The sequence below is a fragment of the Rhinolophus ferrumequinum genome, chromosome 5 (assembly GCF_004115265.2).
Source record: "Rhinolophus ferrumequinum isolate MPI-CBG mRhiFer1 chromosome 5, mRhiFer1_v1.p, whole genome shotgun sequence".
Lineage (NCBI taxonomy): Eukaryota > Metazoa > Chordata > Mammalia > Chiroptera > Rhinolophidae > Rhinolophus > Rhinolophus ferrumequinum.
In genome coordinates this window covers 28,704,314-28,840,736 of record NC_046288.1, presented here as the reverse complement: position 1 = coordinate 28,840,736, position 136,423 = coordinate 28,704,314, and the positions used below count along the sequence as shown (strand labels likewise).

Here is a 136,423-nt window from a genome sequence, read left to right as displayed (position 1 = left end):
TTTAAGGCTGTTGTTTCCATATTGATTTTCTGTCTGGAAGACCTGTCCCTTGTTGTCAGAGGTGTGTTGAAGTCCCCTACTATGATAGTGTTACTGTTGATCTCTGTCTTTATGTCAGTCAGTACCTGTTTTATATATTTAGGTGCTCCTTTGTTGGGTGCATAGATGTTTACTAGGGTTATGTCCTCTTGTTGGATCAATCCCTTTATTAGTATATAGTGCCCATCTTTATCTTTTAATATGTTCTTCTTTTTAAAGTCTATTTTGTCAGATATAAGTATTGCAACTCCAGCTTTTTTCTCATTTCCATTTGCATGAAATATCTTACTCCAACCCTTCACTTTCAGCCTGTGTGTGTCTTTTGTTCTAAGGTGAGTCTCTTGTATACAGCATATACAAGGGTCTTGCTTTCTTATCCAGTCAGCCACCCTATGTCTCTTGATTGGAGCATTTAATCCGTTTACATTTAAAGTGATTATTGATAGGTACATAGTTATTGCCATTTTTAAATTTGTAGTTAGGTTGTTTTGATCTTTCTTCTATTTACAGAAGTCCTTTTAGTATTTCTTGCAATGCTGGCTTGGTGGTAATAAATTCCTTTAGCTTATTTTTTTCTGGAAAGCTCTTTATCTCTCCATCAACTTTAAATGATAGCCTTTCTGGATAAAGCAATCTAGGTTGTAGGCCTTTGTTTTCCATCACTTTGAGTATCTCCTGCCACTCCCTCCTGGCCTTCAATGTTTCTGTAGAAAAGTCATTTGATAGTCTTATGGGAGTTCCCTTGTATGTAACCCTCTGTCTTTCTCTTGCTGCTTTTAGGATTCTCTCTTTGTCTTTAACCTTTGACATTTTAACTATAATGTGTCTTGGTGTGCACCTGTTTGGGTTTATCCTGGTTGGAACTCTCTGCACTTCCTGGGCTTGTATGTTAGTTTCCTTCATCAGGTTGGGGAAGTTTTTGGACATTATTACTTCAAATATGTTCTCAATCCCTTGCTTCCTCTCTTCACCTTCTGGTATTCCTATGATGTGCATGTTGTTGCGCTTGATGTTATCCCAGAAGTCTCTTAAGCCATCCTCATTGTTTTTTATTCTTTTTTCTTTCTGTTGTTCCGTTTGGGTGATCTCTGCTACCTTGTGTTCTAAGTCGTTGATTCAATCCTCTGCTTCATCTAACCTGCTAGTAATTCCTTCAAGTGAGTTCTTAATTTCGGTAATTGTGGTCTTTAGTTCTAACTGGTTGTTCGTTATGATTTCTACATCCTTCTTTATGTCTTCTCTAAGCTCCTTAAACATTCTTATCACCAGTGTTCTGAACTCTGTGTCTGAAAGGTTGGTTACGTCTGCTTCATTTGGTTCCAGTTGTGGAGGTTTCTTCTGTTCTTTTATTTGGGACGTGTATCTTTGTTTCCCCATTCTGGCTGACTCTCTGTGTTTGCTTTGATGTATTAGGTAGATCCCCTAGAGTTCTTAGTTCTTGCTAGGTTATCTTATGTAGTATGTGTCCTTTATATTTGACGTGCACTACTTCGTTCTTCTCCTCTGCGTGTGCTCCAAAGGTGACTCTTGTGTTGTGTATATTGTCCTGTTCAAGAAGATCTTTATTTGCTTTTTGCTTGTGAGTAGGTGGGGTTAACTCCTAGGCTGACTCGTTGTGAGACTTGGCTCTGCCCACCGCAGGGCATTCTGCTGCATGAGGGTTGACAACTTAAATGTGGTTTGGCCTCTATGGGCTCTAGTGCCTGCAGAGAATTCACTCTGGGTGTGTGACTTGCAGGTCAAACCCAGTAGTACTCTGGTTTGGTCTGGAGTTGGCCTCTGGATATGTTGAATCTTGTGCCTTTTAAGCTGGGCCCTGGTAGGGCAGTTTCAGAACAAAGCAAATCACCAAGCACAACAACAACAACAACAACAACAACAAAGAAAAAAATCGAATACATTCACATGTAAAAACACCCGATAACCCCCACTCGACACAGGCAAAGATATCAAAGATATAAAGACAAAGCAAAACAAAACAAAACAAAGCAAAACAAAAAGCAGCGCCAGTCTTGGCTTAAGCCCACCAAGTAATGTCCAGGTTGTCCTCTGCTGTACCAAAGAGCCCCCTGCTTATTGCGCAGGCAGAGCCGGTCACCTGGTGCCCAGAGTGACTTTGGGACTGTAGATTTAAATGCGTGGGCCTGAGGGGTCTGGATGACAGTTTTTACAAAGTCAGTGCAGTTTCTGCCCTTGCCTGCACATATGCACACTGAGAGTAGCATGTCCAGTACTTCTGAGTCTTAGGGCACTTCTTCAGTGTGTGTGTGTTTGGGGGGGTGCAGGTGGGAGATTTTTGAGCTGCTGAAAGCCCAGAGCTGCGCCTGCCTTACTGCTGATCCCTGGGAGTGTCTCTGCAGTTGCACTTGCCCCACCCTAGGCAGGCCAGAAAGGGTGGGGGCTGGGGATGGAGGGGTCTTCTCTCTCCCAGCCCAGCCAAGCGTCACCCTCTTCCCGCAGGCCAGAAAAGGTGGTGGCTGGGGGTGGAGGAGTCTCTTCTCTCCTAGCCCAGCCAAAATCACACACTTCCCAGTCTCCCAGGGCTGCCTGTCAGGCTTCCCAGAGCCTGAGCACTACTACAGCTCCTCTGTAATCTGACACTACTCTTCAGTTCAGGGGCCAGTTTAAGTCTCTGGAAGGGCGGGGTAGGATTGGAAGAGAGGGGCGGGGGAGGGGCCCAGGTATGGAGTCTGCGTTCTTTGTCCGCCCTAGGACCCACTAGCCGCCCTCCCGGCGGGAGAAATCAGCCGTGGGACGCAGAGAAAGAGCCCACCTCCTGGTCTCTGTGCTCTCCATTCCGCCCTGGGATCCTGTGCGTGCCCGGAACTGCGGGTGCCACTGCGGTTTTCGCCGCCAGCGCCGCCGCCACCGCGGGCCTGCACGTTTTCACTCCTCTCTCTTCCTTCCTTCCCTTGCTCGCCCAATTAGCTCACCTTCAAGTAATCCTTCCACGAGTCTCTTAGCTGTTCTGTATGATGAGCAAAGAGTTCTTTGATGGGTTATAGGTCCCGTTTGTAATAAGATCCGGAGGAGAACTCAGAAAGTGCGCCACGCTGCCACCATTCCCATGACGTCATCCTCCAGTTTACAGTATCTTGCTAATTTAATGGCTTCATGCTATCACTAACTAAAATCTAAAGCACAATATACACTTGAGATATAATATTAAATATAAAGACATGAATTCCTATTTCCAATAGTCATTTCAGTAATTTTAAATCATTTTGACCAAATTCTTGTCAGAGCTGATTAGTTGCAATATTAATACTGCATAATGTGGCTTACAAAGTGGTTACACTAAGAATAGAAGCTTGGCCTTTTCTGTTGGTGTTCTCCTATACTTGCAGTTACTATCTCTTCAATCTGTGATTTTTTTTCCTGAAATCTTTTTAAGGAAAACCATTCATGAAACCATAAATCAATAAATCCATAACTAGATGCATCTAAATAGAAAAACATCACAATATGGTGGAAGCTAACCCAAAAAACGAGGGCACCACTGGCTTCTTTTAAGTACTTGAAACATCAACTATTACTCAGATGCCATGAGTAACATCGTCATTGACATACAGTCTGAAAGTTAGTTCCTCTATCAATCTGTATATGAGACATTAGCAAAGTTTAATCTCTTCTTTTTTACTTAAAAATATGTATAATTGTATATGTAGTGTATAAATAAGAATGTTATAATTCTGCTGCATTCTTCCATATCCCAATGGATTTTATTTCACATCTCCTGGATATGCCCACTTCACTTTGGAGATTACTGGCCTAATTAATGGGTTTGAATTTATCTTAGAAAAAAAAACAACACTGAAGATTTTTGAGCAGAGGAGAAACATTAAACCAGTATTGTGGGAAAGTGAGTTTACCGATGCTATTCAAGATGGATGGAAAACAGAATTTGGAAGTAGAAGGATGAGTTAGGAGATCAGTGCAATAATCCAAGCATGAGATGACATAAATGAAAATTAGTATTGTGGAAATGACTATGAGAAAGAAAAAGCAAAATCAACCGACCTGATCAAAGAAGAATGAGCAGAATTTATAGTACACTCATTTACCAGACAGGTTTTGAAGGCGTGAGGAGGAGTAGGGTATTTGATTAACTGGTACGGGCCCTATGGTTACATCATATATCAAAGTACCAGACTGTTCATATGTCCTCTGGGAAAGCAGAGTATTAAAGTGCTGCCACCACACAAATAAATATACTAGAGAAATTAAAGCAGTGCACATAAACATATGGGATTCAGCTGCCTAATTAAAATCCTAGTGAGCCAACAATGGCCTAAAACTGTAAGAGTGCAATGACTGCCAGAAGAAAGCAGCAAATTAGACAATCCAAGGGGAAACAACTCAAATTTGTCCCAATTAACACTTTCAATCAAAAATTAGCAAAATTTTAAACACCAGTAAAAACAAGTTCAGTGAGAAATATAGAAAGGTTATATCAAATTTTAGATCCTTAGACTGATTTGATGCAAAAGAGCCTGGAACAGTGAACTAGACCATTTTTCTTGTTGATAGACCAGAGGGTGAATAAGACAGGACAGATGAGGAAGAATACAATCTTACACTACTTCAAAATGTCTGTATTGTTAAACATTTTTGCACATTTTTAAAAACTATTTCTTTACTTATTTTCAGTTACAGTTGACATTCAATATTATTTTATATTACTTTCAGGTGTACAGCATAGCAATTAGACATTTATATAATTTATGCAGTGATTCCCCCCATTAGTCCAGTACCTACCTGGCACTACATATAGTTGCTGCCATATTATTAACTATATTCCCTGTGCTGCACCATTTTTTTACATTTAGCTATTTTATTTTTGTTAATTTGTTTTCAAATTCATACATACTCAGGGTTACATATTAACTGAAAGGCTTCTAATAAAAGCTATGTCCTGTCCTACCTACAATCACTTAGCCTCCCAATCCTTCTTCCTATAATTATATATAATTTAGTGATTATATAGAATTCTTTAGAAAAATGATTTTTTGTCATTTAATAACTTTAATCATTGTATTTTTGTTTTATGCTATGAGAAACGATGATTTATGTATTTTATGAATAGATAAATTTATATCTGTTTTGGAAAACTTCCCCAATAGCACTATATCTGGTGGTATGTTGGAACCTACTTGTGCCAGATTGCAAAAGCCAATTGTTTCAGGAATTTTATGAACCAATTATTAAATACAGCCATTATTAAAAACTAAATTACACAAACGTATAGTTAAATAAATTATATTAAACACAAAGCTAATAAACACTAAAACTTACACTTCCTAATTATGTTACTACATTTTACAGTTATCTATGTTGTAGAATTTACTTACATCATTCTCATTACAGAAATATATTTATACTTAACAAATTTTATAAGCACCCTTAATGCCTTTCAAAAAGTTCTTCCTCACATTAATGCAAGTAATAAAACCATGTTTCTTACAATAAAGATGAGCGGGTAGTCTACCTTCTGATTTCTGTGTTTTGTTTTTCTTTTTTATCCAATTGAAATAAAGCAATATTTATCGTGGGTTAGAGAAGAAATCCATAGAAAATGGTTACAAAATTCTCAAGTTTTAAACTGTGTGTGTGTGTGTGTGTGTGTGTGTTCTGACCCATTTTGTGTTAAAGGTAAGAAATTATGAGCTGGGTATATTATTTGAAACAGAAAATTAGTTTAACAATAATAACAGAAGTAGACAAAAACAATCTCTAACTTAGTCTCAAAAGTTAACAAACTGGGGAGAATATTTTATTTTCCTGAATATATATAAGTTAAACTGCATCCCAAATAAAAGGCTTTTTGGTCTATTAACAAAGTTAAATACTTTTCAAATAGAAAGTTACTATACACAATTAAAAATTAATATCTCATTCATATCTTTAGAAATATTTCAGAGAGAACTCTAATTCCCAGAAACAGACAACCTGCTAAATAATAACAGCACTCTATTTTCAGTAAATATACAATTCACTGAATTTTCATTTGCTTGAAAAAAACATTTGTATTAATAAAACAATTTGTGGTAATAAAAAAATATAACTATTAAGAGAAAGCTTACTGCCCTACAATCCTCCCCATTTTGGAAAAGTGTAGTAGAAGATTAGAAGAAACAGACTAATTGCTTATAATGAAGAAACACGAGGTAAAATTCTGCATCAACAAATTTCAAGTCATCAAATTGGTTCCCAGTATGTCTCACTATTCTTATCTCTACCTCTATCCTAGCGGCTGAGATCAGCCTTTTTAAATTTTGGTGGTTTTTAATTAAACACATAGATTCAGTGTGCTAATAATAAAGTATGCTTATCAATTTCTTTGTTTATACAAAGATATCATCCATAAAAGAAAAAAAAAGACTTCTAAAAGCTAATTGGACATGCACTTTTAATTATATACTGAAATGTTTAACAGGCTTAATTTTTCAGAAGTGGTCCCATGTGTCTTCAGATACCAGTTCAACAATTTCCCTTTTGTACAAAGTATGCCTGTTGACCACTACCCCAGTGACTGTCACTCCATAATTTAGGAGACATTATTACTATACTTTAGACAACTATGGAATCCAGTGGCTCTCTACTAATGTACAAGTTTACTTCAGTTAAGGATAGAAAGGGAACAGAGTCCAGTTGAAAGTATGAAGGGAAACTGGGCAGAATCTAATTTAATTATCAGGGAATTATTCCACTACTCCATCTGCCATAAGGAAAATGCTCTGGGATCTTTAACGACCACAAGTGGTCAGGATTCTAGTTTTACAGATCATCCAATTAATTGCCAACATCTTTTGCTTTGCCATTAAGTGACAGGGCTGGGGAATCTACTCTAATTAAAAACTTGGGGCCTTGTGTTAATTTCCCAGAGGACTTTTTAGGGTTTGTGGGTATTTGTACATGACCACATAAACACAATGTAATAAGAGATACTTCTACCATAGATAGTGAACAAGAGAGACTTTAGTCGTTTCTTCTTTACTCAATGAAGGTTGGACAGCACAAATCAGACTCGAGTTGAAAAGTGCTAGACTCCTGGGCAGTTTCTAGGGGCCACCCTTACTCCATCTCTTCATTATGGCCAAGCGTAGAATGTACAAATTGTCTTGCACAGTCTCACATGACCTATGGAGGAATTCACCCTCGCTCTTTACAGCAGGTCCTATTTCAGGACCTTCATATACTCTTCAGGATGAAACTGGGGGCGGCTGTGTGTGTGGAAATCCTCATTTTCTCATATTGTTACATTAAAATGTGACTCAAACTTCCTCAATTTCCCTCTCTTTGAAGGAAGCAAAATAATATATAATGATAACTGCCATTTCAAAAAAGTTTGAGAAATCATCATTAATATTTTACCCAAAGTGAAAAATAGGAAAGTTTCTTCAAATAGCCTAGCTGAGTGGTCCCCAATCATTACTCCATTGACCAATCGCATTTTAATCACTTTTGATATTTATTAAAAATAGAGATTCCCAGGGTTCCACTCCAGAGCTACTGAATCACCAAGGATAGGAGCCAGGTATTTGAATTTTCAACAAGCCCATAAGATCAGTCTGCTTTTTGAAAAACCACTGGGCTCTGATTTCCTTTGAGAGGCAAAATAACAAAGGCTCATTGTGTGATTTTGAAAAGAAAACCTTGTCCATATATCATACACAGGACACACAATTTCTTTCTCCTTTTTTTGTGCTTGTTTTCTTTCTTTCATGCCCCTTGCAGTGCTTCTAGTTTAGATCTTATCATCTCAGTTATCATGCTTAATTTCTTTCTTCCCAGGAAGCATTGTGTAAAATTACTTTGGGATCTTATTAAAATTGATGCTAATTAACTTGACCATACTTATTTTCACACTCAGATAATATGAGTAATTCATGAGAGACTGAACTTTAGACACAGGGAAGTTAAAATGCTTATGACGCAAATAGAGACATTAGAAAAAGATTATTGGACAACTTAAAACTAACCAAATGCTACTTTTTCCTGTTACTATAGCTGATGTTCCAACATAATCATATGTTTTTAATTAGGGGGAAGGGAGATGTTTGAAGACATTGCAGAAATCTGGTACCATAACAGCAAGAGTGGAATGAAGATGGTCAAAACTTTCCGATGTAATTGAGATTTTTATTCATTTGTAAAATGAGATGATTGTACTACAGGATCTCTTAACTCCCTTCTCACTCTAAGCTGCCAGCAGTCCATGAATAATCACAATCCTTGAATAAATCCTCAGAAATTTAGCAAGAAAATGAACATGTAAAATTAGCAGAGTCACCTGTTACTCTTAGACCTGGACGAAAGAGTTAGGTGGCTTTAATAAAGAAATTCAGGAAATATTACTAGGCCAGGCAGGGTGATCAATTGTCTGGGTTTACTCAGTACTAAAGGGTTTACCAGGACACTGGATTTTTAGTGCAAAAAGCTGGACAGTTATAGCCAAACCATGACGGTTGGTCATCTTAAAGCCAGAGGTTCATGAGCTATAACTGAAAAGTTTTTACTCTGTAGATATAATTAAGCTTTTGACACACTGAGAGGTGAAGCTGGAACTCTTCAAATTTTGGACAGGGTGACTGGGATATGACAAGTGACATCTAATTATCTCAGGTATCCCAACTATGACTAGAGCAAAAAATAGCACCTGAGAGTGAAAGGACCTAAGGTGTAATCTAAATAAAAATCAACAGAGCACTTGAGAAGGAATGTAGATAAACATCTTTATTAGAAAGGTATCTGTATTGTATTGTAAACAGCACAGATTTACACACAGCACTTTAAACTAAAGAGCACATTAGGAAGCAAATTAGTTTTTAAAAATCTAGTGCCTCCCAAATAGTTATAAAAACCTCAAAAACAAAATAGCAGTTGACTTCTCTCAGAGGTAAGCATAGATGTGCTTGGCAAATGTACCTATTTATCTAGTTCCCCAGATATTTCTGACACTAGATATGCCTGCTCCATGGATTTAGGCAAGAACATGGATCCTTCCAGAGAACTTATAAAGATGAATTCATAGTAGATAAACACTGTGCTTGCCTTATCCCCTGAACACATCAAAATTACAACTGAATTATAGAACAATCAGCCTGGAGAACCATCTGAAGCCTAACTGAATGGAAGTTTTATAACTCAGGATATAAAAAAGAAACCATGCTGAGACTTATAGGAGTGGAAATGCAAAAAGGCTGGTCCCACACCCACATGCGGTGTTTGAAAATTAGGAGAGATATCTCAACCACAGAGGTACCCCACGTAGGAATGAGGGACCCCAACCCCCAACACCAGGCTTTTCAGCTCAGAGTGCTGGTGCCGGGAAGAGGAGCCCCCACAACTTCTGACTGTGAAAAACAGTTGGGATTCTGACCATCCAGGTGGGACAGAAGGCTGAGAGAAACCCAGACATCCTCTTAAACGGCCCACGCAGGCACTCACCCTGGGCTCCCCAGAGGGACGGCAACTCTTGGGCATTAGAGATATATGGGGAGTGTCATGCGTGGTCTCTGGTCCCACTCCCCACACAAGAACACAGGATATGGTGAGGCCAAAAAGGAACACCAACAGAGCCATGGATAGGGGATTCATACCACTATAGTCTTGCTGGAGGCTGGGTTGGAGATACAGGAAGCAGGCTCCACACGATGCACAATCCACTTCTCTGCCAACCAACCAACCAACCCCTTTGCCAGTATAGCCACAGCAGTTATATTAGTGGCTAATGACTAACCGGTAACAGCTGATGTCCACCCAGGCACAGCGGATGGCCATCTGATTACAGCTGATAGCCATCTAATAACCGAGCCAGCACCTTTCCACGTGAGCCGAGAACCTGGAAATTGCTCTCTGGGACTCTGTCCCCACAGGGAGATACTGAATTGTGGCACTTTGGGGCAAAGACTGGAGGAACAGTCCCCACTTTCCCTGTGTGGATTCCTCCTCTCGTGGAGCCAGCAGGCAAGCACCATGTTTCCTGTGTTGAACCTGCCCCCACAGGACAAATGTGAATTTGATTGGCTTGGTGAGCTCCGCTACCCCATCCTGCTGACTCACTGAGACACTGCTTTACCCAACTTGCAAACCACAGGAGGCTTTATCAGTGGCTGAACCTTACAGGAGCCGGCAGGTGGCAGCACAACTTGGAGTGTCCTGGGTTTTTGTGAGCATACCCCTGACCCAGCAGCTGTCCTCAGCTCACAGTGTGGCCTCTCCCATATGCCTCTAGGTACAGCACAGGCAGTGACCAACCATAGATCACTTTGTAGCTCCTACCAGCTACTCCCTGGCCAGTCACAGGCAGTGGCTGACTTGAGCATGAACCAGAACCCTTCCCAAGAGGCCCCAAAACCAACATACTTGGAGGTTGGCTTCAGACCACAGCAGAGCACCACCTAATTAGCCCCACAAGCAGCACACACAAAGGTCGGTCTTAGCAGGCACGAGAGCATACTGGGGCAAATCCTGCTCCATGGGTTAAGCCCCCTTCACAGCAGCAGCCCATAAGCTGTGGACATCGCCAAACCCGATAGCCAGTCAACCTGAGGGTCAATACCACCCACACATGCCAACAGCAATCAAAGCTCAACTATAACAGTAGGGCACACACAACCCACACAAGGAGTACTCCTGGAGCACCTGGCTCAGGTGACCAGGGAGACTGTGCCACTGGGCCCCACGGGACCCCTACTACATAAGGCCACCCAGCAAGACTGGAATACATAACAGCCCTATCTAATACATAGAAACAAACACTGAGAGATTTGGATGACAAGGTAGCAGAAAACACCCAATTGGAACAGCAAAAAGAAAAAAGAATCCCAAAAAATGAGGATAGTTTAAAAGACCTCGGGGACAACATGAAGTGTAACAACATTTGCATCATAGATGTATAACAAGGAGAAGAGAGAAAGCAAGAAATTGAGAATCTATTTGAAGAAATAAGGACTGACAACTTTCCTAACCTGGTGAAGGAAATAGCCATACAAGACAAGGAAGTGCAGAGAATCGCAAACAAAATGAACTCAAACAGGCCCACACCAAGACACATTATAGTTAAAATGGCAAAGGTTAAAGATAGAGAGAATCTTAAAAAGCAGCAAGAGAAAAGCAGTTAGTTATCTTTAAAGGGGCTCCCATAAGACTGTCAGCTGATTTCTAAACAGAAATTTTTCAGGACAGAAGCAATAGGCATGAAATATTCAAAATGATGAAAAACAAGTACCTACAAATAAGGATACTCTACCCAGTAAGGCTATCATTTAAAATCAAAGGACAGATAAAGAGCTTCCAAGACAAGAAAAAATCAAAGGAGTTTATCACCACCAAACCAGTATTACAAGGAATGTTATAGGGACTTCTTTAAAACGAAAAAAAAAAAGAAAAAAGATAAGAAATATGAATAATAAAGTGGCAATAACTACCTATCTATCAGCAATTGCTTTCAATGTAAGTGATTAAATGCTCCAATCAAAAACAGAGGGTGGCTGAGTGGATAAGAAAACAAAACCCTTACATATGCTGCCTACAAGAGACTCACTTTAGATTGAAAGACACACAGAGACGTAAAGGGATGGAAAAAGTTATTTCATGAAAATGAAAACAAACAGACAAAAAAGCTGGAGTAGCTTTTACGAGATAAAATAGACTTTAAAATAAAGGCTATAACAAGAGACAAAGAAGGACCCAGCAATCCCACTTCCTGGTATTTATACAAATAAACCCAAAATGCTACTTTGAGGGGATGTGTGCATCCATATGTCCATAGCAGCATTGTTTACAATGGCCAAGATGTGGAGGCAGCCTGGATGTCCATTGATAGAAGAATGGATAAAGAGGGGGTGGTACATATCACTCCGTGATGGAAGGGAATGGGTTCTTGCCATCTGCAACAGCATGGATGGACCTGGAGGGTATTGTGCTGAGTGGAGTATGTGAGACAGTGAAAGACAGATGCAATGTGATTTCGCTTATATGTGGAACCTAAAGATCAAAATAAACAAACAAAACAGACTCTTAGATAGAACATTTTCATGGTTGCCAGATGGGAAGGGTGTTAAAGGAGTGAGTGAAAAAGGGGAAGGGATTAAGAAGTACAAATTGGTTGTTATACAGTAGTCATGGGGATGTAGGGTATAGCATAAGGAATATTGTAATTAACGATGTATGGTGTCAAATGGGTACTAGATTTATCAGGGTGATAGATGGGAGAAGGGTTGGGGAGCAGGGTGAAAAAGGGGAAGGCATTAAAGTACAAATTGGTAGTTACAAAATAGTCATGGGGATGTAAAGTACAGCATAGCGAATATAGTCAATAATATGGCAATAACTATGTATAGTGACTGGTGGGTACTAGACTAGTCCAGGGGGTTAGTCTATTTACATAGTCCATTTACATAGTCCATTTACATCAAATTATGTAAATGTGTAACCACTAAGCTATACACCTGAAATTAATGTAAAATAATATTGAATGTCAATTGTAACTAAAATATTAAAAGGGAGGAAAGTGGAAGGGCAATAAGTGGTCCAAATTTCCAGGTGTAAAACAAATAAGTTATGGGGATGTAATGTACAGCATAGGGAATACATTCAATAATATTGTGATAGTGTAGTATGGTTTCAGATGGTGGCTGGACTTAATCATGGTGATCACTTCTTCAGGTATATAAATGTTGAATAACTATTGTGTATACCTGAACTTAATAAAATATTGTATGCTAATTATATTTTTAATAAAAATCTCTTGGGCCAGCCCGGTGGCTCAGGTGGTTGGAGCACTGGGCTCCTAACACCAAGGTCGTTGGTTCGATTCCCAATGGGCCAGTGAGCTGTGCCCTCTACAGCTAAGATTGTGAACAACAGCTCTCCTTGGAGCTGGGCTGCCGTGAGCAGCCAAAGGTGGACGTGAGCGGCCGTATGGGCTGCTGTATGCTGCCGTGGGCTACAATGTGCGTCCATGAGCGGCCAGCAGCAGCGAGAGCTGCGGTAAGCTGCTGTGAGCGGCTAACAGATGACCAACTGCCTCAGCCAGGAGGGAGCGCAAGGCTCATAATACCAGCATGGGCCAGGGAGCTGTGTCCTACACAGGAAGCTGTGTCCTACACAATTAGACTGAGAAACAACGGCTTAAACCAGGGTGGGGAGACAGAAAAAAGGGGAGAAATTAATTAATTAAATCTCTAAAAATTAAAAAAGATGAATTCATAAAACTGAGGAATTATTTCATTTCACTTTAAAGTCAACATGAAAGATACCGTGAAGTTAAAAATGTATACTTGGAGAGAAAGGATCCTGGAAAAATGGTGGAATAGGAAGCACCAAGAATCTGTCTCCCCACCCAGATAACAATTACACTGGTAGAATCTTTCTGATGTGACTATTTTGGAACTCTGGAGTCTACTGAAGGCTTGCAACTTCCAAGGGAAGGCTTGGATGCAATTTGTGGTTAATTTTAGTCAATTTCAGCTTTCAGCATGGGAAATGAGAGACAAAAAGAAAACTATAAGGTATATAGAAAATAAATAGCAAAAAAGAATGAAGTCCCTCCTTAACAGTTATTACTTCAAATGTAAATGGATTAAATTGTCCAATCAAAAGACAGAGAATGGCAGAATGGGTGGAAATGATCCAACTATATGCTGTCTACAAGAGACTCACTTTAGATCCAAAGACACTAATAGGGTGAAAGTGAAAGGATAGGAAAAAGATCGTCCATGCAAATGGTAACCAAAAGAGAGCAGGAGATGCTATACTGATATCAAACACAAGAGAGTTTAAATCAAAAAAGTTTTTTAATGGGTATAGAGTTTCAGTTTTGCAAGACAAAAAGAGTTCTGGATATGGATGATGGTGATGTTTGCACAACAACATGAAATACTTAATATCGTTGAACTGTACACTTAAAAACAGTTAAGATGGTAATTTTTATGCTACATGTATTTTACCAGAATAAAAAAAAAAATTACAGAAAAAATATATTTGTGTTTATACAATCTCCTAATTCAGAAAGGGATTTGGCTTTTTAGGAGGTAGTGATTATGTTAGTAGAGACAGTAAGATAACCTCCACTGTGGTTTATTAAAACAAGGTGGAGAGAAGATCCAATAACAATACCTTGTCCCTAAATCCAATGGACTGATATCAACCCATTTTTTGACTGACTTCTCAGCCACATATAACACAGTTTATCACTCCCTTCTTTCTTATATGAACAAAATATCAAACTTCTAAATATAAAAGATTTCTAAATCTAATAGTGTCATAGTGTCCTGAGCCTTTCTGATGCCTGAGGCAAAAGGAAAATTCAGTAATTCTGATTTTGTCTCTATTTAAAAGTTTGATGTTTTGCTCATATGTATCTTTTGCGTTGACTTAGGGTTTTTTTTTACATATTATATTAAAATATTATTGATCTTAATTACTGGTTTTTTTGGTATCCCCTTAAATTTTGTATCCTAAGGTGAGTCCCAACCCTTAAAGGGCTCTTACTGTCACTTCTGTGACAAACCACAGTTTACTAGTTTTTCTGCTCTCTTTCTGGCCTCTCCTTCCCAATCTTTGCAGCTTTTCCTCTGTCAACTAAATGTCAATGTCCTTCAAGGTTCTTTTTAAGTCTTCATTCTCTACACATACTATCCAAGTTATCTCAATTGTTTCTATATTCTATTGATTTTCAGCTGTTTCTTCTTCACTTTACCCTCCAGCAACATTAGCAGCCACACTATATGGATAACTTAACCCTAATCAAACCTAATTCTCTGCCTTTGTGACTCAATTCCTATTCCCACGAGGCATTTCCGGAGACCTACTTCCCACTTCCAATGAAATTTTTTCTCCTGCAAAAATTTAAACCACTGTTCCCATCAAAACCTTCTTGCCACCTCCCTCATACCCACCTCATACTGTAGGGTATGGGAAGGGAGAGAAAGAAACAGAAACCCTCTAGACCTTCCATTGTATTCTTCCTTCTACGCTCAAGTTGCTCAACTATGCCAAAATATCTCTCAATTTTACCACTTCATACATGCTGTCCTTTTTATATGGCATTTTCCCTTACTTTTACTAGCAAATTCCAACTTATCCTTCAGGTCTCTGCCTACATATGCCTCCCCGGGAGACCTTGTCTGACCTCTAGATTACATTGGGTTCTCCTTTAAGTGCACCTTTTGAACTCTGTACCTTCTTTTTCACATATCTCACTATGCATTATTATAACTAGTTGTCGGATTTTTTATCTTCCCCACTAAACCACAAGCTCCCTGAAGGCAGAAGCCATGTCCATCTTGTTCACAATTATATATCCAGCCCTAACATAGTGCTCAGGATGTATCAGCCGCTCAATAAGTAATTATGGAAGATGAGGGCAGTCAGTGAGGATCAAACTCCTCCCAAACAAAACCTGTGCAATCGATGAGCAATTCAGCAAATGAGCAAAAGACAGCAGATGCAAAGATCACAAAGTCGAGCCACTATTGGGAAGCAGCTAAATAAAGAAACCTACCTTTTTTTTTCTTTTTTTCTTTTTTTTTTTTTGCTACATAACCAGGACTCCTTGCCCTTGTGCTGTCTGTGTAATAGACAGAGCACAGTCCCTTCATTGTCTTGGTTGTCCTAGGGCCACTGAAATCTTGGCAGACCTCTGCAGGGCCATCTGGCCTTTAGCATCCCTCCTGAAACTCATTTCTGCTCTTTTGTGATCAAATGCTCTGCCCATTGGTCTTTTTCAAGATGTAGGATTTTATTTGTTGTTCACTGGCTATTACATCTCACTAAAGAGTAGTACATAATGGCTTCACACAGCAGTAGGGAAGAGATTCAAATTTGCCAGATCCCAAAAGCTCAGGGTGATGTTGGGAACCCCTACTTAATATAGTTAAGTTCACAACACTCTTCAAAGAAGATTATGTTGGGCTGGCCCGGTGGCTCAGGTGGTTGGAGCTCGGTGCTCCTAACTCCCAAAGCTGCCGGTTCGATTCCCACATGGGCCAGTGGGCTCTCAACCACAAGGTTGCCAGTTCAACTCCTCGAGTCCTGCAAGGGATGGTGGGCAGCGCCCCCTGCAACTAAGATTGAACACGGCACCTTGAGCTGAGCTGCCGCTGAGCTCCTAGATGGCTCAGTTGGTTGGAGCACATCCTCTCAACCATAAGGTTACCAGTCGACTCCCTCAAGTGATGGTGGGCTGTGCCCCCTACAACTAACAACGGCAACTGGACCTGGAGCTGAGCTGCGCCCTCCACAACTAAGATTGAAAGGACAACAACTTGAGTTGGAAAAAAGTCCTGGAAGTACACACTGTTCCCCAATATAGTCCTGTTCCCCTTCCTCAATAAAAATCTTAAAAAAAAGATTATGCTGATCAAACAGGAATCTCATATTATATAAAGTGTTTGAAACGAACACAAATGGTTTTACTTGTCAACAATTTGAAACACGTCTGACTCCATAGGTTAAAAAAAATTTCATTCTCTAACTTTAACCTGTCCATTGAAACTGATGGGTATATATAAAACAAAAGTCAACCAATTCAAGCTGGAAAATGGAGAATTTGGCTCTGGGGGACTTCATTAAAGATTGCAAGAAAAGAAAGAAATCTTTCTTGTCCTGAGAGAATGAAGACTGTCACACGAGCTGGACATGTGCACAGAATACCCAGCTTCTTATAATCCAAAAAGTGCAAAAAATTAATTAAAAAGTACAGAGAATAGAGAACTTCATTAACCTCACTGTGTGTGGTTAATACTCCTTATTAGCATATGGGGATTTGTCAGAAAACACTCTCAGAGCTTCCCCTGACCATATATCCTTACATGTACTAAGGGCCTAGACTCACATAGCTAATAAACCTCACTACCAAATTAGCATCATCTATAAAAATACTGCAGCCTAAAATATTATAAAACTGTACAGCTGAATGTAAATCTTCAAAGCATTTTTTTTCTGTATCACAATAAGCATGGGCCCCATTTATAAATGTGATGCCAAAAATAGACACACACTGCTTGGTGTTTGCAGAAAGATATTGTACGTGCCACTCCACACTGCAGAGGCACTTTACAATAAATATGAGTACTTTTCCAATCCGTTTTCCCTGGGCTCTTTCCCTCTGAACATCAATATGTGAGCTAAGGGAGCTTAGATGTAGGCAGGAGGAGGCACTGTGATAATATAAGACTTGACACTGACTGCCTCCCAAACTGCAAAGAATAAAAATCTGTTGTAGAAAGACTACTCCACTTAATACTGTGTGTCCCACTCTTGGCTTTTCGTGCAATGCCATATCGTCATATTTTTCTTCTAATTACACTTTCATAAGGGAAATGTGTACCAAAAGTATAATGAGGGACACATTTTATATCTTTTCCCCACAGAGGGCAGAGTTACCAGCCCCTGAGATTTTTTTAACAGTCTGGCTGATATTTTGGTGCCAACACCAGCTGCTGGTTAAATCATCTAATCAGCCAGGATGAGGTCTTTTGTTCTCCTGCTTTTGTGACTTCATTTTTTTAAACATTTAATGTTGCCAACAATTCCAAATGGTGTCTCATTACTTCTCTCCAATGTGTTTCCATGTGAAGATTAAAAACTATTGTGTCTAGACCAAATTATAATAGGATGCATAAATGACCCACCGTTATAAGACCTACAAATAGATGTGTCCCTACAACAGTTTGAAAAGGAAACTTTTTTATTATCAAGCCACAAACGGGAAAAATGCATCTCCACATTCTTTTGTTACCTATATTCATCAACAACAATAGCAATGATTTATTGAGTACTCACCAGTATCACAAGAGGAACTCTGGGAGTTTAAATTAGTAAAGCTAGACCTATGCAGTTTATCAATTCAGAACAAGGTCAGACATTTGCTTACAGAAACAAAAAGGCTCTTTTGTTTCTAACCATTTATGATTTAAATATCTCTCTCTCTCTCTCTCTCTTTCAGTAAAGACAGGAAAGAGGTTAAAACGAAAAGCTGTTTTTTACCATACATGACTTTCTGACTTATAATAGGTCAAGCATCGGTGCTCAGGTTTACAGCCAGGGGAGGTTATGAAACAGGTATGGGTATCTGTAAGAAGAAAACTAACAATTACCTGATGAATCTCAAACAATATAAAATTTTTTATTGAGAGTATGATACCTCATGATACCTAAATCCATATAAAAATCTTTTTCATTTCTTCGCTTCTTGACCCTCTTTCACGTTCTATTCTTCACATTCGTTTTTTAGAGTTCTGCAGTCTTATTGCTGAGGTAATATGATGTACATATTTCCATTAACTGGAAAAAAAATAAAATTCAAGATTTCTTCCTAGAAAAAAAATATAAGAAATTTGTCTCAGCAAATCTCTGTAAGAACTTCTATAAGGCTATCTACTCCTAATCTCTTACTGGGATTTGAAATATATAAATACAAATATTCATTGTAAAGTGCTTGTCAAATGAAAGAGTTCCTGTAAGAAAATGTAAGAAAAATAGATTCCTATTGAAATATAGAAAAATGTAAATTTATTGAAATCCATCAAACATAAGGATCTGAATTCTCTAAGAAAAACTCATACCAAAAATGGATCTTTATATAGAAATTATGTCCAGATTATCCTTATTCAACAGACTGCTGGTTCCCATTTACATGTGTACGTTATCATGGACCCTTTAATGAAAATCATCTTTCTATTGCCTTACTGAGTAGTTTATATATACAGTCCATATGCAGTCCTCAGAGATTTAATATCTACGGTACAAATGCAGCAAAAAATTTCATGTATCTTAGTTGGTATTACAAACATCATTGTATTTGGGAGAGGAAAGTCTTTGCATAATGCATGAAGTTTTGGAAAACAGCTATAAAATTAGCGTTAGGAGCCAAGTCCTAAGAGAGATAAGCAGTTCCCGGAAGCTCTTATCTCTTTATTTTCTATCCCCGTGAAAGAAATGAAAATTTCAGAATGCCCACAGGTTAAAGAGAATAAGAACTGACTGACTATGAGAGGGCCAGGACCTATTGCTGGCTACACGAGAGTTTGGCGCTTAACCGACATACCTCCTCAGTTCATCCTCAGAATTAGTGCATCACTGTTTAAAATATTTCCACAACGAACGACCATCTGTTTAAATTTTTCTTGTGTTCAACACCCCTATTTGGCACCATTTCCTTCTGTGTCTCTGGCTACATGCATCACAATCTCTGTTTTGTCTTAGTAGAGTCATTTGAAATAACCAATCTCTGAATAACACCTATTAATTTGAGACTTGGGAAGAAATAGCTACTCTGAAGAGATTCCCATTCTACCTTTAGCCTTACTTAGCATTTTCCGCAGCCAAGAACAATCCTTGTCTCTTTCAATAGCATCTGTGTGTATTTGGCTGAATAATGCCTTCAAGGAGCAATAATACAAGTCAGATTACATGAGACTGAAAACAGAGTCACTAAATCTCTCAAGCCACAGTTTCCCCCCTGAACCTGATGGTCTATCACTACCTTTATCTGTTTACATACGTATTTATTTTCTAATAAAAAGTTTCATTCAGAGATGGGTTTAGGTTCTTGGAGTCCTCAAATAAGTTACAACATACATATGAAAAGTCCATCTTAAACTATATTTAATGTAGCGGAATTATTGAACTTATTTTTACAGAATATATTTCAACACAATCTTTATATTTCATTATTGATAACGCTCTTAGAAGATGTTAGGATATTGAACAATTTCCTTGAATTAATATAGAATCCTCAACACATCAAAAGGTCTATCTCACCTATGAAGCAGGAGATGGGAGATCTTCTATATATGCCTGAGATTATAAATTTTACAGTAATCCCCTCTCCATCTCTCCCTGAACACATAAATACACACACACACACACACACACACACACACACACACACTCACACACACCCCTCCATCCAAGAAGCACAGCTAGCTCCCCACATAGACCCCACTATCAAAATAGAGGTACCTGCATTCAAGTAAGCAATGACTATTACTCATAGCCAAGATGAACAGAATACTTACCCTGTGACAGACACCGCACTACAAGCCTTACATGAATTATTTTATTTCATGCTCAAAACAATTCATGAGCTACCCATGATTTGAGATTTACAGAGTTTTTAGACGTTTAGAGAGAATTGCCAAGCTCACATGGCTAGAAAGGAGTGAAGCTAGAATACCAAGTCGGGCTGTCTTCCCCAAGAGCCCCCATGCTTTCGCTGTCCCACTCACAGCATCTTTGCCAATCTTATATAATCCCTTTGATCATCAAGTCATTGTTTCAGAGCTTAGAACTTCATACTCCTTTCTCATCCTTGAGCTACCCTGTTTTTTAGTTCAAGTATCCATCGACTTCCTTCAACATTGAAGCCACACAAGGTAAGAAGGCTTCTAGAATTGAACCAATAATCAGAATCAGGAAGTAATAATAAAATTGTTCAGAGGTAGTATGGCAAAAGTTGGAAGAGTGAGAAAGAAGGGAGCTTCTTTTTCCAAGTAGCTATTTAGCCTATCAATTGAGAAATGGATATATTCTCAAATGTGATCTCTATAGTAGTTAAAACAAAGAATAACATCTAATGTATCAACATGGAAGAAAATATGAAAAACTGAAGTTTGAATGAAGAAATCAAGTTGGAATATGTTATGTACTGAATAATGTCATACATTTAATCTTAAACCCATAAAATACTATGTGTAGATATGGATACACACACGTAAACAAAATGCGTAAAACATTGATGGGAAGGAAAGAAATGTACTTCAGGAATGGTTACTTCTGGGGGACTAAGGGAGTTATGGGCTGGGGAGAAGTTAAGTACGGGACTTTGTATCTGTAATGTTGTATTTATTTCAAAATATCTGAAGCTAAGATGGCCAAATGTTCACATTTGTTAAATGTAGGCACTGGCTACGTGGTATTTCTTATATTAGTTTCTATAGAGTCCTGAATGTTTGAAATAGTTTATCATTTGAACTGAACAACTGAGGTGGAAAAAGTTGTGAAAAATAGATAATTATGTACTGTGATGTGAGGAATGTATTTATACGTAATTTATACTCTCTTTCTGAGGAAAAAGAAAGAAGGCCATGGAAAAGAGATTGACCAACGCAAAGAACATAGAGAAGTTTGGGGCCTGGGCTGAGCAGGCATGTTAGGGAGGGGAGGATGTCCAAGTACTGGTTAGATAAGGCCTGGGGGGAGAAAGGGAGAGCAAAAGCTAGTGTCCTGTGGATGGGGGAGCTACAGGTAAGTAAAAGGTTTGAAACCTGAACTATCACTGGCTGAACATGCAGAGCTTTGGCTGGGCTCGAGCTGAGACTCAGAGGCATGCAAGTTAGGGAGAACGAGGACCCCACCACTCTTCGACCCTCCTACAGACAGAGACTCTCTTAAAATAAACTGGATTACTTGAGACTGTGGATCCTCTTGGGAAAATAATTAAATCCCCAGTTAGGTTCCACACACATACAACTATGTCTGATTAATTGGGGGAACCTCAAATAAAATCAGCGACAATAGAAAATTTACCAAAGGGAGCAAGGTATCTGATGCAGTAATTCAGCAAAAGGACCTAAGAGTTGGAGGGCAGCTGAATTTAGCAGCTGATAGCGGAACGCAAGGGGACCCGGGCATTCCAGTAGCATGTGTGAGCCCTGGGCATATGAATTAACAACTGTCTCACAACTTCGAAATTTGGGGGCCCAGGCCTTCCCACCGTTCCCAAAACATTCTGCTTTTCATTCTCAAAAACAGAATTGGCCAAGATATTAGCAGGAACCCCAAAGGAGAAGGTGTTGGTGGCAGCCAAATCCCAGCTTACCAGGCTCGAAGGCACCTGCAACAGCAGAGTTCCTGGTGGAAGTTCTGGCTGCAGCAGAAGCAATGCAGTTGCCCTAGAAGAAAGCACTGTGTGTCTAACTCACTGTGCTTTCAGGATAACTAAGACTGTCCTAGAACCTTTTGTCTTCACATTAATGTGGAACAAGGGAGCATTCTTTCTTTCGCTTTGCAAAAGTGCCATTGGCTGAGGTGCCTGAGACGAGAACCACACCAAGGCAGCGGTGACAGCTTTGTGGCATGCCGGCACCAGTGGGGGCAGCGGTGCTCAGCCTTTCACGGGCATCTGCAGCTAGACTGCAGTAGCAACAGCAGAATTCCAGTTTTGGCAGCTGTGGTAATAGAGTCTAGGAAGCCCCAGGAGTGAGCTCTAGCCCCAATTCTGCATGGATAAATTAAAAGCGTCTTGTGGGGGAATTTCCACAACTCCATGGAGGAGGGGAACTCCACAGGAATCGTAATGGGTAGGTGGGCTGCACAGCAACTGAGAGGTGAATGCTTTTGTGCTCCCAGGGTGGGAAAGGCTGAGATGTTCAGGTTGCCATAGCTTGCTGCTGTGAAAGAGAGCATGCTTAGGAAAGATTTGTGCTTCAGAGGGAGAAAAAAAAAACATAATAAAATAAAACACAAGTTTGAATTAGATCATTCTTCTCAATGTTTTCACATCCCTCTAAGATAAGGAATCTTCTAAGAGGATTTTTGGTTAAGAAAAGAAGGAACGGGAAGAGGGACAGGAGGGAGGAAGAAACTGCCAATGATCAAATATATCCACTTATATCATGAAGACAACTTCTTCAATTATAAACGATGGAAACATAGAACACTGGAGCTTGTTTTATATGAAACTTTGTGTAGTAGGTAGAATTCTAGTCTGAATCCTGGTGGTATAAAAGGAGAGGTGGCGACATGCCTGCAGCAGGATGACTAAGTATAGAAATCCAGGTGAAATGAGGAGCTGAGCAACAGTGACCACAGAATCGGCCTCAAATCTAGAAATGTCCCCAACTCATCCCTGAACACTTATAAGCCCATAGCCGAAACAATCCTCAATTTACAAAATGTTTGAATACAAGGAGAAAGAACAAATAATGAAAGTGAGAAAGGCAAGGACAGTGGAAACACCTGAGATGATTCAGATGAGATGTTGAGAACTGTCCAGCAACACACACAGCTACTTGGAAAAGGAAGATAGTCATCCTCTTCCATTTGCCCAATGTTGAGAAGCGTTTTAGATGATTGGTTTGTTGTAAGTGTGGGCACCCTTACTTACCCAGTACTTTGCCCATATCAGGAATCATGCTGTCTTCCCTGAGTTCCCACTCTGGTCCCATCAGTTGACTTCTGAGTGTGGCAAAGGGAGAGGGCACACTGCCCCCCGGGGGCCCAGCTCAGCCTCCTGGAGGGCATAAGGGATCCACTCGGGCTGTCTCCGCCTTCCTGAATCTTGGGCAGGTACAAATACACAAACGTCACAGCAAAGATCACATGGGGACCAGGAGAGACACACGCATGCTGCACTCCTGCTGTCAAGGTAACAACTATCTTCGCAACAGATTCTTTCCAGACCTGCCATCAGAGAAACTAAGGGATTAGCAGATTTCTCCCACTGGGGAGGTTACTGCGCCTTCCAAAGGGCCAAGCAATATGTTAACCCCCCCAGGGAGGGCTGTTGCTGGCAGCACAAAGACAGAACTGCTGCTCGGGGTTTCTAGGTTGTGGGGGACACAGCCCCACACCCCTGACACTTCACACCTTCTTACTGGTTTTAGTGAAGACTTAGACAGACCCACAGAGGGGTCTGTCTCCAGATAGTGACATATGAAGATTCTGTTGGCAACCTGGCTCTGTGGGAAATGGTCCATTAGCAAATCACAGCACTTCCTTTTGGTGAAATTCAAATCCCATCATCAAAGGACTTGAGAGTCGATGATACTTGAAGATCATTCTGACTACTGAATGTTTAATGAGATAGCATACCTGAATTCAAAACATAAAAGGATATGCCTCATCTCTAGCCATAGGAGCCTTTACACATTCTATATAGATCCCATGATTCCCCTGCTCAACCAAATAAGAGGCTTGCAATAAGAATGCCTAGCAATTTCAAGACCTGAAATGCCCCCTCCCCTCCCTAGGAGGTGTCTCACAAGCGATGATTATGATGATTACGGTTCTTCCAGGTACCAAACAACAAACACTATGTTCCTGGTTTCCTGATTCCCTAAGATGAGTGCCACGTCCTCTGAGACTCTCACCTTTGCCATAGAAGCACTCTGAAGCTGTCAAAAAAACAAACAATAGTATGTCACAATTCCACCAAAGTAGGGAATAACTTTTCATGAGTTCAGTCTTAAGTTGTTATATGGGTCCCCAAACAACAATGCTGTATTCTTCCAATGTTCCAGAGATTTTCATATAAACATCTCTTTGAGATTTTACGCACTAGGTCTTTCCTAGCATGTAGACAGGGATCTGTGGGAACTGGACAGAGTAAGAGCTGAATGAAAACGGCTTCAACATGCCCCTAAATCACGCCTCCCTGCCAGTCCCAGGCTGCCACTACTCCTTTAGAAAGAGTTATCGCGCAGCAGCATGCTGAGGCTGCTATGTAGATAGACTCCTGGAGGCCTTGCAAATTTAGGGGAGCCCGAGACACAGATGTCCCAGGATGGCCAAACCTGGGATAAACACAGGCAAGATGCAAGTTGAGATCTCCCTACTGTATTTATAAACATGGACAGCATTCTCTCAAGGAAAATGACTCTTCCCCACAGCGGAAGACAAAACTATCATTCAACAAGAAAGAAGGGCTTCAGTTAGGCCAAAGCAGAGCACATGCCCATATTTATACATCCAACAGAAGACTAGAGTATGCTGAGGAAAGCCAGAGTCAGAAAGCTCACAGCTAAAGTAATGCTTCCCTTAGGTGACCTCTCTACTAAGAATCAAGACTTTTCTATTGTCAGACACAGAGAATCAAGGAGAAGTCTGAGCTTCATCTCTCTTAACTGCACTGTCCTCAATGGTGAATATCAAGGGATATTAACTTTTGAGAAGCTGATAAGAGTTATAGATCTTCCCCCCAGAAAAATAGTCACAAACACTTCTATTACAAAATTTTGCATATACTCTGCAGAGGAGAAAGTTCATAGACCTCTTAAAATCCAAGTTAAGGATCCCGGAACTAGATGATTTCTTCCAACTCTAAAATGAGTTTATGGAAGCCCTGGTTAAACTGGACAGATTAAGCACTCTCATTCTTTGCTCCCTCTTAAAAACTCACAAGAAATTAAAACAACAGAAAAATAATAGAAAATAAAGGGATGTTAACAAAATAACTGAATGTAGAAAGTGGATGGACAAGTGAAACTGACGTGGCTGAGTAGAGACTGAAGTAGCTGCACAGAAATCATAGAATTTGCCACCCAGAACACTGAAATTAAAGGCACTTGTACCTATGAAAGCAAAAGTGAGAAGTGACATCAATCAAGTTTTACTCCTTTACACAGGCTCTACCAGAGCCCAGTAACTAATTTTGTATTCTTTTTCTTGAAGGGGAGCCCCTAAATTATCTAAGCTCTTGCCCCACTAATCTTGTATTTGTCCCTCTATGTGACTGAAAGATCCCTTGAAAGTCTTCATTAGAAAGTTAGAGCTCAAATGCCCTTCCTCAACCCACACAAGCAGGGAACTCCTTGACTAAAGACATATTTACTCACCTGAGACCTTAAAACAGCTGTGTCTCAGCTACAGAAAAGGATGAGGGTCCATACAAAAAGCAAGGAGATTAAATAAAAATCTGCACACTGAATTGTGGAACCAAGGATCCCTCCCTCTATTCAGCTCTCAGAATACTGACAGCTATCCCTGCAAGATGTTGGAGAATTCTTCTCTGGAAAAATTGCAAGAGTTGGCATTTCAGAGTCCCCTAAAACAATAGCTGTGTTCCTGCCCAATCACTGCACAGTAAAACCAACCAGCATAAAAGCCTGAGGAGCTTCCAATCATCTTCTCTGTTACTTACTTTTAAATATGAGTAGACAGTCAAGAATCACCATTTAAGGACCATCTCCAGAGTGAAAGTCAGAGGCTAAAACATATAAACAGGAGAAAAAACAAATTCTGAGGAAATCGTGCAGGGTACAGAATAAAAAACAAATTGAATTGTAAATTAAACTCAGAGAGATAAGAGAGGTTATTACAAACAAGCTCTCTTAGATAAAAATTTTTTTATAAAACATGAAAGTACTCTTAGAAGTCAAATATGATTGCCAAAATTTTGAAAACACTCAATCCAAGATTTGGAAGATAAAGTTGACGAAATCTCCCAGTAAGGAGAACAAACGGATAAAGAGTGGATTGGGCAGAGGAAAACTCTGTGTGCTGGGCAATCTAAGATGGTCCCCAAGGTTCCCACCCCTGGTGCACAGGCCCTGCACAGCAGGTCCTAGGAAAGCCCTGTAGTTTCATTATAACATTGCTGAGACGCTGTACCAACTTCACTCTTATTTATATCAATTAGCCTATGGTAAAGTCTGGTTTCGTTGTATCTCGTTTCACTTAAAGTCGCAGAATTTATAGAAGACATTAAGTGAGGACTTACTGTATAATTCCCTCCTCTTGAGTGTGAGTAGAACTTGTGAATATAATGCCAATTTCTCCACTCCTTACCAACACTTGTTATTATCTGTCTTTCTGATTATAGCCAATTTAGTAGGTGCAAAGTATTATCTCAGTGTGGCTTTGGTTTGCATTTTCTTGATGACTAAGTGATATTACGCATCTTTTTCTGTGCTTACTGGCCTTTATATATTTTCTTTGGAGAAATGTCTATTCAGATGCTTTACCCATTTTTAAAACTGGATTGTTTATCTTTTGATCGTTGAATTGTAGGAGTCTTTTAGGTATTCTTGATACAAGTCCCTTATCAAACATATGATTTGCAAAAATGTTCTCCCATTCTGTGGGTGTCTTTTCACTTTCTTGATGGTGTCCTTTGAAGCCCAAGTTTTTAATTTTGATAACGCCCAATGTATCTATTTTTTTGTTATGTTGAATCAGTTCATTTTTTTAAACATCATTCCAATTTTTACCTGACATGCAAGGTATCTTCCTTATACCTTTCCTAGCTTCCACTACCCCGTGCTAATCTCACACAGACTCTGCCCAGCTTGAATTGATAATTCCCTTCTGGGGCCAACTCTACCACTTCCCCCATATCTTGTCTAGATTTCTGAGACTCATTTCACTTACAACTTAATCTATTCCTCTCTCCCTAGGTAGGCTGTGAGCAACTTGAAGGTAGCGCCCTGTTATTTATTCAACTTTGTAATCTTAAACACAAAACAAACTAACTAACTAAAAATCCTGGCCCATAGTTGATATCTGGGTAATGTCTGATAATTAAATAAAGACTAAGTGAATCAATGGATGCTAGTTGTACATTCAAAGGTAGTTTGCTGCATTTTAAGGGCCCCACAATGTGGTGATTAACTTCCAGAACCCCTTCATGGGAACATAATACTCACATCCAAATCTTTTCTCATGCTATCTTTTTTACATAGAATATATATCCTTTTTTTCTTATAGTTTCTAGATTCTCATCTCTACTTATCAAGGTTTCCCAAGTAAATGGGGTGAAAACAAGACACATTTTATCTGAATATGCATTTTTCTGAGACACTTGATTAACATAAATATATTTGCACTGATTTTTCTAAATAATGTATATTTAGTCATTAGGTATATTTGCAGGGTAGTAATTCTTTTATCTGTTAATGCATAAAAAACTCAATTGTCTATTTTTGTTGGCAGAAACTAAGGGAGTGCAATAGGAGACAAAAATAAGAGGAGCATGATCCATAGCAAATCTTGCTTTCAAATTCTTAGGCATCATTATGCAGAATAGATAACAAAACCATCTGCTACATTGCTCATTTTTTCTTACTTACTTTTTTCCCCTATATATTCTATAAGCAAACTTTCTCAACCAAAACATTGATCCTCTTTAACTCATAAAAAGCATAAAAACAAATACAAGCAAAATAGTTACAGCAAGTAGCTTGTTCAGCAGCATGGACAATGAAGAGTTGAGTATATATCTTATTTTGGCTTTACCTTTGTCTACATAACAGAATGTGATGGGTAGAAAAAGATTTAAAAGAAATTAAAAGTATATACCAATAAACTTTAATTAAAAAAAAGTATATACTCTGAGAAGTCCAGGACCAATTTTTATTAACTAACTTTGTACCCAACCTTCACACATATCCTATTATATTTAATTTTTTAAAAGTTCATACTTTGGTGAACATGTAATGCAATATATAGATGGTGTATTAGACTGTTGTCACCCCAATAAATTTTAATTAGAAAAAACTTAAGCCTCATCCCCCCAAAAAAGTTCATACTTATAAAATATTTTGCAAAATTAAATGACTACTAAAGCTAAATGACAAATGCAGTCCCATGTGCCACAGAATTAAGTGTATTACAGAAAACAAAAACAAACAAACCTATACATTAAAGTGCCAAGGATTAAAGAAGATTCTTTTATTCATTCAACCAGTATTTATCAAGCATCTGCTTCATTTTCCAGATACCGTTCTAGGCCCTGAGAACACAGCAGTGACTAAAGGAAATCCCTGCCCTGGAGGGGTTTACACTGTGGTGAAGGAAGAAAGGGTGAGCAAGGAAGAAAGTAAGTGAAGTTGGAGATCACGAAGTACCTTCCGATGCATAACACGGTGGTCTTGTCTCTGACTGAAATGAGAGACAAAAGATGGGATTACATTTCCTTTACCCCACTGGAGAGTCAGTCCTTTATTTCTGTCTGGATTGAGGAGAAGGAAGGAAAAGAACATATTAAGAGCAATCACAATATCCAGGAGGGAAGAGACTAGTCCTGATGAACCACAAACAGCTTTGCAATTCACTTCAAGATCCTAAGATGTGACTCTTGAAATTTTTATCTGAAAACATCAATAGCAGGCTGACATTCATGATTTCCTACAGTCTAAATGCAGTAACCTCCTATTCTCCCATCAGGTGAAATAGGAATGCTAGTCTAAATTCAGCCTAATCAGGGTGCTAATAATAGCACAAATGTGAAGAGCACCTCTGAGCTAGAGATGCCCGATTTTTGCTTCTGAATTAAGCTTTGTTACATGTCCTCCAGGTTCAAGTTAATTCCCATCCTGTGGCGAGCAACCGTTAAGGAGAGGCATCTACACTATAGCAGAGCTAGAACTCAGAGGAAACAACTACCAAGCACTGGCCATGCGAATGTGCTAGCATGCAGTAACCGCTTCTCTCTAGTTCCTGTATTTTTAGAGGTCACTGCTGAGCCACTCATTGTTCCACACTGAAGGGACTGGAACAATTTTCCAACAGAAATTGCACAAAATTCCACCAGCTAATTTGTTTGAATCCCATAACCTTTCTCTTTCCCTCCCTTTTTTCCTCCCTCTCTCCCTCCCTTCCTTCCTTCCTTTCTTTTTTTCTCCCTTCTTCTCCCTCCCTTTTCTTCCTTTCTCCTTCTTAATTATATCCGGGGCCTAAGTCATCTCCTCTAGAGATGAAGTCTCTCACTGTCTTAGTGAAAGACCTTTACTATGTTTAATTTGTATGGTAAATTAGGTACAAAGAAAAGAGCATCTGTTTTGAGCAATACTAAGATTGTACTGTAGCGCTCAAGTCTTCCTGGTGACTTCTCTTTCTCGTGAAATAATTTGTGGTCATTGCTGCAAAACAGATGAAAAATATTTTGTTCTTCAAAACACATGCCAATCAGGGAGTTATATGTCGATTCCTGCTGCCTCAAGTTTCAGCCTATTCTCCTCTTTACAGCTACTACCTCCCGATGCTTATCTTCCCGGACCCACTGGGATTTCAAGACTCTTACTTATTGTTTGTCGCTATAGAGAAAAAGACAATGTAACAGAAATTGAAAATGTGATGTCACAAAAGATTTTAAATCCCACCTAGTTCTTCAGGTAAATAATTCCTATTCTATGCTGACATCTAACTAGAAGCAAGCGAATCTCTTATAGCACCTTTCTTGGTACTCTTAGTAAGTTTCATCCACCCAAATATTTATTGAGCATTTATTACGTGCCAGATATTGTCCTAGGTGCTAGAGATATAGTAGTAAACAAACACACAAAAAATTTTAAAAAAATACTTGCTATTATTTCCAGTGGAAGAAAACATACATTATAAAATTAAATAAGCAAAGTGCATAGCATGGGAAATTGCGACAAATGCTATGGAGAAAAATAAGCCAGAGAGGGAGGATAGGAAAGACTAGGTGGGAGGGAAGGTGCACTTTTAAGTAGGTGGTCAGGAAAAGTATCACTGAAAAGATTCATTTGAACAAATACCAGAAAGATTCAAACATATAGGATACCCTTTCAGGAAGCATTTTGACTTCATGTCATTTCCTTCATAAAAATATATTCTTTGTGGTGGTTTTAAGGAAGAATATTTTATAACCTTTTTGATCACTTTACACACATTTAAATATGTTAGCTCAAAGATGACCACTCTCACCATTATTATCTAACATTGTTTTAGAGGAGATAGTAACCAGTGAAATTGGTCAATAGAAGAAATTAGGTATAAAAACAGCAAAGGAAGAGGTAAACATTATAATTTGTAGATCACCTATCAATTGCTTCAACATAAAAGAGGAAATAAACAATTACTACTAAAAGAGAATTCAGCAATGTGAATGGTTACAAAATTAATATATAAACATTGATTGCCTTTATATGTACTCGTATTAATACAAACAACAACCAGTTTAAAAACACAAAGGAAGATAAAACCCCATTTACAATAATAACAAAACATAACAAAATACTTAGGAATGAGCTTGCCAACAAATGTGCAAGAAATATGAAGAAAATTTTGAAACACTACTAAGGAATACAAAAATAATCTTGAACACATGAAAATGAATATCAAGTTCATGATTAGGAAGATTCAACATCATGAAGATAGCAATTCTCCCTAACCCAAATCTATAAATTTAATACAATCCCAATAAAAATACCAACGGAATTTTTGTTGGAAAGATAGCAAGGTATATTTAAAGTGCATATGGAAAAAGAAAAAAGCCAAATAGCTGGGAAAATCTAAAAATATAAAATTAATAATAAGAGAGAAATAAGCCTGCTATATTATTTTTATTTTGAAGCTTCACCAATTAAAATAGTGTGGTGCCACTGAATGAGTGACAGATGAACGAAAAAGAATAGAAGATCTAGAAATGACATAACTATTAGGGAATTTAGTATAAAGATTGTATTGTACATGAGTGGGAGAAAAGATAGATAAGTAAATGGTTTTGTAACAACTAGGTTAGCCATGTATAAAAAAATTTGTCATATCCTTTATACCAAAATAACTTTTGATACATAAGTTTTAAACATAAAAACATAATGCACTAGAAACAAGAAAAAAAAATAATAGACTCAGAGTAGGGAGGATCTTACTAACACAAAACCAAGAAATCATTAAAAATTGACAAATTCAAATACATAAAAATTTAAAAATTTCCACATGGCAAAAATACTATATGCAAAATTAAAACAAAAAAACGAACAAAGTTTCAACAAGTATAAACAGCAACTTCTATATGTTGCTGGTGGAAGTATAAATTGGTACCAGCTCTAACGAAAGCAATTTGGCAGTATTAAAATTAAATTTTTTTTAAAAGATTTTATTGGGGATGGGGAACAGGACTTTATTGGGGAACAGTGTGTACTTCCAGGACTTTTTTCCAAGTCAAGTTATTGTCCTTTCAATATTAGTTATGGAGGGTGCAGTTCAGCTTCAAGTTGTCCTTTCAGTCTTAGTTGTGGAGGGCGCAGCTCAGCACCAGGTCCAGTTGCCATTAGTTGCAGGGGGCGCAGCCCACCATCCCTTGTAGGACTCGAGGAATGGAACTGGCAACCTTGTGGTTGAGAGCCTGCGCTCCAACCAACTGAGCCATCCAGGAGGCAGCTCAGCTCAAGGTGCCGTGTTCAATCTTAGCTGCAGGGGGTGGAGCCCACCATCCCTTGCAGGACTCGAGGAGTTGAACTGGCAACCTTGTGGTTGAGAGCCCACTGGCCCATGTGGGAATCGAACCGGCAGCCTTCGGAGTTAGGAGCATGGAGCTCCAACTGCCTGAGCCACCGGGCCGGCCCTAAAATTAAATTTTAAGTGAATATATCTATGACTCAAAAATTCCTTCCAGAAATTTATCCCATATATTTATTAATACATGTGAAAAAAGACATGTACAAAGATATTTATGCATTATTTAAAATATCAAAATATTGCAACAATTGGGATTCATCTATATAATGGAATCATATGCAACCTTCTAAGTAAGAATAAGGCAAACCATATTCGTATGTACTGATATGAAATTATTTCCAAGATCACTATTATCTTCCCCTAGCCCGGAACAGAAATAGAAACCCAAAAATCCATTGGATTAAGTGTGAGACAGGAAAACTATAGATGCACCCATCCAGTTTTTTTGTTCCCAAAGAGTAAATATGCCTGGAGCTAAGGACAAGTAGAAATGGAGAACAGACTTAGATAGGGTCCAGGAGTGGGCGCCCTTTCAAAGTGGGAGTGGGAACTTTTTAGGTCCAGGAACACAGAGAAAAGGACTCAGTGATGAGTTCTTCTTTGTGTGGACCCCACACTGATACTTTGCCCGTGGTCATTAGCTGTCTAACCAACCTGGACACTCTTGAGATGTCCCTTGAAGAGAGTGGGATTTAATGTGGGGTACTTGGACATCCTATGTGGAGACAGATACCTAAGGGAAAACCCAGCCACCTGACCAATGTGGAACTGAATGGAACCAGTTGGGAATCTCTGTCTTTAGGAAGCAATAGACACAATTGTCATATATATATATATATATCATCCCAAGGAATTTGAACTTACTCTCAATTCCCAAACTTTGTATCAATCATTCCTATTCATGATGTCTTCTGTGAAAAGCACTGTTAAAAATGGCTGTCCAGACAAAATTATCTTATGGTGATGGAAATGAGAATAAGGGTTATCCTTGGGAGTAGTAATGTCAGAGGGGGCAAACCTGAGAGTCTTTTGTGGTACGGAAAATGTTCTGTATTTTGATGGGTGGTAGTTAATGCATACATATACACACTTTAAAATGTTTGTATTAAATTTACAGAGTTTATATAAACTATACCTCAATTCAAAAAACTAGCCTGTGATTTCCTTCTATTCAACTACAACCTACTTGGGACCAGGTTATCCACATTCCTTTCTTTCTCCCCCATAAAGAGTCAAAGTCACCTATTCAGCAAAATTCCAATGCCAGATAGTACAAATGCAAAGTCACAAGGAAAACAGAAACACAAATATATTTAGCTGGCAAAGAGATCAAAGAAAAGTAAATAACGAACTGTGGCTTCATCAAACATTTACAGAACAGTACAGGGCAGAACAAAGTAGCCGATAATAAAGATATATGTTGGGATTATTTGTTTTAGAGCAATTTATTTTCAAATTTGCAATGGTTTCAAAGTCTTTCATTTAAATATCACATTTTGTTAAGAGATTATAATAAAATTTTGTCTAATTGCAGTTTTAAAAACCTATAATTTCTTAATACTTTAAAAAATACTTTTTGAAATTAAAAAAAAAGGTACTCTTTTTGAGATTTTTGCATTTCCATCGCCCTACAGTCCAGTGACCTATATGTATCAAAGCAGCTGTTAAGCACTCTAGCTGGCAGGATTAAAAAAATAAATTGGATTCCTTTTCACATTAAATTTTCTTTTCTCTGCACGAATGGGAAACTTCTCCACTTTTGGGAAGGTGTGGAGATCTGCTTCCCTTGGTTCTGTGCCTCTGCTTGTTTCAATCAAAAATATAACACTCCCTGCTACTTCTTCCCCATTCCTCTTACTTCTCAGCAGAAGTAATTTTTGGTAGGAGGGTAAAGAACAAAGAAGTCATAGGCCAAGCGTGGCCAAAGTCAATGACCTTGGGCAAACCCAAGCTCCCTCCTACCAGAAGCCACAATTTGAGGGGTGTGGAAAAAACAAAGTAACTGCAAAACAAACTGCTACAAGGAGAGCTAATCATAGGATGGAACTGGATCAAATTCACCTAACAGCACAATTTTGTCCCATTAGTAAAAATCTCTTCTGTAGGGATTCTATGAATTCTGAGCTTATAGAAATATAAGGCCAAGAAATAACCAGACATCAAAAATAAAGAACTTGATAGTATGGAGAACAATTATTCCAACTTTATTAATTTTTTCTTGGAAACATAGAATTTACTCCAGCCCTCCTAAATATACCTACCTGGTATTGTTCATATTATTTATGATCAAAAACTCCTTGTCACTTTTTAAACTTTTGTCTTCTCATCATTTTTGTTAGGTCCTCACACCTTTGAATCCTCCAGAATGAGACAGCTGTGTTATTATGGAAAGGGAATGAACCTAGATCCAGAATGTCTAATTTGAAAATCATGCCTTTGCCACTTACTCGATATAAACTGGGAGATAATGCATAGCTTCACAAGGTTGTCAAAAAAAGTTTACAGGGAGTAAAAAATGTTCTGTAGCTTATAACAACTTATATAAATGTAAGGTATGAGAGACACAGTATTACCAAATGGCTTTAAATCTGGAGATACTGGTTGAAATCTCAGGAGTATCACTTTGACCAAGTTCTTTGAATTCAATTGCCCCATTTGGATTGTTGGCAGGAATTAAATATTAACTTATATAAAGCCCAGTCACTTAACAGACATCCAATAAAACAGCTACTAATTTGAAGATTTTTTTCCTTTCCTTTAGTCATTTTTCATTCATCTATTCAATAAGTATTTATTGAGTAATAGGCACTGTGCTAGGGTATAATAGTTAGCAAGACATATAGAACCCCTATCTTCATGGAGTTATCATCTAGTAGGGGACGTAAACAAACAAATAGAAAATTACAATATAATTTTGTATGTATTATAATAAGAAAAGTACAAGGTGCTATGGGAACTCAGATGAATTCCAATTTAGGATAGTACTACAGAGGCTTCTTGGAGAAAGTGATATTGAGCTGAAAACTGAAAGATGAACAGGAATTAACAAATGAAGGAGAGGAAATAAGGGAAAATCTCAAGGCAGAGAACATGTGTAAAGGGCCAGAAGCAAGAGAGGTCATGTTTGTCAAAAAAGAATACCTAAAAACATCCACCAACACATACCCTGTGTTCTGGGATTAGAACATAAACACTCTCATATAAATCTTTGTCCTTTTCTTGTCCACTGGCATCACGTCTTTCAGACTTTCATTGGACAAAGATCCATGAAAGACAATTGAAGAAAACATATTTTCATCTTCAGCCAAAATCGTACCATGACCAATCACCATTATCAAGTATAAATTCCTGATTACGTGGCCCCATAATTCACAACATATATTCTTATTCCAGTCTAGTGATACTACAAGCATAGCATTGGACTGGATGACAATAGATAAATGTGCACTCTACTCTCCATGAGCTTAACAGTCTAATTAGGGAAATAAAATATAGGTTATGACATAAAACAGGATGTGAGTAAATATTACTTGAATAGCTGGACAATAAATGTAATAGAAATTCAGACAGGGATGGAGCATGATAAAAATCTTATTATAAATACCACTACAGCTTGGGAGAATTTTCCTCACATCATTCAGTGAGGCATATGGATACACACACACACACACACACACACACACACTTTGACTAGTTCACTTGTTCAGTCATTCAACAAATATTTGTCTACTGTTATATGTATACAACAGGTACAGGGACAAAGCAAAGGTCCTGCCCATACAGATTTTATATATTTTTTTGGCAGAGGAGGAGGTAACACAAGTAAGTACTTTACCCATATATTGTATTTATTTTTTAAAACACCTCCCCGAGGTAGAAGTTATCATCCTCCTTTTACAGAAGAGACACGGGATAGCAAATAACTTGTCTAAGGTCAAACAGCTAGCAACTATCACAGCCAAAATTTTAACTTAGGTCTATCAGATGACAAAGCTTACGTGCAATGTGAGCCAGTCCACTGCACTACTGAAACTTTCCATTTCCCTGAATCACAGAGGTTGCTGGTGGCTTCTCTGATAGTTGGTCCTGAAATGGTGTGCTCAGAATTTAGCCAAGAAGTGATTCTCCCACTTTCCTCTACCAAGCTAGCTCGTACGCTATTTCTTGCTCCAGTAGTGTTCCTCCTTCCATCTGCAACCCTTCCATCTCCAATCACATTGTTTTTACTTGTGATTTTGGCTTCCACTTCAAAATATGTCTATGGGTTTCATTCTATGCAATTCTCTTCTCTGCTCTTAACATCTTCAACAAATTCGCTATTTGTTTTCCTCATTCATGAAAACCAGTTACAGAGTAGTAGCACTATGCTCCCCTCCAAAGGTATGGTTCTAATGGGCTATGTGGCAACTGTGTATTTTAGGAGGGTTACTGTATTTGGATTTCATACATATTAATAATAGCTCTACCATCGAGCAGTTATGCGCCTAGCCCTTCTCTACATTATCTGATTTTGTCTTTTCAGTTAATAGTTTTACAGGTGAGGAAGTGTGGTTCAGAGAGGCTGAATTACTTGCTCAAGGCTAGGTACAGTACAGCCAGGTCTTCCTGTGTGTTTCTTACTGCAACATACTGTTTCCCATTTAAAACTATAGAAATCACAGGAATGTGGACTTGAAAGGACCCTCTAGGATTTTTCACATGATCCCTTCCCATGTAGCCACCTTTTCTATAGAATCCTAACCAGTGAATGCTGTCTTTTATTGAAAACCTGGTTTTGTCACACGCAAGTTGTGATCTCTGTGAGCCTCAGCTTTCTCATTTTTAAAAAGGAATACTACTATTTATCTCATGGTTATTGTGAGGATTAAATAATAAAGTATGTAAAGGTCCTTTGAAAACAATAAAACACTTTACAAATGTTCCCTGAACTTACTTTATGAGTAAGTTAGACCTGTAAAAAAATTTTATTTTTGAACTTAAGTCACTGTAAATGGAATCTCTTTTATATATTACTGATTTCACAACCACAAACTTAAATAGAACAATATATCCACAGCTCTTTCTAGTATGCAAAATTATTTTTCATTACTACTAGACAGAAGACCAAGCTTACAATATGTTTTTCTCAAATTCGTTTGAAGATGGAGGAAAATACCAACTTTGGAACAGCTACAAGAAAGTCCATTTCATCTTGAATGTGCAGTTATATATAACAATTAATAGGCTTGCAATAAGACTGGCTTTAAATTAATTTTCTAATATAATTTTATTAGAATTTGTGCACATATTAAAATACTAATACAATTATAGTAAAAAGTATTTATTGAGCACTTAATATTTGTTAACTCAGTGAATAAAATTCTTCAATTATAGAAGATAATTTAACAATTAAAGGAAAATTTAACTGTCAAAGGAAAGTTAGTGTCATAAGCTAATAAAATAATATAGGCAAAATAAAAACTACATAGCATATATGAGCTTATTTTTAACAAAATTTGGTAAATTACTATACCTAACAACAGAAATGTTTCAGAACACTTTATACAAACTACAGATAAAATAGGTTAAATTTCATTGCCTGTAAAATGCCCATATGTACGCTCATTTAAAACTGATCCATGGATATAATATTATGTCCCATTTTCCAAATAAATGAAAAATAGGATTTCTTTATTTACCTTCTATTTCTTTAGTTTGTATATTCATCTCAGTACATTAATTTTAAAATCTGTCATTTCCAGGATTGTTTCTGTGCTTCTTTCCTTGGCATTCGTATTGTTTCTCTTTCTTTTCCAAGGATTTTTAAAGGCCATAAAAATGTATGAGCACATAAGTATTTATATCTGTGTGTGCACAATATCTGCATCTTTTTCTAAACATTTCCCTTGATAATGAATAATAATCAAATCAGGACAGAAGGTTCATCCCTTCCTCACCCCCTATTAAAGCATAAAGGTAGAAATACATCATGTCTCTTGTGTTACATAGGCCCACCTTACTAAATGAAAACACTTACTGTTTTACTTACAGCTAATGTCCTTCAAATTGCTTGTGATGGTATGTTTTTTCAGCAATGACGTCTGGAAAAATCAAAGAAATTCAGTTTTCCACCTTCTAAGTTTATATCTTCTGAATGATGCAGGCTCAAGAGTTGCCAAATGAGATGGGCAAAGGCAGCCAAATAGGGCTTCCTAGCCAATCTAAAAATAGCAGGTGGTGGTGGGCAGATATACCATTCCTCCTTCCTCTTTTTCTTTTTTTCTAAGAGCTAAGTACCATAAACAGGGCTTGCTCAAAATTAAAACAGTACAAAAAAAAACAACAGCTATATTCTTGCTTGCCCTAAGATCTAGACACATGGTCAGTTAGGAAAATTTCTACATTTTACTGAGCAAGATGTGAAAGTCAAAGCAAAGCTATATTCTGCGTTTCTTACAGGAAGGTTCCCATACCCAATTTCCATTTTTTCTAAAAGGAAATCTGGCCATAACATGCTGGAATCAGGAACTGCGTTTGCCTTTTATTTTTCTTTCCTGAAGCTCCTTGAATAATAACTATTAGGAAAGAGCTAGCATTACAATTTGAAAAATGAGAAAACTAGGTTCACAGAGTTGAAGTTTGCCCAAGGCCATCCAGACAAAAAAAAGAGACAGATCTGTCTTCAGACTCCACATTTGTCACACACACACACACACACACACACACACACACACACTCCCTAAAGATTTCAACTTAAATGGCATTTAAGGATTTAACTTTTAAATTTTCACACACATACAAATATATTTTATGGGGGAAATGTGACAATAAATTTTCTTGGATTAGAGATCCTTTATAAATTCAAAAGTTCCACAAAGTGTAAAAATATGAATTTACTGATTATATTAATTATATAATGACACATTTCTTTAAAGAAATTCACTTTTCAAAATATTATTCACTCAACAAAATTAAAGGAGTTACCATGGTCATTTAGTTTTGTTTGAATGCAGGAGCCAAAAAACTCACAGCTTGGAAGGAAATACTAATCTGTAAGTGGTTATCTCTCAGTAGGATGCCACTTTTTTTCTGCTTATATTTTTTGTGCATTTCAAACTTTACAGAATCAAGAAATTATGAGCTTAATTGCATTTTCAAAAATAATTTAGACATAAAAATGTTTTATAATATACTTTAAGAAAAAACAGGAGGACACAAAATTGAATCTATAGTGGGATCTCAATTTGGTAAAAAAGAAAAATGTTTCTTTGTAGATGCAAGTAGATAAAACTGGAAGACAATAGTCTGCTAAGATTGTGTTACCTATGCATGAGAGAACATTCCTGCAACCTCCAAATTGTTTTAATGAGCATATTGTCCTTTTGTAAAGAAAAAGAATGTTTAGGTTTATTGTCACTGCCAACTGGAGATCAAGTGGAAGTAAAAAATATCATCTTGATGACGTAGGACACATGGCAGGGTGAGGGGTCCTCCTTGATCTCTCCACTTGAAGTTACAGCAAGCTGAACTCCACAAAGGATTAATAATATAATATAGCTCCACAAAGCTATAATTCCACAAAGGATTCCCTGTGCAATACACAAACACATCTGAGAGATCTGCACATTGAAACATCTGGGTGGTGGGTGAATCAGGGCAAACAGGGGAGAAAGGGAGAAGAGCAGAGACAGGGGCTGCAGACGCAGCCCAGCACTCACTGCGGTCTGGGAGCAGGGAGGAATCAGGCTGCAGAAGCTCTCTCTGTGGCCCCAAGCATTCCTGCCTGAGTGGTCGGCATATAACACAAGTGAACCAAGAGATGGGAGCAGAGACTTTGGGGCAGACTGCAACCTGAATAGAGAAGTGCAATAGCTGTGGTCTAGCTGCCCACATTGCCAGGCAGAAAACAAAGTCATAGAGCCTGGCCACCTCTCAGCACTGTCCAAAGAACTCACCTCCTTGTACCCTCTCAGAACTAGCAGCGGGCCCTAGAAAAAACTGTGGCAGTAAGTGGGTTAAAGAGCAGAATATCTACAGCCCTGAGAAATGGACAGACAGTTCCCGAGTGGCAGACACACTGCAGATAATCCGAGGGACAAGGGTGGAGATATAGGGGTGAGGGAGCTGTGGTCTGACATTACTCTGAGGAGAATAAAGCCACAAACACAGCAGCCACCTCTCCCAGCCCACGCCACCCCCACCTTTTGCAGCTGATGCCAGCGGAGGCACCAAAACTGCTCAGGCAGCGCAGCTCTACATCTGGCTGTAGGGACAGCACTGGGATTTCCCTTTTGTTTGCACTTTTTTGTCTGCAGATTTCTCCTTTCCTGACGCCTTTTTGGGCTTCGTTTCCACTTTTGCAGGAGGAGGTTTAGCTGACAACCTCGCCGACCTCCTCTTGGGTTCCTCCTTCGCTGCCCCCTCGGCGGAGCTGACCTTTCTCTTGGGCATCAGGGCAGCGGGGCGGGCGCGTGCCGGAAGCCTGCAGGCCGCAGCCCGCCGAGAGCCTTCGAAAAGCTGGGTGGCTTGGCAGCTGCTGCTCCTCCCGCGCCCGAGCTGCTGTGAAACTTTCTTTTACATAAACTTAATAGTAACCACTCAAAAAAAAAAAAAAATCCAAAACTAAGACATATAATAAAAGAGGAAACAGAAGGAAAAAAATCATATACCGCCAAACTAAAATAATAGACAGAAACACAAAGGCAAAAAACCAATGGAGATGCCAACCTACCAGAAAACAAAAGATAAAATGGCTATAGGAAATCCTCATATGTCAATCACCCTAAATGTAAATGGACTGAACTCACCTATAAAAAGGCACAGAGTAGCAAACTGGATCCAAAAACAAAACCCAACCATATGCTGCCTTCAAGAGTCACATATCAGCTTCAAGGACAAATACAGACTCAAAGTGAAAGGGTGGAAAATGATACTCTAAACAAATGGCATCCAGAGAAAAGTGGGTGGATTCATACTTATATCTGACAAAATAGACTTCAGGATAAAAAAAGGTAACAAGAGACAAAAATAGGCATTTTATAATGATAAAGGGGACAATACAAGAAGATATAACATCAACATATATGCTCCCAATCAGGGAGCACCAAAATATATAAAGCAACTAACAGAAGTAACTAACAGAAGTAAAGGGAGAAACTGACAAAAACAGAATTATACTTGGGGACCTAAATACCCCATTGACAACTATGGATAGGTCATCCAAACATAGACTCAATATGAAAATATCCTTAAATGGCATATTAGACCAAATGGACATATTTGACATTTATAGAGCCCTTCATCCCAGAATACCAGATTATACATTCTTTTCTAATGCACCTGGAACATCCTCAAGGATAAACCATGTGTTGGGACACAAAACTAGTCTTGGCAAACTTAAGAAGATTGAAATCATACCAAGCATATTTTATGACCACAATGCTCCAAAATTGGAGATTAGCTCCAAAAAGAAAGTGGGAAAAACCACAAATATGTGGAGATTAAACAACATGCTACTAAAGAATGACTGGGTCAAAGAAGAAATAGGAGAGATAAAAAGATACATAAAAATAAATGAGAATGAAAATACAACATATCGGGGTTGGTCGGGTGGCTCAGGTGGTTGGAGTGCTGTGTGGAGATTGCTTGTTCGATTCCCACATGGACCAGTGAGCTACGCCCTCTACAGCTAAGATTGTGAACAACAGCTCTCCCTGGAGAGAGCTGCCATGAGCAGCCAGAGGTGGACGTGAGCTGCCGTGGGCTGCTGTGTGCTGCCATGGGCTACTGTGCTGCCATGAGCGGCCGGTGGCCAGCATGAGTGGCCAGCAGCCAGCGTGCGTAGCTGGCAGCTGGCGAGAGCTGCAGTCAGCTGCTGCGAATGGCCAACTGAAGTCTGGCGATGGACTGCCTCAGCTTGGGGGAGCGCAAGGCTCATAATACCAGTATGGGCCAGGGAGCTGTGTCTTACACATCTAGACTGAGAAACAGTGGCTTGAACCAGAGTGGGGGTGGAAGGGGGAAGGCAGAAGAAAGGGGGGGGAAAAGGAAGTACAACATATCAAAATTATTGAGATGCTGCGAAAGCAGAAATAAGAGGGAAACTTAAATCATTACAGGCCTATCTCGAGAAACAAATAAACAAAAATCCAAACAACCAATCTAATCTTTTATTTTTTATTTTTTTATTTTTTAAAGATTTTATTGGGAAAGGGGAACAGGACTTTATTGGGGAACAGTGTGTACTTCCAGGACTTTTTTCCAAGTCAAGTTGTTGTCCTTTCAATCTTAGTTGTGAAGGGTGCCATTCAGCTTCAAGTTGTTGTCCTTTCAGTCTTAGTTGTGGAGGGTGCAGCTCAGCTCCAGGTCCAGTTGCCATTGATAGTTGCAGGGGGAGCAGACCACCATCCCTTCCGGGAGTCGAGGAATTGAACCGGCAACCTTGTGGTTGAGAGCCCACTGGCCCATGTGGGAATCGAACCGGCAGCCTTGGGAGTTAGGAGCACGGGACTCTAACTGCCTGAGCCACTGAGCTGCCCCCCAACCTAATCTTAAAGAACTAATGAAAACCAAAGTCAGCAAAAGAAAGGAAATAATAAATATTAGAGCTGACTTAAATAGAGAACAAGACGATAATAGAAAAAATTAAGAGCTGGTTCTTTGAAAAGATTAATCAAATTGACAAACCTCTAGCTTGACTCAGTAAGGAAAAAAGAGAAAAAACACAAACAAAATCAGAAATGAAAGAAGAGAAGTTACAATGGATACCTCATAAATACAAAGGACCAAACTAGAATACTATGAAGGACTATATGCTACCAAATTCAATAACCTAGAAAAAATGGACAAGTTCTTAGAAATATATAACCTCCCTACACTGAATCACGAAGAACTGGAAAATCTAAATAGACCAATCAACAGCAAAGAAATTGAAACAATCATCAAAAACCTCCCCAAAGTAAAAGTCCTAGACCTGATGGCTTCACTAGTGAATTCCACCAAACATTCACAGATGATTTAATACCTGTCTTTCTTCAACTCATCCAAAAAATTGGAGAGGAGGCCATACTTACTAACTCATTTTATGAGGCCAATGTTATCCTGGTACCAATACCTGGCAAGGAGAACATAAAAAAGGAAAACTACAGACCAATAGCTCTGATGAATACAGATGTAAAAATTCTAAACAAAAACCCTAAACAAGATACAAATCAAATACAACAATGCATTGAAAAGATTATACATAACGATCAAGTGGGGTTCATTCCAGGGTGGAAAGGTGGTTTAACAAATATGCAGATAGATCAATGTGACACCACATAAACAAGATAAAGGATAAGAATCATATATTACCAATAGATACAGAAAAAGCATTTGACAAGATACCACATCCATTTATGATTAAAACACTTAATAAAACGGGTATAGAAGGAAAGTACCTCATCATAATAAGGTCATGTACGACAAACCCTTAGCTAATATCATACTTAATTATGAAAAACTGAAAGCTCTCCTTCTACAATCAGGAATAAGACCAGGGATGCCCCCTCTCACCTCTGCTTTTGAACACAATATTGGAAGTCCTAGCCAGAGAATCAGGCTAGAGAAAGGAATAAAAGGCATCCAAATTGGGAATGAAGAAGTTAAATTGTCAATTTTTTGCAGACAACATGATTCCTTATATAGAAAACCCTAAAGACTCCACCAAAAAACTCTTCCAAACAATAAACGAATACAGTAAAGTTGCAGGACACAAAAGTTAATATACAAAAATCCGTTGCATTTCTATATACTAACAATAAAATTTCAGAAAATGGAAAAAAAAACCCACCTCCTTTTGCAATCACAACAAAAAGAATAAAATACCTAGGAATAAACTTAACAAAGGATGTGAAGGACCTATACACTGAAAACTATAACACATTATTAAAATAAATTGAAGACACAAAGAAATGGAAAGACATTTTGTGTTCATGGATTGGAAGAATCAACATAGTTAAAATGGCCATATTACCCAAAGCAATATACAGATTTAATGCAATCCCCATCAAAGTTCCAATGGCATTTATTAAAGAACTAGAACCAAAAAAAAATCACCATATTTGCGTGGAATCACAAAATACCCCCAAACAGCCAAAACAATCCTGAGAAAAAAGAAGGCCAAAGATATCATACTCCCTGACTTCAATTTATACTACAAAACAACAATAATCAAAACAGCATGATATTGGCAGAACACACAGAGACCAATGGAATAGAATTGAGAACCCAGAAATAAACCCACATACATACGGGCAGATTATTTTCTACAAAGGAGCCTCAAAAGTAAGGGAATTAAAAGCAAAAATAAATGAATGGGACTATATCAAACTAAAAAGCTTCTGCACAGCAAAAGAAACCATGAACAAATCAAAGAGGCAACCAAATGAATGGGAGAATGTATTTGCAAAAAACACCTTTGATAAGAGGCTAATATCCAAAATATGTGAGGTGGAGCAGCTGGTTAGCTCAGTTGGTTAGAGCCCAGTGCTCTTAACAACAAGGTTGCCAGTTCGATCCCCACATGGGCCACTGTGAGCTGTGCCCGCCACAAGTACATTGAAACAACTACTTGACTTGGAGCTGATGGGTCCTGGAAAAACACACTTAAATAAATAAAAGTTAAAAAAAAAATCTGAGCACTCTAGTTTAATTAAAATATATATATATATATATATATATATATATATATATATATATATATGATTCAACTTAACAACAAAAAGACAAACAACCCAATTAAAAAATGGGCAGAAGACCTGCACAGATGCTTCTTCCAAGAAGACATACAAATGGCCAACAGATATATGAAAAAATGCACAGCTTCACTAGCTGTTAGGGAAATGCAAATCAAAACCACAATGAGATACCACCTCACACCTGTTCGAATGGCTATTATCAACAAGGCAAGTAATAACACGTGTTGGAGAGGTTGTGGAGAAAAAGGAACCTTCATACAATGCTGGTGGAAATTTAAATTGGTACAGCCACTATAAAAAACAGTATGAAGATTCCTTAAAAAATTAAGAAAAGAATTACCACTTGACCTAACAATCCCTTGTCTGGGTACCTACCCCAAAAAATCTAAAAACATTTACCCGTAAAGATATATGTACTCCTATGTTCCTTGTAGCTGAGACATGGAAACAGTGGCCGAGACATGGAAACAACTGAAGTGCTCTTAGATAGATGAATGGATAAAGAAGATGTGGTACATATATACGATGGAATATCACTCAGCCATGAAAAGATGAAATACTACCATTTGTGACAACATCGATGGATCTTGAGATTATGCTAAGCAAAATAAATCAGACAGAAAAAGTCTAGAACCATATGATTTCACTCACATGCGGGATATAAAACTGAAAGCAACAAATGAACAAGACTAAAAAACAAACAAAAACTCAGACACAGACAATAGTTTAGTGGTTACCAGAGGGAAAAGGAGGAATGGGAGTGTAGAAGGTACAGGTGGCCAAATAGATGGTGATGGAAGGAGAACTGTCTCTGGGTAGTGAATACACAATGAATTATATAGATGATGTATTATAGAATTGTATACTTGAATCCTATATGATTTTACTAACCAATGTCATTCCAATAAATTTTAAAAATCTCATGTTGTAAATTAATGGAAAAATATTAGTATCCCCAAATTCTAATTTATAAAACTTTCAACTTTCTGTCCATTAAGTTAGGTCCAGAAATCTCTCACTAAACATAAAAGGGGAAAAAATTTTGCTGATACTCAAACCTCAGTTTAAAAAAACGCTGTATTATTACATTTTCAATATAGAATTCAGGATTCTGGTTTCTGAATGTAAACAAAATACCCTAAAGATGACAAATATAAACAAATGTGGAAACTAGGTCTTTGTATACTCGTATGCTATGTGCACACACAAGGATGTATACACAGTCAGGTGCAAGGATGTGATGGGATTTCCAGACTATACTTTTTAAAAAATAATTTTTGAGATTAATTTCCTGTATTAAATATTGCTCCAGGATCTACGAAATTAGGAATGACTCCCTTCTCGCCTTTACTTTACTTTGTTTGAAATAAAATAGAAATTGCAGGACACCAAGAGATAGACATCAGTCCAGGGTTTCATTCACTTTCCTTTTCATATTTATTAAATAATATCAAATATTACCAAGGTATTACCTGCACTGCTCCACAAAAGACAGAATTTTTTAACTGTCTTCACAGTCCTTAGGTCCCAACCAGGTATGAAGCCAATGCAAGATTTTTACTTGCCTCCTACAAGAATCCTCCTGCAGGAACATCTGGGTAAATGTTTGAGTGGGTGGGAAATAGAGCCCTCTGCCCTTTATATCACTTACCCAGAGCAGAAATATTGGACTCATAACACTAATCATATTTTACTCAAATAACAGAAGGGTAATAATAGGCTTCTCTTTCACAAAAATAGAAAGAGCGAGGGCAGTTTCTAAACAAAGACTTTAAGATAATTTACAGACATAGAGAATTCTTTGTTGCAACGTATCTTCTAGGAAAGGGTACAAAGATCCTTATGCATCTCATTTACTAATCCAGCATCCAGTTCATGTCAAGCATCAATTTATGTCTATATTGACTACTCTATTCCCAAACCAGTGATCTGATAGCTACTATTCTATGCACTGCATAACATATCAAAATAGTGTTGTTGAGTCAAGGGGAGCATAAACTGTTTTATAACATTAGCCAATTTCCTAATTTACTCTTTAACATAAAGTGATTAATTTCACTCTGATAGTAACAGCAGGGACAAAATGGCAGCTTTAGGAGATGCTTTACCTTTGACTAAATTTTCCTAAACAAGGGATAACAGTAAAAAAGTGCATATACACACATATATTCAATATTACCAAAGCACAGCATCATCATTTTGAAGTGACGCCAAATAATAATAAAAGATTCAGAAGGTGGCTCAGTGAAAGATCAGGTTTCACCTACCTCTGTTACTGAATCACTTTCTAGATCATGGTTTTGTTGAGCAAACCTTTCTTCTTGGAAAAATAATCATCTGCCTGAGCTCCATGTAGTTCCATAGAACAGTAAAAATAACTGTAAGCTTCTTTGTATACATAATTGCTAAGTAAATGACAGTCTTGCAAGACAGGCCTTAATATAGCCTAATGAGTGAACATTAGAAAATCAAATTTCCTGACAACCTGTTAAGCATAATTATCTAAAAAGTACTATCACATAAAAAAATTGGTTATATTTGACATTATCTAATAGCTAGAGAAGCAGCTGGGAGTTATGTAGCCAACTTTCTTATAGTAAAATAATTCTAAAAGCGCTGCCTTTTTGATTGCCTATATTTAATCCAACAGCTCCTTTTCTTCCCCCCTATATCCTTACACTTAAACTCTCAAAGTATTTATTACTTGATTAATGTTTTTGCTCTGGCAATGCAAGACTTCTCATCAGCTACTTTTTCCTAAACACTCACCATCAAAATACTTGAATTATAGCCAGAGCAAAGCATCAAGACTATAATGACCTCATGTGGCAAAGGGCTATAACTACAGGTATAACTACGAAATTATCATAGGCTTAAACTACTTTCATTATCCAACTTTCTATTTTCAATTTGCTATTTTAAATGGGCATTAAATACTGCCTAGAATTAGGGAAGAAAATAAAAATGACCTCAGATATAAAGAGAAGTAAAAATAGAGTCGTTTCTCACTAAAAGAAAAGGATCTACCATGCTTGAGTCAAAATATCTGGGTTCTTGTTTCAGCTTTGTTCATTTTTGTGAAATCTCGAGAAATTCCTTAGCCTCTCACATATGACAAATTTTGTCTACCACAGGCTTTTAAAGCTAAAAGATGGTTATGTGAAATTATTTTATCACATACCGGGGGTGCCAAAAAAATGTATACACATGACTTGTATTCATCTTTTGTTATTGGTATATATTGAGAATTACAATTTTAATAGTTTTTTCCTTTCTTAAAATGTGTATACATTTTTTGGCACCCTCTGTATTTATATGACACTTTTATCCTATTTATGGTATTTACTACTCTATAATGAAAACATTTTTTAAGCTCCTCATAAAAACCAAAAACTAAAGTACTGTTACCTTGTTTGACTTCTAATTGTCACCTTTTATTCTAGTACAATGGACATTGATTGGTACAGTACTTACTTTCTTCTAGGCATATACCTAAAATCAACTGAATTCAAAGAGTAGCCATATTGCTAACAACTTCTTTTAGTGTTCATTCTTTAAAAAAAAAACCAAAAAACAAAAAAAAAAATTCAATATTTATCAATTTGAAATATTCCAAAACAGAACTTGGTGTTAACTTTCTGTGAAATCCCTGAACCAAATATAAATTCTCATTGACAGAAAATATATCTGAGAGCATCAATACTAAATTAAGATTTATAATTGATTAAACATATAATTACAGAGTTGCAGCAACAACAATCAGAAAAAAAAAGCGGGGGAAAGGGAGTAGGTAAAACTAAACCAAATTCAAATTACACACCCATCTCTCACTTAATGTCTATAATTTATTCCTGAAACACTAAGCTTTAAATGAAAATCTTTTCCATTAGTTAATAGGGTATATTATATCCCAAGATCCCCAAAACAGTTTCAATTGAATAAGTACAAGTTTACAGGCAATAAATAATACAGATTGCACATAAAATGTATTGTAAAAGTTTACTGTACTTGCCAAGGAGGAAAACTTGATAGTGGGTGGTAATCTGCGAGGAAGAAAGGAATCATTCATGGGAAGGTAAATTCTGTATCACTTTTCCTCCCACAAATTTTCCAATCTTTTGGGTACTAATGGTTATCTTATATTCAAACTGCACTTAGAATAACGTTATAACACACATTAAGATTAAAATTAAGTTATAACACACATCAAGAAAAATCCATCTTTAGGGAACTTCAAAGCACATGGACATGGCATCTGCACATGACAGACTGAAGTCTTAGAAGACACAACATCTTCATTCCTCTCATCTGACACTTAATGCAAACAAAATAACCTGATGCACAATTCAAATGTGTTCAAAATTATAATCTCTGTGTAGAAAAGTATCAAGTAAACGAATGCTTTTGTGTGGGATGGTAATGTTTAAATATTGTTAGTGTATTTTACAATAAGAAAAGTCTTTATACCCAAGGGGGAAAAAAGATGATTGAAAAGTGATATACCTTTTCAAGAATTATTATGGCAAAAAGTTATTAACAGTTTTTATGGGGATAGTATTTAGATATTTTTGGCATTTTTGATCTCAGTACTAATACATTTTTTATCTCAGTACTAATACATTTATACAATTTTTTTTTTTAAGATTTTTATTGGAAAAAGGGAACAGGACCTTATTGGGGAACAGTGTATACTTCCAGGATTTTTTCCAAGTCAAGTTGTTGTCCTTTCATTCCTAGTTGTGGAGGGCACAGCTCAGCTCCAGGTCCAGTTGCCGTTGTTAGTTGCAGGGGGCACAGCCCACCATCCCTTGCGGGAGTCTAACCATCATCCTGTGGTTGAGAGGAAGCGCTCCAACCAGCTGAGCCATCCGGGAGCTCAGCAGCAGTTCAGCTCAAGGTGCCATGTTCAATCTTAGTTGCAGGGGGCGCTGCCCACCATCCCTTGCAGGACTTGAGGAGTCGAACCCGCAACCTTGTGGTTGAGAGCCCACTGGCCCATGTGGGAATCGAACCGGCAGCCTTCGGTGTTAGGAGCACGAAGCTCTAACCGCCTGAGCCACCGGGCCGGCCTAGTACCAATACATTAATTTTATAATTAAGGACAACATTCCAAGGCACTACACAGAGTAAGGAAACAATGAATTATATCCAACTTTCTTCCATTTTTCAATATTCAACTATGTAATTGAAGATGAGGAAAAAAACAATTTCATTTTAAAAATAAATTATCTGAAAGAAAAAAACCAAAACCTTATTAGGATAGCTTCAAACTGTCCACATGTATTATTAAATTTAAGTAGCTCATGCCTCTAAGGAAACAAAAATTAACCAACTTGAAAACTTACTATATATAAAGCTACAGCAACCAAGGCAGTAGATACCATATTGACAAAAGAATAGACAAATCGATCAATGGAACAGAATAGACAACCTGGAAATAGACCCACATAAATATAGTCAACTGATGTTCAACAAAGGAGCAAAGGCAATATAATGAAGCAAAAATAATCTTTTTAGCAAATGGAGCTGGACCAACTGGACATTCACATACAAAACAATGAATCTAGACACATCTTATATCCTTCACAAAGATTAACTCAGAATGGATCATAAGTCTAAATGTAAAATGTATAATTACACAATTCTTAGAGGATAACTGAGGAGAAAATCTAGATGACCTTGGTATGACGACAACTTTTTAGATACAAGGTACGATCCACAAAAGAAGTAATTGATAAGCTGGACTTTACTTAGAATCGACAACTTCTGCTCTGTGAAAAACAATGTCAAGAGAAACTACAGACTGGGAGAAATATTTGCAAAAGACGTATTTGATAAAGGACTGTTATCTAAAATAAAGAACTCATAAAATGCAATAAGAAAATGAATCCAATTAAAAAATGTGCAAAAGACCTTGACATCCCACCAAAGAAGATATACAGATGATAAGTAAGTATATTTAAAGATGGTTAACATTATATTATTAAGGAACTGCAAATTAAAATGAGATACCACCACATATCTATTTGAATGACACAAATTGAAACCACTGACAGTACCAAATGCTGGCAAGGATGTGGAGCAGAACTCGTCTTTATTGCTGGTAGGAAGGCAAAACTGTACAACCATTTTGGGAGACAGTTTGGCAGTTTCTTACAAACCTAAACATACTCTTCCCATATGATCCAGCAATTGTGTCCCTCAGTATTTACCTAAGTGAATAAAAAACTTATGTTCACACAAAAAACTTGCACAAAGATGTACTCATATACAGTGGTTTTATTCATAATTGCCAAAACTTGGAAGCAACCAAAATGTCCTTCAGTCGGTGAGTAAATAAACATGGTACATCCAGACAATGGAATATTATTCAGCACTAAAAAGAAATGAACTATCATGGGGCAGCCAGATGGCTTAGTTGGTTAGAGTGCGAACTCTGAACAACAGGGTTGCCAGTTTGATTCCCACATGGGCCAGTGCGCTGCGCCCTCCACAACTAGATTGAAGACAACGAGCTACAGCTGATCTGCCAGAGGGGTTTCCGAATGGCTCAGTGGGTTAGAGAGCGAGCTCCTAACAAGGTTGCCAGCTCAATTCCCGCATGGGACGGTGGGCTGTGCCCCCCACAAACGGTGACTGGGCTTGGAGCTGAGCTGCACCCTCCACAACTGGATTGAAAGACAATGACTTGACTTGGAGCTGATGGGTCCTGGAAAAACACACTGTTCCCCAATACTCCCCAATAAAAAATTTATTAAAAAAAAAAAAGGACTATCAAGCCATAAGTGAAAAAAGCCAATCTGTAAAGGTTACATACTGTATAATTCCAACTATATGACACTCTAGAAAAGGCAACACTATGGAGACAATAAAAAGATTAGTAGTTGCCAGATGCTGGGGAGACAGGATGAACAAAACACAGATTTTTTTCAGGGCAGGGAAACTATTTTGTATAGAGCAAAATGGTAGATACATATCATTATTCATTTGTCAAAACCCATAGAATATACAACACAGAGTAAAACCTAAAGTAAATTATGGACTTTGAGTGATGTGTCAGTGTACGTTCATTGACTGTAACCAATGGACCACTCTGGTGGGGACACTGAGTGTCAGGAAGGCTGTGCAAGTGCAGGGGCAGAGATTATATGCAAAGTCTGTACTTTCCACTCAGTTTTGCTGTGCACCTAAAACTGCTCTAAAAATTAAGTCTATGCTTTAAGAAAAACAGAGCTAAGACTGTAAAATCCAAATAAGGCCTGTAATTTAGTTAGTAGTAGTGTACCAAAGTCAATTTCCTAGTCTTGATAACATACTATGGTTTAGTAAACTGTTATCATTGGGAGAAACTGGGTGATGGTATGCAGGAACTCTAATTTTTGCGACTTTTTGAGAGTCAAAAATTATTTCAAAATTTAAAAATTTTTTAAAAAGGAAAGAGGTAAGACTTGTCAAATGTGGAAGGCTATTACTTATCAGGATCTGTAAACACTTTAAGCAACTTATCTAGTATTTTTCTGGAGGTATATGAGATTTCCATCTCTATGTAAAAAACAATTTGGGACTCCTTATCCTATAAAATACGATTAGACCTAATTTCTAGGGGGCTCAGTATACACTTCTCTAAGTTTCAGACATAGAAGATCTCATATGGGAAATAGGATCCAAAGAGATAATGCAGACCACAAGGCTCAATACTCCATGCCTACCCAATGGTACAGCTTTTGCATCATGACAAGTAATACAATTTTTAAGCTTCTTTTCAATTCTACAGGCTTAAAAAGTCATTCAACACTTTTAAAGGTAAGTGAAAATCTCTGAGTTATGTCTGCATGTAAAATAGAATCAATGAAACTTATATAACCATTGTCATCGTTTTATATTCATATTTTTTCTTCAAAATTAGAATAAATTTTAATTCTACAAGGATAATCATTTCAATGTACAATTATAGTTCGTGAGATTTATACTTATTTATTAAGCAAATATTTAATTTAGTAAACAAATTGATGTATATCAAACCAAAATAAGAAACCCATACAACATCATGAGAAAGGTTAAATATTCCTAGTGATTATACATTTGAAATGCAGTTTCCCTTTCAAATATTAATGCATCAAGATTGTTTAAGCAATTAAATTATCTTTGAATATCAGGAAATCCAAAACAAAAGATGACATTTTAAAAAGGAAAATGATAGCTTCAAAGTAAAAATGACTTCGTACTTCAAAAACAAAATTTTTCTAAAATGTCAAGTAAAAAGGCTAAATACGTAAGACAAAACACTCCACACCTTAACTAAACAAACTTGAAAAAAAATCTTTATATACAGAACTAAAATGAATCGATGCAGATCTTTTAAAATTATACCTACTTTATGCTTTTATCTTCTTTGTTAATATATTTCCTAATATATATTAAAAAATGATAATGTGTTCAAGACATATAACATAAAGCAAGATCAGTTTTCAGTAATTTCTCTTAAGGGAGGGGGGGCAAAAACTTATGGTATAACTACAGAGAAGCAAAGCAAACTATGAAGCAAGAATAATCAGGATGTTCTCAAAGTAGAAATATGTGATTTTAAAACTGCAGGTTGCCTAATTAGTCCAGGCAGTGGGCAAAGCAGGCTGAAGCAGGAAATAACAGCTGGGACTAAAGGAACTAAAGGAACATGTAAGGAAGATAATCTACCTTGTCTTCAGTTTCTCTTTTGACTTCTAAGGAAGTATAAAGGTAATAAGAGACTACTCATTCCCAGTACTGAGTCAATAAAGAGAACGGAAAAACGTATCCCTTACTATGTTCCACTAACGTTTTACCTATAAAAATGAGAAGTAATGTAGGAAAAACTATACTTCCCCCTCAAATTATTTAAAGATGATCATACTTTAAACCAATCTTTTAACCAGAACAATAATATTCCATTCTAAATGAACAGTCTGAGAAGGAAGAAAAAAGGTAGCTATTTTAAACTCCGTATAAATTAAATCTTTTATTCATGTAACTTTCAGTTATCTTTTAAGTACAGAAACACTTCCTCTTTAAATATCCAAAATCCCATGCAAAAAGATGAAGTCTCACTCATAGCACAGGTGTAAAAACAAAGGCAAGAAAAAGATTAAATGACTTATGGTATGTTATATCATTACAAACTGGGAACAAAGTCTAACCTGCTCCTATATAATGTGTCACAGACACACTAGTTATCAGTGAAGTGATTAAATACTAAACCTGGTCTTATCTGCTACATAAATTAAGGTGGAAGGGAAGGCACTTGAGCAAAAGTACCTAAATCTTCTTAATCCCTTTTCTATAGAATCCTTAAATTCCACTCTCAACTTTCTGCACTTATTTACACAGGACACATTATCATTTACTATGCAACATTAAAGTTTCCAGTTAAGATACTGGTCACCAGTAAGATAAGAAGCACCAGGAAAAACAGGCAGTCTGCTGAGGATAACAGAGGGGAAAGACTTTTCACTGCCTGTAATCTTCAGCAAAATCACAAAGTGCTCAGAAATTCTTTGACCTGAGGAGAGGGAAAAATATATTAATATAATTATTTGACTAATTTGAGATAGCTAATATTCATCTTCATTTAAAAGTATAAGACAGGTGAAGACCCCCAACTGAATATGTAATTCTATCACAAAGAGCCATAGTACTTACTTTCAAATAATATATTAATACTTCAGGAGTAAAAGATGAATGAACTAAAATATCATTACAGGAGTTATTAAATTTATGTCTAAGATTGATACAGTTCAATAACAGCCATAATCTCTAATTTCATAATCTTTAATTTTGTATTATTTTTATAATACCACAGACTGGTTTAAACAACTCTGAAAGTCCAGACATGTAACATCTGTAATTTTCCTGAAGCACAAATTTGAATCATGTATCCACTTTGTAATGTTAATGTATGAGGAAGGGTCACATAAACAGTGAATGAATCTAGCAAACTAACCAACATCATAGCACCAAGATTCTATTCTCTACATATTCTAGACTACACAATAATTCTCCTGAGGAGACAAAGATTTTTGCCTCGTAAAAGTACCTAAAAAAGAAACTCAATTGCTAACATTACTGATGAAAATAAAAATAAATAATACAAAATGATGATTCTTCGTCAAAACACAGAAGTGTTAGATACAATGTTAAAAAGTAGTTTTATAGATTTATTCACGTAAAATGATGGTTGGCTGTTAGTACTGCAGTGGCTGACTTAATTATTTTAATAGTATCATGAGTGAATTCTATCCTATATATTTTTTTAACATCATTTATAGTATGAAGAGGTCATTTAAATTGTCCAGCTATGCTTTATTTTAAATCATGGAAAAATATATGGTATAGTAGTTACCTATAAATGTTGAGACTTTCAAAATTCTTAAGATCTAGCCCTTATGAATGTCAAGTACCTATTATAGTAAATAGACATTTTGTGACAAGAGAAAAGAAAAATAAAATTTCTCTCAAAACCAAAACAAACAAGAAAAAAATGTGGCTTCTTTTTTAGATCTTAGATCACTAAGTTAACTAGTACGGATATAGGGGTAACTCCCAATACTATTCTCTCTCAAGTGTTCTTCAATAGGTTCTCTCCCAGGTCCCTTTATCAGTATGTGTACTACTGACTTAACAGAATATAGGCAACTCTCAATTATCTGGGGGATAGATTAACTGATTAAGGCAATGGCTCAATGAATGATTAGGCAATGACAATTCATCACTGACAAGGTCCCATATAAAACTCAAATTAAAAATCCTTTAAATCTCAAGACCTCAACTAATATAAAAATGAATGAAATTCATATCCTACAACTTCAAATATCCTCCATACTGAATTTAATTGAAAAATACAAAATTAATTTCCCAAGTATCTAAAGACTGGTTGTATAGGGAAGAGGGGAAGGGGAAAAAGCAGAGAGGCATGTGAGCCAATACTTTAAAGTGATTGTCTCTATATTACAGAGAAAGGAAGTAAAGGATAAAGAAGCTCCTTATTTTAGCTAAGGTCACAAAGTTAGAATTTGAAGTCAGGATGAAAATCTAAACAGTCTAAATCCTTCTAAAACTCTTAACTTCCCTTAATGTAACTTTATTTAATCTTTTGTTAGAAAATTGTTTTCTCACAAGTTAGAACACTTTTTTAGACAAAACAAATGTTAGCTTATAGTCTTTGTATAAATTTACCCTTTCAACCAGACTGTGGTGTTTGTCTTTAAAGTCTTCATTTACATCCAGTGTTAATATAGGCACTTCTTGTAGATAATTAAAGTTGGTTCTGTTTAAAGAAAGATAAAGAAAATAATTAGAAAAAGCAATAAATAAAAGAAAAACACTAAAAACTCGTTATTATATCATCATTGAAAAATCACAATGTTGTTAATCATTTGTTCAAGAAGGTCACCCTGAAGATCAGAGGTTGTCCAAGGTCACACACTAATAAGTGACACTGGATTTGAACCAGAATCCGACGGGTGACAAAGACTAAGTAAGCTCTTATCAATTATCTTATAAGTCCTGACCTAAGAAACAAAATTGAAATATCTTAAAATACTCTCTGAGAGTAACTAAATAATGTACACAGATTTCCTACTTTAACACAATGTGAAATTCCATATATTACTCTGTCAATACCACTGGGGGAGACGAGCTATAAATACTTTAAGGAAATGGATGTTATTGCAATAAAAAGAATGAAAATCTACACCTAGAATCCCCCCCATTCTGGGAAATCTTACAACACTAATAATAAAAAATTGCTGAAAATGAAAAATTATACATGCTGCACACTTTTAATTAAACCTTGATAAAAGTATTACAAATGAGTAGTAAATAAGAATAAGGAAGTCTTACCTCAGTGTTCTATTCAGGAGCCAGCTTTCATGCTTATAGTGAAGCTTCTCTAAATATTCAAGAGGAATGCCTTGTTCTTCATCTCTTCCCCGTAAATATATTCTACTCAAGCATTTCTAAAATCAAGCAATAAGAAGGGGAAAGGAGCAAAGGGAGAGGAGGAGGAACAATTATTCTTGTCTGCTGCCATTAAAATTTTCTTCCCTAGTGTCTCTTTAGTTATGTTAGCCAAAGTCTCCATTTATTACTTCCAGAAAGTTGAAAATAGTTCATTTTTCCCTCCCTGTACTTTTCATCCATTTAGTGGCTCTAAACCAAGTAGTACTTTCAAAAGGAAGCCAAAGTAAGTCTATTAATTTTTGGCATGCATACTTGAAATATTCTGTCTGAAATAAGTTTTGTAAAAAGGAAAAAAAGAGTTCAGCATAAAACTGTGCTTCTAAGTCTTTATAAATCCTCTTTTCAGATAGTTAAATGATCCTCTAATCAAAGGTATCACGACTATTAATGAAATAAAATAGTATTTTGTTAGACTTCAAGATGTTGACTATGAATATTTCTAACAGAATAAAATTATCAGCACTCTATATTCTTTCATCTATATTTGTATTTACTATTTTTGTAATTAAAAACAAAAAATTCTTTCAAAAATAAAAGTAAATTTCAAAATTATTATTAAATTCTGGCTTACTTGATATTAGAGGATAAACAAAATCATCACTTGGAATCAGAAACCTAGTTTCTTTGAAAATTCAGCTTCAATACAACACAGTTTTTTTCAGGCTAGATGTCCTAACATTTACATTCATCAGAGCCTACTTAATGACTCAGGGAAGAAATAGAAATAAAAAACAGAGAAAAATGGGAATGCAAGCACCAAAACCAGAAATTTGTTAATAAATGTAAGCTCTCATTTATATTAATTTTATAAGGCATCCATTTGGTCCTCCTGGGGTCATTACATAATTTCATATGTAAACAAGAATAGCTATGTTACAATCTGCCATGAAAGGCACAATTTCAAATAAGCTCCCTCAACTGAAAAAGGCAAGTGTCTGCTAAGTCTCTTCTCAACTGTAGCTGCTACTACTCACCCATTCCAAGTCAAAACCATAAAAGATTTCTTGAAATGGACCTCCATCAACTTTGCCATTCATTCAGCAAATTATTTACTGAGCTCCTACTACATACCCAGGCTTTGTTCTAGGCACTAGAAATTCAACAGTAATTAAAATACCCAAAGTCTCACCTCATGAAACCTATATTCTAGGAGTTACATGAGCAAGTTTCTTAATCTAGCTGTGATAGATAAGAGACCCTGCAAAAGTTAAGAAGAAATAATGAATAGAACTGAGAAAGAATAGAGAAGAGCCTAACAGAGCAACTTGACAAATCTGGGCTTCTAGTTTGCTGAGAAAATAGAATGCTTCTACTTACACAGGTATGAGTTTCTAATTTGGACGTGAGCTAGAGGAGTGGAGTTAAACTAAACTGCCTTCACTGCATACCACTGAAAGGATTTCTAATTTAAATTTCAATTTTCAATGGAATAGACAAATATTTATTGAGTCTCACCTCTGGAGTGGCTCGAAGATAAATGATTCCATCCAGTTCAAGGCTTTGGCCAAACTGGTTGTTCATCCAGTCATGCCAGTCTTGATAAATTGTCCACTCAGTTTCATTCATGCAGTCAGATTCATACAAATTAGATGCAAAAATATACCTGAAAGACAGTCTATATCAACACATAAATTCTTTCCAAAAAGCACAAAGAAATAGAAAAGAGAGAATGGATCTGTTAAATGGACATGGAACATTCTCCTAAAATCCATGGGAGATAATGCCTTTGACAGCAGAATAAAAAGCAAAAGAGTATCTCCAACTACAGGAAATATGTTCTTGGCCAATAGTTCTCAAAAATGTGGTCTGAGGACTCTGGTAGTCCCCACGACCCTTCCAAGGGCTCTGTGAGAGCCCAGATTACTTTATTTATATATTCTACTTCAACTAAAAGAATATATTACAAGAGATTAAACATAAAAGCATAAGTGAGAATCCAGCTGTCTTCTATTAAATCAGACAGTAAAGATTCGCAAAAAATATAAATTAATGCTTTACTTCTCACAAATTTTTTTGTTTTGAAAAATATAGTTTTCACCAGTATGTTATTTATAATATGTAATAGGTTTATTATTACTAATTTTAAATAAATAAATAAATGTATTTTCCATTTCTCAATCTTAATTTCTAATAACATAAATATCACTAAGACACAAAGTTCTTTGGGCTCCTCAATAATCATTAAGACTGCAAAGAGGTCATGAGACCAAAAGTTTGAGAACCTCTGTTTTGAGCTAATGCTAGAGGTTAAAAGAATCCTTGCATAACCAGGGCAATTCCCTGACACATTTTTGATCTCCTTGTTCCACGTGAGTCTAGAATATATATTCAGATTTAACCAGAGCAGATGAGGATTTTAACAGGGTTAAAGGAAAAAAAAAAAAAATTCTCTGCAAATTTGAATGAGATGGCCACCATATTCCCTATAGTTTCCTTGGAAACTAGGGGTTATAAATGCTAGAACTCCCTGATGCCATTAGTACCGAAGGGCTGAAGGTATTAAATGTCATTTTCTATCTCAAATCCCCATTCGGCCTCTCTTATTACTTTGATTCTGAGGAAACAAACAAACAAAAAGTCTAATTTTAAGCCAAGGTTCCAAACTGGTAAGTACAAGTCATTTCTACATACCTGTCGCTATACACAGATCGCTCAAAAAATAATACCGGTTTCTCTGCATCTTTGAGCTTGCCATTGAGAGAGGCAAGCTGAGCTCGTATGCGACTGAGGCAGGCATATGACTGGAAGGTAAAAGACCATCGTTCAGGTTTCTCATACATCATCTGAAGAACATTCCCACCACTTTTCTGAGATGGTGTCAGTTCCTATTTTGAATTTGAAAAAAGAAACAAAAAGCAAAATAATGACCAATAGAACTAGTTTAATTTTTTAAAAAGCTCAAAAAGAGAAGTTGGATAAATAAATGCATCATGATTAGCAAAGTCAAAATGAGTAAGTGCTCTTCTTCCTGGCTCTTTCCCACTGTAGTTTTCAGGTTGCCTGAGGTCTAGAAGAATTTGAAAAGCTAACTTCACCACTGATTTAGATCTTTTTCACAAAAGTCATAAACTAACAGCCTATGGCAGAAATTGTTTGTTTGGCCCAAATCGGACTTCTAAAAACCCTACATAGTCCCATAAATACCCTTGAATGCTTCCTGCCGTTCATGGTGAAAGTAGGTGATTTTCCTCTAGAGAAAAAAAAAAAAATCCCGAAGTGTAAATATTGCAATTGACCTCAAAGTTTCAGTTCAGAATTAAAAACCACACAACCACATGGCACTTTGAGGCAGAATTTAAATTACATACCACAAACCACATGATTAAGTTGAATCTTCGTTCCACATTTGAAAAAAAAGCAAGTATAAAGTAGCAAGAGGCTAATAGTCCACAATAGGTCTGTTTAGAGAATACTTTGAGCAGATGATTAACTGAAAGAAGGGTATAGTTGCCTTCCCAAAATGCTTCAAGAACAAATTTATTTTTATGAGTGTTCCATTGAAAAGCCTTTGTTAATATAATTATAAATTGACTTTCCATTTACTCTGCCTTCTCCAGGGAGAAAATGTTTCAGACGAGTGAATTTTTCTAGCTAAATGAAGTTTTTCAACTCAACCAAAATTTTTTTATTTAGTTATTTTTTTAGGAAGAGGACACTAATGTGTATTTTATTTTCCTACCTTAGTAAGCATAGCATTCTGAAAATTACTTAGTATTATTGAATATTGACTGTTGGATGTATAAAAAAAGTTAGCAATAAAGCACAAGCCTCCATTCTACACATAAAAATATCAAATTGCTCAAGTTTCTATTTGATTTTATACTAAATGAGCCCAAAAAAGTATTACTTTTTAGTTGTCTGGTTTTCAGTTTTTCTGTTTTCTCCTTTGATGTCTGATTGTAGACATGGCTGCTTCCCTTGACAGCCCGTTCTAATCAGAAAATTAGTTTATTAGATTGTGTCAAAAGTATAAGTAGGGCGGCCGGTTGGCTCAGTCGGTTAGAGTGCAGTGCTCATAACATCAAGGTCGCTGGTTCGATTCCCACATGGGCCAGTGAGTTGCACCCTCCACCGCTAGACTGAAAACGACTTGAGTTGGAGCTGAGCTGCGCCCTCCACAACTAGATTGAAGGACAATGACTTGGAGCTGAGGGCCCTGGAAAAACACACTGTTCCCCAATATTTCCCAATAAAAATTACAAAAAAAGAAAAGGAAGGAAATTAAAAAAAAAAAAAAAGTATGAATAAGACACATTAACCTTAATGCATAATTTTGTGACCTCCATTTTGGCCACACAAATGATGTGTTTCCATCCTTGTTCTCAGCTATTTGTGTGTCCCTTATCTAGCACTTTTAGCTATTACAAACATTCCTTCTTCAAAAAAAAAAAGTAGTTAAATTTGTGTTTTTAAAGCATATTTTTATCACGTACTGTAATTTAAGTAAAGGTTGGGAGGCCCAAAATAATTTTGTAAACTTTTGACCAGTCAACAAGTGTTTTCTCTTAACAAAACTTCCTTCATCTTTCCTGGATGTCAGCTACTCCTTCAAAGAGGGTCTAGGAGTATTTATCTGCAGCGAAAATAATAATAAAAAATTTAAAAACCTCCAATGAAACAGAACCAGGTCACATTAAATTTCTTTCACTACTGACATCAGATTTTAGGCACATTTCCTCATCACTTCAAAAAGGAGAGATGGAGGATTATATATTTTAAAACAACTGAACTTCAAAATAGCTTGAGGAAGAAAAGTAATATAGAGATACAGTGATGAAAAAAATGAAAAGCAATAAAATGATATACAGCCTGTCTGCTTTCTCCCTTTTGTACATTAAATTAATCAGAAAGGTAATTTAAGGTCAACTTCTCATAAATCACAACTGATTTCATGGTAGGTGCTAAAATTCATCCAATGGTTTAATCTTAAATCATTTAAAGAAGTTTTTTCAATCCATTAAAGGAATTAGATACTAAAGAAGAGGGGTAGGATGGCAATGGTATCCATGTATATATGGAATTGTCTGCAGTATAAACATAAATTCAAAACACAAAATTTAAGCCTTAGTCTGTTCTACATCTGGTTAGATTATCCCTGGCTTAAACGGCATGGTTTTAAAAAATAAACGTGCTTAGGAATATGAGCATAAAAAGCATATTTACATTTTTCTAAAAGTTTGCTTTTTATGTCTTAGAAGCAGAAAATAGAGAATATTTGTTGAAGAGCTAGTAAATTTCATTACTCAAAATATCCGTTAGGATAATGAACTTCAATTTTAATGATAATGATAATTATACCTACCATTTATTGTCTGTTTTATGCCAGGAACTGAAAAGCTTTACATAAATTATCTCAACCCCATGAAATAGTCATCACTGACCCTGTTTTTTCAGATGAAAAAACAATGGTTCAAAGAGGATTGTATAACTTGTCAATATCAATATACTTGGTAAGCAGCAAAGCTAGGATTCACCCCTAGGATTGATTTTAAAGCCATATTCTTTCCAAAATGTTTCACTGCCATTAAATGCTGAAGTTATAACTATAAAGTAAACAATACTTACATTTGATTTATTGAAAGGAGATATTTGGCTACTATGTGGATGATTAACTTGGTGCTGGTACTCGGCAGTTTAATAATTTTACCTTAGACCTGGATAATTTTACATAACTATACATACAATAGAGAATTCACTAAGGATATAAAAACAAATTCACTAGCAAAAATACATCTACATCTGAGTTATTTTTTAAAATAAAACTAACAATGAAAACAATTTTTTGCCTTTATCATCATCTGGGCTTTGCTACATAAATGATAGTTGTCTTTGCTGCACAAATACCTATCACCAATGCAACCATTAACTTTAAAATAAACTTCAACAACTTCTACATAAATTAATTAAACATGGTACTTCTGAGTTTAAATTACATTTAAAAATAAATTTAAATTACTTCTATTTAGAGATGTATGCGTGGCAGACAGTGCTATGTGTTCTCTAAAACCAGGTTCTTTTTCTTCCCGGACACACAAGTAGGCTTTATTTTCCAGCCTCCCTTATCGTTAATTACAGTCATGTGACTCAGTTCTACCCAACGGAAGTAGGACAGAAGCAATGTATACCATTTCCAGTCTTGACCCATGAAAACCTCTCAAATGCTATGATTCTTTCTTTATCCATCAGCTCTTAGCAAGGACACCGAGGCCCTAGGGTGTGGTTCTCAACTTCAGCTCCAGGGCAGGGGTATCCAACTATGGTCCCCATAACAGCAGCATCAACATCACTTGGAAACTTGTGAGAAATGCAAGTTTTCAGCACTCTCCGAGACCTACTAAATCAGAACCTGGAGGTACGGCTGGATATCTGTGTTTTTTGACAAATCCTCCAGGTGACTCTAAAGACAGTAAAGTTTGAAGCACTGTCCTAGGTTGGATGAGCTACAAGTTAGAAGGGACCTGGGTCCCTGAGTCACAGCATGGTATGCCATCCACCAAATACTATATTGTACTGTTTGTTGAGAAATAAAATTTTATTATTTTGAACCACAGAGATTTGAGTTTATTACAGCAGCAAGTGTTACTTTAAATCTACCTGATAACATTTAATAAAATCAATCAAGTGAATTTGGTTCATTCGAAAAACACTTGTGATCAATTAACTATGCTCTGTGAATACTGAGATAACAAAATAGGTTAAATACGTAAAATTAAATGGGCTTCTTTACTAGAAAGAGTGAAAAGTTTGAAAGTTTTTCTGAAGAACCTTGAAGACAATATGCTAGGTGAAATAAGCCAGTCACAAAAGGACAAATACTGTATGATTCCACTTATATGAAGTATCTAAAGTAGTTAGATTCATAGATACAGAAAATAGAATGGTGGTTACCAGGGGCTAGGGGAAGGGAGCAGAGAGTTGTTTAATGAATACTTTCAGTTCTACAAGATGAAAAGGTTCCAGAGATGTTTTATAACATTGTAAATATACTTAACACTACTAAACTGTACACTTAAAAATGGTTAAGATGATAAAATTTATAATATGTGCTTTTTACCACAATAAAAAAAGTTAATCACACAAAGATCATACATCTCCCAATATTTGGATTTCCCAATAAATGTAATCTCTCTTGTCTAAACACATAGTGTGGTAGGATTATGGATAATCTTTATTTTGTTTCTAAAATTCTTATCTATAATTCATTTCATGACAGAATACACTTTACAGAAAACACATATTATTGGCAACTTAGGAGAAAACCAGAAATATTAAGTAAAGATACAAAATCACTTATCTTTTCATTTGAGTCTAACCTTTGCAAACACTGCAAAAGAGCTGAATTAAGTTCAGTCAAAAAGAATCAGAGTCCATCAAACAAGATAATCACCAAATAGCCAACAAAAGTTATCAGATGATTTGAGAAGGTTCTAGTAAAAGTACTTTATCAAGTATTCCTAATTAATTTCCAAGAATGACTTATCAAAAAATATGCTGTTGCTTCACTAATAAGTATATTTTATCCCTCCTTTCTCTCAGTTACTAATTTTTCCGTGGCTTCTTAGTGGTAAAAAGTGTTTTGTTATTATTCACAATTAATAACAAAGCGCCCCAAAAGAATTGAGTTCAATTAGAGAACAGGACAGAGCAGGGATATCTCCCTAACAGTCTATGTGTCTCAAAAATAAGCTAAAAAGAAGCAATCAAACCAAAGCTTTGGGCCTAAATAATAAAATAAATCAACAGATAAAGCAAATTATTTTTTAAAATAAACCTTCAATATAAAGACTTATAATAACCTGCATGGTATATGTTAAAGATAATCTTACCATGGAATGGGAAGAGAGGGGAGATTACATCTTTTTAGGTATTTTGTTAAAATTGGTGGCAGCTTATCAATAGTATAGCAGTATTTCAGCCACTGGGTGGCAAGTTAAAAACAGCTAAAAACAACCCAAGATAATCATGCATGTGCAAATTTAATTACTGACTAGGGTAATAGATCAAAGGTACCAAAAGCCCAACTCTTCCCATTCTACAGCAACTGCCAAGAAGTGTGATTAAATGGAGAACATCCAAAGTAGGACATAGCCTTGCAAGCGATGGGTCTGAAGACAGTCAGTCTACTTCTCACTACTGACAGTATTCTAAGCTGAGATTTGGACAATGGGTTCACACTATAACTTCAAGAACAGCATCAGGGATGGGTCTGAAGAAGGAAGAAAATCCCATTTTTGGGGGTGGCCGTATGGCTCAGTTGGTTACAGCGCGAGCTCTGAACAACGGGGTTGCCGGTTCGATTCCCACATGGGCCAGTGAGCTGCGCCCTCCACAACTAGATGGAAGACAACGAGCTGCCGCTGAGCTTCCGGAGGGGCAGCCAGTTGGTTAGAGCACGAGCTCTTAACAACCAGGATGCTGGTTCAATTCCCACATGGGATGGTGGGCTGCACCCCCTGAACTTGGAGCTGAGCTGCACCCTCCACAACTAGAATGAAGGACAACGACTTGGAGCCGATGGGCCCTGGAGAAACACACTGTCCCCCAACATTCCCCAATAAAATTTTTTTAAAAAGAGTGATTTGTCTTTAAAAAAAAAAAAATCCCATTTTTTGAGTTTAGTAGAGGTCCAGAAAAAAAGAAAATATCCAAAGATACAGGGAATCCATCTGCCCACCACCATCCTCACACTCCACAATCTTATACCCACAAATACTATCCTCACACTGTCTGAAATTCCACCTAGAAGTACAGAACACTAACAATATAGTAGCCCTCGACACACACACAAAAATAAAGCTATCAGAGAATGTGCACCAAAATCCAATAAAGGTTATCAAATTGTAACATCATGGAGACACGAATAGATAATAACAAGAGCATCTGCATGGTAGTTTTAAAGAAAGGTCAATTTGGAATTTTGACTCTAGTATATGAGAATAAAAATGCCCCAGTCCATAAACATGCATATCAAATCCATGAAGCCAATACAGTCTCAAAACGGAGACAGATGCATCAATGTGCCACAGTCTGATGACATCATTAAAATAATATAATTAACTTCCTGGGCTCTGATTCTAAGCATAACAGCTAACCTTCGTATTATAAATTGTCTTCCCACGTATATTGACGCAGTGTTTTCAATCTTTCGTCTTCAACATAACTGAAGGGTTCAGTATAATCACAACACTAACAGTGATTCACTAGGGCAGTCATTTTTAACCAAGAGGCATTCACATATTTGAATTCCTAAGGAATTGTTTGTTATTTTAAAAAGCACCCCAAATCCTTGAGATTCTTAAGAGTTCCTTCTACTGGTTGAGAATTATGGGCCTACACAGACAGTGGATTTACCTAATTCAGTGAATCTGATAATTATATTTCTCTCTGCAAATAATATATATTTTTTTTCAAATTGTCAATAGAACTTTATTTCTTCTTTTCAACATCCTGTTCTAAAAATATGGAACGCTTCACGAATTTGCGTGTCATCCTTGTGCAGGGGCCATGCTAATCTTCTCTGTATCGTTCCAATTCTAGTATATGTGCTGCTGAAGCGAGCACTGCAAATAATATTTTTAACATTTGGTTTTTATACGTCAGTTTCTGTGACCTTGGTTAATGTGAGGTATACTGAGAGACAGAGACATTTAATGTGTCAAAAAAAAAAGTTACACGTATTTGAGTTAGAAGCTTATAATACTAAAACTAGAATAGACCTTAAATAGAGTTCACCTAATTCAATCTAGTCTAACACTGGAATCCCTTCTGTACTTTTTGACATTTGTTTAATTTGGCTACTTTCTACTTACCACCTAAGAATAACTACACTGACAGTGCTCCCAGAAATGGGGGGGAAAGAGATATTTTTAGAACACAAGTTTCTCATTTCTAATGGTACGCAAACTTGAATACAGCACTTCAGTGAAAGAGGCCATGAGATACACTTTGGGAGGTAAAAATGCAGGGTGACAGGGGAAGACAGAAGAAAAGTAAAATGGGCAAAAGGACCTAAACAGGGACTTTATAAAAGAAATCCCAAAAAAGAAATGGCACATTAACTAATTAAATAAAGGAACACAATCTCATCAGGAAAATAAAATTAAAATGATAAGTTATTAAATATTCAACAGAATGACAAAAAGTAGGAAGTTGGACAATACTAAATATTGGCAAAGACATGGACTAGTGACAGCTTGAGGACACTGTGGGAAACAGACTGGTAAAACTACTTTGGTAAACAGGCATTGTACACGTATCTCACCACCCAGCAATTTTACTTCTTATTCCTAGAGAAACTTGCATGCATATGTGTATCAGGATCCACGTTCACAGCAGAGCTGCTTTTACAGCAACTACACTAGAAACCACTCAAAAAACGATCACAGGTATAGAATGGGCAAATGGTGACATATGAGTACAATTGAATATGGTAATGAAAATGAACAAGCTATAGCTGCATGTATGGACAATTTTGTATGGACAAAATTGTATGGACAATTTTCATAAACTTATTAGGCAAAAGATACAACAGGAAAAAGAATACAAAGTTTATTTCATTACATAACATTCTAAAACAGACTAAACTAAGTTATATTTCTTAAGAGACATGTTCATGTATGGTCAATTATTTTTAGAAGAAAGGAAAATTATTATCACAGGAGTTATTTCATGAGTGATTACCCTAGTGGAATCATTACCCCAGTAAATCAGATATTGTGACCTGAGAAGGACTATCTGGGACTCCTGGAATGATAGTAATGTTCTTTCTTGACCTGGATGATGGTTACAAAGATGTTAACCTTAAAATGGTTCTTCAAACTGTACAGGTTCCATATACAGTGGTGCCTCGGTTTTTGAACGTCTCCTTTAATGAACATTTCAGTTTACGAACGCCGTAAATTTTATAGATCTATGGCATCATTAGATAGTAAAATTCATGCTAAATATGCTGTTTTAGGGGTTGATTTCAAAGGTCTGGAACGGATTAATCCATTTTGCATTACTTTCTACGGGGAAACTGTGCCTCAGTTTTCGAACGTTTCAGAACTCAAACGATCTTCCAGAATGGATTACATTTGAAAACCGAGTTACCACTGTACTTTTCTATAATTGTATCATGTCAATAAGAAATGTTGAAAGAAAGAAGCAAATAAACAAATTTACCCACTTTAAAACAAATAGGTATGTAAGAAAATATTTTTGGTTATCCAAAACCATATATCCCTAAGTCGACAGAATATCTTGCTAATTAGTGATTCCTCCTTGTATATATAATTTACATTTTAAATAACTATTATTCTCTGATCCTTCATAACAACAGCTAAACTCTAAAAATTGGACATTTTTTTTTCCAATCCCATCCTCCTCAGCTCTAACAAATTAAGTTTCTAGCACACATTTCCATGTTGAACGTTTCTGCTATGCTGCTTTCAATTTCAATTCTCCAGAAATGAAAACCTGAGCAATCAGATCTCTCTCCTTCATATACATACAATAAAAAATTTTGCTATAAGAAAATAAAATTTAACTGTTACTTCCTCTTTCATTTTTGCAATGTAGGAGTGAAACGGCTGGAAAATTGAAACTTCTGTCCAGGGTGAAAGTCTAGCAAGAATGACAGTACAAAGAAATGGGAGATTAATGGTTCTGAGACAAAAGGCTTGAAAGATAAACTAAGAAAATTCAGTTATTGAGTAGGTGTTTTGTTTTTGTTTTCTTTGCTTGCTTGTAAATAAAATGTAAAATGTCACTCAAGGAATTTAACTACAATTAGATTTTTTGTAAACTTTTTAATTAATTTTTGAAAACTTTTAAAATTGTACTTATATACAATAAAGTGTATAAATCTTAAGTGCATAGTTCAATGTTTACATAGATATACATGCATGTAACTACTGCCCAGATGAAGATATAGACTTAATGCTAGATTTTAAAGTTTTACTGGAAAAGAAAAAAACAAGCCAACAAAAAACCTAAGAGATTAAATGTTACTGCTTCTCTAAACCAAAAGGTCTTTATTTTAGTTAGTTAAATTTTATTTTCATACCTGAAATTCATCTTGAGTATTTTGAACATTGCACCATTGAACAACAGGTTCAGGAACCACTTCCCAATCCTCGCAGACTTGCTTAAGAATATTCACAAATGTTGACTTCCCTGCAGCTTTTGTGAGAGGAAAAGTAAAAATGAGGAAGGAAACTTACCAGAAAAACAAATCCTAGTCATCAGTTTTTCAAAATTTTTAGTCATGCACAGCATAAGGACGTTTCAGTCAATGACGCACTGCATATATTACAGTAGTTCCTTAAAGATTATAACAGAGCTGAAAAATTCCTATCGCTTAAGTGACACGTAGCTATCCTAACATCTTAGCACAATGCATTACTCATATGTCTGTGGTCAAGCTGGTGTAAATCAACCCACTGAGCTGCCAGTCGTATAAAAGCATAGCCATTCAATTATGTATAGTATATAATACTTGATGATAATAAACAACTATGTTACTGGTTTATATATTTACTATACATACTTTTGATGGTTATGGATACTCTTTTTACTTATAAAAAAAAGTTTGCTTGAAAAACAGTGTGCTGTGTTATGCTACAAGCAGCCTAATACATCTTGTGTTTAACGCGTCTTTTAACTGCATGATTTTCTCTTGTGCTTGATTTAATCTCGTGTTGTTTTGTACAGTAACATGCTGTACAGACTTGTAGCCTAGGAGTACTAGGCTGTACTACATAGCCTCTGTGTGTAGTAGGCTCTACCATCGAGGTTTGTGCACTCTATGATGGTCTCACAATGACGAAATTGCCTAACCACACATTTCTCAGGACATACTCTCATTGTTGAGCAGCACATGACTGCAATAGCAAACAATACAAAATACAAAAACATTCAATTCCCTTACCTTTCTCTTTAAATTTTTTTAATGAAAACTAAAAGGGTCCCTGTCCACTTTATATTAAGCATATTTGTTACTGGTTTTAGTTTACCCAAACCATGAAAGAGAGTTAAAAACATGGTGGGACTTTAGGCAAGAGGTTATGGCAGAAAAGAAGCCTTGTCCTAGACTCACTTTCCTTAGCAAAGTAATGAAAGATAACTTTGTGGGAAGTGGTTATAGCTTTCTTCTACTGCATTAGTTATGTGATTTTGGTAAGTCACTGAACCTCTCGGAGCTTGTTTCCTCATAATACAATGGAGATAATAATAATACTCTTCTCATGGAAACTGCTGTGATAAGCAACTACAGTGATAGTATTCTAGGCTCTCACATTTTAAAAATTTTCCTCTCTATTGGCTCCATTCTCTCAGTTTACAGTTTAGATAGGTCTTTCCTATCTAAAACTAATTTAGAAACAGCCAAAAAAACCATAAAATCAATATAAAGATGCATCCAATGCCTAGAATTTTAGGATGGGAAACAGTATTATTATATGACACTAATTATCATATGGCACTATGGCTAACAAATTATAAAAACATTTTTGCAAAGCACTTCCTATAAGCAACAGCCATGTTTCTCTGCTTCACTTTCATGATTCTGTGCAGTGTGCATTCTATCCAACCCATTAAAAAAAAGTCGTATGTACTTTACTTCTCTCTGATCATTCACTAGTTTCTGAGATATGGGGAATGGGGGATAGTTCTGGTATAATCAGAACATATTATATTCTATTTTTAAATCACCCAGGAATACATTCTATTTAATAATAGGAAAAGTCTTGACCTAGAATTTAACAGGGTGTAGCAGTACTCCTAATGACCACCACAACCTTCCTATCTGAAGTCACCAAATGTGGTTATATTAGACATCTCTAATCAGCGCAATTCATTCCTCTCTCTCTCTACACACACACACACACACCCACACACACACACACACCACCTTCAGTATGTTTATAAGCAAAGCCTTCTCTTCCTTATAAACTGGATCCAAAGAGAGCACAAAGAACTTACCTTTGACTTACAGAACTACCGTGTTCCCCCGAAAATAAGACCTAACCAGAAAAATAAGCCCTAGCACAATTTTTCAGGATGACATCCCTGAACATAAGCCCTAATGTGTCTTTTGGAGCAAAGATTAATATAAGATTTGGTCTTATTTTTGGGGAAACATGATATATTCAAACCTAGGACATTAAATAGGGCAACAGAAAAAAAAAAAAGAAAAAACTAGAACTTGAAACTTAACTGGTCGTATTAGTTTTATACTTATATGACCTTATATACTTATATAAGTTTTATACTTATATACTTTAAAGAACTTTAAAAGATCACAGAAGAGAAAAAAAAGAGGAGGGGTCAATAAGAAAGTAACAGAACAGTTGAGAAGCAAAATACAAAAGTCCTATTATCACCACAGGATAGGAGAAAAATTTTTAAGGATAAATTAGATGACTATTAGATCTAATCACGGAAAAAACACTGGTGACCATGGATTTTGTGTGGAAAGGGTAAGCATAGGGACTGTTAGGCACTTACAAGAATAATAAGTGGAAGCATATAAAATGATCACCAGACATTCACTGAGCTAGATGAAGAAGGAAAGGAAAACATGATGTTTAGAAAAAACACGCAAGGAACACATTAAAAAAATCAGGCATCCACTAGAATCTGAAAGCACTGAAGGCTAGAGCGTTTTACTTTCTTCTGACGCTGCCTACAAACAGGAAAAGTTTATGTGGTCATACTCCGAAATTTTAAGAGTGATAAGAGTTATATTTAAATTAAGCAGAGTCACAATAGTTACCTCGAGTTCCCAATTGGACTAAAATCCAGTTCCTGAACTTTGTTGGGGTAAATGGCAAGTTAGAAAATAAGCTAATTAATAAATTAATATTCTATGACAACAAAGGAAAACAAGAACCAAGGACACTGGTGTTAATATTTTAAAAGGTCACAGGACCTAAGAGAATTACTTATGCCAAGCAAGCATTATGATGCCAAGTGTTATCCTGTACAGACTATTAAGATGAGAAGAACCAGGTAAGCCACCATAAGGAAGTATTTCAGTACCAGAGAACATGATCAGATGGGTTATGTAAGTATAAAACTAATACAACCAGTTAAGTTTCAAATTCTAGGAAGAATAGAACAATCACAAAATAGTCTTATACACACAGATGAGCAATTTGTACGTTTATAGCTTATTTGGATCTGACAAGTACCATGAAGGGTACACATGAACAACAGTGCAAGAGCAATAATAAACAGCAACTGGCAAAGTTTCAATGTTAGGAAGACAACAAGTGGTTAGGAATATACACCATCGAAATAGCAAAATGTTGTCTTACAGAAGAAACACAGGCCCAATGTTACCAGATCTTCCTTCAGATTATTTGAGAAGACAAAAATCTAGAGTTTACAGGAATCTCAAAATTTTTTAATGCTAGCAACTAATTACAATTTTTTTTTTCAAATTTGTGGAAGCCAATATTGTACAAATGCAGGCCACCAGTTTGCAATTCCTTCCAAGTGTAGGTAAGGGGGAAGTCACAGAATTTTAAGCAGATGATAACACAATTATAGTAGTCTCCCTTTATCCACAGGGAATACTTTCCAAGACTCCCAGTGGATGCCTGAAATTGCGGATAATACCAAACCCTATACGTATTGTTGACCCTTGATCAACATGAGGGTTAGGGGTGCCAATCTCTCCCTCCCCCACAGTGGAAAATCTGTGTATAACATTTGACTCCCGTTTTAAAAACCTTAATTATTCCAGGACCCCCACAAATACCAAAATACTCAAGTCCCTTATATAAAATGGCACAGAACAATGCACACATTTGGCCCTCCACATCTGTGGATCCCCAACTGTGGATTGAAAATACTGTTTGAATTGTTCAAGGGTGAACTGTACTATGTCTTTTCCTATACATATATACACTTCACAGCTTTTCTTTGGCATATCAAAATTGACAGCATCACTACTCTGGTGCTTTGGGACCATTATTAAATAAAATAAGGGTACATGAACACATGCACTGCAATGCCCCAACAGTTGACCTGAGAATCAAGATGGCTACTAAATGCCTGAATGGGCAGCTAGCACATGCAGTGTTAATATGCTAGACAAAGGGACGATTCACGTCCTAGGGGGTTTGGAGAGGGACAGCACGAGATTTCATTATGCTACTCTGTATAGTGCACAATTTAAAAGTTATTGTTTATTCTGCAATTTTTCATTTACTATTTTCAGACTGCTTGACTGCAGGTAACTGAAACCGCAAAAAGTGAAACTACAGATTAGGAGGAGACTACCGTACATATTTTGGAAATAGTTAAAAGAAACTGGCGATAGGGTGGCCTACTAGAAAATTACTTCAGATGCTCCGAAAATGAAAGACTCTTGAGAGGAAGTAAATTTCTAGATATGAGATGTTGCCTAATTGGATTTAAGAAAGGGGATTAATTCATTGTGATATTGAGGAGGGGCTGTTTATCCAAATTTACTTTTAAAATGCCTTTGTTCAACTACTTTCTGTCTTTATATATGGTCTTCTATATCAAAAAGTAGCTGAGAGGAATCACATGTACTAGTAAACACTCACCTTCCAAGAACTTATCCTGCTGAGAGGAAATGAGTCTACTACAGTTGATCCTTAAACAATGCAGCAGTTACGGGCATCGACCACTGCCCAGCACAAAATCTGCGTATAATTTCTGACTCCGCAAAAATTTAAATTATCCCTTGGTATCTGTTGTCACGCAGCAGCCTATCGGTCCCCTCATACCTACCCCTAAAGAAAGGAGAGTCTGTGAGACTGATCCTTTCAGGGACTTTGCTTCACCTTTGTGCTTACACCTTATGTCTCCCTGTTTGGCCCCAAAGGATGGCTGGTTAATCAATGACAGGTAAGATTCCTCAAGGGAGGAACAACCCAAGCCAGGCACAGTTGCATAGGGGCCATCAGGAGAACTCATGGAGTTGACAGAGGTGGACATAGACCCCCACCTTCCCCCGGCTAAGGAGAGCTTCTGCCTCTGTGGCTATATTCCTTCCCACAACCTGCTTGGGAAGAGATTCGATGATGTGATAACATCAGTTCTCCATCTTTCCCCATCAGTAAGTTTCAGCATAAAGGTTTTGTCCCTTGGGGAGGCACACATAACAATTACTAAGACATCCTGGGACTTTCGGTTCCTGCTGCCTGCAGGCAAGGGTGATTGGTTTGAATCAGTTTCCTAGTATAATGTATGAAAATCACAGATCTTGAGATTAACAAGCTTTACTTCCTCATTTGTTAACCAATAAAAGCTATGTGTTGGCCCGATTCGGGGCTCAGTCCTTGAGACTTGAGTCCCTTAGCCCCGCTTGCACTCTATTCTTGGGCTACTGTCTTTCTTAACCCTGCACCGCCCTTCTCGCTTCCCACAGCTCTTGTCGTGCAGGATGCAACATCTGGTGCCCAATGTGGGGCCCGATTTTGGGACTCACTTGTGGGGCTTGAGAAGGAAGGTCAACTTCGAGTCAAAATTCAAAGAGGTTTCAAAGAGGCTTCACGACGTGGGGACCCAGGAGAGGTTGCGATAACTACTGGAAGAAAGTAGGGTAACTCCCGGAGAATTTAACCAAGGTAAAAGGGTAATTTCCTCTTTCTATGTGCAGGGGTATGAATGTATGAGTATGTGATTATAGTTCCACGGCTATGGCTACAGAGCTAGCTAGAGTCCTAATCTGCGGTTCCGTGGTCTAAGTCATTAAGTAAAATGGTGACTTAACGCCTGACAGCATTAACCAAGCCCGGAGTTTATACGGGTGAACCATAGCCAAGACAGACCTTAAAGTCCTGCGAAGGACGTGGCTAGACGGGCATCTGAATCCATTCTGAGTGAAAGTCTTCCTCTCTATCCTTTTCTGTATACATAATGGCAAATGTTAATAGCCAGTATAGGTCTTATTTTATTTTGTTTGCTTAAACACCTTCTTGAGGCTGGAGGAGCTCGAGTGTCAGATCAAAAATTAGAGGAGTTTCTCAAAGTAATTGAAACTTATTGTCCTTGGTTCCCAGACTAGGGACGTTAGATTTAAAAATATGAGGAAAAGTTGGTACAGAACTCCGCAGATTATATCATAAAAGAGTTTCTCTCCCAGTAACCATCAGGGATACGTGGAAATTAATCCAGTCAGTTTTAGAACCTTTACAAACTGATGAGAAAGATAAAGGAGAACAAAAAGTACAGGAATCTGAGAAAAAGGAGCTCTGGAAGCTCCCACCATAATTCCCAAGTCGTTATATCCCCAGTTGGAGCCCTCAGCTCCTTCTCCTGATCTGCCGCTACCGCCGGCTTTTATAGCGGGATTCACCAGCGCAGCAGGAGAAGAAAAACGTTAATTCTTTTCTTTTTGCCGCCACACGCACACCTTTCCCTCTTTCAGGAGGCTTTCCCGCAGCTCTCTGCCGTGGAGAAGAGTATAATACAGGCTAGACTAGAAGGGGACATTGAAGCATTTGCCTTTCCTGTTGTCATTCGTGAGCGCGTTACTCCTGACACGGATCCAAACCACCCTAACATTGTTCAGGAATTTTTACATGAGCCATTTTCATTTAAACTTTTAAAGGAGCTCAAACAGGCGGTAACTCAATACGGCCCTACTTCTCCTTACACCATGGATCTCATACAGAGTGCAGCTGATGGCAATCGATTAATTCCCCCAGATTGGAATACCCTGACCAAGACTTGTCTTTCCTCATCCCAGTTTTTGCAATTTAAAACTTGGTGGATTGATGGTGCAGAAACCCAAGATAGACATAATCAGGCTCACAATATAGCTATTGTCAAAGATCAATTGTTAGGGAGTGGCCATTGGGAAAACACCCAAGATTAATTAGGGATGAATGAACAGGCTGTTGATCAATTACAAAGAATTTGCCTAATGGCGTGGGAAAAAATAGAAACTGAGGGTAAAGCCCCGATGTCATTTCAAAAAGTCTTACAAGGTCCTTGAGAACCATACTCTGAATTTGTTGCCAGGTTACAGGATGGTATCGGCAAACAGGTGGCCAGTTTACAGGCAGCTGAGATAATTTTATAAATCGTGGCATATGATAATGCTAATGATGACTGCAAAAAGGCTATAAGGACCATAAAAGAAAAAACAGACACCATGGGATACATCCGTTTGTGTCAAGGAGTAGGAACTGAACAATTTAAAGCTACTATGTTAGCTCAAGCCATGACTGGATTCAAAATCTGTCAAAATAAATTTCCTGGTACTCGCTATGATTGTGGGAAGCCAGGCTATTTCAGAAAAGAATGCAGAAAGAAAAATAAAACCAGTTCCCGTTTGCCTAATGCTAATACTGTTACGGGAATAAACCACCTGGATTGTGCCCTAAATGCCAAAAAGGAAATCATTGGGCTTCTGAACGCAAATCAGTTTTTCATAAGAATGGGACCCGTATTCAGGGAAACGGGAGGTGGGGCCAGCCACAGGCCCCAATGACAAAAACTGGGGCATACGTAAATCAGACTGTTTTTCAGAATTATCAGGCAGTACCTCCCCCCGACTTTCAGTACAGCAATTAAGTCCTGCTACAGAACGGAGTGCCGCTACAGATCTATGTGCAGCACAAAATATTTTGTTACTTCCAGGAGAATCTCCTTTACATGTGCCCACTGGACTTTTTGGACGGATTACCCCAAGTACTGTTGGGCTTCTCCTCGGTCGTTCTAGTTTAACATCCAAGGGAGTTACAGTTTACACTGGTGTTGTTGATTCTAACTATATAGGAGAAATTCTAATTATAATGTCCTCATCTGTTCCCTGAACAGCTAAAAAGGGAGAGCAGACGGCAAAATTACTTTGCTCTCATCTATTCTCCCAGGAAAAAAGGGAACTCAAAAAAGGAGCACTGGAGGTTTTAAAAACACCGGGTAGACAGGAATTTTTCTAGAAGAAAAGATATCAGGAATTCGCCCAGTTTGTCAAATTGAGATACAGGGTAAAAGATTTATAGGTCTTTTCGATACAGGAGCAGATGTTTCCATAATCAGCTCTCAGTAATTTATTTGGTCTTTTGCGGGGGGGGGGGGGGGGGGGCCTCAACTGGATAGCCCCCGCACCCTAACTCCTCAGGCCAACAAAGAGTTAGAGTTAGTTGAAAAGAAAATTCAGGATGCTCAAGATCAACTATTGATCCCTCTTTGCCTTTACAAATGTTTATTTTCCCTACTCCACATTCGCCTACAGCGGTAATTGTTCAACAAAATGACCTGGTGGAGTGGCTTTTTCTGCCTAACAACCTTACGAAGTCACTTCCGAGCTATGTAGAGTTAATCTCAGAACTCATTTCACGAGCTCGCACTAGGGTGCTTCATTTAAATGGACAGGAATCAAGTAAAATAGTGGCTCCCTTTAAAAAACAACAGATAACACATTTAAACATTCATTCTGAATCTTGGCAAATTGCTACTAGTGACTTTTTTTGAATAATTGACAATCATTATCCAAAAAATAAGTTATTTCACTTTCTCCTGAAAACTAATTGGATTTTACCTAAAAAATTCAGACAGGCCCCTATTCCTCAAAGCTTTACAGTTTTTATAGATGGATCTAATAATGGTAAAGCAGTAATTATCAGCAAAAAAAGGTCATCAGCTTATTCACACTAATTGTATATCAACACAAAAGGCCGAATTGGTAGCAGTTTTAACTGCGTTACAAACTTTCTCAGACCCTTTAATCATTGTTTCTGATTCTGCTTACATTGTTCATACAGTACAAAGTATTGAAACAACATCTCTCTCCAATAATCCTAATCAATCTCTTTAGCTTTTGTTTACCCAACTCCAACAGATTGTGAGAAACCATCAACACCCTTTCTTTATCACCCACTTTCGGGCTCACACTACATTACCTGGTCCTATGACTTAAGGTAATGCTATTGCAAACCATTAGTAGGAAGTGCCCATGTTACCGATGCATTTTCATTCCCTGACTCATACCAACGCTGATGGTCTTTGCTCTCAGTTTCCTGTCACTAACAAAGCAGCTCGACAGATTGTTCAAACCTGTCCGACTTGTCAGATTCTTAATGCTCCACAGAAATACCCTGAAGGAGTAAACCCTAGAGGTCTTATACTCAATGCTCTTTGGCAAATGGATGTAACGCATATTCCCTCTTTTGGACGTTTGTCCTTTGTGCATGTCACCATTGACACAGCGTCTGTTTTTCTAGTTGTTATTGCTCAAAGTGCTGAGACTACTTAGCCCACGCAGTACGCCACTTGTTTGTCTGTTTTTTTCAATTATGGGGCTTCCTCTAGTGATCAAAACAGACAATGGCCCTACATACACCAGTGCCAAGTTTGCAAAATTTTGTCCTGAATGGCACATTACTCACACCACTGGTATTCCTTACAACCCACAGGGTCAAGCCATTGTTGAATGTGCTAATGCCACGTTAAAAAAACAATTACAAAAACAAAAAGGGGGAGAAATAGGGGACCCCCCCCCACAGATACAATTAGCAAGAGCTATGTTTACTTTAAATTGTTTGAATTCATCTGGCTCAGATACCTTGGATACACTGCAGCTGAGAGACATTTCAACAGTCTCGAGTCCAAAACCTTTGGAAAACGTGCCTTATTGGTGGAAGGACATTCAAACTAATCAATGGCATCTAGGAACTTTATTAAGATGGGGACAAGGCTTTGCTTGTATTTCTCCAGGTCCTGAAGAACGACCTTTGTGGATACCTGGTCGGTGTGTCAAGCCATACCATGAGCAACAGCCCACGGAAGAGAAGATGTTTATGGATACCCATCCAAGCCTTAGGGCGTGGAAAGGCTCCCCAACTGTTCATGTTGTTTTACAACTTCTTCATAAGATTTTACATAGGACTAAAAGATTTACTAACATTTTGATTGCAGCAATTATGGGAATTATATCAATAGCCACCATGGCTGCAGTCTCTCGAGTAGCATTACATCAGACTGTACAGACAACCCAATTTGTACAGAAATGGCATGAAAATGCTAGTAAGACTTGGAAATGATCAGAAAATTAGTGTTAGATTAGCTGATTTAGAGACAACTGTAGTTCCTCTTAGAGATCAATTTAAAAATCTCCATACCTTAATTACTTTAAAATGTGATTGGAATGTTTCTACTTACTGTGTGACTCCTTTTTCTTACAACCAAACTAGGACCCCATGGTCGGAGGTATGATCTCACCTCCGGGCACATGCTCCCAACCTTATTGTGGATATTCTACAACTACAACAAGAAATAGATCAGAAGTCTCATGCCACGCTCTCACTCTTCCCAGGAGAGGAGGCACTTTCCGCTACTGGAGAAGAACTATCTCATTTGAATCCACTCACTTGGGTGAAAACCCTAGGTGGAGGATTTGCGGGTACAATTGCACTTCTGTTAATTATTATTCTATTTTGTTTAGTCCTCAAGTGTGGACAATAAGCCCTCCGACGGGCCATAAATGAATGAAAAATCTGCAGGGTCTGTGTTTCTCATGTTTCAAAAACAAAAAGGGGGAGATGTTGTCACGCAGCAGCCTATCGGTCCCCTCATACCTGCCCCTAAGGAAAGGAGAGTCTCTGAGACTGATCCTTTCAGGGACTTTGCTTCACCTTTGTGCTTACACCTTATGTCTCCCTGTTTGGCCCCAAAGGATGGCTGGTTAATCAATGACGGGTAAGATTCCTCAAGGGAGGAACAACCCAAGCCAGGCACAGTTGCATAGGGGCCATCAGGAGAACTCACGGGGTTGACAGAGGTGGACATAGACCCCCACCTTCCCCCGGCTAAGGAGAACTTCTGCCTCTGTGCCTATATTCCTTCCCACAACCTGCTTGGGAAGAGATTCGATGATGTGATAACATCAGTTCTCCATCTTTCCCCATCAGTAAGTTTCAGCATAAAGGTTTTTTTCCCTTAGGGAGTACACACAACAATTACTAAGACATCCTGGGACTTTCGGTTCCGGCTGCCTGCAGGCAAGGGTGATTGGTTTGAATCAGTTTCCTAGTATAATGTATGAAAATCACAGATCTTGAGATTAACAAGCTTTACTTCCTCATTTGTTAACCAATAAAAGCTATGTGTTGGCCCGATTCGGGGCTCAGTCCTTGAGACTTGAGTCCCTTAGCCCCGCTTGCACTCTATTCTTGGGCTACTGTCTTTCTTAACCCTGCACCGCCCTTCTCGCTTCCCACAGCTCTTGTCGTGCAGGACGCGACAGGTATCTATGGGGTATTAGTTCCAGGACCCCTGTGGATATCAAAATCCATGGATGCTCAAGTCCGGTATATAAAATAGCATATATCAATGCATATAGTCAGGCCTCTGCATCCACAGACTTCCAACCACAGATGGAAGACAGTACATTTATTAAAAAATATATATATTCCTGTATAAGTGGGCCAGCACAGTTCAAATCTTTGTTGTACAAGGGTCAAGTGTATATGGATCTTTTCCACTGGTGCCTTAATACTGGAGCAATGAAACAAGATGTCCCCTTTGAGGGTGTGTTCAGCTTTTTTTCTTTTCCTTGGAATGCTACTAAAGCATCTGCTTGCCTTGCTGTTTAAAAGTAAAAGTGCTTTGAATTTAAGAATTAAAAAACATTTGCTGGGCAGCACGTTTACTCAGTGGTTAGAGCTCAATGCTCATAATACCAAGGTCACCGGTTCGATTCCCACATGGGCCAGTGAACTGCGCCCTCCACTACTAGATTGAAAACAACCACTTAACATGGAGCTAATGGGGGTCCTGGAAAAACACACTGTTCCCCAACATTCCCCAATAAAAAAACAAAACAAAACAACATTTGCTGTATGCATGAATGGCTAGTACCTAACTTAGAGACAATAAAAATTCTATCAAAACAGGAAGTGTCAGGCATAGGTTTCCTGTGGTAGAAACTATATATAAGAATCAGAAGTTCTGATGCATCTTGTAAAGTGACCTGCACGGTGTAGTCTGTCCCCATCCAGGAGAGAACAGAAACAGCAGTGGTCTTTGAATCATAACCCAGTGTTTACTTTATGTAGTGTAGGGAGTGAGGAACTTCATGCTGTTAAGATCTTTAAAAAACTTTCCTTGCACTTGAATGTTTATAGTTTTATTCACAATCACTAAAAATTGGAAACCATCAAATGTCCACACCTGGGAACAGATAAACTGTGGTATAACCATTCAATGGCATACTACTCAGCAACAAAAAAGAACTACCAAACCAAGCAACATACATGAATCTAATAGCATTATGCTAAATTAAAGATGCAAGCCACCAAAAGGCTACATCCGTTTATACGCAATCTGAAAAAGGCAAAACTTACCCGGAGAGAAGTCAGATCAGAGGTTGCCAGAGGATAGGAACAGAGAGGGGGCTGACTTACAAGGGAGCACCAGGGAACTTTTTGAGGTGATGGAAATATTCTAAATCTTGATCGTGGTCATAGTAAAATGACATTCCATGTATGTTGAGCTAATAGAAGAGTATTATTTAACAGAAGGGTAATTCAATGTCTGTAAATTACACTCCGAGAACTGACACACACACACACCTCCAAAAAAGAAAACAAAGCAAAAAAAACCCTTTCCTCTGCGGGATCCCAACAAAGAGGATTAACCAGACCCAAAGCGCGCTTAGCCGACCCGCAAACCTCCGCGCGGAAGGGAAACCCTCACTGAGAAGCAACAGAGATGCAGCAAATGGGCAAATGGGCGCCTCAGCCGCCGCCGTGACACCCCTTGCTATAGACCCAACATTTCCCGGGGCTCCTTACCGATGTTCCCTTCGATAGAAATTTTCTTGATGCGGGTGCCCTCAGAGCTGGTCGCGGGAGATGGGCAGCTCCTCTTGGGTGGGGTGGCCATTCCTGGTCTAGTGGTGGCCCCGAGTGCGTTGCTCCGGGAGGGCTAGGGGTGGCCGCAGCTGTCCGGACCGCCGCTGTTGCCGAACGTACCCTGATCTGCAGGTTGGACTCCGACCCGATGTAGGTTCTCCCACCGGTTGTTCTCCCGATTTGATTTTGGCGCGCCGAGGCAACGGCCGACAGGGGCGGGCCTGTGGAGGAGCCGCCCGCTCAGCTGGAAAGTCACGCCCCACCCTCTGCGCAGCCCGAAACATCGCCTCCTGGAGCCCCTCGGCTTTAACCAGCCATGGCAGGGGCCGCGGAGTGCGCGCCCGGCACGTCGGGTCACGCGGGAGCAGTGGGCGGGGCCGCGCTTGCCGCCGCGCGCCTCTCCCGGGAAGCAGGGACTGAGCTGGGGGCGTGGCTGGGGCTGGTTCCTTAGTGTTGTGGCAACCAAAGGCGGACGCCTCCAGGTCGGCGGGCGCCCGAGGTCAAAAGGTGTCGCTTGCTCTCGTCACCTGGAGTGGGCAGGGTTAGGCTTAGGAGAACTCGCCAATCCAGTGGGGCTTGTGGAGATAAACAGAGCCTCTCAGCAGAGTTGGCAGGACATGAAACTTAACTTGTTAGGGGAGAAGCAATGTGTAATGGAAAAATCAAACGGATTACCCTCTGTCCTCAACCTGGAGGACTACCATCAGGCTAAGTGCTGCTGGGCAGCCCAGCCAGGCACTGTTTCTAGCTCTTTTCATGAATTAACTAGCGATCCAGTGCTGGAGAGCCACAGCCCCATTTGTCAGTGATGAAGCAGAAACTGAGAGACTGTTGTTCAAAATCAGGAAGTGGAACTGAGATGGGAATTTAGGGAGACAGATGCCACGCCACAGATAGTCTTTTCTAATGTCTCATATCCCTTTTCATTGGATTTGTTTATATGCCCGTTTATGCTGACGGAGCAAAATATGCCAACTCAGAATACGCACTTTGGTACATTGAGGATTTTGAATTAAAGGTTTTTGAGAAAAAGCCACTGCAAGAAGGACTCTGAACCTTTGTCCTCCCTGAAAGAAGATAAACCTCTTACGTGAAAGGTACTCTCCCTGTACCAGCCTGTATCAGGAGGGTAAAAGGCAGTCTTATCACTAGAGATAGAAAATTAAGGGCAGAGCAAGCTGTGTAAACAAAACTTGTTACTTCTTCACCAATTTACTACCCGAAGCCCAAACTTTTTGCCTTGTTAATTCTTCACAAGTTTGTATAAATGCTTCCTGCTTTGCTCACTCGGGGCTCAGGTTTTTATGGAGCTCCCATACAAACAAAATTTGTTTTTCTCCTGTAAATCTGTCTGTCAATTTAATTTTCAGACCTGCCAAAGGACCTAAGAGGAAAGAAGGGAAAATTTTCCCGCCCCTACCTACAATACTATGTAGAGTATTGGACAGTATAATAGGTTTCTGGACAAGTTTCTGTTCAGGGTAACTACTACAGCTTAATTAACTTTGTATGCCCTACACCTTGCACATAGTTAACAAATGTTGAATTTTTGAATGTCTACTTATGTACCATGTACTCTGCTACAACACTCACCTAGCTGGGGACAAATACAGTGTAGAAATGCCCAGAGGAACTCATTGTTAATCATAGTAAAAACCTAGAAAATGATACACTACCCAGTTTAGAAGTTCCTGAATTCAAACTGTCTACAGGAACCAAAGGCCGTTATTCTTTTTTACTTTGCAACTATCATCACATCTAAAATGCATCTAAAGGCAGAGTCAAAAGAAGGTGGGTAAATGGTGAATCGTTCTCAGAAATCAAGGACAGAAATCAAAATGTGATTCCATGGGGAAATCTAGAAAAACAGCAAACATTTTTCTTTGTAAATTCCTTAATTAGGTTGGTGCAAAAGTTATCGCGGTTTTTGCAATTATTTTTAACCTTTTAAACTGCGATTACTTTTGCACCACCTAATATTATTCTATGCATACTAGTTTTGTTGATCCCCATAGGCCTTGAATGCTAGTCATGAGGGATGGCAAGGAAGCTGGAGAAGCTACTAGGTGTTTTATTCCACTCCCAAGCTTGGAGAAAAACCCATGAAATGGTAAGGGTATTGGCAGCTACCGTGTTTCCCCAAAATAAAACCTAGCAGGACAATCAGCTCTAATACATCTTTTGGATCAAAAATTAATATGACCCAATATTATATTATATTATGTTATATTATATTATATTATATTATACTATATTATTATATAAGACACGGTTTTATTTTACTATAAGACCGGGTCTTGTATTAATTTTTGCTCCAAAAGATGCATTAGAACTAATTGTCCGGCTAGGTCTTCTTTTCGGGAAAACACAGTACTGAGAGAGGAGTAAGGCAGGGTAATTCTCTAAGATCTTCAAACAGAAGGAAAAGTGGAACTGAAGAAGTCCCATATGGATCTGATAAAGGTGTTTGGGGTTGAGGAGTAGGAACCCCAGGTGTGGTTTCCACACACACAAAACACACACATTAAAGAAGTGCAGTAAGTAAGAGTTTTAAGCACTGGAAAATTAAAGACTGGTTTCAAATCCTAGCTCTGCCAGTTTCTGGCTGTGAAAACTTGAGTTCCTCCAAGCTTAAGAGTGTACCTCAAAAATACAAAGTAAAAGGGAGAAACAAAGGACCTAACTCTCTTGGCATCAAGTTCAGCATAATTTTCCATTTTCCTACATAACCTGTGGATAACATAAGGGAGACTAGAGAAGAGCACTTTTAAAAGTGCCTTTCTGATTTTTGTCTATATAACCCCTTATCTGAGACCCATGTAGCCAAATCCATTTCAGAATTCAAAATTTTTTGGATTTTAGAAAAGTCATATACTAAATGCATTATGTAACCATACCTCACACTCCTGCAGAGGTGTTAAATACTTTAATATTTCACAGTAAAACTTAAGAGGGTTCATGATAAGAGGTATAAAGACTATTAACCTCAGATCAGGTTAAATTTGTACTGAATCAAGAAAATACTTTTTCAGATTTTGGCATTGCAGATAAGACATAGGATTGGAATACCCAGCCAGTTGTGAGCATGCTACTATCTTAACACTTCCTTACCAGAAATATTACTACTCCTTCAATTTGGGAATTCCTTTTCTCCTGTGGGAATCCTGGTGTAACTAAAGAATGATCAGGGTCCTGTCTGATGACATACAGTTTATTAAGAAAACTCTAAACCAACTCAGAAAATGAGAACCAAGGCAGAATAAGGGGCCCTGAACACTGACAAGCAGTGGTTACACAGCCCATGCGTTTGTGTACACCAACCCAGTAAGTTCTGTAAAATGATGTTTATCAACTTAATAAGCTTGGTTATAAATTTCTCCTTGCTACCCTCATTATTGCCTAGAAAACAGAAGCCATTATAAAAGCAAAAGTGGAGAGTCAGGGTGCCTCCAGTAAATCTGAAGTGTGATAATAAAATAACACACTAGAAGGGCATAGGAACCAGCCGCCAGCCTTATATGGCTCCTTAGTAAAGGAGACTATATTTTGCCTCATGCTTGTAAAGGTGAACTTAGGTCATCAAGAAAATATGACACTGTACTCATTATGCCGTTCAAAATAAGTGAGTGTACAACTTACTCATGGTTAAGCCTTAAAGGAATAATTAATCATGGTTAAGCCTTAAAGGAATAATTATTTAGAATCTTTGTGTTACAAAAATGCATCATTCCAGACAGTATAAACTAAAACATTAACTATTTAAATTTACAAGACAAATGAACCTAATTATCAAAATAGTTCATTTTTATGAGTATATATTTCTTTACACACAGTAGATATTTTGTGCATACTATATGTGCAAAATAACAAGGTGTTTTTAGTAAAACATGCAGACACAGTGCACATCAGCATGGATGAGCATTTCTATTCCTAGTCTTTTCCTCAAATATCAATTACTGACATTGGGCAGCTGTGGCTATTATCATCAAAACAGTATTAATGTGATGGCGCAAACACAAATGCCTCTAAACACAAATACCTCTAAATAATACTTTGAGAATACTCTAACATACATTATTTCCTTTTGAAACTTAGGTATCAGGGTAAAATTAAGATTCTCTAATACTGTTGAAGGGTCTACAACAACGAAGACAAAATTAGTTAAAATCTTACCTTCATGGAAAGGTCAAATAAATATTTTGCTAACTGTTCTCATGGTAATAGTACAATAGTCACACCTTATCCACAAGGGCTACATTCCAAGACTCCCAGAGCATGCCTAAAACTTTGGATAATACCTAACCCTCGTAAATACGTTTTTTCCTATACATGATACACTTCCCAGCTTCTCTTTGGCATACCCAAATTTTCCATCATCACTGCTCTTGTGCATTGGGGCCATTATAAAGTAAAATAAGCGTACCTGAACACAAGCACTGCTATACCTCCACAGCTGATCTGTCAACCAAGACAGCTACTAAGTGACTAATGTGCAGGGAACTTATACAGCGTAGTTACTCCAGACAAAGGGATGATTCACATCCAGGACAGGACGGAACAGGATGGCACAAGATTTCATTGTGCTACTCAGAATGCAATTTAAAACTTATGAATTATTTCTGGAATTTTCCATGTAATATTTTCAGACCGCAGTTGACCACAGGTAATAGAGGATAAGGGGGGACTACCAAGTTTTCCTGAAAATAAGACCTAGCTGGCCAATCAGCTCTAATGTCTTTTGGAGCAAAAATTAATGCAACACTCGGTATTATATTATACTCAGTACTATATTATGTTATTATATAAGACCCAGCCTTATCTTAATTTTTGTTCCCAAAGATGCATGAGAGCTGAATGTCAGGCTAGGTCTTATTTTCAGGGAAACACGGTACTGTATATTTAAAGAAAACAAACAAAAACAATGGCTTCAAGGTCAAGCACATTTGGGTTTTTAAACCCTAGTCCTAATCATTGATTTATACAATTCCTAAGCTTTAGTTTTCTAGTACGTAAGACACTAAGATACTAACTTCCAGGGTTGCTGTGAACATTATAAAACATAATGACTAACAAATTTTAAATGTTCAACATATTGCAAATACCTTCAATATTTCTCTAGGAATGAGTTCAGAGTGGGAATATCTATAGCAAAAATAAACAGTAATGAAAAGTCAAGATTCATGGCCAAAGATAACTATTTATTAATTTTTGTAATAAACATTCAGTTTCTTCCTTTAAAAAAACCTAGAATTTAAATATTTCCCATCCCATCACCTACAAGTCTGTATACATTATTTACATCTCTCAATTAAAACTTATTACAGATTTTCTGACATTCAGTATCCTTTTAAAATAAAAATGACGAAGCAATTAAACTTTCATCAATAACTATAATTTGAGTAAACTTGGCAGTTTACAATACAGCGCCCATGTTGCATTTTATATTTTAGACCATTTTCCCCTTCCAGCTAGTTTAATATAGAGAAATTGTCTATCTCCAAAAAAGCAGTATCCCTGTCTTTACACATTCTCTACAATACTTGCACAGTGTGGATCTTGCCCTTATGTTTCCATTATATGACACTGGCAGTATTCATCTGCTTTTGTCCCCACAAATGATTTCTACTAAAACTTTTAAGTGTTAAATGATTTCTATTGAAACTTTTAAGTGTTCTCATGTTTACTGTATTCTCTCTCAATCTAGATTTCATGGCACTGTTCCTAGATAATTTTAAGTAATAATGTACAGGAAAAGTGAAAATAGAACAAAAGTGTTCCCCCCAAGATCAGTGTGCCCTTACCACCGTAGTTATGCATGTATAAAAATAACAAATATAATTTAGTGGCTGTAAAAAACTATTTCCCCTAAAAATAGTTATCTCAAATGAACAACCTAAGGAGGAAAGTGTTCTTAAAATGAAAATGCACTAATCTGTTTTACAGCCGGCAAAATTAAGTATTTCAGAAACAAAATAGAAAGAAAACCACATGCAAACCTGTAAGAAATACCCACACATAAGAATTTAATAATATATAAAAGAGAAATTAAACATTAACAAAATTTTTTAAATGACCTCAGCTTCGGTGACATATTTAAAGAAAGCTATCAACCAAAAAAAAAACCCCAAAATGCCTATGTAATAAGTAGCATCTTATTACAGTTCAGCTGAAAGCTGTTTATTGGTAACAAGTACGTCAGAAGCACTAAAAATGAAGACCTGTACAATCAACCTGTTTTGTTTTCCAAGTGGGTGTGTATTGGGAGGGTGGGCCGTACAGAGAGTCAACAGCAGTAAGGAAGTAATTTATCTCCAAGGAGAAGGAGATGACAAGTAAACATATAGCTAGAAAAGGCCAGTCATTTCACTATCCATCTTTGCGAACTGTGATCCAAAGTTTTCTATAGTATAGTAGAAAAAAGAAAAAGAAACTACATGTAGAAAAAGAAACTTACATGTAGAAAAAGAAACTTACAATCACACTAGCAAAACTGAGAGTTCTCAATTTTTTAATCTGTATATTCTCTTTTGTCAAAATTTAAGTATCAGTTCAGTTACAAGTGGCAGACATGGAGCACAGTTTTATACCTTCAAAATTAATTCTTCTATGTGATTAGCTCATTAGGAAAGCCCTAAAAATTCAAATTGTCTACAATCAGAATTGTTATATTTTAAAATTCAACTTTTCCATTAAATTTCGAGATAGTTTTACCTCTAAACATTTATCTCATACACCATTAAACTGATAGCTGAACAACAGTAATCCCTACAGTGAATCTTAACATTATGACAAAACTCTAATTTAAATTATTTTAGGAATGGTCCTTAAAGTACAAATCTAAAATAGTGTTTCAAAGAATTGGTACATTCTTTAATATCCCAAATAAGTGTCAAAATAAGTAAAGTTTTCCTCTTGGTAAGCAGTCACATTTTCAAATTACAAATATACTTCTGGTCCCATATCTTTTAAAAAGGCATTCACAATTTTAAAGTTATAAATGATATATGAAATGGTTATACAATTTTAAATATTTTATCTGTGATATGTAGGCTTAAAACTCAGCCTAATTAATATATAAAATTTATTCCAATCTCTTTGTACAATGATCTCCAGTCTTTAAATTCAAATTGTTCATCTGAGTGAAAAAAAATTTTTTTTTAAAGGATGGAGGTAAAAGCTGTTGTTTCCTTAAGCGACTTCTACCTTAAATATTGGATCCATTTTTTTTTTTATTATCCTTTCAATCAAAACTATCCTACAGTAGTCAAGGTTAAATTCAAAAGTTACCAGGTAAAGGAACAAAAAGTAGAAAACAAGAGAAAGAATTTGATTTTTTTATTATTATATTTAACTGTAAGGTAATTAAACTAAATCTTAAAAAATAAAACCTATACATCCAAAAGATACTGTCTACTTCAAAGTAGGACATCAGGAAACTACTCCTTTATTAAATGATGCTACCAATGCTCAAAAATCTTTTCTTTTGCGAATTCAGAATCTATGGCACATTCTTTTGAACTTCCCTAATGGTTTAGTTCTAAGAAAAAAAAAGTAGAGATGGTTTGGTGAATAAGATAGGTCACATTAACTGCCAAAAAAAGTTTTTGGTGCAACTAAAATGATGAAATAGATTTTCTTGCATAGTCATAAACCGATTCTCAAGGTGTCTTTGAAACATTCCAAAAACTTTACACCTTTGCAACATAGCTAGAATAAGTAGTGCTCCCAAAGGAACTACTCTGAAGATCAACTCTCATTTGGATGTTTAAGGTATAACATATTTATTTTAAAAGAAAGTCCTACAACTTAGTAATTGCATCTCACATATTTTACCATTTCAGTGGTTATCAAAACCTCTCTCAGAGAGGGTGTAGACAAAGATATAAAAGAAATCTGTCATTTTGCTCTTTTCCCATAAGCAAGGAAAATGCTAATACATAAAATGGAGTCTGGTGATTACATGTAAAATATAAATATCCACATTGCCTGCATTTCCTCATAAGCCATTGTAGTGCTTTCTTTCCTGATAAACCAGGCAGTAACTCAGTCTGAGATATATTATACACTAAACATGTCTTTTCCTACATTTTATGCTGACCATTTAGAATTTACAAATCACAAAGGTAAAAAGTGATAGCAATCTAAAATTTTTCATTAAGGTACACTAACCTCCAAAGCCTCTTACCAGCTAACCAAACCATGTTTACTGTTTTAGTGCAGTTTAATGCCATGGGTTTCATGGCATAAGCAAGTCAGCAAAGGAAAGCCAGTAGCACCATCTACTGCTAACTTAAAGGTTTTCACTCTTTCTGTTAAGTTCTCTCCAACATCATTCCTCTCCAACATCATCACCATCATTTAAAATAATTCCTAAAACTTGCTTCATATCGACATTTAATGAAAGCATTGTGACAATAACTTACTGCTTTATATTTTATGCTTTTATCAGCAGGTGAGAAAAACAACTTCTGCTTTGTATCTCTGTATAAAGAACGGGGGAGGGGAGAATCCTTATCTTGGTTATTTATAGAGATCTGGAAAGAGTCCAACAGACATTTATTTATAAGCAAGCTCTGCTGCAAAGCCAAGATCTGATCTTATTTTATAAAGGGCATCTCACTAACACTCATGGAAACCAAATGAATCAAAGCAATTTTTTATTATATCAGTTATTTCTCCTATTCTCTGGTATTTCCCTACTTGTAGCCATGTAACACCATGTACAATGCCAGGCCTCTCCCTGGGAGAACTTCTCTACTTTGTTACCATATATATACACACATGACTCCTTACGTCCCAATAGCTCTGTTTAAAGGAATACTCATAAGCAGGCACCTGAGAATCCGGCATAGTGACAACAAACTCCTATATACATACAGTGGGAAAGTAGATCTTACTACTAAACACTTATACAAACATTTTTCCTTTTTTACAGTGTACTGCTGTATAAGGCTTAAAAGAGTAAGAACAATTTTTCATTATTCTCTCTACGCTTGCTACTGCAACCCCTTTGTTATTAGGTTGATATGAAGTCAAATTCAGTATGAACGACTGCTTGCATAATGATGTGCTTCATGTTTCTAAATAGGTAGGACCCAAAAATCACTTGATGCCAAATTTTATTTCTGAATCAACCCATAATGGCTGATATTACATATTCGGATACTAAAAGATTTGTTTTAAGGAAATCAGCTGGTTCTCACTGCAATTTATAACTGTTACCAATGAATGTCCAATATGTTTGCCTCTGCCGGCCTCTCCTGTTACTTCTGTTGGTTCTTAGAGAATGATTGCTATAAATGAAATGGAGAAAAAGGCAGTCCCTAGTGATCATAATTGTATTGGTATTAAATTGTATCACTGCTCTACTTGTTAATGGCAAAAACAAACTGATTTTATCTTAGATTCTTTTCTAAGTGTTTTTAGTATAAACAATTTCAGAGCAAGATTTCTATTCTACAAGGAAAAAGGTATATTATTTCTAACTGAAGGAAACAGATTTACCAGAAACAACAAAATTAAAACTGGAAGTCTGTAAAGAATGTATCTCAAGCACACAACTGCAGTGAAAATGTTAATAGTTATTTTAAAAACCAAGTTTCTGAACTCTTTAATATGGGAGTAATTCACTAGAAAGTCATAGAAAATAAAATATAAAAGTTAGTTACTGAATTAGCACTTTCATTGTTTGCTATCACTGCAAAGAAAAATATTTCTTGTCACAGTGAAAAAAATGAGAAGTCAGAATGCTTCAAATTGGGCCTATAATAAGCAAAGAAGGTATCATTTAAAAATGACAGGCAAACACTAGCTCCATTCACTGAATGGAAATGCTGGAAAGTGGTCAATTTCCCCAAACAGTCCTTGAATTCCATATTCAATATCTATACCTAGAATTTTTTAACTTCTCATGGAAGTTGATTTCTAAAAAGAAGTCTCTAAGACTCTGCTTACAAGAAATTGATTAAAATTTCCATGTCATTCTATTCAAGGGTTTTAAGACAAGACTTTAATCTTAAACTTGACTCCCCATAATTAATTTCATCCCCAAGTCCCCATACAAATTAACCCCCCACAACCAAACACTCACTCCTATACCCTCATCTTCAAAGTAAAAGGGGATTCTGCAGACTTATGGCTCATTTGGCAATTACGAAGAAACCTCACAGTTCAGCGTCACCTCTGAAGATGGCAAACCTGTATATAACCTGGAATATTTACACCTACAGTGCAGTTAACATGTAGACAGAAGCCAAAATGCAATAGGTATTGCATTTCAACATCCTCAAGTTTCAGTATCACAGATATCAAGAGATCGAAAAGACCTGCTTGTAGAACTTTAAGCATTTGCTGAACAGAATTATCATCAATATAAAAAATAATTAAGAAATACTAATTTTTTATATTCTACAGGCACACCTTTACAAATTGTATTTCTTCAATGTAGTAAGAGCTGGAGATGACCAATTTAGGCAAACTATGGCTTTTATCACAGATATTTTAAAACATGCATCATCAGTAAGTGCCCTGGGTAGTAATCCTAATATTGTTTCAAGCCCTGTTCAGTTCTATGTCTGTGCTTTGCACCTCAGAAGTGAGCCTGCCAAGGCACTTAAAAACATAAGTCTTTTAGGGACTTCAAAAATTGGCCACAATTTATACAACACAGAACCCCATCCATCAGCAGTTCAATCAATAAGCATTTTCTTTCAACACACAATATTATCAAAAATTCCACAAGTAACCAAAATCAAGTTAAAAAAACATACCATATGCCACTAAGACAAAATTTATGCCTATCAAATGTACAGAGAATGGTTCTTGGCTTCCTCTAGCAATAGAATATGGTTTCATTTATTCAGAATACAGAAAAAAGAACCCAAACAAGTCCCCCGAAACTTAAGACAAAAACAACCAAGATAAAAATAAAATCAACAAAATCCAAATACACTCCAGACAACTTCATTTGAGGAACAATTTGCACAGTTCTGCATCCTTTTATCTGTCCTTTGAGGTGAGTTTTTCAATCAGTTCTTGAAGTGGTGCAAGTTCTCTTCTATCAATCAGGTTGAATTCCTATGCGTGATAAAGAAAGGCAGAGGAAATAGCAAAAACGTATTATTTACATTTCATTCCACCAATACTTCTTAGAAATTAGCTTTTAAAGCAAATAGAAGTCAAATCTTTTTCAAAAAACATTTTTTCTATTCTCTAGTTCTATTTTAGGCAAATCACTTAACCACTTCTGATACTTTTACATTTGTAACTAGGATAAATTTTCCTAACTCATAAAATTATTGTGGGGATTAAATGTGATACTGTATGTTAACCACTTCATGTAATCCCTGGCACAAAGTAAACACTCAATAAATGGTAATTGCTGCTTCCTGTCAAAAGAAATAACTTGGCCACCATCTAGATACAGCCAACCAAGTAGGGATCAAAAAAAATCTAGCATCTCAGGAAAATTTCAGAGTAAAAGTGCTGGTTTATGTTATAAACTAACATACATACAAGCTATCATGAGATGCGGTATGAGAATATCATGAATAATGTGGAGTCCAAAAACGATAGATAAAATTCTGTAAAGAAAAAATAAGAAAGCCTGGATTTAATTTGTGCATCTTTAGAAGTTCCACCCCTATCATTCTGAAGTTTAAGTCTAAAGAGATTTCCACTGAACTATAAATTACAAAGCTAATAAATAGAGGCTGTCTGTACTTCCAATCTTCTGCCGTGGTGCGGTATTCTGAGCTCCCAACTTCATTCATTGATTAGCATCCATCAGTGCCAAGCACTACAGTAAGTACTGAGAAGCATTAGGAGGCATTTAATAGCAAGTCTACTCCTAAGATTTGTGAGGTCTGAACCAAGAACACAGATATATATCATACGACTAAATTATTAAATTTTACAGTAAGCTAATACATTGTTAAATGAAATACATTCTGTTCTCCTACCTTGACAAATATACCTTCATAGTGACCCCGAGAACAGATTCAAATTTAGAAGTCTCAAAACTCCTCAGAACTCTGCACTGGAAAGGAGTGACATGAGAAGAGCCAGTCTCTGACCCTCAGCAAACCTCTCTGATCTCCCAACCCCCACCTCTTCAAGGGGATTCACATGCATGCGTGTGGACACCCTGTCTGGCTTATATAGGCAATGTCACACACCCTCCAACAGCTGCCATCTGGCTACCCCTTAGGTCTAGAGCAGGGGTGTCCAAACTGCGGCCCACGGGCCAACTGCGGCCGGCAATCCATTTTTAATTGGCCCGCAGCAAATTCCAAAAATATATTTAGTTTACTTAAATAAACCAGGTGAGGCAATACGTACTTCACCTCGAGTGAGTGGCCCGGCTGTTTGTGTATTTTACCGCATATGGCCCTTGGTGAAAAACGTTGAAAAAAGTTTGGACGCCCCTGGTCTAGAGGTATACATATCAGATACATGACTTTCCTTCAAAAGAATAGACCCAAGGAAAAGATCCATGCAGACCCTGGAAATATACTTGGGACCATGTAAGCAGGAAATTCCGAGGTAGAAGCACATACCAGAAGTGATCTGGGTAGGTAGGTATGTTGTGCATTCCTCACTCTGTGGGGAGAAGTACACCTGGGAAAGGGCCAGAGCAGGATTCTCTAAACTGTGAGATCAAGGGAAGAGGTCCCTCTTACTCAATCAAGGGCTGATACTGCATAACTAATGGACGTACCTTTAATAAGGTCACAGTGTCCTGAGAAGTAAACAGGCTCGGATGTAGTAAATGCCACATATTAATCCCCTACAATTTACTAGGAGTTGGAGATAGAGTGTATTTTAAGATCATACAGTAACGTAAAACTAACCCTTCTGGTGGAAGAATATCCTCTCTCAAAACACTAAAACTTGAACTTCAGCAATCATATCTGCCTAAACCAAAGCACAGGTGCAAACTTTAGGGTAATCTTTGTGTCTGTGGGTGTCTATAGTTGGAATAACATACTACTACAAGGCTATAGTAATCGAGATGGCATGGTACTGTCATAAAAACAGACACATAGATCAATGGGATAGAATAGAAAGTACAGAAATAAACCCACGTATATATGGCCAATTAATCTATAACGAAGGAGGCAAGAATACAGACAGTTTCCTCAATGAATAGTGTTGGGAAAACTGGACAGATACATGCAAAAACGAAACTAGACCAACCTTATTACATTATATACAAGAATAAACTCAAAATGGATTAAAGACTTAAATGTAAGACCTGAAACTATAAAACTCCTGGAAGAAAACACAGGCAGTAAACTCTGACATTGCTCATAGTATTTTTTTTTTTTTTTGATGTATCTCGTCTGACAAAGGAAACAAAAGAAAAAAGAAATAAATGGGACTACATCGAGGATATCTGCCAATGATACATCCGGTAAGGGGTTAGTTAATACCCCAATCTTATAAAGAACTTGTACAACTTCACACCAAAAAAATAAACAATCCAATTAAAAAACTGGGAGAGGACCTAAATAGACATATCTCCAAAGAGGATATACATATGGCCAACAGACATATGAAAAGATGTTCAATGTTACTAATCATCAGAGAAATGCAAATTAAAACCACAATGAGATATCACCTCACACCTGTCAGAATGGCTGTCATCAATAAATCAACAAACAAGTGCTGACAAGGATGTAGAGAAAAGGGAACTCTCGTGCACTGTTGGTGGGACTGCAAATTGTTGCAGCCACTGTGGAAAATAGTGTGGAGGTATCTCAAATAATTAAAAAAAGAACTACCTTATGACCCAGCAATTCCTCTTTTGCGTATTTATCTGAAGAAATCCAAAACATTAATTCAAAAAGATACCGTATATGCATCCTATATTCATTGCAACATTATTCACAGTAGCCAATATATGAAAGCAACCTAAGTGCCCACCAGTCAGATGATTGGATAAAGAGGTGGTATACTGTATATTCCATATATACAATGGAATATTACTTGGCCATAAAAAAGAATGAAGTCTTACTATTTGTGACAACATGAATGGACCTAAGTATTGTGCTAAGTGAAATCAGTCAGACAGAGAAAGACAAATACCATGATTTCACTTATATGTGGAATCTAAAGAACAAAGTAAACAAAACAGAAACAGACTCACAAATACAGAGAACAAATTGATGGCTGCCAGATGGGAGGGATTTTGGAGGGCTGGGTGAAAAAGGTGAAGGGATTAAGTAATACAAATTGGTAGTTACAAAATAGTCATGGGGATGTAAAGTAAAGCATGGGAATATAGTCAATAATATGATAATAACTATGTATGGTGCCAGGTGGGTACTAGCCTAGTCAGGGGGATCACTTCGTAAATTATATAAATGTCTAACCACTATGCTGTACACCTGAAACTAATATAAAATAATACCAAACGTGAGCTGTGATTGAAAAATTAAAAAAAATTAAATTAATAAAAATTGCTCAGAGTAAGTTTTAGAAAGTTACTATCGCCTAAAATGTGTTATATAGGTGATATTAAGACAGAAAATGTGTGCCTTCAGTGTGAGGAATGTGTATAGAGGGAAAATATACACATTTTTCTTTAGTGGAGATAGAGCATTGGGAAGGCATTTGTAAGTATATACCCACAGATATACAGAAACAACAGAGATTCAAGACTGACATTCCTGCCTACCATCTCTTCTCTGTCTACACACACACACACACACACACACACACACACACACACACACAAGCTGGTCAGCTGGTTTATCTTTCCTACTAGTTTTTTATTCCTGGCTGTTAGTTCTGTAATTATTATAGCAGGGTAAGAATATCCTCATTCTTCTTTTTCTTTTTTTTTTTTATTTAAATTTATCCTCATTCTTCTTAATCTCATCTCTAAGGCCAGTTCTCTGAGAACTAAAGAAAGAAGGAAAAGGTCAATTAAGGAGTCAGATCAAAGACTATAATGGACCTCTGGAATAGCGACGCTCTCTGGGAAATTTTTTCCACTTTGGACATAATGGGCAGTACCTAACTTAAAAATTATTCAGAATGAATTAAAAAAGGAAAAAAAAGTGTGATATCCAAAGCCCACTTCTAGGACAGATTATATACTAAAAAAGTTCCAAGACAGACAGGAATTGAGGGTTAAGAGGAATGGGAGGAATGCAAAAAAGCTCAAGAGACCAAGTTCATCTATATGTCTGCCAAACTAGCCAGGTTCCATAATAGCCCATTAACTGAAGCAAATCCAAGGCAAGACTTTTGAGGTCCATTTTAGACTTGCACGCCACCAGCTTGGAGATGAATGGAATGCAGAAACAAAGGTATCACTATGGCAAGTGTATTAGAGGATGAAGACTAGAGAGATACGGCACATTTTATCCTGACAGTATGAATGTAGTATTCACATCAGAACTCTGTAGATGACAGCTTTTACTGAGCAAAACAGGCCTCCTAAGTCAACTTACCTGGACAAAAAAGATAAAGTGCTTGAAAGATGTATTCAGATGTGCTTCCTCCTGAAGCTGGATCACAGGGTCAAAATGTTGATGATAAATGTGCGCATAAACCCTAAAGAGGCGTTTGAGTATAGTTTTTGCCACAGACATGAAATTCTTCGGGAACGGAACGCCTAGTAAATAGATAAAACAACCCAATCTATTAACAACAAGACACAGGAACAAAGTAATATGAATTTGTCAGCAAATGGCAACTTATATTACCAAGACAAGGCTGAAAAGAAGAAGTATTTATAAGTTACTACTTAATATACCTACTATGCTTTTCAGATGTTCTCAATATATGATAAATGAAAATAAACTTCAAAGCTTCCATGGAATAAGAACTAGTCTTCAGTATAGCCCTTTAGGCCTCTAATATACCACCACTTTACTAAAATAAAACAAATAAGTGCCTAAGATGGTAATGGAACTAAAACTCATACTTAGATCCTGAGATTTCATATCATCAGGTCTCAATACAAATATTTGCTGAACACAAATAATGTATTAACCATGTTCATTTTTGTTTAAAATGCTTGCAGTTTACACACACACACACACACACACACACACGTTCCTCTTTTTAATTTTTGTTTTAAGAAGCCGGGAACAGTGATTTACAGATTTCTCAAACTATTAAAAATTGGTAGATGGGATAAAAGGTACAAAAACCCCATTTTAGTATTTTACCCTTTCATTTAAAAAGTCAGACATAACTTAGATTATTTCCAGAAATAAGATCACCTATACAATCTAGAATCTAGATAGATATAAACAAACTTCATCTATGAAACTGACTGAGGGTGGTATTGTCAGCAAACTGTGTAAAAGGGCTGGGGGCTTACAGTATATTTAAAAAATTTTTTTCTATGGGAATTATTTCATTACTACTCCAAGTCTACATTTACCCTAAAAATAGCTGCAGTCTCTGCTTAAATAGGTTCATTGCTATGAACTGCAGCACTTTTATAACATTAAACAAATATAAAACTAGAAAAACACAAAATCCCATATACTTTGTTACACTAGTTAAATAATCTAGATTAGCAAAACACAAGCCAAATACTTGTACTACTGCATTCAATGTCATCACATTACCTACCACTCATTTAGAAATATTATTGGTCACAGGGAAACATAAGACAAACTGAAATGAAGGGATACTATATAAAATAGCAGGCCTACAGTCTTCAAAAATATCATTGTCATGAAAGTCAAAAAAAGACTGAAGTACACATATTCCACATTAAAGAAGGCTGAGACATGACAACTGAATAAAAAGAAATGTTAAAACTTTTCTTTTGCTATCAAGGACATTACTAGGAAAATTTGAAAAATCTGAATAAGATCTGTAAATTAGACAACAGTATTGTATCGGTGTTAATGTCCTGATTTTGATAGTTGTACTGTGAGTTTCTAAGGAAATACACATTGAAGCACATATGGATAAACGGGTATCATATATGCAATTTATTTTCAAACAGTTCAGGAAAAAGAAAAAATGTACGTGGTGGGGGGCGTTAAGGGAGGGAGGAGAGAGGAAGGGAGAGAAAGAAAGCATATGTGGTAAAATGTTGGCAACTAAAAAATCTAGAAGAAGAAGGATATACAGGGATTCTTTACACAATTCTTGCAAATTTTCTAAAAGTCTGAAATTGGGTTAAAATAAAAAACTTAAAAAATATACTACCGTGTTTCCCCAAAAATAAGACCTAGCCGGACAATCAGCTCTAATGCGTCTTCTGGATCAAAAATTAATGTAAGACCCAGTCTTATATTATATTACGTTATACAAGACCCGGTCTTATATTATAGTAAAATAAGACCGGGTCTTATATTAATTTTTGCTCCAAAAGACGCATTAGAGCTGATTGTCCGGCTAGGTCTTATTTTCGGGGAAACACGGTATTATGGGCGATAAAAGGTAACGGTACTTATCCAAAACCACTACGATGTATATAAGTAATGCAGCTGTGAAAAATAGACCTTTTATTACAAATGCTCCAAAATACTGAAAGCATTCAATAAATGTATTTAAAACAATCCATAATAACAACTATTTACATTATCTCCTCTATAACACCCTTCCTCCAAAAGCTAAAACCATAGTCAAAAAGTTGTTTATTGCTAGAAGAGCAAATACGTAACTTTTTCAGAAAACATAGTTGTAAGAAGTTTGAAAAGGTAAAGATCATATGAACTATTCAGATGTGAAAATTTCCACTTGAAAGGCCAGCCCTTAAGAGCAAATACAAAAAAGCAAAAGTCACTCAGTTGATAAGAGACCAACTCCTCAAATCTTGTTTACTTCTACCTAGCTTGATTCCACAGTCTCTAAGATTCACACTATGGGTCATAAATTCAAACTACCTATTTGCCACAAATATAATATAAAACTGGATATAAGTCATATAAGGTCCTTCCCTAAACAAGAAATGGACATGACTGTTGCAGATGAAATTGGCTGCCTACCCAATATCCAGTCTCTTTTTTCCATGACACAGTCCAGATTGTTACCGTCCAAATATACTGATCTTCATCTTGTTTAAAGTTACTGAGAGGTTTACCTTAATGTTCATGATAAATTGTTATAAAAAAGATAGGACATTTTTAAATGTGTAAGGGTTAGAAATATTTTGATAGGTATAGTAATCTAGTATGGGTCCTGGAATAGAGAATCAATATGCTGTAGAAATATATAAAATTAGATAAATCATACTGGATCCCAATTATACAAAAAAATTATACCAATTTTTGATGGAAATAATGTCTCATCATCCAACTGGTCCTGAACCCAAGTCATCAGGTAATCAATATACTTTGGTGCAGAGCACTTAATAGGCTTCTTTATGTTTGTTCCATCTGCCCAATGATATTCATATCTGTATTGGAAAGATAAAAAGCACACAAAATATCAGTATATACCTACACAGTGTGTATGTTTTTTGTATTATGAACGTATGTGTATTATGGATGTATATATAGGATATATGTTAAACATCTACTCCTCCAAATAAAGATTTCTGCATTTGGCATTTAAATTTAGCATTTTTAAATGGCTACTGGACTATTTTGCATTTATCACGATCCAAACTAAGCAGATTCCATCAAACTCACTTTTGTGTTTCTGTGCTCTCCTCATATGTTCTAATTTTCTTATACAGCTTCCTTTCATATATAGCATTCATATTTTACAATCATACATTGCCTTAGCAGAAAACCTAACTTACTTCCCACTTCTTTGATGACCATCTTTCATTTTTACGGTTGTTTTTCTTCCTTGAAAAACATTTCTCCTTATGCAGTACAATTCTTTTAAACTTGGGGCTTTAAATTTTGGGTTATGGATAGAAAATATCACAGGAAGCTCCAAAGTAAGATGAATGAAGAAAAGAATGACTCAATATTTGAGTACATTTGGTTGAGGAGCTAAACATGCCTTTAAAGAAAACTGGCAACCCAAATAAAGATGCCTATAGGATTTGGGTTGTAACAGAATATTATCCTTTGGTATGATCAACATTTAATGTGCACCCACTGTGTGAGAAATAATGTGTCAAGGAATACTCTCCTGGAACAAGGGACATTAAAATGAAAGACTTTCCCTACTCTCAAGGAGAACAGACTAACAAGACGACAGACTTATAAATGAGTAAGTAATAACAAGACAAGAATGGTAATGGAGTTACTTATACATACATACACACACACACACACACAGCCCGATTTTTTTTAAAGATAAAGAATAAACATACAGCTGAAACTCCAAAGTATAAAAATCTCTAAACTGAACTAGCATTTAGTTTCTTAGTTTCTGAAAATACTTCTGTCACTTAGCTGCTCTCTTTGAATCAACTGTATATTTCTAACCTTGTCCCAGAGTTTGGACTGACAGAATGATAGGTCAGTGAGTCTAGCAAAGGAAATGAAAATATAATGGAACAACACTATAGGGTATTTTAAAGACAAAAATTATCTTGAGATAGACTAAATAAGGATAGTTTCTATTCAATCACAGCTACATACACCTGAGCAATAAACCTAGACAGGATACACCTGAATAAACATTCTGACAGTATACCTTATTGCCAACCCTGGACAACAGGGATGGTGACTATCAAGTCCACTTTGAAGGTCTCCAAGAGGAGATTCCCCATTTTTGCATCTTGTTCTGCTGTTTAATCACTTTCACAGTCAAGAGGTTCTTCCTAATATAAAACTAAAGTCCTGAGTGTGACTTAAGGCTGTTCTTGTTTGATCCTCTTAGGAGTTAGAGGCCACGAATGGTAGGACTTTTAGCTATCATCACTCTTCACTTAAAGACAGGAACTCATCCACGTTTTCTCCCTTATCAAGAAATCTTAACACTTTTATTTTTCCTCACAATTATGTTTTTCATTTTGTTGATTATTTTCAGGTGTTCTATATTCATTTTTAAATGGAAAAATCAAAAGCAGACATAGTAAACCAAAAAATCATTTTCAAGATCCTAAAGGTTTTAAAGAAAATCAACTTTCCATATCCTAAGGCTTTTTGAATAAAACTGTATATTGCTTATACTTCTAGTTTCTAACTGTTCCTTTTTTTTTATGTTTATACTTAAGATGACTATCTTGTAACTCTATTTTGCCCCCATTGATTATTCTATTCCACCTTTGACAGACCATTCTATTTGAAATTTGTCATCATGATATGAGCTTATAAACTGAAAACTTCAAAACATTCATTTCTTAGTTAATAATAACAATAGTAACTGAGAACAAAACCCTATGAGCCATCACTCAATACTCCTTTGCAAGGGGCCAGTGCTAAGCTACTAACAAATACCTTTCCTTGGAATAATCCTTCTTGACCATCTGCTAATAAAAATGGCAAACCATAACAACTGCATATTTTCAGCACTAATGACAGGCAAAAGTTAAGACTCTCAAAGAAAAAGAGAGGAAGGGAGGGAAGGTAGAAGGAAAGGTGGAAGGATGAAAGGGAGGAAGGGAAGAAGGAAAGGAAGAAGAGGAAAGAAAAAGGAAAGAAATGAAGTTGGGAGGAAGGAAGGAAACAGGGAAGGAAGATCATTTTTCATTTTTGTAGTACCTTTATAGAGATCCCGTGCCTGTCAACTTTTGAAGAATTGGGTATGTACCTCCGATACCAGCTATTCAGATACGATTTCTATGGGGAATGTGATCAGAGCACTAGTATAAATGACAGTAATTCTCCTTAGTTCACAGGAATGGGATATTGGTGTAATATGAGAAAACCTCCCAATAAAATACTAGACAATTACAGAGGGGAAAATGGCAAATGTGGGGTGAAGAAATCTCGCAGACACTAACATGGTAAGACAATCAGGGTTAACATCACCAGTAATGGGATGGTCAACACCATGTGCCTCCTAATATGATCCACCGGGAAAAAAGTATCATCTCTGGGGTTCCTGACAAAAATGCATGGCCTGAATGTAGTCGTAAGAAAACATCAGACAGTGGTCGGATCCCCAAGACCACACCGCATATGATGACTTGCTAAGAGGACTTAAAGAACTCAGCATCTAGTTGTACTCACAGATATGATTTATTACAGTGAAAGAACACAAACCAGAATCAGCAAAGGGAAAAGTTTGCAAATGGGGCAAAGTCCAAAGGAAAACAGGAACAAGCTTCGAAGAGTCTTCTCCCACTGGAGTCACACAGGCCACCCCTAATTCCCCCAGGACTGAGGTGTGATTACACATGCTAAATACTGTCTACCACAGAAGCTCATTAGAGTCTCTGTCCAGGTTTTTTATTAGGGGTGGTCAAGCAGGCACCCTCCACATGACACATACTAAAATTCCAGACTCGCCGAAGGAAAGCATAAACCATATCATTTGCACAGTTTAGGTAGAGAGAGCCACTCTTAACAGTTAGAATGGTGGGGAATCCTTCTGAAATCCAAGTTCCCAGATGTCATCCAAGGGTCAACCTCGTAAGCAGGCCTTTCAAAAGACAGCAGTCAGGCCTGCTATGTTACCTCTTTTATGCACAAAGGCCAATACAGGGAAAGACTGAGGAACTACCCAAATTAAAGATACGTGAAGCGGTAAGTCAAATAAAGGCAATACATAATCATAGATAGGATCCTCAACCAGAAATGAAAACCTGAAATGTTGTTCAGACAGATGATGAAATGCAAATGGTATCTCTGAAATGGAGGAAGTGGTGTGACGGGTTTGTATGCTGCTTATGTAGAGTATCCTTGTTTTTCAAGAATATACGACTGAATATGTATGGGTAAAGGGGCCTAATGCCTACAACTTGCTCAAAAGGTTCACAAAAATTAACCTTAATGAGTATACATATAGAGAGAGTAAGGAAGCAAATGGAGTAAAATGTTAATAATTGGGGAATCCGGGGAAAAGAAATATGGGAGTTCTTTCTGCTCTTCTGGCAGCTGTTCTGTACACTTAAAATTATTTGAAGTTTCAAAGTTTGAAATAGTTTGAAAGTAAGTTATTTTCAATACATTTGAAATAAGTTCTTTTCCCAAAAAATTACCTTAGGAAATACTCAAAACATATTATTTTGAACACCTTTGATGATGGCAAACTGTCAATTCTTTTTAAGAGGACTGGATTCTGAGAAACATCTTAACTCATTTGGAGTCAATTTGAGGAATACGGTAGATGACCTAACTAGGTAATACTTTGTTCAATACGTAAATTTGGTCAATAAATAGACAGTGAGTCTGACACTGCAATTTAAATATTACCAAAAATATTCTGAGCAATGAAACATTAGTACAATAAGTGTCTAGCAATCTACTACTTATCATGACAATATTCCTAAGCACTAGTAAGCGTAGCCCAGTTTGTTTTGTTTTGTTTCGATATTCACACCTTGTATAAAACTAGTGAGAGAGAACATACTTTAGGGAAAGTCAGCACTAAAAAGAAAACTTTTCTCTATATGCCTTGTTAAGTACCAATTAATATTTCTTATAAGAAAATAATACAATGTAGCAGTTAAGAGTACAGACACTAGAAACAAAGAGACCTAGGTTTCAATCCTGGGCCTACCTGTTTCTAGATAATAGGACCTTGGACGTGATACTTACTAACCTTTCTGACTCTATTTCTCTTCCTATAAAATGAGAAGAACGAGTACAAAGGCCTTACATTTAGGTAGCACTGAATAAATGGTAGCTGTCATTGTTATTATTAGCCATAGTAATAATAAAAGCCAGTTTCAAAAATGTATTGATCTAAGCAACATTTATTGAGTGGTAATTGGCAGGCCACTGTTCTTGCACTAAAAGGGATTAAGAAAAAGAATAAATCTGACACGTTAAATAAGATTTGTAAATATTATAAGTATAATGTAACAAAGAAATATAATCATAAAGACAAAAAAGTTAACTAGAAAGATCACATCTAGTCTGAAGAAATCAGAATGAAGCATTAGATGTGGGCCCTGAAGATGAGTAAAATCTTTTAAAATATTAGCAGAAGCTAAAAGGACAGAGATGGGAAGAAAAGAAAAATAACCAAGAAAAGAACAGAATCAGCAAATTTTCAGAATATAAGCAATGGAGGGAATAGCAAGGCATTTCCAATAATCTAGTTTGGATAAACCAGAGGAGATACATAAGTGAACAGAGGAAAGGCAGGATGGAGGGCAATGCAAGAAGGGCCATAAAGCTCAGACTAAAGAATCTAGACTTAATATATTACTCATTGATAAACCACTGAAGGAGATGCTAAGTACAGAAATTATATGGTCAGAAATGTTCTTCTTATCCAAGCACTATAAAATAAGGTAAAAATGAGAACTGATCATGAACCAAGTCTTACTTTGGGCCAGCTGACATCACTGGACAACTCTCCTCTGTACAGAAATCTGTGATTGTTCCATAAAGCATGTTGATCTGATTGAAGAAATCCACAGCTGCAAAGTAAATATCAGCTATAAGTAAAACATTAAATTTTAATTTTATTCAAGCAGAATCTAGATTTATCAGTGTTCCTTCCACACATACACAGATTTCCCAATTTTTTGTTATTGATTTCTAGCTAAATCCCACTATTGTCAAAGAACATATGTTATATGATTTCAATCCTTTCAATTTTTGAAAATGTACATGTGTGTAATCTGAGGTGCTTAGCTTATGTGGTCTCAGGTCAAGTCTTATTAATCACGTTGCTCAAATTTTTTAATTCCTTGTTGATTGTTTTCTTCTACATTTTCTATACATTACTGAGAGGAGTGTTTCAATCTCCTGTTATGACAGTGGATTTGTCTATTTCTTCTTTTAGTTCAGTCAAATGATTTTAATATATTATTGAGATGTTATTAAAAGACACAAATTCAGAACATCATATGGTCTTTGCAAACTCAACCATTTATCATTTTAAAATCTTCCCTTTTTTTGGCCTGGAAGTCTACTTTATGTGATATTTACATGGCTATATCAGCTTGCTTTAGATTACTGTTTAAGTTTTTAGTTTCAACCTGTATCTCTATAAAGTATGTTTCCTGGAAACAGAATTTAGATTTGCTTTGTTTATGACCATCTTTACACAATAATTGCCTTTTTTATTGAAGCATTTGTCCTTTACATTTAATACAAATTATTACTATTTGGATTTGAATTTACTATCTTACTATTTGCTATCTATTTATCCTACTTATTATGATTCTTTTTCTTTTCTTTCTGACGTTCTTTAGAATTACTTTTATTATTCTATTTATCTCCTCTATTAGCTAGATACTTATACATTCATTTACTATTATTCATGTACTAGCCTTATCCTAGAGCAATGGTCAGTAAATTATGACCACAGGCCCAATCTGGCACATCACCTGTTTTTTAAAAATTTTTTATGAGAATACAACCATGCCTATTTGGATACATACTGTTCTATGGTGACTTTTGAAGGGGTGAATAGTTGTAACAGCAAAGACTGAAATGTTTAATAATTGGTCCTTTACAAAGAAAAAGTTTGCTAACCCTTGTCCTAGAGTACAGCGTAAGCATCCTTAATATAACAAAGCTCCAAACAAAAATTAGTATGTTTACCTCTTCCCAGACATTGCATGACCCTTAGATGTGCCAGAAACTATGCCAAGCTCTAAGAATAAGAAACAAACTGACTCAATCCCATGTCCTCCTTGAGTTTACAAGCTAACAGGGAAAATGTCACTTGAGTTTTTCATAAAGGGAAGTACACGTTGTAGAAGCAAACAACTTCCCCTCAGCGCGCCCTTTTCTTTTGCTATAAAGCAGTCAACGAGAACTTGGTACAAATTAACTCAAGGAAACCACAAAGAATGTTCTAATAATTATCGACATCTATCTAGCCAGACTCTACTACCCGACTGCCTATACTATCCTGGCCAAAAATTTATCTTTTTAAGTTTCTCAAGCAAAAAAGGAGCATTTATCCATATATTTGAGAAGTACAAATACTACATATGGTGACTTTGAGCTCAGTGCCTATTCCCACTTTATTTATGCAGTCCTAAAATCTCTTTCGTCTCATTAATTACCCATGAGCAGCACTTTGCTTTTTTATTTCAGATTTTCTAGAGTAGTAGAAGAAACACATTGACTTTAAAAGGAGTCAAAGTTAACTGCTGATGAAAGTATGACAAGAAGAAGCATTCACTAAATGTAGTCCTACAAGTTTTCCTTTACCTCTTACCTCTCAAAGAGCCAAGATTTACTAAATGATATAATTCTTAAGTTGTCCTCCACAGCAACAGAGGACAACCTATGGCTTTGAAATAAGACCAGTTTGAATCCCAACTCTTATACTTACCAGTTACTTATAACCTCCCTGAACCTCAGTTTCCTACTTTTAAAACTGGTTTTATTATACGGAATGCTAAAAAATGTGTCTACTATAAAGTGGGCATTTAGTAAATGTTAGTTTCCTTCCATAAACCAAGATATGGCCTCAGGATTCTGTGCCACATACATTTATAAGTCATTCATCCAGCTTTTTCTAAATTCCTGAATCTTCTATCTTCTTTAAGCTATCATTCTTTCTAGAAGAATAATGTCCACAACCAGACTCTGGTTTTGGCTGTGAGACCAGTTGTTGAATTTTCTACCATTTATCTTCATCTGGCAAATGAACTGAAGCCAAAAAGCCATTAAAATGCCAATCTTATCAACAAATTCCCTTCACTCTTTTTATGTACCCAAATGTTTACTTAATCATTGTCAGTGAGTGAAAATATCTGTCTAGCCTCAAATCCTATTTACCTCATCAAGTGTCATTTAGGAAGAATACTATAAATATGGTAAATTTAAGAATCCAGTACTTCTTCAGTCAAATGCTGTATTTTCAAGGTAGAATTACCTGTTCTCATGGGATGTTCTAACTCTCCAATTCAAAATAATTTTTGTCCAGTTATTACTGCAAAATGCCTGTGGAATTTTAGAAGTCATTGAAGTTCTAAGCATTTCAGTGGTACAGACACTCAGTTCTGGCAACTGAGACAGAGCGAATACAGATAGAAAATGATGATCTGCTTTTATACTCAAGTCAGAATCCCACATACAGAAGCTTAATGCTACCTTCTTTAGATTTTTAAAATCAGTAAATGAGTTCTTAAATGGTACAAAAAAGGCACAAACAAGTACAAAAAACAGAATGTACGCATATATTGGAAATTTACTCTGAATGTTTTCTTTGTAATATCACAGAATCATTTCATTGGTAAGATGAGTCTCACCCATAAAGCAAAAAAATCATTTATTTCTTTAGTAATTAAACTCTCTTGGTCCAGGAGGATAATCACATTATAATAAATACTACTCTTATGCAAATGCTGTCACAGTAAGTTTTTAAGATATCTCAGAAAAATCCTTTAGGTTCCTAAAAGTTATCAGTGGGTAGCAGCTCAATTTATAAATCCTATGATATATTTCAAATTATATATAATAAGATACCATTAAATATTACAAGAAAAATAGTTTTGCTTTCCTTTAATCAAAGCCTAGACATGTACTGTATGTTTTCAATTAAATTTCATTTTATTTTTATTCGATTCACACAAAATTCCCCAATTATAAAATTCTAGTAGTTTCTTCACTAATATTGAAAAATCCTGACTATTAAAAGTACTACTTTTTGGGCCGGCCCGGTGGCTCAGGCGGTTGGAGCTCCGTGCTCCTAACTCAGAAGGCTGCTGGTTCGATTCCCACATGGGCCAGCGGGCTCTCAACCACAAGGTTTCCGGTTCAACAACTCGAGTACCGCAAGGGATGGTGGGCAGCGCCCCCTGCAACTAAGCTTGAACACGGCACCTTGAGCTGACCTGCCACCTTGAGCTGAGCAGCTGCTGAGCTCCCAGATGGCTCAGTTGTTTGGAGCACATCCTCTCAACCATATGGTTGCTGGTTCGACTCCCGCAAAGGATGGTGGGCTGCGCCCCCTGCAACTAGCAATGGCAACTGGACCTGGAGCTGAGCTGCGCCCTCCACAACTAAGACTGAAACGACAACAACTTGACTTGGAAAAAAGTCCTGGAAGTACACACTGTTCCCCAATAAAGTCCTGTTCCTCTTCCCCAATAAAATCTTTAAAAAAAAAAAAAAAAGTACTACTTTTATTCCCCAATTTTCTCTGGCTTAATTCCCAATAATATATTTACTTTTTACTTATACACTTTTCTTCCTAGGTGTTAAGAATATCTTATAAACATATTTTATTAATTTCATAAGCTCACTATTGAATTTTTTTTTTAAAGCATAACCTAGGGAAATCACTGAACATGCTACCGAAAGAGGCAATTTAGCATAGTGGTTAAAGTATGGTCTCTGAAATTCTATAGTTCTATATTGGAGCCCAGGCTCTGCCATTTAATAGCTGTATGACCAAGGAGAATTACTAATCTTTCTGCTGCTGCTTCCTTATCTGTATTAAACGGGCAAAATAATAGTACCTACATCATGAGGCTGTAAAGATGAAATAAAATAATCCATGTAGGAAGAATAGCAGAGTGCCAGACATAATTCATGTTCCATAAATATTAACTATTAATTGCTGTTATTACCATGTTTTTCCACTGAAAATTGTAAATTTATGCTTTGCATTTCATTGTAACAGGAGACAAGAAACCAAACTCCCTATTTAGAAATAAAATAACATAAAGGCTAAAGTGGATTGAGGCATCACTATATTGTGCTATTAGGTTGCTAACTAGATTCTAGAATAGATAGCACCCCCAAACTCACCTACAATGAGGCTTCTAACCTAGTGTAGATTCTACTGAGAAACAGAAAGGATACTTACTGTTCACTGCAACCCACTCATTTAGATCTTCTCCCTCAGGAAGCATGACAGCCATCCGGAGGTTGCCACTGCCCAGGGTGGCTTCTGCATGCTTTAAGAGCTCATACTGGTGAGAACCCTCTGGAATGTTTTTCTTTGGTTTAAACGTTTTAGAGGAGCGACTTCCACTATAAATAGACAAGAAAAAAAGACACTTCAATATTTAAGGCACGACTTTCAACAGAGTCTACTACACTATATTACGGGATAAAATAACATACAGGTGACCCTCAATGTCTACAAATAAACATCCTAAATTGTATTGGCTACATTAAATCCCGGCAATATAACTGCTGTAATTATTATGTTCCATACCCAAAACTCCTACAAACCTTCTCTATATTCCCTACTGCAACTTCCCAAGAGAAAAAGAATTTTTAGTTTTAACTATCCAGCTCTTCATAATAAATCAACAATTCAAGATTACATGTTGCAATCTAGAAAAACAAAAAATTACTTCTGTGATAATCTTTATTTTATTCCTTTTCACTCCTATTCTAAGTCCCTCACCCTCATACAAATAATTTGTTTCTATCGTATAAAAAGCATAAAGATACAATTTTATATCAATAAAATACAAAAATCCTAGAGCAAGAAAGAATAACTACATGTTCTTCTACCCAATCACAGGAAGCATCAGCAGTCTTAATCCAGAATTCCAGGTATGCAGTAGACATTAATGTGGTTGGTTTGCTCAATTTTCACTTATATATTTTAAATGGATCAAATGAAACTAGTCTTAGAAATGATTTTATGAGTTAAGAGAAGGATTCTTCTGTTAATGATGGCAAGTTCTTATCAAATTATATTATATCCTAGCCATCCTTTCTCAATACTCCATTTCTTCTCTTCATATGAAAAGGAAAAGAAAGAATGAATTAGAGTTTGGTGGCTGAGAACCCCATAAAGTTTAATGTAACTAAATTCCTACCACCAAAATATTCAGACATTTGAACATAGGAATATGAAAGTAGAATTCAAAAAGGGCACATAAACAACACTATACTTTCCAAGCTTTCCATAGCTTTTCACTCATTACCCTCTTCTCCCAGACTTACCCCCAAGATCTCTCCCTTGTTTCCCCAAGATAAAGTGGTAGTTCTCAAACCGGGCTGCATATTAGGTTGCATATTATAATTACGTGAGGAGCTTTCACAAAGTACTAAGGATCTGAAATAAACTAAGACTCTATCAGTCAACCCAAATATCCAATTCAAATGACAGGTATTTTTCATTTTTAAGGTAATGGCTTGTCATTTCAATGTAAGTCTCTACTCAGATGTTTAATTAAGAGTAAATTGATGCTCCTCAACTCTAACAAAGCCCTCTCTTCCCACAGATCTCTCTCTCTCTGTTTGAAAACTCTAATAGGATGACGATACTCCTCTGTGCTTAAAACCACTGAGTGGTTTTGCAGTGCACTCAGAGTAAATCCAAAAGTCAAATATTAGACACAGTCAGGCTCTGGACCCACACTAAGTGTGGAACTCTTCTTTAATCAGACAATACATTAAACACCAAATTCTCTCCCAGCATCTCGAAACTATAAAAACAGAAAAGATCATTATGACTACTGAGCTTGAGGCTTATTTCATTTTCCTGCTTCTTCTCACCCTTTGGTTATCAAAATTCAGGAGAAACAAACTTCACCAACATTTTTTTTCGAAAAGCCATTTTACTTATTTATGTGTGATTAATTACAAAAATAGCTCTCCTATGACTCATCTGGTGCATGTCTTCAGGCAGGCTGTAAATGAAGTACAATGCCTTTAATTAGCCCACAGCTCAGATGGATGCAGCAACTGAAGATGTGACAAGTTGCTCTGAAAGGGCTGGAGTACGTGTGAACCACAAGGACATCAGCTGTGCCTACACTCAGGAGGTTCAGAGCCTCATCGGCCTGCAAAATCCTCTACTTATCGAACCACTCTGCTCTGAAATGTTAGGCTTCCACCTGTTTTCTTGATTGATGCCCACCCAGAATTGGTCTTCCACAAAGCTAAGTAAATCAACCTCATAAAACCTTATAGTTGGGTAGAAAGAAAAAAAAAAAACAATCTTGAGTTCAATTTTGTGAAGACCAGCATTGACACTTATCAACTACGTTATCTCAATTACGAAACTTTCTTGAGCTTATTTTTTCTTTAACAGTGAAAACCTAGTAAAAATAACAAAACATCACGACTACTTGTATATCATAGAAAAGTTGCAAAATGAGAAAATATATGTGGAAAAAGCTTTTAAAAATGTAAGTTGCTGTGCAAATGTTAGTATTTTCATTACCCTTCCTTTTCCTGAACCAGAATGACTCAAGAGTAAAAAAAAAAAAAAATGGTAGTACAATGTCCAAAGCTTTCTTTCAACGTCCATTGCCACCTTCAATTCATCTCCTAAGACTGGATGCAGAAAAAATATAACCTTACTTTGGAAACAAATGTTTTTATATATTAAGTTCAAAACAGAATTTTTTAAAAAAAATGTTTGTTTTGTCTTTTGGTGCTATAACCACATCACAGTTCAGGTTATTTCAGAATAATCATGGGAATAGGTTGGAAATCAAGAAAACAAGGTTCCATAGCATTTTGCTATTTTCGTCTTACATTATGTAGGAAATCACAAATTCTCATGTGGTCTTCGATTTCTTAATTTTGTTTTGTGAAAGTGTGGAAAATAACTTTTTACAAAAGGGTATAATTTAGAGATGAGATAATGTTTATAAAATGGTTTTAGTTCCCTGCGTACTCCCTTCTCTGTTCCTCATTTCCATGTACATTCATACTTCCAAAATACTTTCAAGTTCTCCCTCTAATTTTCCTTCTCTGACCCTTCTGCTTTATTTAGGCAGAATAACCTAACAATTGCAATACTCTATATTTTTTAAATATAACTTTTTAAAAGTATATTCAGCTTTTTCTTCAATTGTGACCTGAAACTCCTACCAGTATCCATCCTACTCTGGGAGGAGTACTCAATATTGATCCTCATCCCTGGGTCAAAAATCAGCTGACAGAGTCCTCAAGTTGAAAAGCATAAATATCAAAGCATGTAGACAAAAGTCCTCATCAATGAGTAAAAGCTCTTATAGCAACAATATATGGCCAAATGCATATATTTCATGTCTTTTAAAGATATTTGATACAAATATTCAAAAATATGTTCATTAACAGAAAATATGTTGCCCTCCCACCCACTGATCTCAGGAGAAATCTGTGTATCAGTAGAATCTCAGAAGAACTATCCTGTGTGTCCTTCCAGAGAATCTATGTGCATAACGTTTATTAAAATGCTTGTGCCTGTTTTTGTTTTCACACAATTGTTGCATACTAAGTATACTAAATAATGTTTTTCACTTAATATATCAGGGGATTGTTGTATAGCAAGGTAGAAGTAGATCTACTTTATTTTTTTTTGAAGACTAAATAGTATTTCTTTATATAGATATAAATTTTAATCAGTCACCTATTGATAAACATGTAGGTTGTTTGTAGTTACTTGTTATTATAAACAATATGGCAGTAAGAATTATTGTGCATAAGCATATATACAGGATAAATACCTAGAAGTAAAACTGTTGTGCTAAAGGGCATGTACATTTTAAAATTTTACATAAGACCTATTTTTTCCCCCGAAATAAACTGTACTCTTTACAATCCTTATATACATTTTTGGTCTTAGAGGACAGGGATTCGATTGCTAATTTCTCCTGTACAGCTTCCAACACAACAGCCTAACTATATGAGAATTTAGAGCTTTTTGGTAAGAACGGGAATGATACATTACATATAAGAGGTACTGTATTGCTAATTCACAGCATTACCCTGAGGTCTTTTCTTTCCAAACAAACACCCAGAATTTAGTTTTTTCCCAGTCCTCTTACTCATATTTGAAGGCCAATTTCTAGAGCAGGGTAGAGTGGTTTGGCGCGTAAATAACTGAGCCCTAAGGGAAACTTCTGAGCACACATCCCTTACAATTAGCCATCCAATTTTGATCTACCTTTTGTAAATTTCAACAGCAATTATTTCCTCTTTGAGACCCTAAAGCATAGATTAGGCCCTAGAGTGACACCTTGGTTAATTCCCATAAACAGGTTCCTACCATCTCAACACTGTCACATCCATCATTACCCTTAATTTTAACCCTTTGTTTTCAATCCAACTTTCAACAAAGTTGATATTTCCTAAACTGGACTAGAGTGTCTTAAGGTTGAAGGAATCTGGGAGAGGGGAGATTTACAGAGAACTCAAAACAGGGGCACCAGTAAGGGTGAGAAAACTAGATATCTGTGTATTTTGACACTGAAGGACATGTCAATATACTCAAAATTACATCACTTTGAGTCAATAGCTCCATCCCTTCAAGGTTAAGCGAATTACTCTGACCACACAGCTAGTTAAATGGCACAAGTGGGATTCAACAAGTCCATTATCTTGAACAAGTTAATTAACATTACCAAGCTTCAGCATCCTCTTCTATAAAACGGGAATAATCCCTACCTTACTACTGAACCCTGTCGTAAGAACTCAACTAATATTAGTTCTCTTTGTTCCACCTCTGGGTACCAACCTGTCATTCACATCAGCAGCTCCTTCCATAGGCCTAAAGTCCAATACTAGAGATCAAGTACTTGAAAAATACTTTTTAATTGATAGTTCTAGTCAACTTCAGGCTGAGAACTTCTATATCAGGGTAATAAAGATGATGATTAATATGAACTAACATTTACTGCAGGCTTTGTGCTCAGAAGCATTTTACATGCAATATCTCATTTAGTCCTCATAACTCAGTGATGTACGTGCTATTATTTTATTTTATGAATAAAAAACCTGAGGCTTAAATAACTTAATTTGCTCAAGGTTTAAAAAGTGGTAAATTAAGGAGCCAGAATTTGAATCTAGGATTTATATCTTTAAAGCCCATTCTTTTATCCACTACCCAACACTACACAATGTTTACCTGTCTTCTATCCAATTATTTCTAACAATTTTGTTCTGTATCACCACAGTTAAACCAAGTCATTTATGAAACAACATAAGGCTAACTTATACCAAGAGAGTTATAAGTAGGCACAATTTTAAAATAATCATCCAATTACCTAAATCCATTTTCTCTCCTCACACCTCTTCTAATTTAGATGAATACTTAGTACTGCCATTAAGGAAAAATAAAAATCCACCAGAGACCAATGTACTCCCAAAGGTTGCCAAACACATTTATGCTTTTAGAAAGGCAGATATGCACGAGCAAAAAATGTTAGAAATTATGAAAACCAAGTAGAATGTGTTTTATAAATAATACAGCTAAAAGCTGTGAGTATCAAAAAGACAATCTTGATTCAAGAAAGTTAGCAATCGGAGCAAACATACGTGTACATTTCTGCCTAACAACCCCTTTAAATTATTATTACTGGTGGTGCTGTTGCAGTTGTTGCTAACGATAGGAAAGCAAAACATCCTTAACATTGCTTGAAAGCAAGAAAGAAGGCTACCAGCAGATCAGAAACTGAAGAATTTTGTTAAGATTAAAAAGTTGATGAGACACACAGCAGAGAAAAGTCTGAAAAAACCTAGCCTAGAACATGCCCAACAGAGGCAATGAAGGTGACTTACCTCTGTGCTCCAAGCTCAGGATCTTAAGGGGGGAAGGAATCATATGGGAACTTGATTCAGAGTCTCTGAGCAAGTGGATCCCAATATGCACCTCTGCTGGCTTTTTTCTGAGAAGCAGGCAAGTGGGAGCAGGTATTTAACATTAGGGTAAGGCTCAGAGCTTTGAGGTGTGGGCTGAAAGGGGCATACCCTCTACAGGCAATTTATTAAAATTTGATACTCTGCTCTGTGAAAGAAACTGTAAGCCATAGGGAGAAAATCTTTGCAAACCACATATCTGATAAAGAACTTACACCCAAAATATACAAAAAAATTCTTAAAAATTCAAAAATAAGAAAACAACCCAATAAAGAAATGGGCAAACGATATGAACAACTCCCACCAAGGAAGATATACAGACGGCAAATAAACATATGAAAAGATGCTCGACAACATTTGTCATCAGGGAACTGCAAATTAAAACAATGAGACACCACTATACAAATATTAAAATGGCTGCAATCCATGAAACTGACAATACCAAATGCTGATGACGACGCAGAGCAACATTCATTGCTAACAGGAATGCAAAATGCAAAATTGCACAACCATATGAAAAACAGTTTGGCAATTTGTTACAAAGCTAAAAGCAATCTTTCTGTATCATCCAGCAATCCTACTCCTAGGTATTTACCCAACTGATTTGAAAACCTATGTCCACAAAAAAACCACCTGTGAATGTTTATAGCAACTATAATCATAATCGCCAAAACTAGAAGCAACCAAAATGCCTTTCAATAGGTGAATGGAAAACAAACTCTGGTACATCCTAAAATGGAATATTATGTTCAGTGATTAAAAGAAATGAGCTATCGTGCCACAAAAACAAAACAAAAAAGGAACCTGAATTGAATATTGTTAAGTGAAAAAAGCCAGTCTAAAAAGGCTATACAGTATATGATTCCAAATATATGACATTCTGGAAAATTACAGAAACAGTAAAATGGTCAGTGCTTGCCAGGGACTCAGGGGGAGGGGCATATTTCCAAGAAAACTGAAAAATATGTCCAAACAAAAACCTGCACATTAATGTTCATAGCACCATTAGTCATAAGAGCCAAAAAGTGGAAACAACCCAAAAGTCCATCCAACTGATGCATGGATAAATAAAATGAGTATATCAGTACAATGGACTATTATTCAGCCATAAAAAGGAATGAAGTACTGATACATGCTATAACATGGATGTATCTTGACAATATTATGCTAAGTAAAAATAACCTAGATACAAAATATGTAGTATCACATGTTATATGATTCCATTTATATGAAATGCCCAGAAAAGGCAAATCCATAGGCACAGAAAGTACACTGACTAGTGGTTGCCAGTGGTTGGAGGGGGAGAAATTAAGTGACTACTAATGATAATGAGTTTCTTTTGGGGGTGATAAAAATGTTCTGGAATTAGATACTTGTGATGGTTGCACAATTTGGTGATTATACTAAAATTCACTGAATCATACACTTTAATGGATGAATTTTACGGTATGTGAATTATAGCTCAATTTTTTAAAAATTTAAGGATAAAACTTTTTTGAAAACATAAGTAACCTCCTAATATTCCTTACCACCTCGATAAGTCAATTTCTTTCATCCATTTATTTATGCTTGCATTTCTTCATCCAACTAGCATATTCTGACCACCTACTATGTTCTAAGTAGCCCTGTTCTAAGCCCTAGGCAGTTCACAGCCCTGAACAGAAGAGATAAGATCCCTAGTCTCCTGGTGGAGAGAGAAGGCAGAAGAAAAAATAAACCAACAAAAAACTACTGAGTAGTGCTAAATCCTATGATGAAATAACAGAATATTATGTGACAAATAATGTGATGTGACAAGGCACTGTGTTAGATTACGTGATTAGAGAAGGCCTCCCCAAAGCAAGAAAGCCAGAAAGAAATAGCCGGCCACATGAAAATCTGGAAAGGAGGCAAGAGCATTCCAGGCTTACAGGATTAACTAGTACAAAAGTAAGTTTTTTAGGAATAGGGGTAAAAAGGTAACTGTGACTAGGGCATCATGAATGATGGGAACGGTGATATAAGAACTCAGAAAGACTGGTAAAACCACACCAGCTAAGATTTTAGAAGCCAAAGTATGGAATTTAGATTATCATAGTATAAATAGGAAGCCACTGGAAATTTTTTAAAAAAGTGATAGTACCATGATTTGATTTAATGTTTTTTAAAAAGACCGTTCTAGTTGCCATGCAGAGAATGGACTAGGAGGATGGCAAAAGAGGAAACACTTTTAAAAAAAAAAAGAGAAGCCAGTTAAGAAACTACTACAAAGAAAACAATGGCTTGGACTAGTGAGGATGAAAATATGAAGACAGATTCCAATTTTTATTTGTAGGTAGTACCAACAGGACTATTGGATTTCATGATTTGTGGAGCGTGGTGAAGCAGACAGAATCAAGGATGACTCCTAGGTTTTTAATCTCAAGTAGATAGAAAATGGGCCCTTTATTGAGCTACACTTGGGGAGATGGGTTTTGAATACATTAAATTAAGATACCTATCAGACCATTCAAATGGTTATGTTAGGAAGGCAGTTGTATATACAAGTCTCAGGCTCAGAGGAAAGATCAGACTGAAGGGTAACTATCTTAGTATCCTCACTGGTTAGCACAGTGCCAAAAGACGCACTAATATATTATTAAAGGGAGTATTTTATAAGCCATGAGAAGTCCCACAGTAAAGAAAACTGTTTATGGTTCAGCCTAGGGTTTGTTTCCCAAACATCTTTAGTTATGGAAACTTTTTTTCTACATTTTAACATCTTGCTCCTTAACACATATTAGGAAATACTGCTCTTTATCTGGATTGCCTCTCAATTTACAGTATATTTATAACACTTCAATTTTATAAAGTGTAACTCAGTGGCTGCATACAAGAACAGGTAGAGGGCTGGTCAATTCACTATTTAATACTCTATAAAATTTTATAATCTAATCCTTAGAAAATAACAAAGCACTTCACATGCAAAGGCCCATTAGTTTCTACATCTGTGAAGTTATCTGAGGCATTATCTCAGCTGTAAATGAAGACACGCAAGTTTAATCACTCATCTCTGATCACCTTCTGAGGTTTTGAATGCGTAGTATTCCCGGATGGGCTGCAGTTTCGTTTGTCCAGCACTAAATCCATTGTTCCAGTCAGTAACTGGGTACTGAAACCACAGAGATTGTAGGAAGTGCCTACAGCAGAATGTCTGTATGATTTCCATGCAACAGCAGTAACTCCATTTTCACATGGAGTGGACTATTAAGAGGAGGAAACCAAAACTTGCATATGCAGAGCTCACAATGAGCATGAACCTAGCAACTAAATTGGCAGTAATTTCAAATATACTGGTATTTCAACCAAGAAATATCTAGGGAGCTTACACATCACTTCTTTCATAAAAATTTTTTCCTAACCTTCCATGAAAACTATCCGTCCTCTCTTGTGTCTCACTGTAGCTGTAACATTATATTTATGTGTTTGTTTTCTTTTAGATAGCACTTTAAAATGAGAGGCTGTCTCCTCTTCATTTTTGTAATTCCACTGCTTAATATGATGGCTGGCATATAGTAAAGGGCACAGGATTTGTTGCGAAGACCCAGTTTCAGATCCTGTCTCTGTAACTTACTAGCTGTGAAATCTTGGACAAATTATACAACCTCTCTAAGCTTACAATTAAAAAATTGGACATAGCACCAATTTTGCAGGACGATTATGACAATTAAATGAATGAATTTAAAGCACCTTAGTTTTGAAGTAGGTGTCACACAACAAATGTGCATTATATGAATGAATGAATGACTATACATATAAGCCCTTTTACATGCACGTATGTGTGCAAATAAAACACCAATCCTCACTTTATCCCTGTCTTAGTCCATTCAGACTGCTATAACAAAAATAGCACAGACTGGGTTGCTTATAAACAAATTTATTTCTCCCAATGTAGGGGGCTGGCAATCCAAGATCGGGGTGCCAGCACTGTGGAGTACTAATGAAGGCCCTCTTCCAAGTTGCCAGCTGCCCACTCCTCACTGCATCCTCCTATGATGGAAGGGGCTAAGAAATTCTGTGGGGTCTTTTTTATAAGGGCACTAAGCCCAATCATGAGGGTGGAACCCTCAGGACCTAATCACTTCCCAAAGGCCCCACCTCCTAGTACCATTACATTCGGCATTAGGAGTCCAACATATGAATCTGGGGGGACACATTCAGACCATAGCCATCCTCCTGCCATACTTCTACAATACTGATCCATAAAAAGGGTCAGCTTAAGACATTACCTACTGAAGCTTATTTGTCTACGTTTTCTTTCTCTCTTTCGTTCACTAGATTGTGAGTTACTCAAGAATATGGATTATGTCTTAGTTATCTTTAAGCCCCAGTACCTAACACAGAACCTGGGACATAACAGATACCTAAATAAGTGCTTAGTTATCTTAAATAATGAAGTGAAAGAGGAGAAAAATCTTGCTCTTATTTCAAGGAACAGTTGTTCTCAATATCAAAGAAAAGAATTGATCCATCTTTCTTCGGTGCAACAAATCTAAAAGATTTTAACTGCAGTAAAAGAAGTAACAGATGAACTGGGGATATTTCCTAACCTTGACACCAAAATTTCATTTTCAGTCTCAAGTCATTTACACTCCTGCCCTACTTAAGCCTTGGCTAATAAACAGGTCAATCAAAGCAAGACATTTCAGCAATTCTAAGCAAGCCTATTCCTCTCATTATGGGAGGGGAGAGAAAGAAAGGAGGTAGTTTTTATATTTTTAATAACTGAATACATTGCAGTTTCCTCTCCTAGTTTAAAATAACTGAACCACACTTTAAAAATTAACATGCATTGCCTTGTTGTAATAGAATTACTTTTTTCCCCCTCAAGGTAAAAAGAGCAGAATTTCTGTTGGCATTTAATCCCAACCGCAGCCCATTACAAAGGGAGCAATAAAAGATCAAGTCTGCAGCCTCGGTAATAATGGAATAATCTTTACATCAGATACAGATCTCAGCACTAGGGCAAAGATTTGCCTATAATTCCTATAGTCCATCATTTGCCCATAAATATGAAGCAGTAACATAGTAGGCATCCAATGCAATCAGAGACATAGCAGTTTTGTGGTCTAAATGCTTTGAAATTAAATTCTTATAATTAAACAAGCCAGACTAGGGAAAAAAACCACAAAGTTAAAATCAGATGGAGACTATTCCTGCTTATCTCATACTCCTTTATCTTAACTTTTTTCCACTGGCTGTCTAGATATCCCTAGGGAATTAATTCAGGAATCATTTTCCTCAGGAAGCTTCCCTGATACTCTAAGCTGGGTAAGGATGCCGTCTCTGTGCTCATACAGGACACTACCATGTGTTCCTATTTCGCAATGCATCGTGCGTCTCTCACAGGCAAGGACTGTTTCCAAGTCATCACTGTGGTAGTATCTCCTGAACCCAGCAGAAGGCCTAGGTCAGAACAGACCTTCAATGTTTGCTGAGCTAAACTGATAAAGGACTTCAGGTCAAAAATGGTAAGGTAAAGCAAATGTTTGGTCAACGTTTGCTAAGCCTGTATCTGCAGCTTATACAAACAGGCCCCGTTATAGTAGATACAAGTAGTACAGTACATACTATAACATGCATGTTAGTACACATACTATGACTAAACTAACTTAGTAGTACAATTGAACAAATGGAATCATCCAAGCATAAAATTACAGCACAAGACCGTACCATTGGATTCACCATAACGTTAACACTTTAAACTTCAGGGATCGTCAATGGCACGGTCCCTTCCAAGACACTAGGACTCCTAACAATGTGTTCCCGTGCTCGTATGCTTTCATAAGAAGTGCAGAGTAAGCTAACTGCAATCGGTTAAGACTGCTGCTCTAACTCCCGCCTCCACCACACTTTCTCTTTGGTTAATGTGGTATTCTGCGTATTTGGCTACAGCGAAGTGGAGTAGGGGATACATGTAGTTCCGGTTTCCTCGGTACATGTACTTTCCTATCACTTCCAGACTAGTGACAGATACACGAATGAATTCCAAGAATATCCCACCCACCCCAGCACGGCCTTATCTGGTGCCATTTACGCTAATGTGCAGGACCAGAGTTATCTGGATCCGTGCTCCATACAGTACTGGCTCAGATGTAAGAACACTGTACTTCATATATGGAAGAAACTTATTAGTGATTCCCATAATCTGACAACAATCTTAAAATATTACTCGACATTACCAATCAAATGAGTTGTGAATCCAAAACTTTTCTAAGCTATGAATAATAATAAACACATTTTGATCAGCCTTATTAGGGGAAAAAGTAAATACTCTTTTTATTCTCTCTATAGATATTATTCTCTCTATAAATAACCCTATTTTACAAATGTTGACATAAGAAGTCGTCAAACAGCATGTAATCAAAAAAGTATTAAGGGCTACCAGGCAGTTAACTAATGAAAATGTCATTTTTTCTCTATTTTGCGACGGTCATTGACTTCGTATGCTTTATTAAACTGGTAAATTGTGATTTTTTTCTCCTAAATACTTACTTTGCTAACTAATTTTGTATTCATACTTTTAAATTTATTTTCTCAAGAAGGGCCCCACAAATCTGGAATAGCCTCTACCCACATGAAGGCTCATTAAAGGTACTGACAAATGGAAAATCAGAAGTTATTGCCTGTTATAACTAATCCTCTCAATTATCTGCACACAAAAAGCTACTTAGGTACCATCTCAGAGATACTGCTCCTGACCATCTCCTAAAGATTTAACTGTGCCGTCTTCCAGGTACTGCTGTACTCTGTACAGTCTTCTGTTACTGTATGTATCAAACCATGAGAATTGTGTGTTAACTTGTCTGTCTCGCCTCTTACCATGTCCAATTTAGGGATAGATATTATATGTCTTATTCATGTGGGTTATTTTTTTCAGAAGCTACTTTGTAATACAGTAACAACTGATAATTGTTGATCTTTTTTAAAGTTGCAATTCCTTGAACTACTATCTTCATGAAACTTTATTAAAACTCTTTCACTTACTGTATTATATCAGATGTTGATTCATCACTGTAGATAAGTGAGGAACAGGATTAACAAACTGTAAGAATTGAGAACCTAGAAATTGAGGTACTAATTGTCATTCCAGTGCTTTGCTCACCTAAAGGATCATCAAAGTTGTATTGTTCAATGGGCAAAAATCAGCAGCAAGTACAAACAGTAGGCAATAGTAGACTGTTCCTCCTCCATAAAAAGCCGAGCTACTCATTTAGCTAATGGAATCATTTACTCATTTAGCTAATGGGATCTCTAAAACTATGTGAAGTGATGTGGAAGTGTGTCCTTTTATCAAAGACCCACAAAGAATGACTTTTGATTTTACTTAAAAAAGTTAAAGTACCTTCTGGGGTGATGAAAATGCTGTTCTGGGTCTTGAAAGGAATGTGGGTTACAGAAGTGTATATTCACATACATTTGTCTAGACTAATTGAACTAATATTCAAGATCTGTGCATTTTACTGTTTGTAAATAATAATTCAACAACAAAAAAAAAGAAAAATAAAGCAATGAACTTGAACCTAAGATTTATCTCTGACCTACATAATATGGAAATAGCTCCCATGATGTTCTTAAATCCTTACACAAACACAGTTTTTTCTTTACTGACCTTTTTGCCTGTAGTTCTTAATCTGTTTTGAGCCTCTGATAATCTGAAAGACATTATGAACCTCCTCTCTAGAGACACAATATTTTGCATACAGAATTCAGGGAGGTGCTAAAACCTGTCCTAATCTGTCTCCTTTCTCTCCAGCTATTATGGCAACATTAATTTTTCTGATGAGCTCCACATTTATTTTCTAATCCTATAGATGTACTCTTGGATAAAACTACACAGACATTCAGGATAAGTAAGTACAGGTCCTTTATTCAATGAAAAAAATCTATAGTTTATATATATTCTATGGTTTATTCTTTTTCTGTTAAACAGTGACTCCAACAAAAGCTTTATTCATATTTGTAGCATAATTTATATTAAATTTAAAACCATGGCATTTATAAGAAATTCAATTAATTAAATTCATATTCTTAAAAAAATAAAGAAGTTCATGTTGACGCCTATAAAAACTGATAGTGTCCTGAGAAATGGGAAAAGCCTTTGTTTCTTTTATTTACTGAAACTGGAGGAAGATCCTGGAAACATGGGAAACATGAATATAAAAGTTAATCATTTTCTCCTTTAAATCTAATTTCAAATGCAGCTAATTGGTTTATTTTTAATAAAATAGAAATCATTCCTGATTTGGAGATAAATTTTAACCAATAAATAAGTACGGTCAAAGACAGTAAAGATTTAAATGAGATTTGCTAAAGCATACCTCAGAAGCATAACCTGAATAATCTGGAATATCAGTGAAGACTACTAATAAATAAAAGATAGTTCCTTTCAGCTCAAATTTGGGTTAATATTATCTTGTAAAAACGAGTTACTGAACTGTCAATTGGAAAACAACTTTTAGTCTCACTACCGACTAATACATTGCAGTAACAAAGACAACTCAAAAAACAAAGTAGTTTAAGACAGTGACATAATTTCCTTTCACTCAGACACTACACAATTGTGGATGCTTAACAGAATATGGCAATAAAGTGCACTAGTACTTACAAGAAGACTATTTTGAAGAGTGATGGTTGAAGATGGTGAGCTGAAAATACACATTAGCTTCCACTCCATACTTAAAGTGATTAAAAAAAAAAAATCATAATCCCATAAGGACAAAGAGAATGAAAAAGGAGATGACAACAAAAGTTTGGAAATTAGAAAATAGATAAATAACTGAATTAATACACCTAAGGAAACCTAATCCTAAAGCAACCCAATTTACACCACAGATCCCACAAAAGGTTCAGGAATTAGTAGGATACTCTGGAAGTGGGAGTGAAGACGGAACAAGACTTTCACAGACTATTTAAGAAGGAGTTATACACCCAGAGTCCTATGCAATCTACTCAGTGGGCTTCTGTACTACCCCCATCCTGAGAAAAGGTTTATTCTATGAAGAGGGCAAAAGGGAGAGGGTGTTGGGATTGGGGATACAGCCACAGGTGCAGACAGATGCATCGTGCTTAACACCGGAAGATGAAGTGAGTTTGAAAAATCAATGTTGATACTCCTAGCCTTCCTCTTCCCTGCCCTGCAGGATCTATGAAACCTTGCAGCCAGGAGAATAATCTCCAAGCAAAGACCAGAAGACCTTTTTTCTGACAAATCTGACCACACCACATTTAAAGACCTAGAAAGATATTTATTCTAGGATTTCTTCCAGGAAAACAGCCTAGTGATTTTACCCTTCAGCAAAACTCAGTTGACATAACCTCCAAACACATATGTACACAGAGATTACAATTAGCTTTTTAGTTGTCGTAGAAGCAGAAAGCAAAGGGTTACCAGGTACTTGAGGAAATCCTCTAACATGAAAGAAGACACCAAGATAGGACAAAAGCAACTTGGAGGATAAACAATGCAGAAGAATAAAAATGCCACGCCTCCAAAAGAAACTATTCATGTCCTCAGTGATAGGAAAAAAGTATCGCTTCATGAAATAAGAACCATACACACACACACACACACACACACACACACACAAACATACATGAAACTACACGACTCTCGAAATTTTTTTAAATAGTAGCAGACATGAAAATCATAATAGAAACAATAGAAATAAAACAGAAGTAATCTCTCAGAACACAAAGCATAAAATAACAAAAATATGGGAAAGAACAAAAAGAAAATCAAGGACCAGTCTATGTAAAGTGTAATACCCAAGTAATATGAATTCCGAAAGATATGACAGAAACACAAGAAAATATTTTATTAAGAAAATACTTTATCAAGGAAATAAACCAGGAAATTTTCCCAGAATTAAAAATGCCTTTTTAGATTGAAAGAGAGACCTCCAACTCAGTTGATGAAAACAGATCCACACCAAAAGACGCCATTATTAAATTCCAGAATAATATAAAGAAGACCCTATAATAGTCCAAAGGGAAAAAAACAAGTTTCATTCAAAGAATTAGGAATCATAAAGGCACTGGAATTTCTCAACTGGCGCTTAGATCCCTTATAAATTAAAATTAAAATTCTACGGGAAATTATTTACAACCTAAAACTCTAGACTCTGACATAATAACAATCAAGTATGAAGACAGAATATATTTCTAGATACACAGAGTCTCAAAATATTTACATTCCACGTAGTGCGGCTGAGGATTGTTTAGAGAATCTGTCCCCACCAAAATAAGAAATAAGCCAAGAGAGAGGACATGAAATTCACAAAACAGAAAATCCAAACCAAGAGCCATGCAAAGGGATCCCCCAGAATGAAGGTGAAGGGAGATTCCAAAAATAACAGCTATATAGCCAGACTAGATAATATCAGCCAATACAGACTGTAGCAGGTCAGAAAGCTCCAACAGACACTTATTCAAGAAGATAAAGTCAAAGAATCTGAACATATTCGAAGGTTAACTAGGGGAGTGTTTGAAGATAAAAGACTAATAAGTATATAGAGGAAAAAAAACAAAATATAGAAGGTGCCAAAAAAATGTACACACATTTTAAGACAAGAAAACTGTATTAAAATTGTAATATTCAATATAAACCGATAACAAATGATGAATACAAATCACGCTTGACTTCTGCAATTGCAAGAGGTGCTCAAAGTGGTTACCATCAGTGTCCAGACACTTCTGATTATGGCAAACTACTGCTTGAGCAACGTTGACCAAAGTGTCCACCTGTATACATTTTTTTTGGCACCCCTGGTGTGTGTGTGTGTGTGTGTGTGTGTGTGTGTATGAGAAAGAGAGAGGACATATTTGCCAAGCAATGTACTAACATGCTGAGAAATAAAATATTGAACAAGCCTTGTGAAAGAGGGGAAAACACCTAAATAAGAATTATAAATAATTACAAGTATGCAAAGACAACAAGGTAACTTAACCTCCTTGATGGCTGTTAAAGAAAAAAAATTTTCATTGACACATGTTAAAGATGGTGAGGCCGACTTTATTCAGGAACAGCGAGATAGGTATAGGGACCGCTGCAATGGGAGTTTACAGTGTCGGGGAGAGAAACTGGGTTCAACTCCAAACACCGCATGGGCAAGTGGGAATTTATAGCAGGGGATGGGGGGTGAGTGGATAGAAAATTATTAAGAGAAAACATTGGGGGTAAACTGGGGGTTAGTGGGGGTTCTGGCTAAACTGACCTCACAGGATAACAGGATTCTGACTGAAGACAGGCCAGGGTGATCTGACATCAATCACCTGGGGGACGCTGGAGGAAGAAGCAGCTGATCAGATATCGGGGTTCAGGGGTGGGGGGTAAGTCTGGTTGTACTGACTAGCAGGTTTCTTGCTAAAACTAGACTTTACAAGGAAGTGCACAGATGGGCCTACAAGAAGGTTCAAGAGCCTCACTAAAGTTGGGTCAAGCAAAGAATCTTTGTCAGGGCCTTACAGAGTCTCTCAAGGATGAGGTAGTGCTATATCGAATTCCACGGATTTTTCTTTACTTTATTTGGAATCACTTAACTCAATATACAGCTATCCATCCATTTACCATTCTGTAAAGCTTCTCAAACTTGAAGGTGCTTTTCATCTTATTAAAATGAATTCTAATTCAAAGATTGGGGCCTGAAATCTTGCATTCATGCAAGATTCTAACATGCTTCTGGAGATGCCCAAGCTCCACACTTTAAGAGTCTAAAGCGGACTTCTCAAGAGTTACAGTTATGTACAGATATTGATCTCCTCAGTTCTGGGGCTGGCCTTCTGTCACCAGTGGGCCAAGAATAGCCCTTCCTCCCAATGTTGCTATGTAAAATGACAGTGATACTTTTCTCTAAATGTTAAATGACATTAAAAAATAATAACAACAAAGACAGCACTAGAAACTCTAGTTATCACTAGACAATACAGTCCCAACACCTTACAAATATGTTCCCACTTGAGATAAAGCTCACTTGAGATAAAGTTGAAATACAGTTCAACTGAGGCACATTTTGGTTCCCAAATATCTAGTCACTTAGAATTATATTTTTTGGTATAGTTTGGCTATAAGTTGAAAAAAGAATTATTTCAGTTCTTGATAACTTGCCATTTCCCATATTAAAAATTGACAGTGTTGACAAAGGGCTGATTAAAGGATTGAAGAGACTGGAGACACAGGATCAGTCCTCAAAACAACGCTGTGCTTGGGTTAAGGTAATTCAGATGGTGTCTTTTTCCCCCCTTTCTTCCACCTCCGCCCCCCCTCTGGTTCAAGCCACTGTTTCTCAGTCTAGCTGTGTAGGACACAGCTCCCTGGCCCGTGCTGGTATTATGAGCCTTTTGTTCCCCTCCACCCCCGCCCCCGCCATGGCTGACACAGTAGGTCTTGAGGCAGTCGATCTTTGGTCGTCCGCTCACCAGCTCAGGGCAGCACATGGCAGCCCACAGCCGCTCACGCCAACCTCCGGCTGCTCACGACAGCCCAGCTCCAGGGAGAGCAATTGTTCACAACCTTAGCTGTAGAGGGCTCAGCTCACTGGCGCATGTGGAAATCGAACTGGCGACCACAGCTTTAGAAGCACTGCGCTCCACAACCACCTGAGCCACAGGACCAGCCCAAAGAGAATTCAGTTTTGACAAATTGGTTTGTTCTTCACTGACTCAAAAGTGCAATTTCGAAGAGTTAAAAATAGGAGAGTAGGTTGAATATTTGGCTGGGTGTGGGGAAGGGTTATGGAGAATGGAATCAGGCACACGGGAGTAAAAATATACCCACAGGGAGTTCTTAAACAAAGAGCTATTTCAGTAGTTAAATCTAAAACTAGCAAACAAGCAGATTTTCTAGAGCACAAAGGTCATGCTGGGGCTCATCTGTCTGGAACATGATCTGAGCACTGAGATCCCAGAAAAGTGGCCAGTAAAGACTTTCACCCCTACTGCTCCTACTTCATTATTCCATGTTTACAACTGAATACTAAGTATTTAAGTTATACCATTATCTATTTCTACAAAGAAACACACAAAACATATTCCTCCTAATACCCAACACTACAGCTATTAAACTATTCTCATCAAACTTCAATTTCAGAACAACAAAAGGACTTAGGCAGAAAGATAATGGTAGCAATAAAGAAAAATTCAACCTTTCAAATAATAATAATAAAAAAATAAAAAAATAAATAAAAAAAAAATAATAATAATAATAATAATAAGGCTACTTGGCTATGAAGGACTTAGACTATTAACTATTAGCCAAACAGTATTTGCTTATATTCAAACCCATTTTTTTCCTCTTCAAACTCCTTGGAAAATCAAAGCAGCACTGATACATATGATAACAAACCCACAGAAACTGCCTTCGATTTCAGTAACCAGAAATGATTAATGTGTATATAAAATAGCTATTAACAATCATAGCTATTAACTGTTGCGATATTGATAATGAACTAGGTATCACTACTGCACATAACTAAAATTTACTGAGCTAGGCCTTTTATATTCAGTATCTCTAATTCTCCCAGTATCTCTGAGGTACTGGTCCTAAACACAGGATTCATAGGGAAAACAATTAGATTGCTGTCACTATATGTGTCACTACTATATGTGTCACTACTATACACAGCGGGAGTCACAGCCTGTTTCACCCTTAATATGGCTGCAGCAGGCCCACACATGCTCAGGTCAACAGTAACGGTTACTGTTCTTGAGCTACAAGAGGGTAGCCAGATAGGGTTTGGAAAAAGGCTATATACAGAGGTCTGGGTAAGTGTATCGAGGATAATAGGAGTCAGGTTTCTCACTGACAAAGAAGAAAGTAAAAAATATATAAAGGAAGGAGGTTAGAATGATCCTTGTGCTACAGGCTCAGAATTGCAGATATTGGTGTAAACTCATTCAAAATATATGGATAGATATATATAGGTGTATATTTTCTAGCACTGTCCAATGAGAGGGCCTGGAACAGCAACACATCTGTAGTAATGTGCACACCTATCACCTAGATTCTGGTTTCCAAATACTATTTTCCACAGAATCAAAGCACTCAGAGAAACAGCCAGTTCCAGGGCTGGGGCAGAGAAAATATATGAGATAAACCTGGAACACATGGTTGTGCCAGTAAGGAATGCTCAGAGAAAGACAGGAGCAATTCAAAGGGACACAGAAGCTAGACAGGGATGCCACTAGCCAAAACTGAGACAATTTGAAAACCAAAATAAATAATGGTAGTTACAGATTATAACTCATTAAATAAAATAGGAATCCATGTGCCCCTACTGATATAAAAAAATAAACAAATAAATGGAAAGAGTTAAGTTCTTCCATACAACAAAAATGTCAAGTAAATGTAAAAGCAATGATAGATTTAAAACATTGGCAACCATCATAAGAATAATTCAGACAAGAAACATCATGGGACAGTAAAATCACTGGATGAAAATGGAATGAGAAATGGGACAGTTACATAGCCTCAAAACACCTCCCCACAAAATATTAATTACAAAGAGAAAAAAGACGTACCTTTACACTAGAGAATCTTGATCCTTTAATCAAAGAATCGCGTCCAATGACGACAAGTATACATTATATGCACCTGATAAGATGCTGTAAGAAAAACAAGCATCACTTCTGTGATATTTCTGCCCAAATGCTTAATCAGATTTATCCACAAGGATACATCAGACAAACTCAAACTGAGGGATATTCTACGAATTGACTGACCTGTAATCCTCAAAAATGTAAAGGTCTTGAAAGTCAAGGAAAAACTGAGGAAATATTTCAGTTGGAAGAAGGCTGCAGACACAAAACTGGTTGCATGTAACACATGATTCATGCCTGGATCATTTTGCTGAAGATGACGTTACTGCAGCAGCTGATGAAACTAAATGGGGTCTCTGCATAAGGACTATGTAGGAGTTCTTTGTGCTGTTCTTTGCAACTTACTAAAAATTTGAAAATGTTTCAAAATAAAATTTGAAAATCACTTCTGCAAATGAACAGGTAGGTTTCACAGCTACACTTATAATTTAATCAAATATGTTGTAAAAGATGGCCTTAAGTTAGTTAATTGATCAAAAAACAAAAATGGAAGTTGTACACCTGAAACTAATATAATGTTATGCCAATCACATCTCAATTTAAAAAAATGGAAATGTGAGAAGAAGTTTAAAAGTTCTCTGTAGGGCACAATTTAACATCCTAACGGGTACTATTTTTTTTTCATTTTTTTCAAGAAGTTAACACATAGCTATTCTGCCTCAATACTCCTAATCAAATATACAACTGAAGTATGCCATATGCTTTCATGTATCAGAAACTCCAAAGGTATAGAAACTTTGCAACTACATCAAGGAAAAAGAGTCAATAATGATCAAATAATCATAGTAATTATTTTGCACTCAGTAATATAAAACAAAAGTAATCCTCTATCAGATGGGAAAAGTAAACTAAGGCCAGCCACGTATCTGCAATTCCTAAAATTATAGTTCTGCAAATATGACCATACTTATTTTCACTCCCTTTACCCCACCAAAAGCCTAACATATTAAAGCAGGTTGTCAGACAACAAAACTATTAAGATAACACTTGGACAATAGCCATTCAAAATGTTGCAGGGCTGGCAGGTGGCTCAGGTGGTTAGAGCTCCATGCTCCTAACTCCGAAGGCTGCCGGTTCAATTCCCACATGGGCCAGTGGGCTCTCAACCACAAGTTTGCCAGTTCAATTCCTCGAATCCCACAGGGATGGTGGGCAGTGCCCCCTGCAACTAAAGACTGAACATGGTACCTTGAGCTGAGCTTCCACTGAGCTGCCAGATGGCTCAGATGATTGGAACATGTCCTCTCAACCACAAGGTTGCTGGTTCGACGCCCTCAAGGGATGGTGGGCTGCGCCCCCTGCAACTACCAATGGCAACTGGACCTGGAGCTGAGCTGCGCCTTCCACAACTAAGACTAAAAGGACCACAACTTGAAGCTGAACTAAGATTGAAAGGACAACAACTTGACTTGGAAAAAAAAAGTCCTGGAAGTACACACTGTTCCCCAATAAAGTCCTATTCTCCTTCCCCAATAAAATCTTTAAAAAAAAAAAAAAAGTTGCAGAAGTATATCTACTGACATAAAAAATTTACAAATGAAAAACCTGGTCTATGGACATTAGGGATCCATTTGTATATTTTTATTTTTTTATTTATTTTTTTTTTTTTAACAGAAACATAAATTTAATAAAAGCATGAATGATCTTACAGGGAAGACATTAAACTGAATACAAGTAAGGAATTAGATGGAATGTGAATAATGAAAAAAATCCTATAATGTACATGAAAGCATTTTGCAATGTATACATTTGTATATTTTTAAATACACACAAACAAATCTGCGACAGAAAAGATTAAAAAGTTATATTGCAAAAACAAAAGTTATCTCTGAAGGTGTGATTATGAGTAATTTTTATTTTCTTCCTTTTCTTATCAGTATTTTGTGATTTCTCCAATGTGTATTATTTTTACACAAAAATGGGAATAAAAAATAATTTTAAAGTATTATTTAGATTCAAAGGTTTCTATTTTCTCTTCCACTATTATATTCTTGGTGACCCTTAAAAATAATCCTAGTAGTACAATATTAATACCCAGTAACCTGAGATTTCTCTTAAAAACAAGACCTATCTAAATGCTACCTTTTATATTAATATAATTTTATCAATTATAGATAAGGCAGTATGAAGCAAGCTCTCTGGATCTACACTGCCAGCTACACCACTGACTGGCTACATAATTTTGGACAAATTATTTAACCTCTTTGCCAGTTTCTTCACCTGTAAAATGAGGTTTCCTGGAAGTTATTGAACTGAGTTAATGATTTAAACCACTTAATGCCTGGCACATAGCATTTAGCCAGCTATCATCATCATCATCATCATCATCATCTTCTACAGGTAGACACTAAAATCAGTTAAATCATTTGCTAGAAAACAAACATGCTGTGAAAAGGTAGGGAGGGAGAAGGAGGGAGAGAAAAGAGGTAGAAAAGGGAGACAGACAGAGACAGACACATTAAACACAGCTAAAACACTGTTTCCTAAATTGCTATTCTTTTGAAAAGACAAGTTATTCAGCATAATGCTCAATATATATTTCCTTCCTTTCTTCCTCAGCCTATCTCATTGTTTCTTTCTTTATAGAGATAAACTTGGTTTATATTCACTCACATCCCTAAACCTTTCCAACAGACTTCCATTTTAAAGTTAACCAAATTTGTTTTAACTCTTCCAACTACGTAGTCTTCCATTAGGACATTACATCTTGGTCTTTTCCAAGTCAAATGTTTCTGTGGGATTCCATCAGCCAGAAGTGACTTGTAATTTAAAAGTGCTAGAAACATAAAGAACACTCAACACACCTTTAGAATGACTGTTAAGAGCTCCCTCTGATCCTTAATTTCCCTGAATTTTATATGTATAAAGTATCAAGCGAGGAAAAACCTTAAGTCAAGAGACTTGTGTTCCAATTCTACCCAGGTCAATAAGTAAGCCAGTAACCTAAAGTTGGTGATTTTGTCACTTTAGCAAAAATGGTGAGTAAGCTATGGTACTAGATCCCATCTAGCTTCAAAATTCTACAACCTCTAGTACAAACCTGAAAATGGAGAATTCACAGGCAATTTCATGCCTCCATGCTGTTTCCTTTAACTGAAATCTCCTGTTTCTCCGACCCGGTTTAGAGAACTCTTGTTATAGCTTCCATTAAATATCCATCACATCTTTCATGAAAGGTTCCTCCAGCCCAAATAGAACAAATTGCTCCATATTCTTTGGACTCCATGACTGCATCGCATCTATTACAGATGACTATTTATAAACTATCATCTCTGTAGTCCCACATCTTGTACAATGCCTAGCACACAGCAGGTGCTGAGGTGGTGTTCAGATTTGAGTCTACAAAGTTAAATTAGGTTCCTGTGAAGTTCCCGTATGCATCATCTGGGAAGTTAGCTTAATTTGAAGATACACGGGCCAATCTGCAGCACAACCAAAGCTCTGTCCCAGTCAGATCCAAATATGCAGTGCAAATTTATTCTGAGCATTTGTACAAAAGCTACACAAAGGTATCACTGCTGCAGATGATCCGGACACCCTCTGGGAATTATCTAATCTACTTCACCACCCTATCCAAAAACTTCCTTACTCTACTCTACTTTGTTCCATGGCATTTTAAGACCTCCTACCATATTATATAATTTACTGATGGTTGATGTTTATGGTCACTTACTAGAATACACGCTCCACTAATGCAAGAATTTTTATCCATTTTGTTCACAAATGATATCCATTGCCAACATCAGTGCCTGGCACAATGAATGATGTTTTTTCAACCAAAATTCTTTCCTTCTGTCTTAAAGCTCCCAAGAGTTATGAGTCATCACGTTTATAACCCTATCACATATTGCTCTTATTTCCTCGGTTCCATCCATTTATAGTAGACTTGCAAGTAAGCTTCCAAGAACTGGAGGAACCCATTTGTTATTTGACTCCAAAACTGCAACTCTTATTTTTCTTCTGCTCATTTGTTGGTACAGAAATAACATTCAGGAAACTATACCAAATAACACATAGATGAAATAACCAAAATTTTGTTCTTTCACTTCTGATAATTATTTCTATGAGGTCTTCACTTCAGATTTTAAACTACTAGTGGAAAAAAACCAAAACGAAAAATGTTAACTTTTCTGGATAGTCAGGCTAAATATGTTGAGTATATATTAACTACTACGTGTAACCTGACTGAAAAACTGTGCCCCAAATAATACAAACCCTCTAATGCGCTATAGGAGTATATTAGTTATGTCAAGATATTTGGTAGCTAAATATGCTTCAGGAGAAAACGAACTTATCCATTGCATTTCTGTAATTATTAAATACTGAGACATGTAAAAATAGAGTACTGTTGTATTTGTATTCAGAAAATACCACTCAAACTTTGTCCATCCCCTAGTTTCAGCCAAATATGGTTCTTCCCTGGTTCAGCCCATTTAGCCGAGTTCCAAAACACACAAGCCCATCAACAGCAGTCACAGATATCATCTACATTGTTATTTCGAAGATAGCTTTTAAGTTCTTGAAGAAATCAAACATCAGCAATATAAAATACACTTAAAGTGAGAAGCTTCATGCTGAGACGTCTGGATATGTTGATTCAAACTAAAACAGGATACAAAGACTTTCATAAAGTCACTCAGTTCTCTCATCTATCACCACTTGACAAACTCAGAATCAACTTCCAGGATGAGCCTAAAAAAGAGGTTTCAGAAGCTCAAACGTGTTAGGTAGGATGACAAAAGCACGGCCCACCAGTCACTCTGCATATTAGAAATATTATTAGCAAGTCTACCTGCCGGTTAGCCTTTGATGGCTTAGTTTTGCTTAAACACCCTAAAAAGGATTAATATTCTACATACGTATGAGCAAGTGAAAATAAGGGTTAAATTCTCAGGACTCAGGTGCCAATGTGATGACTAAACATTATGGGAGGTGGGGAAGGAAGAGACTCAGAACAGAAAACAATTTTTAAATGCTATTTTCTCCACAACAGTAAAGGAGTGTATGGGGTGGGTTTCTATCTTCGTGTTTTTATTAGCTTTCTAAACCACAGATTAAGCATAGGTGAATCACATGGAAGCCTTCAAAAGACGAATTCCCCAGGGTGTAAGGTTCTGTTTTTAGAGGACCTTACTGCTCTCTCTCTCTATACCCTCATCTGGCCATTCCATCTTCAGGCCCATATCCCCGCCCCCAACACGTCTGGAAAAAAACGATAAGTGAACTAACAACCAGCACTAAATGTGACGTCAAGTTGGCATTTACAAATGATTTGCAAAAACAACTTCCCAGTGGACTTAATCAAACCAGGACACACTACCCAGACCCTATTTGGTGGCTGTCTGAACAGATAAAGCCCGTATTCTTCAGGGAAGCAAGCCTTAGGGAAGCAAGGAGCTGCTCTGGACCCCAAGACCCCAGGCTGTCACCAGGGGATCCTGACCCGTAAACAGCCACGTTAAGTGTGTTACATCCACAGGGCTGGTCACCCCAACTGCCCACTCCTAAAACCTAAGAGGGGACGTTAAAAGGGTCCTGGAGTGACGGGGGAAAGTACAACGCTCTTCTTCTGTACTTGGGACCCAGAAAAAAGCAATGGGCAGGCGAGACAGACAGGAGACCGGGTACGAGTCCGGATATGGGTCACGCTAGAGAGTAGGAGGTATCTACGCAGAGCGTGCAAACAAACAAGCCCAAGAGAAGAGCCGAGGGAGAGGTTGGCGTGATGGAGAATAGTGGACACCAGAGCCGGGGTTTGTCGGGACTTGGGGTCCACAGAAAAGGAGCCTCCTTGCGTGCTGGTGGATTCCACACGTGCTCGAAGCGGGCCGGGGAGGCGGCGGCGGCGGCCAGGTAGCGCAAGCGCTCGGGGCAGCTTCCGGGAGACCCACCCGCTGGGACACCCGATCCGGGCAGCGCGGGGCAAGGCGGGCGGGGGCCCGCGGCCCAGATCGCCGGAACAAAGCCGGGGCGCGGGGCCTGGCTACTCACAACAAGAAGCTCATGTCGGCCGCGGCGTGGGCTGCGGGCTCGGCGGTCGCGAGGCCTCGGGGCGACAACGGCGACAGCCAGGGAAGAGGAGGAAAGGAGAAAGGAGAGGAAGAGGAGGGGAGCGCCGGATATTCGGCCGCAGCAACTTGTTCGGCTTCGCTACTTCCAGGGGCAGGGAGAGGGGGCGGAAGTGGGAAGCGCACGGCTTGAATCACTCAATGGGAGGGGAAGGAAAAGGAGGCGGGGAAAAGGCCGCTCGCTCTCCCTGGAGAGCAGCCACCGCGGCCGCCTGCAGCAACCCCTCCTCGCCTCCTCTCCAGACCCCTTTGCCCCCACCCCGCGAACTCTCGCGAGAGCGACGCGTACCCACTCCGGCCCTCCGGCTGCGGCCCCCGGACCCTCACGTTCTGGACACCTTGGCAGCCCCGGACCACGCCCCGCGAGTAGGCTGCAGCCACCAGGCCAATCGAGGCCTGTCCACCGGGTTGGTGAGCCGCGGCAGAGAGCTCCGAGCTGCTTCTCAGCAGTCAGGAAAGAAGTGGGCTTCAAATCCGGAATGTCAGGGTCCTACAGTGAGGGATGGAATTTGCACCAGAGTTTTGCCCTCTGTGAGTGCCAGGCAAAGCCTGATGAAAGGTTATGGAGTCTCCCTCCTAGTACATAAAAACAGGAGGCAGTTTCATCTGGTTGGAATGGTCAGGATGTGGTTCTGCCAGACAGAGGAAAGGATTTAAATGGGTTTTCAAGGTCCCTGTCTTTTTATTTATTTTAAAACCCTGAAAACTAGGAGACCGTCAGGGTCCGTCACTGAACA

General features: G+C 37.1%; 2 protein-coding genes and 1 non-coding gene across 6 annotated transcripts; all 3 read right to left on the bottom strand.

Annotated features, from left to right (window-relative positions):
* Window positions 1-53,670: 53,670 nt before the first annotated feature.
* DCK (deoxycytidine kinase) lies at window positions 53,671-85,998 on the bottom strand. Of its 3 annotated transcripts, XM_033106750.1 has the most exons (8): window positions 85,929-85,998; window positions 81,446-81,726; window positions 68,731-68,846; window positions 59,316-59,509; window positions 58,140-58,287; window positions 56,565-56,680; window positions 55,899-55,989; window positions 53,671-54,225 (listed from the first exon to the last, which is right to left on the bottom strand). In XM_033106750.1, the coding sequence occupies exons 2-8, from the start codon at window positions 81,534-81,536 to the stop codon at window positions 54,199-54,201; spliced, it is 783 nt and encodes a 260-aa protein (XP_032962641.1). In that variant the 5' UTR covers window positions 81,537-81,726; window positions 85,929-85,998; the 3' UTR covers window positions 53,671-54,198. The 3 variants fall into 3 exon arrangements, with proteins under 3 accessions (XP_032962641.1, XP_032962642.1, XP_032962640.1); XM_033106751.1 differs by lacking the exon at window positions 85,929-85,998 and having other exon boundaries at window positions 59,316-59,425; window positions 81,446-81,903; XM_033106749.1 differs by lacking the exon at window positions 85,929-85,998 and having other exon boundaries at window positions 81,446-81,891.
* On the bottom strand, window positions 66,139-66,245 carry LOC117022685 (U6 spliceosomal RNA). The gene has a single exon (XR_004423089.1). It is a non-coding gene; the product is annotated as a U6 spliceosomal RNA (small nuclear RNA).
* Window positions 85,999-87,200: 1,202 nt separating the features above from the next.
* On the bottom strand, window positions 87,201-135,785 carry MOB1B (MOB kinase activator 1B). 2 transcript variants are annotated; one of them, XM_033106212.1, is made up of 6 exons: window positions 135,610-135,785; window positions 109,280-109,446; window positions 104,828-104,921; window positions 99,748-99,881; window positions 96,967-97,130; window positions 87,201-92,581 (listed from the first exon to the last, which is right to left on the bottom strand). In XM_033106212.1, the coding sequence occupies exons 1-6, from the start codon at window positions 135,621-135,623 to the stop codon at window positions 92,504-92,506; spliced, it is 651 nt and encodes a 216-aa protein (XP_032962103.1). In that variant the 5' UTR covers window positions 135,624-135,785; the 3' UTR covers window positions 87,201-92,503. The 2 variants fall into 2 exon arrangements, with proteins under 2 accessions (XP_032962103.1, XP_032962105.1); XM_033106214.1 differs by lacking the exon at window positions 135,610-135,785 and adding an exon at window positions 129,541-129,586.
* Window positions 135,786-136,423: the final 638 nt, after the last annotated feature.

What these genes read in the sequence shown, in the direction of transcription:
- DCK (XM_033106750.1), bottom strand. Translation starts at nt 81,536, where the DNA reads ATGGCCACCCCACCCAAGAGGAGCTGCCCATCTCCCGCGACCAGCTCT. An exon ending in TTCTATCGAAGGGAACATCG is followed by an intron (nt 68,847 to 81,445) that starts GTAAGGAGCCCC and finishes CTCTCACAAAAG; the next exon opens with CTGCAGGGAAGTCAACATTT. An exon ending in CTCCTGAATAGAACACTGAG is followed by an intron (nt 55,990 to 56,564) that starts GTAAGACTTCCT and finishes TTCTTTAAACAG; the next exon opens with AACCAACTTTAATTATCTAC.
- MOB1B (XM_033106212.1), bottom strand. An exon ending in TGAGTGGGTTGCAGTGAACA is followed by an intron (nt 104,922 to 109,279) that starts GTAAGTATCCTT and finishes TTTACTTTGCAG; the next exon opens with CTGTGGATTTCTTCAATCAG. An exon ending in ATTATTTCCATCAAAAATTG is followed by an intron (nt 97,131 to 99,747) that starts GTATAATTTTTT and finishes TCTATTTACTAG; the next exon opens with GCGTTCCGTTCCCGAAGAAT.